General features: G+C 42.5%; 2 protein-coding genes and 2 long non-coding RNA genes across 11 annotated transcripts; 1 reads left to right on the top strand and 3 right to left on the bottom strand.

The window, feature by feature from the left end:
* Positions 1–5,945: 5,945 nt before the first annotated feature.
* LOC103013934 (uncharacterized) lies at positions 5,946–22,952 on the bottom strand. Of its 2 annotated transcripts, none has more exons than XR_449629.2 (4): positions 22,430–22,952; positions 10,950–11,097; positions 10,249–10,397; positions 5,946–6,042 (listed from the first exon to the last, which is right to left on the bottom strand). It is a non-coding gene; the product is annotated as an uncharacterized LOC103013934 (long non-coding RNA). The 2 variants fall into 2 exon arrangements; XR_449630.2 differs by having other exon boundaries at positions 10,960–11,097.
* A 10,825-nt stretch (positions 22,953–33,777) lies between these two features.
* LOC103013745 (uncharacterized) lies at positions 33,778–79,339 on the bottom strand. Of its 2 annotated transcripts, XR_009009804.1 has the most exons (5): positions 79,098–79,339; positions 65,740–65,977; positions 61,646–61,825; positions 34,609–34,807; positions 33,778–34,135 (listed from the first exon to the last, which is right to left on the bottom strand). It is a non-coding gene; the product is annotated as an uncharacterized LOC103013745 (long non-coding RNA). The 2 variants fall into 2 exon arrangements; XR_449628.2 differs by lacking the exons at positions 33,778–34,135; positions 34,609–34,807 and adding an exon at positions 58,201–58,481.
* Positions 79,340–80,011: 672 nt separating this feature from the next.
* Positions 80,012–97,429, top strand: HSP90B1 (heat shock protein 90 beta family member 1). Its single transcript, XM_057556468.1, has 18 exons — positions 80,012–80,181; positions 81,193–81,295; positions 81,998–82,139; positions 82,692–82,808; positions 84,204–84,535; positions 88,500–88,611; positions 88,838–88,960; positions 90,565–90,681; positions 92,185–92,322; positions 92,407–92,484; positions 92,625–92,690; positions 93,164–93,433; positions 93,713–93,958; positions 94,476–94,612; positions 95,930–96,008; positions 96,100–96,255; positions 96,516–96,638; positions 97,131–97,429. The coding sequence occupies exons 1-18, from the start codon at positions 80,133–80,135 to the stop codon at positions 97,158–97,160; spliced, it is 2,418 nt and encodes an 805-aa protein (XP_057412451.1). The 5' UTR covers positions 80,012–80,132; the 3' UTR covers positions 97,161–97,429.
* A 3,676-nt stretch (positions 97,430–101,105) lies between these two features.
* LOC103012539 (ubiquinol-cytochrome-c reductase complex assembly factor 6) lies at positions 101,106–106,868 on the bottom strand. Of its 6 annotated transcripts, XR_009009811.1 has the most exons (5): positions 106,733–106,868; positions 106,272–106,389; positions 105,977–106,031; positions 103,739–103,774; positions 101,106–102,178 (listed from the first exon to the last, which is right to left on the bottom strand). XR_009009811.1 is itself a non-coding variant. In XM_007165775.2 (4 exons), exons 2-4 carry the CDS (start codon positions 106,377–106,379, stop codon positions 102,071–102,073), a joined length of 252 nt encoding a protein of 83 aa, XP_007165837.1. In that variant the 5' UTR covers positions 106,380–106,389; positions 106,733–106,868; the 3' UTR covers positions 101,106–102,070. The 6 variants fall into 6 exon arrangements, 3 of the variants coding, with proteins under 3 accessions (XP_007165837.1, XP_007165838.1, XP_057413610.1); XR_009009810.1 differs by lacking the exon at positions 105,977–106,031 and having other exon boundaries at positions 103,739–103,778; XM_007165775.2 differs by lacking the exon at positions 105,977–106,031.
* Between the last annotated feature and the right edge of the window lie 2,265 nt (positions 106,869–109,133).

The following is a 109,133-nucleotide window of genomic DNA, read 5'->3' as shown; positions in this document are numbered from 1 at the left end:
TAAGACCTAAATAGACATTTCCCCAAAGAAGACATACAGATGGCCGATAGGCACATGAAGAGATGTTCAACATCACTAAGTATTAGAGAAATGCAAAACTACAATGAGATATCACCTCACACTGGTCAGAATGGCCAACATCCAAAAGTCTACAAATAATAAATGCTGGAGAGAGTGTAGAGAAAAAGGAACCCTCCTACATTGCTGGTGGTAATGTAAATTGGTGCAGTCACTATGGAAAACAGTATGGAGGTTCCTTAAAAAACTAAAAATAGACTTATCATATGATCCGGCAATCCCACTCCTGGCCATATATCCAGAAAAGATGAAAACTCTGATTCAAAAAGATACATGCACCCCAATGTTCACAGCAGCACTATTTATAATAGCCAAGACATGGAAGCAACCTAAATGTCTGTCAGCAGATGAATGGATAAAGAAGATGTGGTACGTGTATACAAAGGAATATTACTCAGCCATAAAAAAGAATGAAATAATGCCATTTGCAGCAACATGGATGAACCTAGAGATTATCAAGCTAAGAGAAGCAAGTAGGACAGAGAAAGACAAACATCACATGATATCACTTATACGTGGAATCTAAAAAAATGATACAAATGAACTTACTACAGAAACAGACTCAGAGACATAGAAAACAAACTTATGGTTACCAAAAGGGAAAGGTGAGGGAGGGATAAATTAGGAGTTTGGGATACAAACTACTAATAAAATAGATGATAAACAACAAGGAATTACTGTATAGCAAAGGGAACTATATTCAATATCTTGTAATAAACCATAATGGAAAATTTTATATATATATATTTATTTATTTATTTATATAACTGAATCACTTTGCTATATACCTGAAACATTGTAAATCAACTATACTTCAATTTTTTTAAATGGCAAAAAAACTAATAAACAAATACATAATTTTAGGTAGTGTGCTATGTGCTATGAAGGATAATAGAGCTGAGTGAAGAAGTAATGAGGGTGGACGTTCATTTACACAGGATGCACAGGGAATTCACTTCACTCTGAAATTGTAGACAGACTTCAGACAGCCTTGCTGAGTTCTCAATAATTCTAAAGAGTTTCCAAAACAATCTCCTAAATAGAATAAGACCATGAAAGGGTAACGCCCCCAAGCCTTCTTCAGTCTTAAATCTCCACTTGCCCGTGGACAGAACTGCCTTCAAATCAGTGCACTGCCTCGATTCTCCCACCACTGCCTGTTTTCTTACGTCTTCACCTCCCATCCCACCCTTTCTCATAGCCCCCCTGCCAGCTCCCAAGTGGTCTTCTCCACGTCTTTGTTTATTCCTACCTTCCTACCCTCATTCATGCAGATCCCCTGCCTAGCCGGGCCTCGTCCTCTGCCAGCTCACACCCTCCGTCTCCCTCAGGCGTTCCTCCCGAGAGGCTCTCCCTGGAAAACCTCCCGCTACCGATCACTGTCTCCCTTAAATGTAAACATGGAAGAGAAACTCTGCAGAGAACCTCAGAGAACCCTATATCCTTAGTTACAGATGGAGCCCAGAGACAGACCTGGGCCAGAGCACTTGTGACTTGGCAAAGGTCACATAACTGATTATGGCCAGGCAAAAACTAAAACCCAGTTCAGCCTCCTCCAACCAGGCGGTGCTTTAAATCTTTCATGTGTTATATATTTTATAATAGGTTTGTTTTGCCTCCTAACAAAACAAGAATTTGCTTGAAGGGAGAAATTAACTTCATTTGTTTTTGGATCCCCCAGATACAAAACGTAGGATGGTTCTTTGAGCACAGGGGACAGAGTTCCCATCTGTCCCATCCCATCTGTCTGTCTATTACCGCATCTAGAAAAGACCAAGACACATTGTCATTTGGATTGAAATACAGGCCATACGGCATTCATAAAATTCATGTTGGCGGACCTAGGAGACCATTTCAAAGTAGTAAGCAGCCCCTGCAGAGCACCTGAGGAACTGCCCCCACAAGGAGAAAAACTCAGACAAAGGAAAGTTTCTTACAAGAGCCTCCAATCCAGAGTCACAAAGGCAGATGCAAGCAATGACTTGTGATTGGGTGATTGGGCTGCCACTCACATGGGCAGCTTCAGGCTGAGTGTTGGGGGGTAGGGTGCGCAGTAGGAGGCTTGTTTATCTTAACCGGGTGAATGAATCTCCCAAACCACCCCAGACCTACAAACTAGTTAGGTTAAGATAACACATCCTTATAATTCTGTCATGCATTACAATGTATAAAGCACTAAATCCTCACTGAATAGATACAGTGTAAGCATCATACACCATAGTTCTTTTCTTCCCTCAGTGCAAAAATCCTTAAAGAGGATCGCTTTGATGACTAACGTTCAGTAACACTTTTACTACAGAGGCCCCAAGACTTCTTTAAAAATGACTAATGATGAGTCCCAGCTACATGTGGTTCTGGCTTCCTTCTTATTTTATGAGTTCCTCAGGCACGCTCCATGTAGATAGACATTTTCCATTAAAGGTAGATAAAGGGGATCACGATATGCCACCCCAAAGTAGGCCACACTGACATTAGAATTATTACGAGCTGAGGCATTTGATTCCTGAGATCCCTTATGTGCCTAAAAGCAGAGCCTCCCAAAAGGACTCAAGTGTTATAAGTCCCCCTCCCCGGGGCAGGGGGCAGGGGACAGGAAGCCAGCACCACACCCAGACAGACACTGCCACAAACTACCATATCACCTATTCTCCTAAGGGCCTATATATCCTTCCAAAGAGTCATGTGCTTTTCCATGAGGGCCTTTTCTCCCCCTCCCTCTCCCCTGCTAAGTTAGTATATAGACCCCAAGTTCAAGCCACCCCTTGGAATTGCTCATCCCTGAGTAGGTGTGTAAGTGTGATGCACACATGAGTAAACTTCTGTTTGATTTTTCTCTTGTTAATCAATCTTTTTTCAGGCTAATTTTACAGGGCCCCAGCAGAAGAACCTAGGAGGGTAGAGGAAAAAATTTTTTTCTCCCCTACAGTTTTGGTGACAAAGGTGGGATTCTATCGTCTAGTATTCCTTGCTTGGTCCAGAAGCTGCTGTTAAGAGATCCTGGGCTTCTTAACAAAAGCCACAGGAGATAAAATTTCTTACCAAAGTCAGCCTCTCAAATTTCTGCCTGCAGGGTCAGGTGGAATGAGGGTGGTGAAAGTCTGCCTTTTCAATTTAATTTTCAGGCTCAGCCAGGGACCCTAAGAAGATGGAAGAAACGTTTTTCTGCCCCTACATAGGAAAACTAAAAATACGTCAAAGAACAACTGATTCCAAGGTCTCCGTAAACTTAGTCTACCTTTCCCTCCCAGGGCTCTCATCCTCCTGTACTGAAGACACCCATCAGCTCTCACCACCGGGGACTGAAACAAAAGCACAAGAATCCTGCCCTGACAGCTGACTTAACCACACACGATGTACCTGTGAGCCTGGAGCGGGCCTTATGTGAAATGAATCAACTTCAATCACCAGCAGGTGGGAAAAAAAATGATGACAAGAAAGTGCTCCTTACAGAAAAATACTTGACCGTAACCACGTTGAAAATTGACTGCAAAATGGAAACCTATCATAAAGAATTATTTAAGAAGTCACCAAAACACTGTGATTGCCAGAGACTCTCTTATCGGAAAGTAAATGAATATATTATACTTTCACCATAGACAAGCCACCAAAACGAGTAACAAAAAATTAGGCAAAGCAACCAGATCAGGAAAACTAGTTCCTTTCCCATAAATGTTCTCTAGATTTGCATCTGCAATTTCTGTTTAGAAACAAATCTTTACTCAGCCTGGACACCCTTACTGGAAAACAAAAGTACACACACGCACACATACACACGCACACGCGCACACACACACACACACACACACACACACACACACATACTCCTAAATCTGTACAGTGAAAACAGAAAATATTCTCTCCCTGCAGATATCAAGTATTTTAAGCCTTTTTCGTCAGCACATGACTAGGCTGAGAGCAAGCCCATTTGACTGTACTATGGATGAATGACGAGCATGCATGCTGGGGAAGTGGTTGATTTAGGTCAGGGTTTCCTAGTCTTGGCGCTGTTGACATCTTGGGCTGGGTAATGTTTTATTGTCGGGGGGCAGTCCTGGGCACTGTGAGATGTACAGCAGCCTCCCAGGCCTCCACCCACTAAATGTGCACTCCCCACCCCCAGTCATGATAATCCAGTTTCTCCAGACTTTGTGTCCTGAGGGTCAAAATCAGCCCGGGGTTAAAAACCACTCTTTAAGGCTGAAGTAGATTGTGCCCTGTGGCAATGAGACGTCAGGAGCCCTGACAGTGTTTCAAAATTTTTCCAGTTGTAGCATTTATAGAAACTGAGATTTCTAGTGTAGCCTACTGAAAGAAAGAAACAAAGCTGCCCAAGGGCTGAGAGGCCTCTGTTTGACCCTCACTGAACCCTCACTCTATTTGAACCCACTCACTGGAGGCACAAAAGTTGGCAAGTGCTGTCTGTGGGAATCACATCCCTGACTATGCCTACCCCACCCTCCAGCCGTGGCCTGTCCCCAGCCTCCTATCCAAGCGTTATTTGCTGCCTCCAATTCAACTCTCATTCTCCTCAGTTCCCAAGTCTGGCAGAGATGCTCCAGGCAAATGACAGAATTCATGTGTGGCAACTATTTGCAGAACAAGCTAATGGGCTACTGAGTCAAATAAGTACTGAGGCAGTAAAAGGTGAGGTCCTGCTACCCTGGTCCCTGGCAATAGCAGAGCCTGGAAAGCAGGACCTTTCTCTCAGAGGCCCCTGAGTTCTTCAACAGTGACCCTGGAGGACCACCCTTAAAATGTCAGTAAATTCCACCTAACCAATCTAGCACCAGGGATGAAGAGACTCAACAGTCACTATAAACCACAGGTAATAATATCAACATTCTGGTGGAAGAAACGCAGAGGAAGAATCAGAACTCCTCCCATGAAGGGAAACAGAACAGTATAACAGAAGCAACAGGGAGCAAGAGGAGGCAAAAGACCCAACCCCAATCCTCCTGATAAGATTTAAGGGCCAAATTTTTCATTTCAATTTTTTTAACTTTCGTTTTAAGTTTTAAATGTTTATCTTTAATCAGAAAATGCCTTCAAATCTCTGCACCAGATCTGAGGCACTGAGTCCCATGAGTAAAATCAAAAGTGCGCCCATCGTGTTATTTCTGGTCACGTGTTACTTTAGCGACACAGGAATAAGTATGAAAAGGCTACTGCTATAGAAATAGCATCTTAAAACAGAACTGGAAGGAAGAAGGGAACCTACACTGACAGGAGGGGGGTGTGGTTGGGCACGGTGCTTTGCCTACAAAAGAATGAAAAATGGGATGGAAAGGACTTTTAAAAGATACCTTTCTGTTGTGGTATGAATGTTTATGTCCCCCTTAAAATTCTTATGTTGAAATCCTAACCCCTGAGATGATGGTATTAGGAGGTGGGGCCTTTGAGAGGTGATAAGGCCATGAAGATAGAGCCCTTATGAATGGGATTAGTGCCCCTTCTAAAAGAGACCCCAGAGAGCTCTCAGCCCCTTTCTTCCACTATGTGAGGACATGGTGAGAAAACAGCTGTCTTTGAACCAGGAGATGGGCCCTGACCAAATCTGCTGGCTCCTTGATCTTGGACTTCCCAGGCTCCAGAACTGTGAGAAATAAAATTCTGTTGTTTAACCCACCCAGTTTAATTATAGCAACAGACTAAGACACTTACCTAATGAGGGAAGGTAAATAAGCTGCAAAAAAAAAAAAAAAAGTTGAAAGTATGTGGAACAGTAGTTGCTTGCTTCAAAAATGAAGGCTTTTTAAAAAATAAGCAAAGTATGCAGGTGAGACGGAGGGAAAAGTCATCTGCTTCTAACAGAAATACATCAAAGCAATTACCTAATTTACACAAGGTATCACTTAGGCTAATGCTCACCTGCTTCCTGATGAGCAAGGAGTTGGCCAGAGTGCCTGCATTTTCCTTTATTTTTATCACTTGTTTATAATATTCAATTGCTTGCTTCCTTTGAATCTAGAAAAGAGAAATTTAATAAAAGCTTTGCATCCAAGAAGCATGGCATTCATCCATTTATCCAACAAACTTCACAGAATGCTGGCACTGGGGCTGGGGTTCAGAAATGAGGAAGACTAACCCTTGCCCTCAGAGAATTTCCCGAGGTAGGAGGAGAGATTGGAGGGTGAAACGGAGGACCAACCACCTGTGAAGGACACTGAGTGCAAACCTAGGGGTTTTGGACTTTAATATTGAAGTTTTCATTAAGACAGTGATGTGATCTAACTTGCATTTTAGAAAATTCACCTGGGTGCAAGTGCGGAGGATAAACTGAAGCAGGTGAGGCTATGGGAGGGGAGACCAGCTGGTCCAGAGGAAGAATGATAAGAGTCTGAGCTAATGCAGTGGCCACAGATGTGACCGGAGACCTGTTAAGTCTTGGCGTCACATGGAATGTGGTGGTCCTGGTGCTGGGAGCGCTGGCATCTGCACGTGCAGTAGGGTGATGAGGTTAGGAGCTTGAGCTCTGAGGTCAAGCGTGCCTGGTAATGATGCGGTGGTCAGGCACCAAGGCTCTGCAATCAGACGCCCCTGGTGCTAATCCTGGCCTTACCATTTGAAAGCTGGTCAAGCACTCTAATCTCCTAAACCTCGGTTTTCTCGTGTTCAAAATGAGGATAACAGAGCTGTTGTGAGGATTAAATGAGAAAATGTATGGAGTGGGTTTAGCATGGTGACTGATAATAAATACCACGAAAGTGTGTCGTTAAGATGGTGTCTGTACTGGGTGAGATGGGAGAAGATGCACTTTGTCAGGGAGAGGGGTGGATGTTTTCAGGCTTGAGAATGTTGACTCTGAACTGCCCGAAGACTTTGGATACCCAAACGGAGACGCCCAATAGGCAGATGGATGCACACGTGTGCAGCCGATGATGGAGGTCTGAGAAGGAGATGGAGACGAGAACCCACCGCCTTAGGGAATGCTGGCTGAAGCCCTGGGCACGGGCGAGGTTGCGGCACCTCGGCTGACACATGTAGAGTCCAAGAACTGAACCCAAGAGCACCACCATCTGGACGAGAGTCGGGAAGAGAAAGAGGAAACCCACGAAAGAAACCGAGAAGGCATCATCAGAGAAGACGGCCATGAGGGTGGGTAGCTCAGAAACCAGGAGAGCGTATTTCAGGAAGGGAGCAATGGATGCTGTCAAAAACTCCAGCAGCAGACGACCAACGAGATCAAAGTGCAAAGAGACACAACAAGGAAGTCCCTGATTATGTTCATGGGAGGAGGCGAAACGGAGTTGGGTGGAGGGAGAGGCGAACGACATCAACGGGAAGTGAGGCAGCTGAGACACTTGTCTGTGGAGGGGACACTGATGAAAGGACAGCTGCTGATGAATGGATACAAAGTTGAGAGAAAGAGTGATGACATTCACTGATTTCACTGAGAACATATCCCTGTTCCTCTTGAGCCAGTTTGCTCATTCTTCTCTGTCCTGGGGGCGGGGAGGGGAGGGGGGGAGTTGGGGGAGGGTTACTTTTAATTTTGTAATCTGACCTCATGAATCCATCCCTACCTATCCCCACTCTCCAAGGCCCCTTAGGACCCTCTGATCATTTCCCTAGTGCATGAGAGCTGTCTTGAGGGCCCCTGGCCACCAAGACAAAGGATCTCCACATGGTTGAGAGGTGAGTTGAGTGGCACAGCAAAAATCTCCCAGTCTTACAGACCTACCAGAGAATGGACTTGAGGATATGGGGAGGGGGTGGGGTGAGATGTGACAGGGTAAGAGAGTGTCATGGACATATATACACTACCAAATGTAAAATAGATAGCTAGTGGGAAGCAGCCGCATAGCACAGGGAGATCAGCTCGGTGCTTTGTGACCACCTAGAGGGGTGGGATGGGGAGGGTGCGAGGGAGGGAGATGCAAGAGGGAAGAGAAATGGGAACATATTGTATATGTATAACTGATTCACTTTGTTATAAAGCAGAAGCTAACACACCATTGTAAGGCAATTATACTTCAATAAAGATGTTTAAAAAAAAAAAATCTCCCAGTCTTAACCAATGTGGAAGATGTGGTCACCTAAGGACAACCTTCAATAAGAATAAAGGCTTCTCGGTCGTTTCGGAAGGCTGACTGTTGACAATGAGGTTTGGGAAGAAGACTGCCAAGTACGGTCAGCTCCTCTGACACAGAGGCCAGGCACGTTGAACGGCAGCAGTGTTAAGTGTCTGATGAGTCAGACATGCTGCCAGCCCTGGATTTATGGTGGGCAGCCCAGGATGTAGCGATGACTCAGTCAGTAAGCTACGTGTTTAGATTTCTCTTTTACGAGGCAATGGTTTTACTGTCAAGCTTTTCGCTTCTCTAAAGAAAGTCCTGTTCTCTGCTCACAGTGCTGACCTTAAGAGGAACAAAAGTAGGCTTATGTAGCGTCAAGGGCCTCAAAAATTCCCTGCTGGGGAGCAAAATAATAATACTAAGAACTCAATTTATCAATTCAGTGCGCCAGGCGTTCTTCCAAGCACTTTACATAGAAGATCTCTCAGTTCTCACCGTCATCCTACAAGGAACACACTATCACCACTCTCATTTTACCAACGAGGAAACAAATGAGACACCAACATGTTAAGTATGCGCCCAGGTTCTCACTGTTACCAAGCAGCAGAAACAAAATTTGAATCCAGGCAATCGGACCCCAGAGCCCAACATCTCAGCACTACTACAGAGCACTGGTAACTTTACCCTTAGAAACTCCTTTACTGGGGCTGCTCTTTTCAAGGTAAATATTCTTCGAAAGGGTTAACACTGATCTGCAGTTCAGCATTAGAGATGACTCACATCACATTCTTCTTGGGAGCAAAAGCCAGAAGAGGTCACCTCCCTGGTGAGAGGAAAATTCTCTCAAGGATGGTGGAAAGGGAAAAGTGAAAGGCAGGACGGCGAACAGGGAAGGGAGAGGGAGGAGCTACAAAAACAAAACCTCACAACTTTACAATTTCACCGAGAGCGTCCCTGGCCCTTCAACCAGCTGAACTGGCTGTGCAAGGGTGTAGGCTGGGCCAAAGGAAGGGTGTGGTGGACTGACTCTCTGTGGACTCACAAAGAACTTTCTCTCATACCAACCTGGCAAAGGAAGAAGTGGTCGAGCTTGGCAAATCCTAACACAGATTAGATCCGGACGGTAATACCTACAACCCCTCTTTTAAACACAGACGCTGACAGTCTCTCCTGACCAAACTCTACTCAGGCTCTTTCGAGCAATTTTCAACTCGGCCCCAACTTTTGGACTTCGCTGTTCATGTCTGCATTGTCCACCCAGCGAGAACCCTGCTCGGTCAGTTTAGCCATCCTTGATATCTGATCACCGTCCGTATCTACGCAGATTCCTCACCGCCACCATCCCCCAGGTGACGTCTGATCACCCTGGCCTGCCTTTAGCAAGAATCCTGTTACGTCTGTTTAGCCAGAATCCACCCCCATCCGTACCCCTGATGTTTCGTCTTAGTAACTTTCCGTCTACTGACCCCGCACACCCCGCTGCTTTTCCGTGTATTCGGAGGTGAGTCCAATCTGTCTCTGCCGCTGCAGAACCCCGCTGCAGAGGGGTCCCTACACCTATCACGAAGGGCCTGAATAAAGTCTGCCTTAACAAGTCTTTCTTTAACAAGTGTCACAAATACTTTTTTCTTTAACAGCTTTAGCAACGCCTTGTATGGAGAGCCCAGGAAAGCCCCACACGTGGCAAGAGAGTGAGAGGTCTTCCCCGGCGAGGAGGGGTGGCAGGAAAGTGCGTTCTGAGGCACTGCAGGCTCTGGCCTAGGTCTTGCAGAAGACAGACCAGTGGGGTGTGGTACCGGAGACACAGTCCACAGAGGCCTGAAGTACAATACATACATCTTCCTCACAAGGCCCGGGGTGATGCTGGGAGATGCCCACGATGGCATTGTCTTCCTTTTTACTTTTCCTCCTGCCAAAACCTCTACACGGTTTGTGGGCTAGGAGCTCCTTTCAAATATATCATGGTCAGTGTCCTGACAAACAGATCAGGGCAGAACTCTCAGGCACGGTGAGTCTCTCTGCACAAGGCTGGGACCAAAGAAGTGAGACGCCCCGATGAGTGACCCCTGACCTCCCTGCCACTAGTGGGGTTTTTTGGGGGGACTGGGTGTGGGGAAAGGAGACACACTACTTGAAACATTTTGTAAAAACTTACCTTTCACTATGTCTCAGTGGGAAAAACAGTAAATCCGCTAAAAATTCCATAATTTCTCCAACTAGGGTGTTTTTCTCACCAAACTTCTCCTGATATTTAAGCAATCTTGAAATTTCATTTTTGCAAGAGAAGCGTTTCTGGCAGCAGATCTGAAAATAAAATGCATGTGCGTGACTTACTGGGCACGATACATGTTGGCTACCTTCATTGTGTCACCAAAAATAATGCTCATAAACGTCCTTTATTCTATATAGGACCATACAAAACAGCAGAGCAGTTTATATTAGCAGAGGCTTGAGACTTTCAAAGTGATTGATAAGATGTGTGTACATCTTTATAAGAAACTAGGGCACTACTCTCAACCGCAGCACTATGGACATTTGGGGCCGGATAGTTTGTTGCGAAGGGTCCTTATAATGTTTGCCATCTCCCCTGGCCTGTACCCACTAGTTGCCAATAATGACACCCCCAGTCATGACAAGCTAACGCGCCTCCAGACATTGCCAAAGGCCCCATGGGGTGCAAGCCTGCCCCCGGTTGAGAACCACTGAATCAGAGGATGGAAATGTTACAATTCAGCCTTTCTTAACCCAATCAGTTAGTTGGGAAATGGATTAGCGAGTACGGGTTAAGTATATTAATCATAACAATAACAGCTAGTACAGAAAATAAAACATTTTCAAGCAAAAACACGCGTTTACATCAGAACACCTTCAGCGTATTTCATGGTAGCCTGGTCACAGGTGTTGCTGTACAGTAAGCTGGACATTTCAGTAGCACACTGCAGAATATGATTTTCTTTTAAGTACTCCTTAGATGCTGACTTCGCCAGGTTGTTCAGCACTCTGCCTGCAGGGAATAAATTTTGGCAAAGAAGATGAGGCTCAAGGCTTTTTTCCACAGAAGAGTTAAGATGTCACTAGGCAGAGTATTTAATATCATTTCTTCCTCGCTGCCAACAGCTGGGTTTTGTCTTAATAAATCAATTACTGACCTACATTGCATGGAGTTGGTTTTTCTACAACGAATTTGTGTGTGTGCAGAAGTTATAGGGCTGAGGAGCTGAGGCAATAGATTGAAACCAAATCCAAGTCCGTTTTGCAAATGAACAGGTCAGAAACAGAGTGAGAATATGAACGTAGTGAAACCAGCCGTCACCATGGTAACCAAGTCCTAGAGAAGGCAAGCCGGTACAGCCTTGCAACAAGAAACAATAAAATGGTACAGCCTTGGGGCTTCCCTGGTGGCGCAGTGGTTGAGAATCTGCCTGCTAATGCAGGGGACACGGGTTCGAGCCCTGGTCTGGGAAGATCCCACATGCCACGGAGCAGCTGGGCCCGTGAGCCACAACTACTGAGCCTGCGCGTCTGGAGCCTGTGCCCCGCAACGGGAGGGGCCGCGATAGTGAAAGGCCCGCGCACCGCGATAGTGAAAGGCCCGCGCACCGCGATGAAGAGTGGCCCCCACTTGCCGTAACCAGAGAAAGCCCTCGCACGAACCGAAGACCCAACACAGCCAAAAATAAATAAATAAATAAATAAAGTAGCTATAAAAAATGGTACAGCCTTACAACAAGAAACACGTGAATAACCCCATAAACCTAATTAATAAGTAATGGGCTGTACCTAGATACACACTGCCTTGGGAATGTACCCTTTGCAAAGGCCTAAATTTTGCTAGTTATTGAGAGTTAGATATTCTAACAATAATAGACTTCTAAAAGTAGACAGTTTTACGGTTTTCTAAGCCATACTTTGTTATGGAAAGGGATAAAAACCATAATTATATTTCAAGAAGGTGTTACTAGAGCATTGCTAGCAGTAAACAAAGCAGATTTAACTCCCTGTGCTAAGGAATTTAGTATTAATTATAAAGGATTACCATTAAATTATCAAAAAGCATCTTTCCCATCATCAACAGCACCCCATTCACTGGCCAGTGCCCACTCCAGGGCCTCAGGCCGTGCACCTGCACACCAGGGCAAGGCAGCCAAGTACCTGGTCTCCCTATGCCCCCTCTTAGCCAGCACATAATCCATTCTCCATACAGCAGCAAACGTGACCTCAAAACAGAAATCAGGCGATGTCATCCCCAGCCTAACTCCTGAAAGGCTTTCCCTCGCACTGATAATAAAATCCAAATGTTTCCTGGGGCCCGAGGCCCTGAAGGATGTGAGCCCAGCTGCCTCCTGTCCTTTGTTCACAAAGGCTTCTTCTTTTTTTTTTAATTTTCTTATTTAAGTATAGCTGATTTACAATGTTGTGTTAGTTTCTGGTGTACAGCAAAGTGATTCAATTATATACATATATATATACATGTGTGTACTTGTTCAGATTCCTTTCCATTATATGTTTGTTGTTACAAGACAGTGAATATAGTTCCTTGTGCCACACACACAGCAGGTCACAAAGGCCTCTTTTCATCGCTAGGACAAGCCGAGCCCTCTCCCACCTCAGCGCTCTGCACACGATGTTCCCTCTGCCAGGAACGCCCCCATCCCCACCACATGTTGCTCCTGCAGTCTGTCACGTCTCAGCTTCAATGTCCCCTCCTGGAGAGGCCCCTTGACCACCCTTTCACAGGTGGTCCCTCCCCCTGCTCACGCTCTACCTCCATCTCTTGTTTGTGTCTCTCACTGCATTTAGTACAGCCTGTAATTACTGCATGTGTCTGCTCCCTTGTGTGTCATGTGTCACCTCCTTTAGGGGGCAGCGTTGGTGACTCTGTCCTGTTCAAGCTGCTGGACTCAGCACAGTGCCTGGTGCACGACAGGTGCTCAGTAAAGAGTTTTTGAATGTGTGAGCCCTGGTCAGGCTGGAATCCCCTCCCCTCCCCCTTTATCTGCTTGCCTAGACCCTGAATCCCCACCTGACCCTCGTCAAGAGACCGGAAGTACAGTGCACTCCCATCAAAGCTGCTGCTAATGACACTGATCTACCTCTGAGCATTCCTGGTCACCAGGAGCCCACCCCACCTGCTGTTTTCGCCCCCTTGGAGAACCACACTTGTCTATACCAGGCCAAGGTCTGCCGAAATCCTTGGAACTCTATGCTTTGGACAGCCCGGCTGGCTCTAGAAGGCCAGTCCCAGAACCCACAGAAGCGTCCCTGGTTCCCACACTGGTTTCCTCTGCTCACCAAGGTCCCAGCATGTCCATGACCAGCCCTGCCTACATTAGGATGACTTAGAAGCTAGCCTGTATGTATGGAGGATTAGAGCTTTATAAATGCCAATGCTAGAAGAGATGCCACATAGCAAGGAGTAATGCGGACAGGCTTTAGGGTCAGAGAGGCCTAGCTTGGACCCCCAGCTCCAGAGGTGCTAGCTGTGGGAGCTGACGTAGTTGATTTCATCTCTCTGACCTTCAGTTTCTTCATCTGTAAAGTGGGGTAACTATATATACCACGTGAGGTATATTTGAAGGTAAAAGAGCTTGTGAGCATCAAGTGCCTTGTACATTGTAAACATGAAACGAATGATAACTGTTACTGTAAAAGTGGATTTACACTCCAAAATATATAAACAGCTCATGCAGCTCAATATTAAAGAAACAAACAACCCAATCCAAAAATGGGCAGAAGACCTAAATAGACATTTCTCCAAAGAAGACATACAGATGGCCAAGAAGCACATGAAAAGCTGCTCAACATCACTAATTATTAGAGAAATGCAAATCAAAACTACAATGAGGTATCACCTCACACCAGTTAGAATGGGCATCATCAGAAAATCTACAAACAACAAATGCTGGAGAGGGTGTGGAGAAAAGGGAACCCTCTTGCACTGTTGGTGGGAATGTAAATTGATACAGCCACTATGGAGAACAGTATGGAGGTTCCTTAAAGAACTAAAAATAGAACTACCATATGACCCAGCAATCCCACTACTGGGCACGTACCCAGAGAAAACCATAATTCAAAAAGACACATGCACCCCAATGTTCATTGCAGCACTATTTACAATAGCCAGGTCATGGAAGCAACCTAAATGCCCATCGACAGATGAATGGATAAAGAAGAGGTGGTACATATATACAATGGAATATTACTCAGCCATAAAAAAGAACGAAATTGAGTCATTTGTTGAGACATGGATGGATATAGAGACTGTCATACAGAGTGAAGCAAGTCAGAAAGAGAAAAACAAATATTGTATATTAACGCATGTATGTGGAACCTAGAAAAATGGTACAGATGAACCGGTTTGCAGGGCAGAACTTGAGACACACATGTAGAGAACAAACACATGGACACCAAGGGGGAAAAACCACGGTGGGGTGGGGATGGTGGTGTGCTGAATTGGGCGATTGGGATTGACATGTATACACTGATGTGTATAAAATTGATGACTAATAAGAACCTGAAGTATAAAAAAACAAACAAAAAAAAAAACAACTAATACTAAAAAAAATAAAGTGGATTTACAGGTGAAATGCAGAGAGGGTAAGTAGCTTGCCCAAGGTGACCTTTGATCTTACAGTAGACTGTAAAAACAGCTGTGATTCTCCATGCCAACCTGTACCCAACTCCCCTTTGCAATGTCACTCTGCACCAGAGTCTCTTTCTCTGCCATGGAATAAAGCCTGATGACTTGCTGTGACTAATCACATGCAGCAGAGGGGGTGTCATGCCAGTTCTGAGCCTAGGCGTAAACTTGTGCTCTCCCTCTCGGAATTGTGCAAGCCACTAGGTGAGCAGGCCTGGGCTGTCTTCCCGAAGGATGAGGAGCACGTGACCAGAACCCTGTCACCCAGCCAGACAACCACCAGACATCTGAGTGAAGTCCTCTGAGACCAGCCAGCCCCACTGGCCCTGCCAGCTGATCACAGATGTTTGCATGAGCCCAGCCCAGATCTGCTGAGCCTACCCTGGTCCAGGGGGATCCCCTTGGTGGCCCACAGACGTGGGCAATAATAAGTCGCTGTTGGTTTTATTTTATTATTTTTTTTTGCATGTGATTGAGTATTTATTCTAAACTAGGTACTCTACATCCATTTTTTTTTTGTTCCTTGCAACAATAATATGAGGTGAAAACCATTAGCATTTTAGAGTTAAGGAAACAAACCGAGGTACAGGGAGTGGCATTATGTTGCCATGGGTCATGACCATGCAGCTAGTAAGTGGTAGAGACCCAGGTCTCTCTGTCCTAAAGACTGAGCTCTGCACACCCATGAGTTAACCTGTCATAGAAAAGTTCCTTCGTATTCATACTCATCTGTATAAGGCAGCCGTTGGACTAGATGATCTTTTGCTTATAGTTCAAAAAGAGTAGGATTGTAGCTCAGAAAGAGTATGATTCTTTGTTGGCTGTTGGTTTTAATCTGTTGAGTTCTGGGGTGCTTTCTTATACAACGTAAGATAATTGACACAGCCGTTTAAATACGACATAAGTCTAGACATTATGTTTAGTCTGACTGCAAGTCAGTGAGTCAAAAATGCTCAGGATCTGCATTCACTGAACGTTCTTTGTTCTATTAGTGGTACCATAGCGGCGTCGGGCATCAAATACCGGAGAATAAAGAAACGAGCTACCATGAATGAGTACTTGACCATGTGTCACGCACCATTCTGTGTGCTTTACGGTCTCCCTGGAATGCTTTTAGTCTCACAATGACCATGCAATGTAGGTGCTATTTTTATTCCTATATTTTTACAAATATGACAACTGCGACCCAGAAAGGCTAAGTCTTGTGTCTAAAAGCAAAGAGCCAAAAAAATAAAAATTAAATTAAAATTAAAACAATTAATACATAAGTAAATAAATTTTTAAAATAAATAAATAAAAAGCAAAGAACCAGTAAGTGGAGAGGTGGGATTTGAACCCAGAAAGGCAGGCTTCACAGTCGAGCTCTGAGTGGCCCTCTTACTATTCAAAGCAGTGTGAGGTGCATCACAACAGCCTTCCACGTTCTAAAAGGGTGATCTGTCACAGGAGGAGTGCTCATGGTCAACCCTCACACGCCCAGCAGCCCAACAGAAAATCAAGCAAGCAAAGCACACACGCCCGTTTCCCTTTCTTCACAGGCGGGAGGAGCCCAGGAGTCTGACTCTGGACCACAAGGGTTTATGCCCCCTGCACGTGCCCACCCTACCTTTCTGCTTCACTAAGTCCTGGTTGTCTTTTAAGTTGCTGGATGAAAATTCCATCAGGTTGGACCACGCTTTCTGGAAATACAGGAAGCCTTCCTTCCTGAGTCATCCCTATTTCCAGATAGAGTTCCCTGATGGCATTCTGTACTTTGGGAAGCATTCCTGTCATGGACCAACTCTATACAAAATGAAAGAGAACACAGTCCTGAGGGGACACAGCCACCAGACACCCGCCCAAGAAAGGCTCATTTCATAATGAACTTGCAAAAGATTGCATGCTTTACAGCATTTCTTGCGGAATTCTAAATACTTATAAAATGAGCGTTATAGCGTAACATTTATGGGGAGACACTGCAAACCAAAAATAAATTTTGGAAAATATTTTCACAGGTTATTAGTCAATGGTAATGAAAATTTTTGAAGGTAAGAATAACATGGTGATGTCTTGCAGCTGTTAAAGCTCCCAGAGGAGGTATTATCTAAAATCCAAACGAACACCTAAAAACGCTGTCTATGTGGACCTTGCATTCAAGTGTGACCAGAGATCTGCTAACTTTACCTTCGATACACTTTTGCTTAGAATTTCAATTCCCTTTCCTGGTTTAGCATGTTTATTTCAGGGGTACTTAAACTTCATTACCTTAAATCACTCCTCTATCAAAACCTTATCAATGCATAAGAATACACTAGTTGGTTATACTCTTTTAAATGAGAGTTAGTTATTTAAATAATAATGAGTTATTATTAATATCTCATTTCAGAAAACTTAATACTAACAAGACTATATATGAATATGTTTGGTAACTAATAAAGCCCTATTCAAATGGTCAGTATTACCACCATCACTGGTTATGGAATACTTTATGCTGTACCGAAATGTTAGCCCGGGACAGGACTGACTGAGCCTGGCTCCCTGACGGGAATTCTTTCTGCTCTCCTGCACCTACTGAAAGTGACCTTCTACGGCTTGACCCGGAGCTTTCCAATAAGTGTCTTGTAAACAGGTTACACCTACTCTGAGATACTGACCTCAGCGCTGGAGGCAGCTGGTTGTGGTGTGGAATCCCTGGACCCACAGTCTTTTACACTCCCTCACGGGTATCTTCCAAAGTGCCCCCTTCTCGGCAGCTATCCTAGGTCTCAGCCCTAGTGCTCACACTTCCCATCCTCCACTTCAAGATGGCCTGCATGCTGACTTTACTGAGATCAAACCTACTCTGAAAGATTGCCCTCGGATATTGGTTAGAATCACGATTGGCTGCAATTAACAGAAAACCCAGACTAACAGTGGCTTGATTTCTCTCTCATGCGAAAGTCAGAAAGTGGATGACCCAGGGCTATAGACACACCACAGTGTCAGAGACACAGTTCCTCTTATCTCACTGTTTGACCTTGCCTGACCTCCATTCCCAAGGACACCTCTTGGTCTAAAATGGCTGTTGCATCACCAGCCATCACAGCCACAATCCAAACAGCAGGAAGGAGGAAAGAGGAGAGGGAGGACACACCCTTCACTTCATGGAAACTTCTCAGAAGTTATCCATAGCACCTCCATTTACATCCCATCAGCCAAAACTTAGGCATGTGCTCATATCTAGCTTCAAGGGAAGCTGGGAAATGTAGTCTTCTTTCCAAACAGTCCAGGAGGGGGGTGGGGACATTACTTACTACAAAAGGGGGACTAGATATTGGGAAATTATAGTCTCTGGTATACCTCACTTACCCTTTTCTTTTAAATTTCAAATTAGCAGTGTTTTCACCTATCTTCTTCCTTCCTGCCTATGCCAGAGGAAGGGATGCCCAACCTCCTTACCAAGGACCTGCCCCTTCCCAAGCTCGCGAAGTCCTGTGTTCCTCACAGAGTCCCCACCAGCATCTCCAATCCACCTCTCTCCCTGGCTCGTTTCCTGCTCCACACAAACACATAAATCCTGGATGAAACCTAACTTGAACCTGGTACTATCTTGACTTTTCATCTTTCTCCTTTTACTGACACACTTCTCAAACAGGTATTAACACATGTGCTTCCCCATTTCATTATCACACACTCACCTCTTAAAGCCCTGCAATTTGCCTCCTCCCACATATACCCCCTTCCATCTCAGGGGTTACCACTGACCTTCACCAGACCCAGGGGCCTTCTTTCAGTCCTCATTTGCCCAGGCCTCTAAGGAGCAGTTGATGCTGTTAGCCACTCCCTCTTTGATTTGGGGAAACTAGGATATCCTTATTCTCTTCCAATCTCTCACTCCTGTACAGGTTTTTTCTCTTTCCTCCTTTTAAGGATAAGTAATTTTCCAATAACCAATTCCTACTGTCATTCAGAGATCTTGTTTCCTCATGGTTTTAGCATTCACATGTATGTAGGTGTCTCTCCAGTCTCTTTCCAGACTTCTAATCCTATGTTTCCCCAGCTGGCTGGATACTCCCCTTGGGTATTTTTCCTGAACTGCAAACTCAGCAGTTTAAATGTTAAAAATTCATCATCCTCTCTCCAAATCCAGGCTCCTCTTTGAATTTCCCCACGTCCATCATCAGACTCAAATCCTCTGGGTTTCCTTGATTTCTCCCCATGTCATGGCCACGTTTCCAGTCAGTCTGAGTCAGGCAGAATCCCCTGTCGCAGGGAGGATGACAGCTCCCAATCTACCACCAGCCCCCAGTGGTCCTTTGACCCTTGAATCTCACTGCCCACATTGCCAGGAATACTAATCGGCGTGTCAGATGCAGCCATATGGTGTCAGTATCCTCTTGATGAAGACATGTCTTTTATTCCCCTCTTGCTCCAGGCCATCTGCTTCTTGAGGGCAGAGACCCCACGATCCAAGAATTGAGTTCTGTGCTTCCTGGGTATTCAGTAAACATTTGTTGATATGCCCAGTGATTGTGAAGCATTCTTAGGTCACGGTCTGTACTGGCCACCACCCGTGGAGCCCTGACCCAGCAAAGCTCTTAAACTGCATAACCTCAGTGGATATGTGCAGAAACCCTAGGAAATAGGGATTATTACTTCTCTACTACAAGCAGGGAAACTGAGGCTCAGTGAGGTTAAATCAATCCCCCAAGCTCACGTGGCTAGCCAGTAGGAGAACAAGGGTGTCCAACCCAGACCAGCCTATCTCCAAAGCGCTGCTCTGCACGTTTTTTTTTTTTTTTTTTTTTTTTAAGCAATTTTTTTTTTTTTTTTTTAAGATTTCTTTATTGATTGATTGATTGATTGCTATGTTGGGTCTTCGTTTCTGTGCTAGGGCTTTCTCCAGTTGTGGCAAGTGGGGGCCACTCTTCATCGCGGTGCGCGGGCCTCTCACTATTGTGGCCTCTCTTGTTGCGGAGCACAGGCTCCAGACGCGCAGGCTCAGTAGTTGTGGCTCACGGGCCTAGTTGCTCCACGGCATGTGGGATCTTCCCAGACCAGGGCTCGAACCCGTGTTTCCTGCATTAGCAGGCAGATTCTCAACCACTGCGCCACCAGGGAAGCCCTGCACGTTTTCTTAACAAGTGAGCCTCTGATGCATAAACAGAGGCCCCTTCACAAAAGTATCCTTTGGTTTTCCTGCAGCCTGATGCACCTACTGTGAAGGACTAGGGGGAGAGTCATGAGACTTACTTTCTTAACAAGCATACTTGCTGCTATAAATCAGGGTTTCCCAGCCTCAGCACTATTGACTTCTGTGCCTTCTAATACTTTGACATGGGGGGCGGCAGGGCTGGCCTGTGTCGTGTAGGATGTTTAGAGCATCCCTGGCCTCTACCCACTAGATGCCGTTAGCAAGCCCCCCCGCCAAGCTGTGACAACCAAAAGGTCTCCAACATCGCCAAATGGTCCTTGACAAACAAAATTGCCTCCCAGTTGAAAACCTCTGCACCAAAACTTTAAAATAACCTAATCTGAAGAAATTACAAAAGTGGTTTGGCACAGAATGTATATAGCACAAATAATAAGCTCTTTCCCCTCAAGAATGTTCAGTACATATTTCAAAGAAGTGGTTATTGCCCAAAATCGTTTTAGAACTTCTCTTTGGGAAGGGACTTCAGAGCCTAAAAAAATTATTCTGATAGTCTCCATGATGGCTAATCCCAAAGAACTGTTGCAAAAATATTTTGAGAATAAAATCATAAGACTGATGCCTCTGGAAGGAGTGCTTTGAAGTGGGAAATCCTCTCTGAACGTCTCAGCTTCGTCGTGCTTCCCATGCAGCCACCTTCTCCCTTCACCCCACCTACGCCACAGGTTACGCTTCATCACACTTGGAGATGCTGGCAGTGACTGGGAGCTCCATGAGGGCAGAAACTGTGCCTGCCTTGCCTACTGCTATCACCCCAACTCCCAGCACAGAGCTCAGGCTGGGCAAGGCCCTCAGGGAATGTTAGCCGAGTGGAGGACTGAGTGAATGAATGAGTGAGTGACTCAGTGAGTGAACGAGTGAATGGTTGAGTGAATGGCTGAGTGAATAGATGACTGAATGAGTAAGTTAATGAATGAATGAATGAGTGAATGAGTCAGTGAATGAGTGAATGAATGAGGGAATGACTAAGTGAATGAGGGAGTGGATGAATGAACAAATGAATGGATGAATGAATGAGTGGTCGACTGAGCGAATGGCTGAAATCAGGCACTCAGTGATGACCTAATAAAATAATTGGTGCTTTCCAGAAAGACACATGTCAGTGATGAAAATCTGGACCTCGTGGGGAAAAAAGTATTTGGTGCAGGGGGACATTCCATAATCAAAATAAGATATCAGAGAATCACTGGACTCTACTCTCTGAAAATGCAAGAGTGGTCAAAAGAGCTTAAATCAAACTCTTATTATCTCTTACCTAGGCCTCAGTTACTTTTTAACCCACGGATGGTAATAACAAAACAGCTTAAGATCTCACTGTGAGCCACGCATTGTTTGAAGTGCTTTGAGCTCCTGCTCACTTCACCCTATTCACAGCCCCATGAGGCAGATCTTAGAACCCTCAACAATGAGAAGTCTCAGTCAGAGGTTCAAATTTTTGCCAAAGTCGCACAGCAGGAAGTGCCAAAGCACTTTAAATCTGGGTCAGTCTGCAAACAGCCCAGGCTGATGCACTACTCCACACTACCTTCTAAGGACACAAAGTACTGGCAAATTCAAATTGATTCATTGATTCATTTGTCACATTTACTAAGCACCCAGAGGTTGTAATACACCATGGTACATACAAAAATTGGTAAACAAGCATGGCCTCTGCAATAAAGGGACTTGCAGATCTTGAGTCTTATAAATCTCTTTAGATAGAATTCCCTCTAGAAAGATGTATGTTGATGGAGCAGAGATAGAGCTTTATGAACATTTGAAGGCCTTTGTTTTGAAACAAAAATAGCTTTGTCTTGGGTTACACTACCCTTGGTCCATAAAATACTACAATCAGTAAAAATTTATAATTTTTTAAAGGACAGTTAAAGAATAGTTACAGTTATATGTCATGAGTGAGTTTCATTGTATTCAACAAGCCCAAACGTTTCTATTTCAGGAAAAGTAAATCAATAGAGGGACAAGATAATCAATCAACCTTCCCCAACATCTTTATGAAAATTATAACCACCTAGAGGGGTGGGATAGGGAGGGTGGGAGGGAGGCTCAAGAGGGAGGGGATATGGGGATATAAGTATACGTACAGCTGATTCACTTTGTTGTACAACAGAAACTAACACAGCATTGTGAAGCAATTATACTCTAATAAAGATGTAGAAAAAAAGAAAATTATAACCAACTCTTTAACCAGTATTTTATTAGTTTATTTCAACCCACTACTCTCGTTCCCATTTTGTTTTATGAACATTCCTGTCTTCCCTCCAAAATGACACCTATTGGTATTCATTCATTCAGTCGTGACTCCCATCTATTTACTGGTTGTTGTCACTAATATACAGTTTGGGACACAGATTAAAATCAAAGCTTCCTCACTGATGAACATAAGTAATAATTATTTATTATTCATTATTCATTAGTTTCTCTATTTGTGGACTAAATTATAAACAAACAAAGGTAAATGATATCTGAAAATACCTAACACAAATTGAATAACGTTTGAAGGATTTAAAAAATTATTTCCCAATTTACCTGCACTAACATGTTCTCAACACTCAAGAATAACTCTTCTGCTTCATTGGTCTTGCCCAGAAGCTTCAGAAATCTCGCAATAAAGAACATAATCGGCATTTGTCAGTGGCAGTAACCTCAAAAAGTCTGCATTCCAGCACTAGAATGGAAAGAAAAGTAAATAATCCTAAAGCATATTTGGAAAGGAACAAAGAGTGCTTACCACTTAATCTTGATACAAGTTAAATAGTAAATACATTTTCTATATTTCACTGTTTCTCTCTCAAAGGATCAGCACTTTGCTTTTATTAAGGTTTACATATATTACCAAGTATCTTAAACTACCACATGAAAAATGAAAGTCAAGGCCTTTAACTAATCCTCATATGTAAATTTTGAAAACCAGAGAGTCAAAAAAGAGTATTTCTCTAGCTCAATCCATATATTGTTGTCATTTGTATTTGGGAGTGATTTTCAGGCAAGAAATAAAAGACGTTTAAATTTCTTATACAATTCTGCCCTCTGTTGCAACTGTCTTGAATTACTAGCTTTAGCAGAAAGAACAAAATGTTAAAAGAACAAAATAGGGAGCATACCTCTGTGTGTGTGTGTGTGTGTGTGTGTGTGTGTGTGTGTGTGTGTGTGTGTGTGCAGTTATACCTTATCATATACAAATGAAAATATACAGAATTTTTGAACTTGAAGACTCAATTAAATACATGGTACCACGAAGTCATCATTTTCAGAATTTCTCTTTCCAAACATTCCAGTATCTAAACTTCTACATTTGTCCATTTGTTACATTTCAAACTGTTGTGCCTAATGTGTCTGACACAAACATATTCTTATTCCTCATCTGTTCCTTTGGACAAACTGTAGGCAACCCAGACCTTGGCTACCCTCTTGCTTTCTTCCTGCCAACTTTTCTGTGGATCCCCATTCATGCACGGAATAAATGTTCAGTGAACACCAATGTGTCAGGCAGCATTCCAGGCTCTGAACACCAAGCACAGCAGACGAGGGTGCAGCCCTCAGCATCAGGGAGGCTGCCAGGAGCCTCTGAACCATAGCTATGGTGCCTTGGGTTGGGGAGCAAAAACTAAACAGAGCCAGGGGAGAGAGAGTGCTGAGGGCCAGAGTCCAAGACATTTGTCTGCAGTGGCTGTCTGAGCAAAGGGGCCTGAGGTGGGTAAAAGAACTGAGGGGTGGAGCTAAGTGATGCGAGACCCTAAGAACCAGAAGTGGCTGCTCAGAACAGGCAGAAAAGGGCAGTGTGGACACAAAGCTAAGGGCCAGGATTCTGTCTAGAAGTGGGACTTCCGCACATTCCAAGAGGGTTACTAAGTCCAGACTCCTGTCAAGAGCTCAGGTTGGGATGGATGGTGTTCATCACTAAGGGGCCATTCAGCACCCACACCATGCCTGGTGTTGCTCCAGGCACTGGGGATACAGCAGTGAACACCAGGGATACAGCAGTGAACACGAGAGGTAGAGCCCTGCTCTCAAGGAGCTTATATTCCAGCAGCTGGGAGGGTCGGAGGCAGGGGAGAGGGGAGCAGAGATAGACAATTAAAAAAAGAAACAAGACAAAGTCTGGTAGCAGTAAAAGCTATGAAAAGAATTAAAACATGTTAACATAACAGAGAATGACTAAGTACAACGTTAGATTGGGAGGTCACGCTGAGAGGGTGACACTGCAGCGAGATCTAAATAACCAGAAAGAACCAGTACTACAATGAGTGGGAAGAACATTCCTGGCAGCAGGAACAGTTGGTGCCAAGGCCCAAAGGCAGAATGTACTTGAAGGACAGAAAGAAGGCCAGGGTCTTACAAAACGATGCTACCCAGGCATGCAGGGGCCAGATTGTATATGGCATTGTAGGCTAAACTGAGGAGTTTAGATTTTAGTATAAGTGCAATAGCAGACCAGTGGAGTTGTCTTAATCTGCAAAGTGACATGATCTGGTTTACATTCTTAAAAATTCATCTTGGCTACTATGCAGACAATGGACTTTGTAAGAACAAAAATGAAAGTAGGAAGACCAGTTCAGAGGCTGTTACAACAGGCCAAGGGAGAGGGGATGGTGGCTAGGGCTCACTAGAGTGATGCTAGTGAAAAGCCGAGGTTAGTATGACACCTCTAACCTCTCCTCTTCAACATCATCCTGGGAGTCCTAGCTAGTGCAATAATACAGGAAAAGGAAATAAAAGATATAGATATAGATATAGATATAGATATAGATAGGGAAGGAAGAAATAAAACAGTCTTTCTTCACAAATGACATGATAGTCTATGTAGAAAATCCAAAAAAATAAACAAAAAACCTCCTGGAAATAATAAGCATTTATAGCAAGGTTACAGGATACAAGATTTATATTCAAAAGCCAATTGTGGGACTTCCCTGGTGGTCCAGTGGTAAAGAATCCGCCTTCCAATGCAGGGGACGTGGGTTCAATCTCTGGTCAGGGAACTAAGATCCCACATGCCACAGGGCAACTAAGCCTGTGCGCCACAACTACTGAGCCCACACGCCTCAACTAGAGAGCCCGCGTGCCACAGCTACAGAGCCCACATGCTCTGGAGCCTGGGTGCTGCAACTAGAGAGAACCCATGCACTGCAAGGAAAGATCCCATATGCTGCAACTAAGACCCAACGCAGCCAAAAAAAAAAAAAAAAAGGCCAACTGCTCTCCTATGTACCAGCAATGAACAATTGGAATTAGAGATTTAAAACATATTACTATTTATAATAGAACACCAAAAATGCAGTACTTAGGTATAAATCTAACAAAATATGTATATGATCTATATGCATAACACTACCAAAGTCTGATGAAAGATATCAAAGAAGATCTAAACAAACAGATATACCATGTTGATAGATTGGAATGCTCAGCACCGTTAAGATGCTTGACCTATAGATTCAATGCAATCCCAATAAAAATCTTCTATAGATGTCCAACCAACCTTTGACAAAGCAGCAAAGACAATTCAATGGAGATAGTATAATTAACAAATGGTGCTGGAATAATTGGACATCCATGTGTAAAAAAAATTAATCTAGACACAGACATTACACTTTCACCAAAAAATTACTCAAAATTGATAATAGACCTAAATATAAAATGAAATACTATAAAACTTTTAGAAGGAAATGCAGAAGAAAACCTATGTGACCTTGGATTTGGTGATGAGTTATTAAATACAATACCAAAAGCACAATTCATGAAAAAATATTAAGTTAGACTTTATTAAAATTTAAAACTTCTGCTCTGTGAAAGTCACTATTAAGAGAATGAAAAGACAAGCCACAGACTGGGAGAAAATATTTGTAAAATATATATCTGATAAAGGATTTCTATCCAAAATACTCAAAGAACTCTTAAAATTCAACAATAAGATATGTAAAGATGCTCAACATTGTTTGCCATTAGGGAATTGCAAATTAAAACAACAATAAGATATCACCACACACCTATCAGAATGGCTAAAATCAAAAACGTTGACAATACCAAATGCTAGCAAGGATACAGAACAATAGAAACTCTCATTCACTGCTCGTGGGAATGCAAAATGGTACAGTCCCTTCAGAAGACGATTTGGCAGTTTCTTATAAAGCTAAACATAGTCTTACCATACAATCCAGCAATCATGTTCCTAGGTATTTACTCAACTGATTAATAAATTTGGCATGCAAATGTTTATACCAAACGTTTGTCCTTCAATAGGTGAATAGGTAAACTGTGGTACATTCGTTACCCTGGAATATTATTCAGCATTAAAAAGAAATGAGGTGTTGGGATTTCCCTAGTGGCGCAGTGGTTGAGAATCCGCCTGCCAATGCAGGGGACACGGGTTTGATGCCTGGTCCGGGAAGATCCCACATGCCGCAGAGCCACTAAGCCCGTGCTCCACAACTACTGAGCCTGCACTCTAGAGCCCGCAAGCCACAACTACTAAGCCCATGTGCCACAACTACTGAGCCTGTGCTCTAGAGCCCGTGAGCCACAGCTACTGAGCCTGCGTGCCACAACTACTGAAGCCCGCATGCCTAGAGCCCATGCTCTGCAACAAGAGAAGCCACCTCAATGAGACGCCTGCGCACCGCAACAAGGAGTAGTCCCCGCTCGCTGCAACTAGAGAAAGCCCGCGCGCAGCAACAAAGATCCAACGCAGCCATAAGTAAGTAAGTAAGTAAGTAAATAAATAAATAAAAATATTTCTACTACTTAAAAAAAAAAAAAAGAAAGAAAGAAATGAGGTGTCAAGCCATGAAAAGACATGGAGGAATCTTAAATGCATATTCTTTTTTTTTTTTTTTTTTTAGTATTTGTTTATTTATTTATGGCTGTGTTGGGTCCTCGTTTCTGTGCGAGGGCTCTCTCCAGTCGTGGCAAGCGGGGGCCACTCCCCATCGCGGTGCATGGGCCACCCACCGTCGCGGCATCTCTTGTTGCGGAGCACAGGCTCCAGACACGCAGGCTCAGCAATTGTGGCTCACGGGCCCAGCCGCTCCGCGGCATGCGGGATCCTCCCAGACCAGGTCTCGAACCCGTGTCCTCTGCACTGGCAGGCAGATTCTCAACCGCTGCGCCACCAGGGAAGCCCTTAAATGCATATTCTAATCAAAACTGTGTATAACATCCCTGGCAGCTTAGAGAAGGGCAGTGATGGTGGAGGTGGACACGTTTGAGAAACATTTAGGAAGTAAAAAATGCCAGGACTCAGTGATGAAACGTATTTGGGGAGGGGATAAAGGAGAGAAAAGTGTCAAGGATTACTCCAAGGTGGTAAATTGAGAGACAGTCCCTGGAACAGACCCTGTTTTGGAGGAATGTTCATGAGTTCAGTTTTAGATGTGTTGGGTTTGAGGAGTTTTGAAGACATCACCCAAGTGGAGAGTTAAGTAGGACGTTGGGTATGTGAATCTGGGGCTCAGACGAGAAGCATGGCTGGGGAAGTAAATGTGCGAGTCACATACACATGAACAATCACTAAAGCCATAGACACAGGTAATATTCTTACAGTGGAATTAATGAATGAGAGAAGAGCCTTAAGGAATTCTAACACTTAGAAGCCAGGTAGAAGAGGAGGAACTAAAAAAGCCACAGAAAAGCTACAGCCAGAGAGATGGAAGATGAACCATGGGAGTATATACCAGTAAAACGGAGACCAGAATGTTTACAAGAGGAGGGCCAGGTCAAAAAATCCATTGATGTTAAGAAGTCAAGTCAGACAAGGACTGAAAATGTTCTTTGGATGACCTGTTCATGATCTTGCCTATTTTTATTGAAGTATTCATCATTTTCTTATTGATTTTAAGAGCATTTTAACCTATTAGAAATATTGCTATTAATCCTTTGCCTGTTGTGTGTATTACAAATATTCTTCCCAGTTATCTCTTGCCTTGTAGTTGTGTTTCTGATTTTCTCAGAGTTGATTTGTGTTGTTTTGTTTTACATACGGGAACTTCATGTGTTTATTTAGACAGATTTATCAATTATCTTCTCTTTCATGATTTACTCTTTTGCTTTCTTGCTTAGACTCATCCATATTTTCTTAGAGTTTTCTTTATATAGAATTTCACTTTCTTATATTTAACTCTAATCCTCCTGGAATTTATTTTGGTGCAATGTTTCAGGTAACTTAACTATTTTTACCAAATAGTGTATCATTATCACAGCACTACTTATTCCATAATCCATCTAATTTGAAAAGCTTCTATCATTTACTAATTTCTTATATCTGTACCTGAGTCTGTCTGAGCATTCTATTTTGTTCAACTATTTTTGCTGCCAGTAGCATTTTTAATATTATTATTATTGCTTCATAATATGTTTAAATAACTTGAAATTCAAATTGCCCTCATTATTTTAAACTCTTACTCTCGTATATTTTTTCTCCAAGAATTTTGAAATCATTTTGAAAATTTAGAAATGTTTTCATCCCATTGGGGTTTCAGTTAGAATTGTCTTACATCTATAAACCAATCGGGGAAGAATTGACAGCTTTATAACATTGAGGTGCCCCATCCTAGAATATGGTATGTCTCCCTACACACTGAAATCTTATTTTCTGTAATTCTGAAGCTTTTTTTTATAAGAATAAAGATTGTGCACATTTCTTATTAAATTTATTCTTAGATATTTCATATTTTCTGTGGCCATAGCAAATTGTGCCTTTTATTCTTTTAATTTTTCTGTAGAGCTATTTTGTCCCATTTACCCAAAATATCTAAAGGTATCAAGGGCAAAGATTCATACATTAATCATGAAAAGCTGGTGTTTTCCCATGTACTACATTCTTCTGACAAGATCCTGGAATGTGATGCATTTATCCTTTGCCCTAATAGGAAAGCCTGCCCCTTAAAAACAAGATGATTCTCCTCACCCCACCCCCTCCACCACCTGGAGACATCTGTCAAGATGCAGCCAGGTTGGGACTCATCCTTCTGCCACATCTTCCTCTCACCTTTGACATTGTCCAAAAATGCAACTGCAGCCAGAAATGGGTTTTCTTCACTTTGATGTGACCCAGGGCTCCAGCCAAAATCAAAAGTATCATGTCGAAGAGAACCTATAAAAACGGACCTGACCATAAAATTTGACTTCTTGACTCAAAGACCTCTCTGCTGGCCTATCAATCAGAGATGCAGCTTCCCCAGCCGGCGCTGCTGGGTAGGGTGGGTGGCGGGGCGGAGGGGGTTCAGGAAGCATCAAAGGAGAAGCGAGCCCCAAACTCAGAACTGCGCATCGTTCCATCAAGCCAAGAAATTAGGCGTCTTGTTCTTGTTGCAGCCACTAGAGGGAGCCAAACCACACAGTCGGGAGGGAGAACTGAGAACAGGGCATACAGAGCAACAGCCTGGTGGACCAGGAGAGATGTCAGACTGTCTTCCACCCCAGTCAAACTAATGCCACTGGGCACTCTTAGAAAACTCTCACTTTTAAAGGAACCGACCAGAAGCAGGTAGGGGTCAAAAGTATAAGTAGCTTATTTACCTTTCAGAACGGAATGCAGATAAGGAAGAAGGAGCCTCAAGAAGAGAATTCTTAATCATCTCCCGCATGGGGAGGGAGGCTAGGCACGGTGGTTGGAAGGATGCTCTGAGGTCCCCATGAATCGGGGCTTTCTTGCTACTTAAGGGAAGTGTGCCTACCTGGAAAGCTCCTCTCCACCCAGCAGCAGGATCTGGCCTTTCCTTCCTCAGGTCACTTCTCCCCGCTGGTGGATCTGGGGAAAGGAATTTCTGTCCTACATCCACTCCCCAGCTGGGCCAGTCCTGCTTCTCAGGCGTGGCTGGCTCTACCTGTGCTCTTGGCCCTAAACTCCTGCCCCCACCAGGGCGCCTCGCCCCACCTGGGCTTGTGCTTCCAGAAGGCGGTGGCTTCCCGGGGCCGCTTGCTGTCCCCTCTGACCCACACTGCCCTGAATGTGGAACACGATGGCTTCTCCCTCCTGCCCCCAAACGTTTGTAACAGACTTGCTAAAAATGTAGGGGCATCAGAGCAGAGTTTCAACATGGCACAGAGAAGAAAATCATTTAAAATGGAATATTAGACACTCAATGAAATGCATTTAATTGATATCCATTCTCACGTTGGGAATTTCTAACTCCCTAGTCTCCTGGTTTTCCTCCTCTCTCTGTAACCCCTCTTTCTCTTCTCCTCGCTGCGTCCTTCTCCTCTGCTCACCCCTCGGAGTTTTGTCCTAGGCCCACCCCCCTTCTTCCTGTCCCTGGATGCCCTCATCCCCTCTCCTGGCTTCAATGCCCACAATATGCATGTTTCCCTGGCCCGGCTGTCTTTCCCTGAGCCCAGAGAATATCTCTTCCCAACATTCTTCCATCACTCCAAACTCAACACAGCTTCTGTCCCCTAAAGCTGCTCCTTTGGGAGTGTTTCCTGTTTCGGCTGATGGCCAGTCGTTCCAGTCAGAACCATGGGAGTCATCTTTGACTCCTCCATCTCCTGTACCCACCTTCAAGTCCTGTGGATTCTACTTCCCAACCTTCCCCTGCGTCTCCACTGCCTCCCCCTAGTCGGAGCCAACATCGCCTCTCACCTGGGTCATCACCGCTATCAGATGTCTGGCAAGCCATGCTCGTCCCTTTTTTATTGCATTCGTCACACCGCACCCAGAGCGAACTTTCAAAACCAAACCTGGCACCACCTTGCTTCAATCCCCGATGCCTCCCACTGCTCTTCAGATCAGAGCCAGGTCCTTAGCTTGACCCTCCATACTTGGGTGCCTGCCTGCCTCTGCAGCCCCGGGACTCCCTTCATGCCCACCTCTCATGTGCCCATACTGGACTTGTTCAGCCCTCCACGCTCCCCACTCTTCCTCCCGACTCTGGGTGGCTGTTCCCTCCGCCCTTTGTCCAACTAGCTCTCACTCATCCTCCAAGTCTCAGACGAAATGTCACTGCTTCGGGGTGACGTCCACTGTCCCTGAGGCCAGGTCACACCTCCCCGCTCTAGGCTCTGTGCCTCCACTGTGTACCACTCCCCTCAGGCCGAACTGCTCCACAGTGTCTATCTTTCACACGCCAGCAAAAGCTCCATTAAGGCAGGAACCACCTCTGTCGTATCCATCGCTGTATCCCTGGCATGTAGCATCATGCTTGGCATAACCTAGGCACTCAGCAAATACTGTTGAATTAAGTTGGAGGAGTGGCAGCGTTTGCCCAGACCTTTCAATAAAGAGGGCAGCTCTCCTGAAATCGTAGACTATAAAACAGGATTTCTCGAAAACCTCTTTGAAAGAATATTCCAGCTGCACCCAGAAGGGCAGATTGACTCCAGGTTGTGTGCAGCTGCATAACCATGGCAGAAAAACAAATGTGTGAGGAGGCCCAGGCAGCCAATTAGACCTCCTGTGGTTATTATACGGGATTCCTGCTATAATTAAACCTTGTTCTGATGAATCTAATGCATCTTCTATCGCTTAGGTGATGATACTTGGCCTTGTGATTTGTACTTTTAGCAACCCCAAAAGGAAAAAATAGGAACCTACACAGTCCTGGAGGGACTTCAAGGATCCCCCCCATCCCCCAGCCCTGCACACACACATGGCCATGGGCTGACTCTGCCAACCCGGTGGGAGGTAAGACCCAAAGGTGGACACAACTACCACACGCAGTGACGTAATGACAGCTTCGCTTCATGAAGATTGACCAGAGAGGGGAAATGAGGACCAGGTAGAGATGAGAGAATGGACATGAGAGGCTCTGTGGAAGTAAGCTTTATGAAGATTGACCAGCGAGGGGAAATGAGGACCAGGTAGAGATGAGAGAATGGACATGAGAGGTTCTACGGAAGGAAGCTTTTTGAAGATTGACCAGGGAGGGGAAATGAGGACCAGGTAGACATGAGAGGCTCTGTGGAAGTAAAATCTAAGGACTTGGCCTTGATCGAACATGAAGGGTGAGGAAGATGGAAGGTGTCAAAGGCAGTGATGGAGGCCAGGACTCCCTGCTGAGCAGGCCCTGGGGGCCGGGGTAACACAGGAGACTAACCAGCAGCATCTTAGGTGACTGTACAGACAGCAACATGGTTGCAGAATCACCAGAAGGGCCCTGTGGATGGCTCCAGCCTAGTTCAAAGGGACACATTCTGAACTAGGTCCATTTACATCTTGAAAATCCTCACACATTGAAATGTTAGGCGATTCCCTCCCACTTTGAACCCAGCCCCTGGCCCCTTCCATCACCATGACAACCATGTGATGACAAGCTACTAATAGTATTATTGCTTGATCAACGTGTAGCATTATCAATTAGAAGCATTATCAGGAAGGATTTCTACCCCACCTTGGAGATCTGATCTTCCCCTGGCTAGTGTCCAGCTTCCCATGACACACAGAACTTCCCTACCTTGTCTCTCACCTCCTATCTCCTTCCCCCACCATACATCCCTAAGCACTGACACATTTCCTTATGGACCCTGACTTTATTCAACACGCTGGTATCCCTATGAGTATCACTTGGGTCCTTCCACATGGAGGATGAGTGGATCAGACAAATTCCAAAATTACATAAATCGTACATGGTCATAAGAATAAAGGTAAAGCCTAGATGTCTCAGGACAAAAAGGGATGGAGGTATGGTATCACCCAAATCCATTCTCAACTATCTGAGACACCTTGGGCAACTTACCTCACTTCTCTAAGACTCAGTTCCCTTAATTTCAATAAAAATATTAATAGTATTAGAGAGGTCTTATGAGAATTAAAATAATACACATAAAGTACTTAACTTAGAGCCTGGCATATGACGAATGCTCAAAATCTGTTTATGATCACTAAATGATAAACCCCATATGGGGTGTTTTTAGAGCAGGGATTCGTTTTTGAACTAGTTTTGAACTAGTTTGCCTGGTTCGTTGCTATGTCAGCACTGCCCAGTGAGTCCATGTCCCGGGGGAGGTGCACAGTTACTATCTGTTGAAAGAATGAATGAAGGTTACTACTGTTTAATAAGCAAGGAAATAAAGGATGAAGGGCAGGGGGGGGGGAAGGGGGGTACTATGGAGAGCAAAGAGCAGAAAATTAACCAAAGTGTTGTCTAAACCCAAGCTGATAGGCAGAAGGTCAAAGAAAAACTGTCCCAATGTAGATTGAGGCCATCCTTGACAGTAATTGCATGTTTCCAGCACTGAGTGATAGAGGGAGTTAGTGGCACCCTCAGTAGAGGGAATATAGAATGAAGAGCAAGCTTGGGACGGGTGGATCTGAAATCATTTAGGTTTTGCATCTATTTAATTTGAAGTGGTTACTCAGGAAAGACGTTGATCAAGCAATAATACTATTAGTAGCTCTCGAGAAGTGGGGCATGGGCCCTGATACTCTGAAAGGAGGTCAAGGCTGCAAACACAGATCAAGAAGGAAGATGTCAGGGGTGTGGTTGAAGCCATGAGAAAGGAGAGAGAAAGAACACTACTGACGCTTGAGAAGCAGCCACTGCAAGACGGCAAAGAGGAGCCACTTCAAATTTAATGCTAACACGGCCTGTCTTCAGAAGTTGTTGGTTTAAGTGGTGGGAAGGAGGACTCCGAGGTCTGGTGGGTTGATCAGAATGATGTGTGGAAACAGAACAGTAACCCTGGGCCACTCTATATCCCAGCAGAACGGACTGCTGAGACATCGCCACTCACTGTACCTGAGGGCGTACGTCTCTTCCTCATTTTCTGGTACTGATGTGCTTTGATCTTGGCCACCGTGCGCAAACAGGCCTCGGCAGCATCCTATCCAGCTTCTGACAATACACTCCAGCAGTGGATGAGGTGCAGCCTTGTCCAGAAGCTCGGGCTTTGGGTCTTTGATATCAAGTCTCTGATACTTGTAACACAATGTATTAATGGAAGTCGCTGTAGTATTTCATGCCTTGAAGGCAGCTATTCTATTTACCATATCCCATTAGCCTCCTCATAAACTTCTGCACTATTATGACTTTAGTAGGTCACCAGATAAATACGAGCCTGTCACTCTTCAGCGGTCGAAGCCAATGCCCCTCCTCTGGCCAGGAGGCCCCTCCTCGGGTCAGGGTCCCTGAATCTGCCAGGCCGCACCAGCCCCTCCCCCTTCCGAGCTTACCCAGGTCTGTGCCGTTGCTCCAGTGAAGCATTTACCACCATGGACAGCAGTTCTCTGGCTCCACACCTTCCCTACCAGATGGAAAGCACCTAAGGCTTGGGGCCATTGCTCATTCACTCCTGCAACCTCAGGGCCTGGAACAGCGTGGGAGACAGAGAGGGTCCGTGAGAGATGTTTGCTGAATGAATGCACAGGAGGACAAGAAAGAAGGGGAAGGGAGGGAAGGGAGAGGGGTGGAGGGGAAGAAAAGGAAAGAAGGAAGGGAAGGAGCTCGGAGGGTCTAGCAGGAGAACATGGCCACTCCTGTATCCTCGCTCAACTAGCCCTCCTCTCCCCCGAATGCCTCTTATCTTTGAGAGGAATCCAGTGGGAGTCGGGAAAGGAAAAGAACGCTCTGCAGAGCCAGATGATCAAATGGAGTAGGCCCAGGGATCCATCGGCCATAGAAGTTGATGTCAAGTGATGGTCCAGCCCGAATGAATGAACCGGTGTCGAATGAATATATGAATGGATGTGTCTTGCTCAAGGGAAACGTGGATACCTCAATGCAGTGCTTAGCAAAAGGAAAAGTGAAATCTGCTGAACACGATATAAAAACGAGACTTACCTAGGACTTGAGAGAAAGCTGCACAAATCCTCCCAGCAGCTGCTCATCTTCATGTGCCAAGGCAGCTCTTGGTACACTCTCCAGAAAGCCGTTTGCCTTTGGAAGTATTTGACCAAGATTCGGTGGAAATGTGCTTTCTTGTGATTCGTTGGGTTCTGAAAGGCATATGGACCGCTCTCTCTGGCGGGAGTGATTACACCTATTTAAAAATCAGTTACAGTTACTCTGCTATACAGCAGAAATTAACACAACATTGTAAATCAACTACACTCCAATAAAAATTTTTTTTAATTAAAAAAAATTTTTTAATAAAATAAAAATCAGTTACAATAGAACACATCTGACTTTTTAGTCTATGAAGACACTATAGCAAACAGATAACAGCTCAGTGGCCATAATTAGAGACAACAAAAGTCAAGGTAGCTGGAAAAAAATCTGAAATATTAAAAATGTATCCTCTTCTGCCCAATTTAATAAGTCATAATCCTAGTTATTACTTTAAAATGTATATCTCAGAAATAACTAATTTTCTTGTGAACTGCATTATTATGAACTTTCATCAAATCTTTAACCGTGGTCATTTTTTTTTTTTAATTTATTTATTACTTATTTATTATTTATGTTTGGTTGTGTTGGGTCGTCGTTTCTGTGCGAGGGCTTTCTCTAGTTGCGGCAAGCGGGGGCCACTCTTCATCGCGATGCGCGGGCCTCTCACCATCGCGGCCTCTCCTGCTGCGGAGCACAGGCTCCAGACGCGCAGGCTCAGTAGCTGTGGCTCACGGGCCCAGCCGCTCCGCGGCACGTGGGATCTTCCCGGACCAGGGCTCGAACCCGTGTCCCCTGCATTGGCAGGCAGACTCTCAACCACTGCGCCACCAGGGAAGCCCACCATGGTCATTTTTAAGTCTTTTGTCATTTACAGACAGTTCTGGGTGTACTCTGATGCTTTTGCAAATATGCTCCTATAAAAGGGTTTCATCTTCAAGAAATTCATGGAAAAGACTCTGACAAGTACAGGTTTCTGGTAACTGACTGTACTGATGAACTGAATGAATAAGCATTTTCAGAACTCTAATGAAAAACTGATGAACTCATAAAAGTGCTAACAAAAGATCAAGATAAAAAAAAAAAATAATTACATGGGACTGAGTGAACTGATGAGGATGAGTATAATTTTTCTGACTTTCTGTTTGAATTAAAAAAAAAATCCCACAAGGACTCAGAGGCAAAGAATATACAAATCAATTTTCACTGCAAAGTAAAGGAGCTGCTACAGTGGAGGATTACTGGACGGAATGTCAATATTATGACATAGTATGAGTGTGTTTCAGGTTTGGTAATTGCAATCATTGTTGCTTTTGTTGTGGTCATCCATGTACAATGCTTGATGTCAGTCTATTTATCTCTTGTAAAAATAAAATACAGTGTGTGTGGGTGTGAAAAAAAAAAACCAATAAGGACCTACTCTACAACACAAGGAATGATATTCAGTATCTTGTAATAACCTATAATGGAAAAGAATCTGAAAAAGAAAACATATATATATGTGTGTGTATGTAAAAAAAAAAAAAAAAAGTGGACAATAAAAAAAAAAAAAAAGACTTTGCCTTCCAATGCAGGGAGTGCAGGTTCCATCCCTGGTCAGGGAGCTAAGATCCCACATGCCTTGTGGCCAAAAAATCGAAACATAAAACAGGAGCGATATTGTAACAAATTCAATAAAGACTTTAAAAAAATAATAATAAATAAATAAATTCACCACAAAAATGTATCCTCTTATAAGGCAGTCAGAATTCATCAAAGAATTAGTTACAGCTATGATCACTGACCTAGATTCTGAGAAACTTTGTGAGCATGTTGACTTTTCATGTTGTCTGCCCCCTCCCCCAAGGAAATACTTGTAACCTACCTTTCAGTTTTAAATATACACCATGGTTACTGCTTAAATAAGCACTTTGAAATATTTGAGGGCATGCATTTTGGAGAAGTTAATCTGCTGCCTGCATCTCATATAGGGCAAGGGGTAGCCGAGCAAAAATTGAAAGCAAATTGGATTTTGGAGCCAAGATTACTATACTGCGTTCCCAAAGAGAAATGGTTCCAGTAGATCATAATATCCAGAACCAAGCTTCTCTAAAACAAAAGCGTTTTGTTTCAGTCTTGGTGACATATATTCTTGAAAACTGAAATAGAAGTATTTTTAATTTCCTGCTTGACACTTTTTCTTGCAAGACAAATGGGATGCACAGCTGGATGACATGCCAAGCCCAGCTCTTCAGAAGAAATGTAACAAAAAGGGAGCCCGTTGTTCAAATTACCATTCTGCATTTCCGCTGAAATGAATTTTAGGTCATCTACCCACTTGGAGAGGCACCGTGCTAGCTGGTCTAAACTGTGCAGATTTGCCCAGATGGCATGTGTGGTGCTTAAAAGACAACTCCCCTCCCCCAATGGGTGTGGCAAAGGCATTTTGTGGGTAGTAAATTGGTAAAGTGGGTGGGGAATGAGAGAAAAAGAGAACTGGGACAAATATTACCCTGACTCCAAGATTTGGAGTGTTAAACACAATGCTTAAAGTATACAAAAACATTTTCGTATCAAACACTGCATTTAATGTTATCTTTTTACAACATAACCTCTTGAGGAGGATATGGAAACCCCTGTGCTGGTTAATTTTACATGTTCACTGACTGCGCTAAGGGGGGCCCAGAGAGCTGGCAAAACTTTACCTCTGGGTGTGTCTGTGACGGTGTTTCTGGAAGAGATAAGCACTTAAATTGGTAGACTGAATAAAAAAGATTGCCAGCCCTCACCAAAGCAAGTGGCATGAGGGCCTGAATAGAAAAAAAAGCAGAGGACAGGCGAATTTACTCCCTGCTTGAGCTGGAAGAACATTTATCTTCTTCTGCATTCAGACATCAGCACTCCTGGTTCTCGGACCTTCATTCTCGGACTGGGACTTATACCACTGGCTCCCCTGGTTCTCAGGCCTTTGGACTTGGACTATAGCTGTATACACCGTGGGCTTTGCTGGGCCTCCAGCTTGTGGACAGCAGATCATAGGACTCCTCAGCCTCCATAACTGCATGAGCCAAACCCTCATAATAAATCTCTTTCTATAAATCTGTGTATCTATATATTGTCAACAACAAACTGGCACTTGCCATTAGCACTTGCCATCAGCACTTGCCATCTACCTCTACAAGGATCAAATCATGAGCCGCTGCAGCTGCTGATTTTCAACACCCCCTGAAAGGAGTTCAGGGTGCAGATCAGGAATGAGGTCCTCTGTGCTCTGGAAAAAACTGGCGGAACAGGTCTTCAGATAGTCAGATATTTTCAGGAGATTTTATGAGCCCAATTCTTGCATCTCCTTGTATCTAGAAAAGCACTAAAATCCTTCTTGGTGACGTCTGCTCCTCGTGACTAGCAGTAACCTTCACGAGACTAGCAGAAACTGTCTGAAAAAAATGTGTGCTTGATTGCATGTACTCCCCCTTCACCAAAATCACATATATACTGACCTTCCCCCCTACCTCTTCAGAGCAGTTTCTCAGAGCTATCTGAAATGCTGTCTCCTGGGCCATAGTCCTCATTTTGCCCCAAATAAAACCTAACTTGCAACTCTCATGTTGTGCAGTTTTTTTAAGTCGACAGTTTTATGGCGACCACGAAAGGACCCAGAGTGGACTTCTCTCCTTTGCCTGAACTCTGCAAGGGACCAGAGCCTTGGTACTGGCAGAGGCCCCTTGCACCCATCCGCCTCCTCGGAGAGTCCAGACGAATTTGGGTGAGTCTCTCCTGGTTCTCGGATCTCCCGTATTGGTTGATGATCCGGAGTTGTAGTTGGCGGTGTGTAGCAGGTACCTGCCCCTCCCAGGTGAAAGATACTGGTGGGGAGGGCGGGGGGGCTAGTTGAAAGATTCCAGGGAACACCCACCCAGGTGAAAGATACTGGCGGGGAGGGCGGGGGGCTAGTTGAAAGATTCCAGGGAACACCCACCCAGGTGAAAGATACTGGCGGGGAGGGCGGGGGGCTAGTTGAAAGATTCCAGGGAACACCCACCCAGGTGAAAGATACTGGCGGGGAGGGCGGGGGGCTAGTTGAAAGATTCCAGGGAACACCCACCCAGGTGAAAGATACTGGCGGGGAGGGCGGGGGGCTAGTTGAAAGATTCCAGGGAACACCCACCCAGGTGAAAGATACTGGGTGGGGGGGGCACTGGTTGAAAGATGCCAGGGTTTGCCAGTTGTAGGAGACTGAGTGGTCTGTGCTGAGTGGTTAGGTAAGAGGCTAATCTGATGCTTTTCCTCAAATTGGCTGCCTTAATAGAATTGGTCAGGATAAAAGTGAAGATATTACATGAGAGCTTTGCTCTGAAGAAAAGGGACAAGGTTCCTCCCGGCCGGTTACTGCTTTCTCAGGCGACTGAGAAATTTACGGGAGTGGTGAACGCAGAGTCCTCATACTGTGCAGTGGTCCCATAGGGAAGGCCACTCATTAATTAAAACACTTGCTCGTGGGGGGGGGGTTGCAGGATAAGAATTGGCCATTCAGGCCATCGTCAAAAAATCTACCAACAATAAATGCTGGAGAGGGTGTGGAGAAAAGGGAACCCTCTTGCACTGTTGGTGGGAATGTAAATTGATGCAGCCACTATGGAGAACAGTATGGAGGTTCCTTAAGAAACTAAAAATAGAACTATCATATGACCCAGCAATCCCACTACTAGGCATATACCCTGAGAAAACCATAATTCAAAAAGTGTCATGTACCACAAGGTTCACTGCAGCTCTACTTACAATAGCCAGGACATGGAAGCAACCTAAGTGTCCATCGACAGATGAATGGATAAAGAAGATGTGGCACATATATACAATGGAATGTTACTCAGCCATAAAAGGAAACGAAATTGAGTTATTTGTAGTGAGGTGGATGGACATAGAGGCTGTCATACAGAGTGAAGTAAGTCAGAAAGAGAAAAGCAAATACCGTATACTAACACATATATATGGAATCTAAAAAAAAAAAAAAAAAAAAAAAAAAAACTGGTTCTGAAGAACCTAGGGGGGCTTCCCTGGTGGCGCAGTGGTTGAGAATCTGCCTGCCAATAATGCAGGGGACACGGGTTCGAGCCCTGGTCTGGGAGGATCCCACATGCCGCGGAGCGACTGGGCCCGTGAGCCACAATTACTGAGCCTGCGCGTCTGGAGCCTGTGCCCCGCAACGGGAGGGGCCGCGATAGTGAAAGGCCCGCGCACCGCGATGAAGAGCGGTCCCCGCACCGCGATGAAGAGTGGCCCCCACTTGCCACAACTAGAGAAAGCCCTAGCACAGAAACGAAGACCCAACATAGCAATCAATCAATCAATCAATCAATAAAAAAAAAAAATAAATCTTTAAAAAAAAAAAAAAAAGAACCTAGGGGCAGGGCAGGAATAAAGACGCAGATGTACAGAATGGACTTGAGGACACGGGGAGGGGGAAGGGTAAGCTGGGACAAAGTGAGAGAGTGGCATGGACATATATACACTACCAAATGTAAAACAGATAGCTAGTGGGAAGCAGCCGCATAGCACAGGGAGATCAGCTCAGTGCTTTGTGACCACCTAGAGGGGTGGGATAGGGAGGGTGGGAGGGAGACGCAAGAGGGAGGAGATATGGGGATATATGTATATGTATAGCTGATTCACTTTGTTATAAAGCAGAAACTAACACACCATCGTAAAGCAACTATACTCCAATAAAGATGTTAAAAAAAAAAAAAAAAAGAATTGGCCATTCAGCGATCCGAGCACCCACGGTGGTCTTAGACTATAGAAGGGAGAAACCGAGACACGAAAGAGGGCTGAATCGACTCTAGGGTGGTGCCTACGGGAGTTAAGCTCACAAGCAGCACACTGGCCACCACACACCTTCATTAGTAAATTTTATCCCTGACAAATTCGACTCTAAAATGGGAAATAGAGCTTCTCAAACACGGAAACAAGGAGCGTCAGAAAGCCAGGCTCTGACTAACACCTCAGCCAGGTTTATACTTGCAAGTACCTACTTAATCGGAGAAATTATACTAAAGGAGATCTCAATCTAAAATGGACAAATAGGGCTTCCCTGGTGGCGCAGTGGTTAAGAATCCGCCTGCCAATGCAGGGGACACGGGTTCAATCCCTGGTCCGGGAAGATCCCACATGCTGAGGAGCAACTAAGCCGTGTGACACAACTACTGAGCCTGCGCTCTAGAGCCCGCGAGCCACAACTACTGAAGCCCGTGCACCTAGAGCCCGTGCTCTGCAACAAGAGAAGCCACCACAATGAGAAGCCAGCTCACCGCAACTAGAGAAAGCCTGTGCACAATCGAAGACCCAACGCAGACAAAAATTAAATAAATTTAATTAATTAATTAATTAATTAAATACAATGGCCAAATTGGGGTTCTTCCGATATTACAAAATTGCTATTTTTGTGCGCACCATTAGAAAAAGCCGGCCGTAAGATCAAACAGACTGAATGGAATGCTTACTTTGATTGGTATCTAGAAGCTTCTAAACTATAAAAGTCTGCTAGCACTCTGTCTCTGACTCTTCCTCTCCCTCTGCTCCTCGCACGGGTCCTCCTCTATCAGAATCGCCTGGCCCAGATGCTATGTCTTTTTCTCTTGCAACTCTTCTGCCTCCTGCTGCTCCCTCTTCCCCAGTAAAAGAAAAAAAAAAAAAAATCAGAAGTGGTTATAGCTCCCTTTAAGGAGAAACCTATTACAGGGAGAGGAACTGTTCTTGGTGCTTACGTACACACCCTGGACCCAAGCAGAACTTAGAGCCTTGGCTAAGGAATTTCCCGATCCAAGTCAGGATCCATTGGGATTTGCTAAGGAATTTGAATTAACTATCAGGACCTATGAGCCCGGGTTTTCAGACCTGCATCAATTAATACAGCTATTAGTTTCTGAAAGCAAAGCAAGGGAATGGATAGAGAAGGCAGGATGGAAATGCCCCTTAATGGATTTTGAATCACATAGTCCAGAGGCTCGCACTGAATGCAAGGAATTAGCTCAGAAGTTACTCGAACTTATCACTCCTTATAAAAATTTCAGCAAAGCAAAAAGCATATATGACCAATTATAGTTATATAAATTATCAAGCCAAGTTTTTGAGACTAGACTTATCTTGCAAACAAATTAGTCTTAATTTGGTTATATTTGGTAGAAATGAGGGTAATTTTAGAAAGAGAAAGATGTTTCGGTGAATGTTAAATCCCAGTCTTGTTAATGGAGGTCTGTATTTACTAAGACTCACTTCCTGGACAGTTCCTTGCTGTTACATTATATTAATGTAAAGTTTAATTGAATTATTAAAAGGACACTCTAAGTTTGTATCTGAAGCTTATCTCAGTAATCTATCTTTGGATGAAGATCAGATGCCCCACGACCTGCAACCAGGGGATTATGCATACTGGAAAAGACATAATTTAAAATACTATCTCCAACCTGGGTAGAAGGACCCTTATCAGGTACTCTTAACTAGCTCATACACAGCAAAACTGAAGGGAATTGACTCTTAGATTAATTTCCAATTACAAAGGGTCCCGGCACCAGACTGGTCTATAGAGAGGACTGCTGACCTCAAACTCACCTTAAAACGATGCTCAACAGAGGAAACTACACTCACACCAGGACGAGAAGAAGACATCAGAAGTAGACAGCTGACCCAAGATGCTGGACCTGATTCGTATGATCATTTATAATGTTTTCTTGACTTCTTGGACCTTTGCATATAAATCACGTTTTTCTATCATGGACACGATCCTATGCTAGTTTTAAAAATCAATCCAATTGTTGGGTTTGTGGCCAATTACCTGTGTCTAGTACTTCTGGATTACTTTGGTAATTAGAGCCTCCACTCCAAGGCTCTAATTGGATGGCCCTTAGGACTTTTTTATTTTATTTATTTACTTATTTTGGCTGCATTGGGTCTTAGTTGCGGCACGTAGGATCTTCGTTGCGGTGCGCAGGCTTCTCTCTAGTTGTGGTGTGTGTGTTTTTTCTCTCTCCAGTTGTGGTGCACGGGCTCCAGGGCTTGTAGGCTCTGCAGTTGTGGCATGCGGGCTCTCTAGTTGAGGCATGCAGGCTTAGTTGCCCTGCGGTATGTGGGATCTTAGTTCCCCAACCAGGGATCGAACCCGTGTCCCTCTGCATTGGAAGGCGGATTCTTTACCACTGGACCACCAGGGAAGTCCCAGGACATTTATTTTACTTTATTTTATTTTATTTATTTATTTTTGGCTGTGTTGGGTCTTCGTTACTGCACGCGGGCTTTCTCTAGCTGTGGTGCGCGTGCTTCTCATTGCAGTGGCTTCTCTTGTTGCAGAGCATGGGCTCTAGGCGTGTGGGCTCAGTAGTTGTGGCTCACAGGCTTAGTTGCTCCGCGGCATGTGGGATCTTCCCGGACCAGGGATTGAACCTGTGTCCCCTGCACTGGCAGGCGGATTCTTAACCACTGGACCACCAGGGAAGTCCCAGGACATTTATTTTAGAAGAAAGAAAGTTCAGTCCTGTTCAGGCTACTCTTGATACTGCTAGATGGGATCCCCTCACCTACCCAATTAATAATACCTGCTCTGACCCTGGCCATAAAAATGAATTTTCTTCTAAAGTTACTCAAGCTCAAGCAGAGCAACGAGCAAAATTTCAGCCAACGAATAAAACCGCCCACAATTATGGGATGGATTTATGTGGTTAACACCCGGCTATGGTCATTTAAGTTTTAAGGCCCCCCCTTTATCTTGGGAACAATTAAATTATACTAAGGATAACCAGGCTAGTTAACACTAGGAAATTGGGCTGGGAGCCTTATGGACAGTGCCAATATATCATTTCCCTGAAAGATAAGGATTGGTACAGAACAGACTAAGTCAGGTGACCTGAGGATATACTGGGCTGCACCTAATGGAAGTTCTTGGCTTAATTCTCACTTATGACTTTAATAATACTGCTAGCTATATTATTTGTATTTTGCCTGTTTTACAAGATTGTTATTTCTTACATTACCAAATGTGTGACTGAGCCTCCAATATATATAGTTTTATATGAGATCAATGATTGTAATAGTGTAACTCTAGAAATCGGAAGATACAACAAGAGGGAATTTTCCTGCACCATAACAGATTAGTAAGACAGGTGGTCCAGAGTCCTTATTTACTGTTAAAAGACCTAGTCCAGTCATAGCACATTTAGTGGCCTATTAGAGAAATCTTTGCCAGACCTAGGAATGAACCTTCCTAGCACAGTGGGACGAAATGGTCATGAAATGCCTCTCAAAGCATGGTCGAATTTATGACCATGACGGGGCCCTGTCAACTACAAATTGGCACTTGCCATTGGCACTTGCCATCTACCTCTACAAGAATTAAATCATAAACTGCTTCAGCTGCTGACTTCCAACACCCCCTGAAAGGAGTTCAGGGTGGAGAGCAGAAATGAGGCACTCAATGCTCTAGGAAAAATTGGCAGAACAGGTCTTCAGATAGTCAGATATTTTCAGGAGCCAATTTTATGAGCCCAATTCTTGTATCTCCTCATATCTAGAAAAGCACTAAAATCCTTCGTGGTGACGTCTGCTCCTCGTGACTAGCAGTAACCTTCATGAGACTAGCAGAAATCTTCTGAAAAAAATATGTGCTTGATTACATGTACTTCCCCTTCACCAAAATCACATATATACTGACCTTCCCCCCTACCTCTTTGGAGCAATTTCTCAGAGCTATCTGAAATGCTGTCTCCTGGGCTATAGTCCTCATTTTGCCCCAAATAAAACCTAACTCACAACTCTCATGTTGTGCAGTTTTTTTAAGTCGACAGTTATCACCTACATTGTCACAACTCCATCTGTGTCAGCTACGGTTACAAACTGGCAAGCTTGCCAGTTATGACACTTAGAATTTCTGCTGAACAGTCTTTATTAAGATTTCCAACATCAGATTTGCACGTATGGGTGTGAGAGGGTTTTCTGTAGGATTGCTGTCCTGTCACACATTCACACACACGTGAGCCAGCCACTCATTACTCACCTGACTCTCAGATTTTTTCCACTGTAGCTGGATTTCCCACTGGATGAACCAACTCTAAAGAGATCCTTAAGACCATGGAGAGAAATGGCAGCAAGGTCTACCATTCAAAATTGATTTCCTATGCTAGGATTGGGGAATGAGCCCCAAATACCTGCGATCTTTCAGCAGAGGCAGCTGTTCAGACCCAGCTGCACGAGCTTCCTGCGAGGTTTACCCCGGTTTAACCAAGCTCTTCCCGTACCTGTGGCTGAGCTCCCTGGGCCTGAGTGGGTCTCAGTGGGCAGCACTGGGAGGAAGAAAGTCACCTGGAGAAGGAGCAGTCCCTGGAGAGGAGGACCGGGCTTTCCTGCACAATCCTGGAGGCGTGGGGATAGCCAAGGGCACAGCCGTGGGTGGTTCTACCTGAAGGATTCTTCCCTGGGCACAGAGACCTTGTTTCCACCTCCTTGCAGGTGGGGGAGGGCACAGTAAACTTGAAGTTAACTTTCTTTGCAGAAATGCAAACTCTAGAGCAAAACAGTGGGACAGGACGATATGCTGCAGCACCAAACCATGTGTCTTTCATTCCCAGCATCTTCTGCTTCTCTCTCCGCAGCCCTACCTCCCCATCACTGCTGCATTCTAATTCACTTAGAAGAAGGTTGTTACAGCAGAAATGAAGAGAGAAAAACTCACGTTTCAAGAGACTTCTGAAGCTCAACGTAGAGCCAATGGCTCATGAGAACAAGCTTGGGCTCTCGAAAGCCTGATTGGTGAATATCAAAAGACAGATTCCTGGCCAACTCCTGGAATAATTTTTTTTTTTAACCACAAACAACAGACTCAGACAATTACAGGAAGATCTAAAGATTTTTTTTTCCCACACAGGAAGAAAAGAGATTTTGCTGAACTCAGAAAGGTGTTAAAAAACAGACAGAGACACAGAGAGAGAGAGAGAGAAAGCAATGAAGTTGCTTAAGTGGGTTTCTGAGAAGGGGCCTGTGCCCTCCCCTGAACCCAAGGTAGCTTGCAGCAGGGAGAGATTGGCCTCTGGATGCTTCTGAGACCCGACAATAGGGAGGACCTGAGCTCTGCTTCCCATCGGAAGCCTGGAAGGCAGCAGCTTTGCAGATTTCCCAGTGCCACCAGGAAGAACCAGAGAGGAGAAATGGCTGTGGGGACAATGGGGGAGACCTATAGGGCCTGGGCCTCCAAGTGGTGCAGTGAGTGGTGACATTCTCTGTTGGGAATGTTGAGTACCTACAAGACTGTAGGCTCAAGAAGACTGCAGAAGGGAGCTGAGGGGTGCGCGTGAGGATGAAGGAACATGGCAGCAGATGGCAGCACAGATGGAACAACCCAAGAACAGATGGGACCACAGGATTCCCCGAGGATGCCAAAAACGGGGGCACGTCGGTGTCTGTGGACCATGTGGACCACAACCACCTTGGTGGAAGATGGCAGGAAAAGATGACAACCAAGGACACCCAGCACCAAGGCCCTCAGATCTAAGCACAACCCAACAGGGACACAGCAAGGTCACAAAGCCTCACTTGACTGAAAAAAATCCTGAATTGACTGAAAACAAACTAAACTGATGAGATTAACCTGAATTAACCTAGTTTCTGCCATCAGTGGGACTGTAGGCTCAAAAGAGAGATTAAATTGAAGTACAGAAATAATAAAGGCTCATTCCTTAGACCCCTGAGAAAAGTGACTGAAATTTGTATTTAATACATTTCTGCTTACAATCAATACACACAGCTCCCTAGATAGGGCTGCCAGATTTAGCAAATAAAAATATAGAGCCTCCAGCTAAATTCAAATTTCAGGTAAACAATAAATCAATTTTTGGCATAAGTATATCCCATGGAATATTGGGCATATACTTATACCCAAGATTATTTGTTACTTATCTGTAATTCAAACAATTTTTAGTATAAATATTTCCCATGCAATATCTGGGATTCACTTATACTAAAAGGTTATTGGTTGTTTATCTGAAATTCAGATTTAACTGGGCATCCTGTACTTTCTCTGACAATCCTCTCCCTAGACCCTCCTCCCCAGGTGGAGTCTTTCTCCCTGTGGAATCGTACCAGGTTGTTAATACTGGCTAATGCCTACCTTCTCCTGAAGCTGCAGTGTCTGAATTTGCCTTTTTTTGTTTCAAAGTCCAACTATAGTCTTCAGTCCAGTGTTTCAGAATCAATTCCCAGAGCTCCTGAATGGGGACCACCCCCAAGTACTACTCCTCCAGACACTGAAACTCATTTCGGTAGATTCTGCATTCTTTCAGTTCATTTGCCAGCACTGTGAGTTTTAAAGGACTCAGGTTTGGTTTTTTCCTCAAGCTGTGTCTGCTCTGTCAGAAGGGGTCTTTGCTGGGAAGGGGGAGATACTGTCTAAAGATATGTAGTTTCACTTCTTCATCTTCTGTGCTGATGAGCTCCACCGTCCTCCCGTCTGGGCGGGCACACAGCGACTTGTAGGACAGGCTGGAGGAGACAGTGCTCATGATAAACCTGCAATGAGGAGACAGCGAGCCTGGCAGCCAGGAAAGGTCTTTTGCCTGATGGAAAGAGTCAAAGACAGTTGAAAATGTCACGACTTTAAAACTACTTTGCTGATGGTTTTTAAACTTAGAGTAGGTGGTGGAGAGAAAGGAACCCTCCTATGCTGTTGGTGGGAATGTAAATTAGTGCAGCCACTATGGAGAACAGTATGGAGGTTCCTTTAAAAACTAAAAATAGAGCTGCCATATGATCCAGCAATCCACTCCTGGGCGTATATCTGGGGCAAACCATAATTCAAAAAGATACATGCACCCCAATGTTCACAGCAGCACTATTTACAATAGCCAAGACATGGAAGCAACCTAAATGTCCATCAACAGATGAATGGATAAAGAAGATGTGGTACACATATACAATGGAATATTACTCAGCCATAAAAAAGAATGAAATAATGCTATTTGCAGCAACATGGATGGACCTAGCATACTAAGTGAAGTAAGTCAGACAGAGAAAGACAAACATCACATGATATCACTTATATGTGGAATCTAAAAAAATGATACAAAGGAACTTATTTTCAAAACAGAAATAGACTCACAGACATAGAAAACAAACTTATGGTTACCAAAGGGGAAATGGGGGGAGGGATAAATTAGGAGTTTGGGATTAACAGATACATATTACTATATATAAGATAGATAATCAACAAGGACCTACTGTATAGCACAGGAAACTATACTTAATATCTTGTAATAACCTATAGTGGAAGAGAATGTAAAAAAGAATATATATATATATATATATATATATATATATATATATATATATACACACACACACATATATATAGATATATGTATAACTGAATCACTTTGCTGTACACCTGAAACTAACATATTGCAAATCAACTGTATTTCAATTAAAAAAAATTTGTTTAAATAAACTTAGAGTAGGTGGCATATAGGGTAAGTGTTAGGGTTACAATTATTAACAGTACCTTGGATAGCAAGCAGTATGGTGGTAAGACAATACCAATTCACACTCCATATTGACTGACTCACCTATCTATTATGAATTTGATAGTACAAATGCGGACTCTAAAAAGAAGTTCCTACAAGCAAGTACTTTAACAAAATCACAGACTTCTGAAGAACGACCTACGGTGATGAACAGAGTAAAACCAAGAAAGTTAAAATTGAACTATTCAATTGAAAAAGAAGACACTGTTTTATGCTGAAGAGTTGTTGCTTTGGGCAGCAATACTATCATAAGTTAAATGGTTTTATTTTGGAATAAAAGAAACACCTAATAAGATCTTTCCAGATTCCTTTAACAGGCTTTCCCACCCCTCTTTGCCTAATAATAGCAACTATCATATCCTGACTACTTACTCTGAGCCAGGCACTGTGTTGAATGTGTCATCAGGTATCAACTGCATTAGGTACGCTTTTACATTTTCTGTATCTTACGTTATTTTGATCTCTCTCGGAGGGGGCCTTACAGATCCAGGGAGAGATTGCTCCTCCCAAGGCCAGCCATTCCTGGGAGTGGTGGACAGCTTGTTTGGAACATGCCTTCTATGTGCAGACCAGCCAACCCACAGCTATGCTCCGACCCACCTTATCTAACTCTCGCTCATCAAGCCAATACTTCCCCTGCCCTAAATCATCCCATGGCCAGATACCAGACAACTAGGGAAAGCCCCTAAGCCCCAAAGCCCACCGGGATTATCCAAACTAGCCAATCCTAGACTGTTTCTCTGCCCTACCTTGCCTTTCCCATGAAAACCCCAAAAAAGGCTTTGGCCTCAGCTTTCCCCCAGCTCCTGTCTTCTGCCTCCTGACCACCCTGATACTTCCCCCGGGGCCCTGCGAGGTGAGGCATGTCTCCTCTCCGGAAATGTAAATAATACATTCTTTTTTCAACACCATTGGTTTGTTTTTCCATGCCATCACTCAGTCATCCCTCTATAACTTAAATCCCGGGTATAATTTTAACTCATTAACTCGTTCAGTCCTCCTAACAACCCTCTAGAAAGGCAGAGGAGGAAACTGAAGCACAGAGGGCCTAAATGTCTCATCTAATTCATTCTGATGGGAAGCGGCAGAGCTGGGATTCAAACCAAGGGTCCTCACCACTGCACTGATGGCTCGGGGAACTGCCTGGACAGTCCCTCCTCCTCCTGCAGAGCTCCGCCTGTGGCCCCTCTTCCAGGAAGCCTTCTCCAAAGGTCAAGTGCCTTCATTAGAGGCCCTCACGCTACTACATACTGATCCTTGGCAGCACTCATCGCAATTGTAATTTTATACTTACTTATGTGATGATAATATTAGTATCTGCCATTCCCTGCGAGAATGAAAGCTCCATTTCTTTGCAGGGACCATGTCTGTCTGCTTACGGTGCTTTTCCCATACTAAACGGTCAATAATTACTGGTTGGATGTATGGTGGTCACCACGTATTGAATTAAAAAACAGATTACAACATAATATGGTGTGTGATTTCATTTACATGAAGATATCCACAGGAAAAAGAAGGCTTAACAGTGGTGAGGCTGTGAGTATATTTAATTTTCTATTTTCTTCTTCTTTACCATATTTCCTATGAGAAACATACATGATTTACATAATTTATAATTATGCATGTAGAAGTTTTAGAGAAAATGCTTCACAAAGTAATGACTGATGGTAAGAAGCATTAGAGGTTCCATTGATCCAGTATCACTTCAAACAGAAGAAAAACTAAAGATAGCAACCCATCAATGGGATTTGGTATGTGCAAAATCAGTGTAGACAAGGCAGATCAAAATATACAACCTAAAGAACATAGTAGGGGCCCAATAAATGTCCGATCAAAGTATAAACTAGAGGGGCAGAACCGTGCAGGAGTAAAGGCCACAGTTTCTAGAACAAGGCTGCCCACGCCTGAATTCCAAGTCCACCATCATCTTAGGACCTTCAACAAGTCATCTAATATCTCCAAGTCCAGTCCCCTCTGTGAAAACAGGGATGATGATCACAATTTCTCTGTCACAGGGTTGTTGTGAGAATTAAATGTTAGTATCTCTAAAGTTCCTAGAATGGTACCTGGCCCATTGTAAGTGTTATATAAGTATTTGTTCCATAAAGTATTCAGCAGTAACTAGCAGCAGTGCTGGCTGTACCTATAGATAGGCAATGCAATGGAAGGGTGCTATGTACATTCTAAATTAAGGGGTTTTCTTTTCATTAAATAGTAATAAAATAGGTATTATTTTAAAAAGAGATTACCTTCTCTCCTGAAATCCCATAAATGCCAACCAATTCTTCGATTCCATCTAGTACAAGTATACATGGCTTTACACTGATGGAAGCAATGAACACTTCTACAAGGAGTGAAAAGACCAAGATATTTGCATCTTCATTGAGAATATCAGTCTCAAGCTGGGTACCTACAGCACAGAAATGTGCTCAAATCAGCTGAAAATGTTTCCATCATTGCTAAAACATTTTAATGGGATGAGGCGGCAGAAGGGGTTGGGAACAATGAGTGCTACTCACAGCTGGACAGCTGACACATATACTCATATGTGTGATTAGCAGCCTCAAAATATCCAGCCCAAAACAGGTAATGATATTTACCACCAGATGTCTCCTATATATTTTCAGGATTTTACATAAAAAAATATTTTGTATGATCTAAAGCACTACTATCACTTTCCAAAATGCAAATGTTGATCATCACAAAGAGTTGGATGGGAAGAAAGAGAAGTCGGGCTATGTGACCTGTGAAGCTTCAGCAGATCCTTAACATCAGGTGCCTGCTTAGGGGTCACGGCCACCACCCTGGGTGGTCCAGCAGTGCACACACACACCTCCCACCCACCACCTAGTCTCTTGGGTCCTGGCCCATTTTTAAACCTAACACAACCAGTCCTAAATTTCTCAGCCCATAGTAATGGACTCCAGAGCTTGGATTCTGGAAATTCCCAGGGAGAATTAAGTTATGAAGCAGCAAAGAATAAAGGAAGTAATCTGAGAGGACCAACTTGCAGACTGTGATTAAGTGACATAGTAGCAGCAACCCAAAATTATAATCAACTACTTAATATTCTAAGAGCACTTTATTACATACAACTTCCGCCTTGCTTTTAATTTTCAAAAGCAATATTTTTCGAAGAAATTTAGGCATGTTAGGATCTAGAAAATCAAGCTATGCAAAGAAGCTGGAATGGATGAAGTTTCTCAGAGGTATGAAGATGCTGTTAGAGTCACTGAGAGTAATTAGGTTTAACAAATATTTATTGGTTGCCTATTGTGTACAAGGTTCTGTGCTAGATGCCTAGGAGATAGATGAGATAAAATGATGTATAATATAAAGTCAAAAGCTAAAGGAAGTGGAAATGGGGTCTGTACACACAGTTTAAGGCAGAATATGAGTCTGAAGGCTACTGGAGTTTGATGCAGACCCATCACAATAAAGAAAATCTTCATGCAGAAGACATTGGGAATGAGCCTCAGAGAATACACAGGTAGAGTTGAGGGCAAGGGCATCTCAAGCAAGACAAGGCAGAGATGAAGGCCTGGAGGTAGGAAATCCCACGAACATTCAGAAACCAGGAAGTGGCTTAGAGCAGTGGTACTCACCAGCGGCATTCAGGGACTCTAGACATCCCACAACACAGCCAGTCACACACAGTGAAGCTCTGTCCCGGGGTCTGACTTTCAAACGTTCTGTCAGACAGTCACATGGTGTGTGTGTGGAGAGGGACTTTATAATCACTAACCTAGAAACAGCTCTATTTTACACATAAATGCAAAGTGCTTTTCCCGTGGGTTTAAAACACACTGAATTTTCTAAGCACGTAACTACCATGTGAGACTGATAGAAGCTTGTATGTTGTTTTGTCTGAAATGATACCAAGATTTGTTCACCATTGCAGAAAATCACAACCCTGAGAGAATACTGCTCGTGATGTTTGTGCCTTGAATACAGCACACCCACGTCAGTCTCGACCGTAGCTATTGCCTTCAGGGTCGTTTCCCACACAGAGGCAGGCACCAGCCTACTCCACCGTGTCTTCTGCTGGAATCATGTCTGCGCGTTTACATGTTGAAATACATATTATTTTATAATAAATTACTTTCTCTTTGTCCTTTGTATTACAGTAGAGAGTTGCACTGATATTTTTATTGAGGTATAATTGACATGTATCATTATATTAGTTTCGGGTGCACAACATGATGATTCAATATTTGTATTCATTGGGAAAAGATCACCACAATAAGTCTAGCTACCATCCGTCACCATACATAGTTATAAACATTTTTTCTGGTGATGAGAACTTTCGAGATTTACTCTTTAGCAACTTTCAAAAATGCAATACAGTATCGTTAACTATAGTCACCATGCTGTACATGACATCCCCAGGACTTATAAGTGGATTATTGATTTTTAAAGATATTTTTATATCAGAAAATGACCATAAAATCAATGACTTGGAAGTCACATACGAATGTGAGATATAAAGGAGAAGGCATCAAAAAAGGCAGAGTTTCAGCTTGTGTCACACAATTAAAAATATTCTTCAAGAATGGGAAGAGAAAAATTAATCTTGATGCTTCATCCTTTGAGTTTAAAAAAAACATTTAAAATATGGGCAATGGTGAGATGTCAGGCCTTCGATGACAGAATTTTAGAACAAAAGGGGTTCTTGCAGATCTTCTAGTCTCATCTAAACCCCTCATGTCGCACATGAGGACACCTTGGCCTAGAGGTGAAGGGACTTGGACACACAGATCATCAGAAGCCTTTAAAACACTTATTTTTCTAATAGCTTTTCTTCAAACAACAAGGAATTATGTAAAGACGACTCCATTTGCGTTTCCAAGCTGTGTGGGTCAACATTTCTTGCGCAATCACAGGTAGGAGGTGTGGATCGTCTGTCTCACAAAACTGGTGTAGAGGTTAAGTAACAAAACGGAGGTGAATGAGCCTCAAAAAATATACACAGCTTGACAATCATAAAATTTAATATCACTAACAATAATCAGCCAAAAAAAAAATTCTAAGAAAAAAGTATTCAAGAATGATTCTTGTGGATTTCTATCCTTGTATACGAAGGAAAACATTTGTGTTTTTAAAATCACATTTTGGGTGGTTAGAATGATTTCTCCTCAAAATGATGTTGAAGACAAAGTAAGTCAGCATCACTAGTATTGGAAAATGATCCTAAACATTTCTCTTCATTCTGGCAGAACAAAAACTGTCTCTACTAAATGACAACCGCCTGTTGCCTAATTTAAATGGTAACAGCTTAACTGTTTAAACACCCAGTTGGGATAGCTAAATTAATGAGGAAAGAAAAAAAAGTTGATTGATGCAATTCCATGCTACTTAGTAACAAAGTGGCTTAGTGATTGACTAACTTTTTCTCTTTTGGGCACTGTTGTCCTATTGTCTCTCATTATTCAATATGGATTTATTGAGAACCTTCTACGCGTCAGGCTCTGTGCCAGGCACTGAGTATGACAATGGCCAATAAAATAGACATGGTCCCTGAATGCACAGGACTATAGAGGGAGACAATAAAACGCAGAATGACAGGACCAGGTGTGAGTCACCCAAGGGCCCAGAAAGGCAAGCTGACAGTATTTGCAGGGAGACATCCACGTAAACTAGAATACACTGGGACTGGGGCTATCTTTGCCACCTGGTCAAAGTTAGGGGTGAGGGAGAGAGGCACCCATCAGCCCCCCTTCTAGAGAGGGTGACTTTAAATAGGGCTGTAAGAGATGAGAAGGATTTCCCTGACCTGAGGAAAGGGGAGGGCATTCCAGGAGAAGGGAACTGAGTGGGCAGACTCAGAGGGATGGACATGACTGTCTCCTCCAAGGAAACCATCCCCGTGGAGCAAAAGGCTGGAGAAGTCAGCCGAGCCCAGGGCACAAGGGTTTGGCAAGGGCTGCCAAGGATTCCTGCTAGTATTTCCACCCGTTCCACATCAATGATCTCTCTGCAGACTCTCCTGATAATCGATGCTGGCAGAGGACCCCGATGGAAGTCATCCAAAAGAGAGAAATGTCCCTCTGTTGGCTCAAAGGGGCAAGACAGTGCAGTAATGAGGAGTCGGGGCTTTGAACACAACAAAGAACGGAGTTTGAACTCCCTGCTCTGCCCACGTGTAGCTGTGTGACCCAGCCATCCATCCCATCTCTTTATCTGGGACGATCATGCTGTCAAGGGCTTACTGAGAGCATTAAATGAGATGTCAATATTTTATGGTATGTGACACTTAATCATACAGTAAAATTTACTGACTAGCATTTTTTCCTCTTAAAAATTAAGAACCTGGCTATAGACTATAACATGGCTTGAAATGCTATGTCTGCATGATAAGTTAAAATGGAAAATTTATAATTTGTGCTCCAAAAGCTTATTTAGAATTTTTCTTGCACTGTTTTGTATAATGCAGAATAATGATTTTATTTTTACAGCCTTGTAGATCCTAACATTTACATATCTTTATTTTCATATGCATAGTTATTTTACTTTAAATGACTAAATAAGCTATTTTATTTCAAACACAGTTGAGTTGGTTCTAATTATTGAACTGTCTATGCACTGTATGTAGCAAGCATTTTTAATCTATTGTGTACAAGTGGAGAGGGTAACTGTATTTCACAGAAGCGTAACTGTACTATTATATCAAGAAAGACCTCTTGGGGGCTTCCCTGGTGGTGCAGTGGTTAAGAATCTGCCTGCCAATGCAGGGGACACGGGTTCGAGCCCTGGTCCAGGAAGATCCCACATGCCGTGGAGCAGCTAAGCCCACGAGCCACAACTACTGAGCCCACGTGCTACAACTACTGAAGCCCGCGCGCCTAGAGCCTGCGCTCCGCAACAAGAGAAGCCACCGCAATGAGAAGCCCTCGCACCGCAACGAAGAGTAGCCCCCGCTCAACAAAACTAGAGAAAGCCCACGTGCGGCAACGAAGACCCAACGCAGCCAAAAATAAATAAATTAAAAAAAAAAAGACCTCTTGGGAAAAAAAAAAAAGAGATGCTGATGAAGCCCTTAGCCACAGCACCTGGCACTCGGAAAGCCTTTAATAAATGGAGCTCCTTGTTAGTCAGGGCTGCCACCAGGGTCCGGAGTAACAGGGTGACAAAACATGTAAGTAGGAAAAGCGGTGGCTCTACTTTGACCTTCTGCGAAGCCTGTCACAGCGGGGATGTCAGCTGCAGGGCAGGCAAGGGCACTTGGGTTGGGAGAGCTGGCTACGGGTGGGCGGGCAGTTCTCCTCTGCTAGATCCCTTTATCCTGGCCAGCAAGGGGGTGGACGGGGAGCAGAAATGACAGCTTCACCCAAGGGCGTTTTAGCATCCCCACTAGGGAGGGGCCCAGGCTCACAGCCCACGCAGGAGCTGCAGCTGTGGACAGCTGAGGCGGGCATGGGAAAATGCTCTCTGCAAAGAAGCTGAATCTGCTCGTGACCTCCCAGGCCCAGCTGTGCTCTCAGCAGCCGCTCCTCCTCCCCTGCCCACGTCTACCTCCCCCGGGTGAAAGCCAGCTTCGTAGCCAAGGCAGTGATGCTAAATGATGCTGCAGCCAGCCGGCCCCGCTTGCCCCGGCTTCCTCCTGGGCTGCCGTGTAGCAAGAGCTGCAAACTCTCTTGCTTTCCATCCTCGCTCTCCTTAGTCGAAAAGGAGCTTCTTGTTTCTCTCAGCAGTCCCCCACTCCCTGCCTCTTTCCCTGGATCACTGAGGAATAATAATAATAACAACAATAATAATGGCAACTATGTGCCAGGGACCCGCTTAAGTTCTTTACGTGTATTATCTGTTAATCCTCACACAGCTTTATGTAGGTACTATTAATCCCATCCCCATTTTAGAGATGAGAGATTGAGGCACAGATTGCTGAAGTAAACTGCCCAAGATCACACAGCTAGTAAGTAGCGGAGCCAGAATTGAAGTTCAGAACTACAGCCTTTCCGGTTAACAAGGGAAGGTGTTGCCTCGCTGTCAAGTTCTCACAGGCTGTTCCTGATTTTATTTAGCTTTATCAGCTTAAAGGTCTGTTAGTTTGGAAGATAGCAGCTGTTTTGATTAGGAGCTTTCAGCGCCTAAAAAGACACTCATTAAAATAACAATTCACTTCGGAAATAAAATCGTAATTGGGCGTGTGCAGTTGAGCTGATATCACCAGCCTGGCCAGACCGAACGCCTTTGGGATGTGCCTGAGCGGGGTTAGTAGCTTTCTTTTAGAACCAGGCATACCTGCTGCTACTGGTTTTGATTTCACCCACTTGACACACCCTGAGAAATGCAACCACTGAGAACTCACGCCCACGTGTTCACTTTATTTACTCACAGACAATGCCCCTCCACACACACACAGAAGGAAGCTCAAATATCTGTCCCTTCGTACAGAAATGATATATGTCCATCAAAACTCACCAGGGGCCTCACACGCTCACTCAGCACCCAGAGGCGCACATGGGTACAAGCCCCGGGTGAGAAGGGATGAATTCTCCAAAGCAGGCAGAGTCAGACACATACAAACATGTAAATACACAGCAGTCACCTAATAATAATAATAATATCTAATTTTTTTAAAATTAATTTTGTAAGTGAAATAGGGAGCATTTTCTTTTTTTTAAATTTTATTTATTTATTTTATTTATGGTTGTGTTGGGCCTTCGTTTCTGCGCGAGGGCTTTCTCCAGTTGCGGCAAGCGGGGGCCACTCCTCATCGCGGTGTGTGGGCCTCTCACTATCGCGGCCTCTCTTGTTGCGGAGCACAGGCTCCAGACGCGCAGGCTCAGTAGTTGAGGCTCACGGGCCCAGCCGCTCTGCGGCATGTGGGATCCTCCCAGACCAGGGCCCGAACCCGCGTCCCCTGCACTGGCAGGCGGATTCCCAACCACTGCGCCACCAGGGAAGCCCCAATATCTAATATTTATTGGTGCTTTCTATATGCTAAGCACTGTGCTAAGTGCCTTTTGTTTCTCATATCGTATCACAGTTCATCCCCTCAACTACCTATAAGACACGTTCTTTTTCTTATTATCCACATTTTACAAATGGGAAAATTGAGCCAGAGAGAGTTAAAATAACTTGCCCAAGATCACACAGCTAATAGAAGTGGTCAGGCTCCCCAGCTGCTCCTAGAACAGAGGTAGATCCCACATGATTGTTCTCTCTCCCCGTATATACCTTGTACCTTCAGTATCTCATGTCCAAAGCAGAACTCTTGATTCCCCTAGAAACCTGCTGCCCCATCAACGTTGTCCCACTTCAGTGAACAGCCCTCACCATCCATCTAGTTTATTTAAGTCCTCCTTCAGGTATTTATTCAAATGCCCTTTTCTCAGTGAGGCTTTCCCAGACGACACTTTTAAAATCCTAACAGGGCTTCCCTGGTGGCGCAGTGGTTGAGAGTCTGCCTGCCAATGCAGGGGACACGGGTTCGAGCCCTGGTCTGGGAAGATCCCACATGCCGCGGAGCAACTAGGCCCGTGAGACACAACTACTGAGCCTGCGCGTCTGGAGCCTGTGCTCCGCAACAAGAGAGGCCGCGATAGTGAGAGGCCCACACACCGCGATGAAGAGTGGCCCCCGCTTGCCGCAACTAGAGAAAGCCCTCGCACAGAAACGAAGACCCAACACAGCCATAAATAAATAAATAAATAAATAAAATCCTAACAGTTCTTATACACACACACTGCCTGCTTTCTTTCTCTGATTGTTCTTCGTAGAACGTACCATCATCAAACATTCTGTATTTTCTATTTAGTTAACTCTTTGTCTTCCTCCCCTCTCCAATAACAGGAAAACTCCATGAGGGTAAGGACTTCTGTCCATTTTGTTCACTGTTGTATCCCCACTGGCACATAAGGTACTCAATTAATATCTGGGGAAGGAAGGAAGGAAGGAAGGAAGGGAGGGAGGGAGGGAGGCAGGGAAGAAATTTAATTCTGTGAGTGGAAGAGGTGGGTAGATATGTAGGCAAGACTATACAGGATTTAGACTGGAACAAGAGAAAAACAGCCACATGGGCAGAAGACAGAATAATTTAAAATTTTTCTGAATGAATTTCAAAGTTTGATTCCATTACCATAGCTTTTGTACTGTAATTCTGTGATGAAGTAATATATCACCAACATGATGTCACTGCTTTCACAGGTGCTGCCCACAAAATGAGGGATCAGCAACACATTTGGGTGTTTCTTTCTGAAATAGTTCACCCAGTTGGCAATCAGACTGGACTCCCCACGACCATGTTCTCCAGACAAGAGCAAAACAGACTTGTAAGTTGGAAGAGGATTTATTCTGAAAAATAAAGACAGAAAATGTAGTCAAGAATAATTACAAAAAAAGAGAGAGAGAGAGGGAGAGAAGGAGGGAGGGAGGGAGGGAGGGAATGAGGAAGGGAGGAAGGGAAAATATTCCTGCATACGTTTGTCTCTAAGAGATAGGAAATTCTAGTCTCTCAACTGTGACCTCAGTTGGCTCCAAATAAGCCATTCATCCTCTGGGCTTCAGCTCTGTCGTATGTAAAATTATGAGGGTGCAAAGATAGTAACCTTAGAAGGCTCTTCCACCTACCACAGGTCTAGGGCTGTCCAATATGAACCTGGGTTTACATCAAGGGCCCAACCTGCCCAAAGGCCCAGGGCAGGAGACTACCCAACCAGGAGAGAATAAAAAATTGAAACACTCACATGCCAAGGATTCCCATAATCCTGATGACCATGACATTAGGGATTCAACAAAATGACCATAATTGTCAGTTACTCACTGAGAAGTAGCCCACTGCTCTATGGGGGTGCTTTGGCTTGTAGTAATGAATAAATATGATTTCTCTGAACTGGTGTGAGCACAATACAACTTGTCCTGTTGCTTAAATTTTTTCAGTGAAAAGCTTCTGGAAATGCAGAGGAGTCCCAGGTCCATGAGTATCACTGCATAAAGACTCCAGCCCTGTTCCTCATGTAATTTAATAAGTATGTGTCTAGTGATTTTTCATTGATGTAAGCTCCAAGTGGGCACTTAGCAGGCTTACCTAACTCACTACTGGATAGTTAGTCACTGGCACAGTACCTGATCATGAATTGTTGACTGAGTGAATGAAATAAAATAAATAAACCTGACACTCAGGTTCAGCAAAGCAAGAGGATCAGTCTGAAAACCTATTGAAATAGAAAACCTATAGCAGGATCATTAAATAGTAGTTACTCCATAAGAATTCCATCTCCATGACTATGAGTTAGGAATCAATGCCTTATTGCATTAGTCATTTCACCACCAAATTTGAATGGCAGGATTGGATTTGATTTGATGTCCCACTTTCACCCTTGCCCTCTTTCAGTCTCTCCTCAGCCAAGCCACCAGAGTGAACTTATCAAATGTCATATAGGTCACTGCCCTGCTCAAAAGAAGTAAAAGTCTAAGTCCTCACAATGATGCATGAGAACAGACAAGACCCTCCTCTCATCCCTTACGTCTCCAACCTCACCCCATCACCCTCCCTACAGCTCTGACTTCCTTCCAGCTCTCTGGCCTCCCTGCCGTTCCTCCAGCCTCAGGACCTCTGTGTTTGCTGTTCCCTCTGTCTGGAATACTCTTCCAACTCATATTGGCAAAGCCTGCTCCCTCACCTGCTTCTAGCAGTTACCCAAATGCCACCTTCTCTCCTACCAGATGGCCTATTCCCTTTCAGGGTTTCATTTTGCTCCATAGCACTTACAGGCATCTAGCCTACTACATATTTTCCATAGGTATCATGTCTGTTGCATGTCTCCACAATACAAGCTCCATGGAGGCAAGGATGTTTGTCTTTTGTTCATTGCTGTATCCCCTGTGTCTAGAACATGTCTGGGCACTTAGCAGGTAAAAACCAATGAAGGAAAAATACAAATATAATATACCCCCATAAATAAGCTAGGGTCTTAATGATTTCTTCTCAAGAACAAATAGAAAATGAAAACATTGCAAAGCAAACTGTGGCTCCCTTCAAAAGAGAACAAAAAGAGAACGCTATTGCTCTAGATGGTTGGTTGTTAAGAAAATGCTTTGAAACTCCAAAAGAACACCCTTTTCTCTTAGCTGCACACACTATTCAGGAACTTACAATACAAAGCGTTGTTTCCAAATGGCAAAGCCCTGTTTCCACATAGCTAATCTCAAAGGACTTATTTAATTGTTGTGTTTTGATTGGGCACAACTGGAATTGTGTAATTGCAATAAAATTTATTAAATGTCTCATCCACTCTGAAATGCTTAAAATTATAACCTAAGTGACATATAATTCACATACCAAAAAAATCCACCATTTTAAAGTATACAGTCGGTTTTAGGACACTTAGTATATAGTAAATATCACTATCACTATCTAATTCCAGACCATTTTCAGGACCCCAGAAAGAAACTCCAGACCCATTAGGGGTCATGTCCCAGTTCCCCTCTACTCTCATCCCCTGATAGCCACTAACCTACTTTCTGTCTCTATGGACTTGCCTATTCAAACCTAAGATTTTCAACAGATGATATATATTTCATACTCTAGTAGTTTCAAAATCCTTGACTGAGCGCCATGTTGTTTTAACCAATGAAATTGTCTTCCTCTTGGCATGGGTTCCCAGAACCACAAGATGTTGGTAGCTCTGCACATCATAGTGGGTGCTGAGACCGGGGCAGACATGGTGGCGCACAACCCTGAGCCACCCTAGCCACTGTGGGTTTATTTCAAATCCCCAAACTCTCACAGAATAAATGAGATCTGGAATAAGAACTGGAGGATGAGGATGGAAGAAAATAAAATGATCCCAAGAACCTCCCTATTTCTAGGGTTGAGACTGGAAAGGACACCACAGACAAACCCAATTCTTTCCTCACGCCCCCGTCTCTTCATGCCTGTGGGTGGCGAACAGAGCATGTCAGCACCCGGAGTGGGAAAAGATATGGGGGTTTTAATGCAGAGGACACTGGGTAAAACAGTGAAGGAGTGCAAACTTTGGGTAAGATAACTTGATTCTCACAAACGCAGATAATGCTATGGCCCATAGTCGGCAATTAACAAGTACTGGCTGAATATCTTAATGTAATTAATAATGAGCTGATGATGTATGTGGAAGCTCTCTGTAAATTATACAATACTGTACAGATGCATTATTCATATTTCCTAATCCAGTTTCTTCTCCTTAAAATCATTCCATCACTGACAGGAATGAGAGACCAACTTTGATCTATGGGATTAAAAAAGAAGGCAAGCTCTCTGCCCTCCAGCATTTATAATCTTCTTAAAGAGACTGAAGGGAAGTAACTTGGCAGTTGCAGAGTGATATCTGATAAGGAGATTCTAACCTGGGGGTGACTTTTAGGGAGCCTCTCTTGCAGGCATGGATGGACATGGAAGTGAGGGAAGAAATTCCAAATTTGGGGGATCATACTCACTAAAGTCAGGCTGCTTTGCTTGGGGTTTCTTGACATCTTACCTGAGAACAGATAAGCTGGAGCCTGCTGCGGCATTATTAAAATCAAATTCCACATCCTTTAAGGCAAATCTTTCCAAGATTTCAAAGGTTCTGTTGGACTCCTTGGAAATAACAAACACTTCCTTGCACTTTTCAGTGAACTCTTAGTGATAGAAACGTTCAAAGTTGTGCTTGAAAAGTCTTTAGACACAAAAAGATATGTTTTAATACCTTAGATTTATAGTTTTGCATTTTCCATCACACATGGTTATTATGAATACCCAGGAAAGTATCTCCCCTTCTGTGTTTATACCACCTTCTTTCTATGTTAGCACCAAATTTCATAGCCCATTCTACATTCTAATGAAAGGAAGCTACAGGCAAGCAATTTAATCTTAATGCTATTTGTACATGAAATCCTACGTAGGATTCCAAGTTATTTCATGACCTCAGAATGACCAAGGCAAAAAAAAAAAAAAAATGGATTTGCTACATATATCCTCTTGTATTTTTAGATTGTTAGCTAAATATGAAGTTACCTAATTCAATCTCGTGGCATATGTGTATGTTTCTATTCATGGCAATGGTTGGGGGAGTGGGGTGTATTTTTAAGATAAGATGCCCAATGACAACCATGGGTACAGTTGCAACTCTGCCACTGGGCAAGTCCCTTAAATTCCCAGGTAAAATAAGTGGCAGGGCGGGACAACTGGATCTCTGAGACTCCTTCTAGTTTCAAGGCACTGTGTTTCTAAACTCATTGCCTAATTAAAGTCAAGGTGTTCTGGACTGCCAAAATGTCCTCCTGTCTCTGGAGACACCTACATCTCCCAGAGTTTGGGTGGGGTTTTTTTTTTTACATGCGGTGAGGCAGGAAAATGAACATCAGGTAGTTTAACCTGGTAAGGTCTCAAGCTATCTTATACCCCCATAGTTAACTGGGCTGCCCTGTGGTTCAGGTTAGGGCCAGAATAACCTAGAGGACCAACAGTTTGGCCAAGGTGAGCCTCAAATTTCAAGATCTTAGACAGAATTGGAAATGATCCCACACTCTAATGGATCTCTTTAGCTCACCTTGAACCTCACCCACTAGTCTCAGGCATCTGCAAGGACCTCAGAGTGCTTCTGAAGGTCAAGAGTATGAACTGATACCTCTGTATTGCCTTATGATAACTATCAGCTACCCACATGGCCTGCTGCTACCCCTACCTAAGCTGTGAGATTTTGGAACTATCTGGGTGATTAAAGGGTATCGAAGATCCAAAAGAAAAATAATTGAGCCTTTTTTCTGAAGATTTTGTAATAATCCATCCATTCTGTACCTTCTACTGCAGACATGTAGTCCATATATTACACATTCAAAACTAAAGTCTAAAACAAGCTAATATTTCAATAATAACCAAAATCAAAGACTAAGGAGAATACTATGGAGAAATAATCTCTCTCTAACCCAAATACACAGAAAGGCTTGATTCTTGAACATGTTAGTAAATATTAATGAATGCAGTTCAGATTGAGACTAGTCAAAGAATATCACTATTAACCATACTTCAGGCCTTAGCCAAATATATGCTATATTCTTCCAGGACTCATTTTTTATGATTCATTCTCATTAGCCTAATATGTGTCAGGCACTGTTTTCAGGTGCTTTACACACATTATTATACACATTACCTTGAGAGTTCAAGGTCGTTAATGCTAACTCAGTAAAGAGAAGAAACCAAGGCTTACCAATATTACATCATTTTCTCAAAGTCACAGAGCTAGGAACTAAAAAATCTTGGATCTGAGAGCCTTTCTGTTGTTGGACATTCTAAAACTCCAAGCTCATAGTAAATATTCAGGATATTTTGGGGCTGCCCAACTTCTAGTCACCCTACCCTAATTCCAGTAACAGCCCCAGATTATCATTTGGGGTCCCACCTTGTCTCAACTCTCACTTCATGTTATTGTAGTGGGTCTGACTCCCTCCAGCTCCAGACGTGGCATATGACCCAAGTTCAGCCAATCAGAGCATCACATTCTCTTGGCACCAGTGACTGAGTCCGATACAAACATATAGGCCAAGTCCAGCTAATCAGAGACAGAAAGACTTAATCCTAGGATACTGAGCCATTCCTGCTGGACTTGAGCCTGGAGCTGCTAGAGCCATCTTCCCTCCATTATGGAGGAGCCAAGGAGTTGAGGCAACATCAGGACAGCAGAGCCACGCAGAGAAACAGTGAGAAACCAGGGTCTGGTAACCTCATTTGAGCCAGTGGATGAAGCCTGAGCTGAACACAGACCTAATCCTGGGCTTTAAAGTTATATAAACTAAAATTCCCTTTCTGTTGGAGCCAGTCCGAGTTACTTTCAACCCAAAGAGTAACGACTGATACAATATTCTTTTCTAGGACCCCAAAATAATTTGGCTTGTAGGCAGAGTTTTGTTTGACCAGCACAGGTGGGATTTCATGCCCCACCCCCAACAATGGATGTGAGTGACTTTAGGTGAGTCAACGCCCTCCCATTCAGTTGACTACAGATCCATCTGCCCCCTATCATATTAGAAGGACTATGCCTGCCTGGTCCCTGAAAGCATTTGAGAATGCACCACCTGCATTCTGCACTCCCACATTAATTGGGCCCTTACAACAGTAATTCACAATCTTTTTTGGGTCATTAAACCTTTTGAGAATCTGATCAAAGACAGGCCAACTTCCTACCCCCCAAAACACACATCTGCATATAAACATTCTATTTTTCATATAAATTTAGGGCATCACAGATCCCTCCCAAAGTCTGTCTAGGTGAAGAATCTCTGCCCTGCTCTGATGTTGTTCCTCCCTTTTTTTTTTTTTTTTTTTTTTTTTTTTTTTTTTAAATTTTTTTTTAAATTAATTTATTTATTTATGGCTGTGTTGGGTCTTCGTTTCTGTGCGAGGGCTTTCTCCAGTTGTGGCAAGTGGGGGCCACTCTTCATCGCGGTGCGCAGGCCTCTCACTATCACGGCCTCTCTTGTTGTGGAGCACAGGCTCCAGACGCGCAGGCTCAGTAATTGTGGCTCACGGGCCCAGTTGCTCCGCGGCATGTGGGATCTTCCCAGACCAGGGCTCGAACCCGTGTGCCCTGCATTAGCAGGCAGATTCTCAACCACTGCGCCACCAGGGAAGCCCCTGTTCCTCCCTTTTTAATCTGTACATGTCCGTGAGACACTATTTTCAGAATAAATGTAATCATTTTATTCAGAGGCAACAGGATGCCAGGCAGTGCTTCTCAAACTTTAATGTGCCTGCAACTCACCTGGTCATCTTTATTAAAATGCAAATTCTAATTCAATAGACCCAGAATGCATTTCTAGCAAGTTCCTAGGTGATGCCGAGGCTACTGGTGCATGGATCACTTACTCTCTGAGTAGTAAGGGTGAAGGCAAACGAGCATGGATTTTGGAGTCAAAAGGACTTGGGTTCAAATCCTAGAATGATCCCTCACTGGTGAAGTGACATTAGGTAAGTCACTTAACTGCTACACAGCAGCTTTCATTTGTTCATCGGTAAAACAGGAATTACAGCACCTACCTTGCAGGGCTAAACCTTGAAGATTAAACGTGATAACATGCAAAAAGCACTTGACAATTAATAAAAGTTCTCTCCTCTTTAGATCAGGATTTCTCAACCTTGGCATTATTGACATTTTGGGTTGGAAAATTCTTTATCATGAGGGGCAGTCCTGTGCACTGTAGGATGTTTAGCAGTGACCCTGACCTCCACCTGTTAGATGCCAGTAGTACACCCCCAACTGTGACACCAAAAATGTGACACCAAAGATGTAGCCAAAAGTCCCCTGGGGGCAAAATCAGCCCTGGTTGAGAACCTCTGCTCTGTATCTACATGTTAACTGCCAGATATCTTAGGTCTTCTCCGAGCTCCTTGACTTCCTAAATCCTCTTCCATGACCCACTATTTGCTCTCAGTTTCAAAAATCTTCAAATGAAGAAATGCACGTTACAGGAATATGGTAATAATTTTAAATGTTTAAGGAGTATTTTCAACCATTTAAAAATTCCTTTCACAAGGAAGACATACAAAACACATGGACCTATGACAACAGACTTAGCTCTCTCCACATTTACTAACCTGTATTTTCCATCATTAACGCGGCTGGGTAGTTTTTCTACCACAACCAACCAGTCCTTGAGAACCAGGCTCACCCAACTCATGGAGATCTCTGTACAACCTGACAGGTAGCCCTTTGCTAATAATCTTGGCCTTAAGCTTTCCAGCCTTTAATTTTTCCTCATCGTTGATCAGAAAGCCTGCGGACAGCATCTCCTCCGTTTCCTCGTCCACAGGCTTCAGCAGCATGGTTCCCGTCCTAAAGTAAAAATACAGAAATTGAGACTCATTCAGAAAGGCTGCTTGGACGATCTCTAACTCCATCGGACTGCGGTTGGGATTCTCCAGGACCCAAGGATAACAGTTTTTTGCAGCAACATAGAGATTCTGTTCCACTATGGATAAACTTGACAAGTCAGTTGCCTTGGAGAACATGACAGGTGAGTAGTCAGGGAGAAAGTCCCCATATGTCTGACCCAGCAAGCAGATAAAAAAGGGAAAGCAGCTGTTCACGCAGTCCAGACAGAGCTTCAGATGTTGCTAGTGGAGACAAAAATGTTGTCTAAATAGATTGGAGGGTAAGGGCGCCTGGGCCTTCAACGCTGACCACGTCAGGTCCACAGCTTTGAAACACGCGCCCCGGGAATCACAGAATTCGCTCAGCTGAGGGAAGATGTAGTTTGCCAAATAGTCTCCTCTTCCTGAAAATCATCCAGGGTCGAGCAGATGTAAGGCTGAATGGGTTTCTGGGGCTTTAAAAGGAATTGGGCAGACCTGTCTACATTCTCATTTGCCTCCTGGCTCATTTCACTTTGCTCAGAGATGACATCACCCTTAAAACAAAACAATTTTCATCCTGGTGCAGCCACTGACTTCCACTGCTTCTGTGGCTTCCCCCTAATTATGTTCGCTATAAACAGATAGAAATCTTTCCCCAAAATGCCTTCTTTCTTATAGATATTTGAAGGTGAGTGATGCCAACCAATGGACAGATCAGAGTTGAGACACAATCTAGTTTAAGTTAGGAGTGAAAAAAACACATTCTTTTTTAGGATTACAGGAAGTCCACGGCTCCTCTGTTTCCCCAAAGCTTTTGCGGAAGAGCTGAGAACCACGGGTGATGAGTGGGCACTGGATACAAGGCTCTCCCTCTTTTCCTCAGCCCCCCATTCCACCTTCCCAGTGTTCCATTGGCTACCTGCTCCTTCTGCCACCCTGTGAATCTGAAAACTATGCAAGGGGACTTGCTAAGAGTGTGAAAAGGAAGGCAAATGCAGAAAAGGAGCCTAGCGTATCCAGCAACAGAATAAGCCAAGACCCATGACTTGGACCAGAAGCAAGAATGAAAATAGGTATGAAGTTGAGGTCAGGACAAGAGGAACAAATCAAAATATAATAAGGGCCAAGACCAGTAGTGCACCTGGCATCTGAGAGGCAAAGAAGTCTGGATCTAAGAATCTGATGGAGTACTGTGATCATTTTTTTTTTTTTTTTTTTTTTTTTTTTACTGTGATCATTTTTATCTTAAGCTGTGCAGGCTCATACGACACTCCATTCACCTATATGCACTGGGAATTCAATTCCACTGACCTAATGGAAAAACACACGCCCTCCAGCAATGATGTAGATATGCTTGCACCTTGCTCAGAAGCAAAATATTCAATGAAAACTACTTAGCTTTACGAGCTTTTTCTTGATGCAACTTATTTCCATGCCAAATGTTGCTTTATTGGTTGTTTGTTGCTTTCACCTATAGAGAAACATACCGTGTTATCATGTATAGGGCAATTTTCCATCAAGACCACCTGACTAGAATATAATAATACATTACCTTTTTAAAAAAGTGTTAAGGGCTTCCCTGGTGGCACAGTGGTTAAGAATCCGCCTGCCAATGCCGGGGACACGGGTTCGAGCTCTGGTCTGGGAAGATCCCACATGCCGCGGAGCAACTAGGTCTGTGAGCCACAACTACTGAGCCTGCGCGTCTGGAGCCTGTGCTCCGCAACAAGAGATAGGCCGCGATAGTGAGAGGCCCGCACACCACGATGAAGAGTGGCCCACGCTTGCCGCAACTAGAGAAAGCCCTCGCACAGAAACGAAGACCCACACAGCCAAAAATAAAAATAAATAAAAAATAAATAAAAATTTAAAAAATAAAAAAAGTGTTAACCCTTTTGCATTTAATTGTCACAATAATCCTACGATAGATAATATTACCACCCTACTTTACTGATGAAGAAACAAAAGTTCAGACAGGATAAGCAACGTGTCCAAAGGGACCTGGCTAGTAAGTGAAGAGCTAGGATCTAAAAACAGGTCAGCCTGACTCCAGGACACATACATTATACTGCCTCCATATAATAGAGATAAGACTCTAGGTCTTGAAGATACCATAAATCAATGGGTACGAAACACCTATGCAATAATGATACTGTAATAAATAGGCGACAATTTGAAAAAATTAATTTAATTTAATCTCACACAAACAAAATCTAAAAGATGACAGAATGGGCATCATGGACACTTTATTAATAGACTTTTCACCTGCCATGTAGGAGGCTAGAATTAGATTATCAGACCTTGAAAATATCCACGTTTTCCTATTCCCAAATGATCAGAGGTAGTAATTTCTATCTTGGTCTCTACCAGGTCCCCAACACCTAGTATAAGGTCTGGCTCAGAGTAGGTGACAGGTAAATAATTGTTGAATGAAAGAATTTAATATAAGTTTTAAATGAAAAGAAAACATAATTAAATATTTATCAAACCTGGAAAGGACTTCCAAAACTTATAAGCTGTAGAAGAAGTCACAAAAGAATAGATAATAACTACATTTTAAAAATACTTAGGGACTTCCCTGGTGGCGCAGTGGTTAAGAATCCACCTGCCAATGCAGGGGACACAGGTTCGATTCCTAGTCCGGGAAGATCCCACATGCCACGGAGCAACTAAGCCCATATGCCACAACTACTGAGCCCGCGCTCTAGAGCCTGCGAGCCGCAACTACTGAACCCATGGGCCACAACTACTGAAGCCCGCACGCCTAGAGTCCGTGCTCAGCAACAAGAGAAGCCACCGCAATGAGAAGCCCTCACACTGCAATGAAGAGTAGCTCCCACTCGCTGCAACTACAGAAAGCCCACGCGTGCAGCAACGAAGACCGAACACAGTCAAAAATAAATAAATAAATACATTCATTGAAATAAATACATCAAAATTAAAATACTTAAAGGCAAACAGACTTTAAAAATATTTGCCACAAATATATTTATCTTTATTCTAAGAAAAATACTGATATCCTAGTTGACACATAAGCAAAAGATACAAACAGATAAAAAGAAAAATAATACAAGAATACATATAAAAGCATATTTAACCTTTCCAGAATTCAAAGAAATTTAAAAGTAAGCAATGATACAGAATTTTTTAAGTACGCATAGTTATCTAAATATTGGTGAAATTTATACCTCACATATAGCTATGGAATTGTAAACTGGTAATTCTGGAAAGCTATTAGAAGGTATATTTGGAAAGTAAATGGCAATATACTTCAAAATATATTAAAGTGTTTTTAATTTTTGACTCAATGATTCTACTTTCTGGGAATCACTCCAAGGAAATAATCAAAATAGTGAGAAACTATAGTCACTAGATGTTCATTGTTTATGACAGAAAAAATAGTAAAAGAAAGAAAGAAAACTAAATGGTCTCCGCAAAGGACATAACTAAGAGGATAAAAGTATAGCCACTGATGGCAAGTGGTACATATATTAAAAAGACAGTTACAGACTTCTGCTTCCAGCCATAATAAAATAACAGGGACTAGACTTACCTATCCTCTTCAAAAAATTAGAAAACTGGACAAAATATATGAATTAGCTGTTTTCAGACATACATCAGGCAGTACAGAAGTGTGTGATCCCAGAGAGAAGTAAACTAGAGGAGCTATATTATTATCAGAAAAAAGTAGACTTCAGAACAAGTGTTACTGGGAATAGAAAGTGACGTTACATAATGATAAAGTAGTCAGTCTACCAAGAAGACATAATAATCCTAAGTGTGTAGGCACCTAACAAGAGAGCTTCAAAATATACAAAGCAGGAGCTTCCCTGGTGGCGCAGTGGTTAAGACTCTGTGCTCCCAATGCAAGGGACCCAGGTTCGATCCCTGGTCAGGGAGCTAGATCCCACATGCATGCCGCAACTAAGAGTTCACATGCCACAGCTAAGAGGCTGCATGCCGCAACTAAAGAGCTGGTGAGCTGCAACTAAGGAACACAAGAGCCGCAACTAAGGAGCCTGCCTGCTGTAACTAAGACCTGGTGCAATCAAATAAATAAATAGATATTTTTTTTAAAAACTTAACAATCACTTATTAAAAAAAAATACACAAAGCAAGACTGGTAAAATGAAAGGAGAAATAGATACACCCTTAATACAGTTAGAGATTTCAACACTCCTCTCAAGTAATCGGTAGTTTAAGTAGACATAATCAGCAAAGATACAGAAGATCTGAAAAACACTATCAGGCAACTTGATTTTTTTGAACATTCCACCCAACAACAAGAGAATACAGATTCTTCTCACACGCGCATAGAACAAGCACCAAAACAGACCAGGTTCTAGGCCAAAGGTCAGCAAACTACAGCCTAAAGGCTAAGGCCCACCTGTTGCCTGTTTTTATAAAGAACATTTTATTGGAACACAGCCACTTCCATTCATATTAAGTATTTCATATTACAACAGCAGAGTTGAGTAGTTATGACAGAGATCAAAGGGCCCACAAAGCCTAAAATATTTTCTATCTGGCCCTTTAAACAATAAGTTTGCCAACCTGAATTCTAGGCCATAAACCAAAACTCAACACATCTGAAAGAACTGAAATTATATAAAATATGTTCTCTAACCCCAATGGAATATTTGAAACTGATAACAGAAAGATACCTGAAAAATTCACAAATTTTGGAAATTAAATATTATTTCTAAACAACTCATGGGTTGAAGAGGAAGGCAAAAAAAAAAAAATGGTGACAGAAAGCAGATCATTAGTTGCCTTGTGGAGCATGGGGAGGAAATGACTGGGAAGGGTCACAAGGGAACTCTTTAGGGCAACAGGAATGTTTTCTATCATAATTATAATGGTAGTTAGGTGTAGGCATTCATCAGAACTTACCAACTGATCACTTAAAATGGGTGCAATTTATTTTATATAAATTAGACCAAAATATAGTTGATTCTTTAAAAATCTGACAACTATATAGCAAGAGAAAAAGGTTTATAAGTAAGGGTTAGGTGAAAAGGAGAAAAAATAAGTATAAGCCATAATAATAACAGTGCTAATAAAACACAGCTAAATATGGGAAACAGCACAGTGCAGAAGTGAAAGGTCCAAGTTCAGAAGACCAGTTCCCAGGATTCAAGTCCTTACAGTAAGTGTCTTAAATTCACCATGCTTCAGTTTTCTCATCTGCAGAACAGGGATTACAGAATCTATATCATAAAATGCTTAAGAAGATTAAACAAGTTATTGGATTGCAAAATGCTAACAACAGTGCCTATAACGAATAGTCAATGAATGTTAAGTATCATTATTAGAACAAATGCACATGAGGTAAAAACAGGAAAGAAAAATGATATAGTAGCTGTGTTAGAATGGTAAGATTAAGGCAAATCCATTTCTCTAATCATAATAACTATAGCTATATTATTTTATAATTAAAATTTTAAATGAAAAAACAATAATTCCACAACTTGCTCCACAACTGCTGATAAAGAACCCTCCCAGTTTTTGCAGAAATAGGGGATTAATGGTGGGGGGAGAGGGGAGAGGAACAGAGGAGACCTAAATAGAAGAAGGAGTTATTTTGGAGTGGAAAGAAGACAAAGAAAAGTAGGACGTGACTTTTTATTTTTCTTTAAAACAATGTAAGTCAAAAAATTTAACTAGAAACTTTTCATTATTACTGTAAGTGCAAAACCCTTATTACATGTCACAAATAGATAGTATCCATAAAAATAAATGCATTAAAAAGCAAACAGTGTTGAATAAATTCTATTTAGATACACTTCTCTTTTTATGGAGAAAGTAGATTAACATGTACTTATTAGAGAGGCATTTAAGACAAACTTGGACCAAACTGACTTTCTCTTGGTATAATCAGAAACACCGAAAAAAAATTGAAAGGGTCCAACGTCTGTGCCAGAGAATCAAAGTTACTTAATATTTGTCCCTGGCCCACCTGATAGCAGCAAGTGGTATCAAAGTGGCATCTCCCACATTGTCGGGGATACAGAGGTTGAGCATGGGCTTTGGAGTCATATAAAACCTGCCCCAAGATCTCACTCTGACACTAGTTCCTGCAGCTGTAAATCTGGAAACAATGACCACACCCATGTGGCAGGATTAAATGAGACTTTGCATAATAAGCACCTAATAAACATTTTTTAAAATAAAAATTTGTTTTCTTTTAACACTGCTAAGGTGGACACTTTAAGAAAGAACATTCCCTAGTAAGGGCTGAGGCATCTTGTTGCAGTACCCTAGAGAGTGTCCATGCCACTTGGACGCCCATTGCTACCCTGGGTCCCGTCGATCCTGAGGCCTGGTGTCTAGCTTTTCCTTCCATTCTGGGACCTGCTTCACTGTCTCTTCACTAAGTCCCCTGCTCTTGAAAGAGGAAGGAAGGAAGGGAGGGAGGGAGGGAGGAAGAGGGAGGGAGGGAAGAAGGGAGGGAGGGGAAAGAGACAGACTTCTCAACAATTTCTTAAGCAAGTTATCACGGCTTAGTTTACATTTTAGAATCTGCAAGGTACATATGAAGTCCTCAGTCAATGTTTGCTATTCCTACTGCTGTTGTCAGTGTTAACATTACCTCTATTGCAAATGTTTGACTTCAAATTTTACCATAAAGTAGCCTCAAACGTTATCACTCTATTTATCACTGCACTTGAGAACTAGAAGTTGTAAGAATATCTACTAACTGGTCAAAAGTTCCTCTGGCTTTTTTTCAGAGATTTCTCTCAATATTTTAAGGCTTCGGGATTTCTATATTCAAATACCCCACCCCCAAGCCCGCCCCCAATAACCACAGCATCTAACTTTAGTAATTTTACTCTGACAACGCCAGGCTGTACTTTTACTTCGCTTTTCTTCTCTTTTTTTTTTTTTTTAAAGCTTTTTATGCTTAAAGTGTAAATCAGTGGGAATGTCAATTGGTACAACTCTCCTAGAGTGTAATTTGTCAGTACCACAACCCTTTGAAACACAAGTCACATACCTTTACCAAGCATTTCAATCTTAAGAATTTGTTCTATTTGTCTATAAGGGTTTACATCTAAGAATTTTCAGTGCAGCAATATTTATAATGGTTTAAAGACTGGTAAACTAAAGGGCTAACAATAATAAATCGATAATTATGGCAGTCATGACATGAAATAGTGTACACCCATTAAAAGATATCGTGTAAAAATATTTACATGGAAAAATGTTTACCATATATTGGCAAGTTAAAGACAGTTACAAAACTATGATTGTGTGATTCCAATTTTAATTTAAAAATGTATATATTAAACATTAATGAAGACACCAAGATGCTAATAGTGATGTATCTAGTTAAGGCATATGGGTTATTTTAATTTTCTTCCTCAATCTTTTTAAAAAATTTTTTAATTTCCAAATTTTTTCATAATACACATAAAAAAATAAAATTTCTTTAAAAAGCCTTTCAAACTTTTTCAAGTAGCCAAGAGGTACGTGGTATCTAGAGCAATGTAAGAAATGTTTAAAATATGAGTTCCACTTTGTTCTACCAATAGTTAACTCTGAGACCGCATTTCTTTTCTCTGGACCTCAAATTTCTTTAGCTTTTTTTAAAAAGAAAGGGAGGAGCCTTTGTTCTACCAATAGTTAACTCTGAGACCGCATTTCTTTTCTCTGGACCTCAAATTTCTTTAGCTTTTTTTAAAAAGAAAGGGAGGAGCCTTGAGATGGGAACATAAATTGGTACAGCTTTTTTCCGCCCCCCAGAGGAATTGGTAAATATCCATAGAATTCTGAAGGCACATACTCTTTGACCTAACTACTCCAAAACTAAAAGTTTATCCTCCAGATAAACTTTCACAAATAAAGAACCTGTGCAGATTAAAGCATTCTCTGCAGCACTGACTGTAAGAGCAACAAACTGGAAACAAAACAAGTGCCTATCAAATAGGGAAGTAGATTTTAAAAAATGAGACATCCAAGATCTATTAAATGGAATAAGCTAATGTGTATTGTTCATCTTTTTAAAAATTAAGAATTTCATTTTTAATTTTATTACACACATATGTACATTCACAAACACACATGCGTGCACACATACACACCCACCCACACACACACACAATTTCTGGAAGGATGCATAAGGAACTTCTATCAGTAGTGACCTCTAGAGAATGGGAACAATGGGGTGGGGAGAACCTGGAACTTCTACCTTTTATCTTACACTTTTCTGTACCAACTGGAGTTTTTTTAAACCACGAAAATATCTTACTTTTATAATTCAAAACCAAGAGGGTGAGTTGTGGAACTACATGATTTCTAAGACTTCTTCCAGCTCTAAAACTCCTATTAAGTCCCTAATGTAACTTATCATCAACATGGCTGATTGGATCATGTAAAATATCAAATTTATTACAATTTAAAATTTAACAAATCTCTTATTTGAAATTCAACTCCTCTTGTGCTCTGCTGGTGTCCAAAGTTGACAGAGGACAATTGGACATATATATATATATTTTTTTTTTAATATTTATTTATTTATTTGGTTGCACTGGCTCTTAGTTGCAGTAGGCGGGCTCCTTAGTTGTGGTTCATGGGCTCCTTAGTTGAGGCATTCGAACTCTTAGTTGTGGCATGCATGTGGGATCTAGTTCCCTGACCAGGGATCGAACCCAGGCCCCCTGCATTGGGAGCACAGAGTCTTCACCACTGCACCACCAGGCAAGTCCCAGACATATATTTTTTAATTGATCTGTTTTTCTAAGGCAGAGACTAGGGAGATGTTCATTTTTAAGTAATAGAAAATAAAATGTAAACTACAAGACCACAGGTGAATTTAATTTAAACTCTCTGATTGCATGTTAAGAGTCACAGCACCCACAGATTTTATTAGCAAATGCAGGTAACCATTTTATAAACCCATAGTCAACTCTCAGGCAGGGTAACGTGGTGTGAGTTGGGGCAGGGCCTAGGGAGATCACAAATAATCCACATTTGGGGTTAAAACTAGTCAAAAAGAAGACATAATGTAAACTAATGTAAACTGTAGTTACAATTACATTAAATATTTAGAAACACATTTACTGTTCTCTAGTCTAAAATAATACAAGTTCCACATTTTGGAAACATTAAACACCATATTAATTACTTGATGAAAAACTACCAATAATGATAAGGAAATAATTATGGTTGTTTAATGTCTTAGCTGAAATACTGGGATTTTTGAAATCCAATATTTGAACCCCAATATTAAAATAGGACCAAGAACATCTACATCTCCTATATAGACCTACGTCTACTTCCACATTCTACCATGAAGGACAATTCAAAGCAGAGCAACCTTCCTGCCAGAACAGAGAAGCTGGATAAGATACTTGAGGATTTATTTAAAGGCATCAGACAGCTACTCAGGCAACCAGGATTTGAGAAGACAAGATTCCAGAAAGGAAGGGTTAAGAAGTGAACCCTACATTCTCTGTTGCTTTTCCCCTCAAAATGCTTGCTGATTCTTACACCATGCAGAGCTAATATTCTTAGAAAGCAGCACAAGGCTGATATGCTACGCAACACTCAGCAGCCCCACGGTGATAGTGCTAGCAGGACAAAAATTGGAGTTCCGGGCCCACCAGCGAGGAGCCTGGTAAACACTGTAGGCTTTCTGTTGTATTTTCTGGATGCTCAATCTTGATTAAGTAGGTCTCCCCCATTCTTAGTGTGCACTCACAGGCTTTCTTATTTTCTCCTAAACTGGATTTCTTTTTTTATATGATGTAAGATAGGTGTCAACTTTATTTTTTAGATGGATAACCAGTCAAGGCCAGCATCGTTTGTGAAACAAACTATCCTTTCTCCTCTAAACTGAAATATCACTTTTATCATGTATTACGTTGAAACAATCTATCTCTGGATTCTCTCTTTTGCTGCACTGTTCTGTTTGTCTATTCAAACACGTAGTGAACATTTAGCATTCTTTTTGACTGTGCAACACCTGAATCCCCTTCCTATTTGGGGGGAAATCCCCACTTCTGGTTCTTGTCCCCCATTTCATGAGCCCACTCCTCACAAATGAAGCGGAAGATGCCAGCTAGAACCTTTCTCAGCTTCCCTTGCAGCTAGGGTACGGTAGCAGGCAGCTTCTAAAATGGTCCCAGTGATCTCTGACTCCTGGTATTAACCTCCTTGTGTAATCCCCTCTTCTCACCGAGTAGGGTTATTGCAGAAATGATAGTATGTGATTTCCGACGTTGGTCATGAGTTATCATGGCTCCTGCCTTGTTTTCTGACTTGGATCGCTCACTCTGGGGAAAGCCAGCCACCATACTGTGAGCACGCCCAAGTAGCCCAATGGAGAAGTCCGTGTGGTGAGGAACTGAGACCTCCTGCCATTACCTATGAGTGAGTCATCATGGGAGCAGATCCTCTAGACCCAGCCAAGCCTTAGATGACAGCAGCCCACGCTGACATCCTGACTACAGCTTCGTGAGAAACCCTGAACCAGGACCACCCAGCTAAGTACTCCTAGATTCCCCACTACAGATACTTTGTGAGATAATACATGATTACTGTTCTAAACGACACAGTTTTGGGGTAATTTGTTACATAGCAGTAAATAATACCCTATAGGGTATGGCACTTGACCCAACTTCTCCATTTGTTTTACACTCTTCAATAAGATTTTATGGTTTTCTTCATGTTGGAGCTATGTCTTTCTTGTCAAGTTTATTCCTAAGTATTTTACGGTTTGGGTCTCTAATATGAATGAAATTTTTTAAATTTCCATTTCTTTGTTTCTTACAAGATTAGAGCAATTCTATTGATGTTCACATATTTCTTATAGTCAGTAATGTTTTCCCCTAGCTAGAGTCTCTTGAGTTTCTGGATAGGCAATCATTTCACCAGTGAGAAGGGATTTCAAAATAAAAAAACCTCAACTTTTCTAAAATTAATTTCAGTTAATTTTCTTAGACCCTCCTAAACAGTGTGGGACAATACTGACAATAGCTGGCATCTCTCTCTGTTTCCTCCTTCCTACTGAAATGGTTTCAGTGTTTTGTTGTTTAAATCAATGGCTGCTATTAGGGTTTCTTGGATTGAGGTATAATTTACATGACAAAATTCACTCTTTTCGAAGTATACAGTTTGATGAGTTTTAACCACCACCAAAATCAAGATCAAGAGCATTTCCATCACCCCCAAAAGCTCCCTCACATTCTTTTGCAGTCATTCTTTTATATCTTTGCTTTGGTTTAAATAAGATACATGCACTTATGCTGCAACTCCACTGTTAATATTTGTTCAAGCTCTGCACAGACACCATATCAATATTGCTCACCCCTCTATTGCCAGCACCTTGCATAATACCTGGCACATACCAGGTCCTCAACACTTGCTGAATTAATAAATGAAAGAATGAATGAACCAACTGACCAACCAAAAAACTGACCTTGGGGCTCAGCCTCATTCCTCAATGCTCTCCGATGCCAACTGCTTTCCTGCCTCGATCTCCCAGTCTGCCTCCTCCCTGACTCCTCGCTGCTGGACTACACCTGTCTACCAGTTGAGCTATCCACTGTTCCTAACGGCACCCCTTTGCCTCGCTGGTGTTTTCTCCCAAGTTCAACTGCAAAGGAGGGTGCTGTCTAGTGGGGTTAGCTGTGCTCAAGAAAAAGCTTAACAACAACAACAATAACAAAAACAAAGGTAGCTATTCCCTGTAGTAGTCATGGGCATATAATGTCAAAAGGAAAAAATTAAAATTAGGAAGCGAGGGAATCAGATCCAAAGGTCAGGAGCTTAAAAACAATCTGGAGTGTAAGTTCTGGAGGAACTAGCCAAGATGGGACATGAGGATCAATCATAGGTCAAAAGGCAGAAGAGGTGGAGACTACAGGGGAGAAACAGCAAGGCTGGGAACGGGGTACGCTGCCCATTACCTTCACAGGGTGCATAGCCAGGGATCATGTCTTAAAGGGGCAGAGTTGAGCCTGACCACAACCAGCCATATTCTTCTGCCAGTCTATTGTCTTGTGTTCTGCCTGCCTCATACATTCCCACCGTTATCTGCAGTAACATCTACCCACAAGCAATGCATCTATTCTGGAGGGCCTGCCTCATTCTCAGTTCCCTTCAGGTGCAGCGCAAACTACCCACCACTGACCAGTTAAGATGGAATTTGCAGTTTCAGAACTGGTTGCTTACTTGCTCAGAGCTAGAGAAAAAGGGGAAGAAATGTTGTGAAATGCAGAATAGTGAAGGAACTCATCTTTTTCTAAAAAGAAAAAATAAACGAGAGTTAAAACACAAAAATGCAATTATTTGAGAGTTCTGAATGTAATTCACACCCTAGTAACTCTTTAAAAAAAAAAAGAAAAGCAAGCACAGAAGTAAAACAAAAGCTTTGTAAGCTACCCTTTTCTTACTAATAACAAATTCAGGTAATTTGGGCAGATGTAAATAAGGCACCACCACAATGTGTCAGTGCTGACCACAGAATTAAGATTGGCGAACCTCAATAGGGGAAGTTATAAATATATACGATAGCCTGTCACTGAAAAGCTTGTCTTCAGGAATTCGGATGATTATCTGAAAACAAATTCGAAGTTCAATTAACCTGTAGGAAGCAGTAAGGAAGGCAGTGTTTTTGTGGAAACGGGGTGCGGGTCGGGCTGGGGGGTCTGTAAAGGCTAAAGAGCCATAGAAAATATTTCCAAAGGCCCAAGCTTTGGGTGAGGGACTTCCCTCACACGAAAGACACCTGGTGTTTTATGTCTTTCTGTATTTCTATGAAGTTACAAAGCTGTACTCTCTCTCTCATTTGCAGTCCCACAGGTTTTGCTTTCAAAGATCTGCAGGTGTATCCTCCTGCCCCCGTCAAACTGAGAGTGCTTTTTTTTTTTCTTTTTTGTGCTAGACTGGACTTTAATACCATGCTCTTCACCTGACTTACAGCAGGGACTCTGGGACCACCGGTTCACCGCCTTTGAACTCTCCTGAGGGAGTCAAGGCATCAAAGTTGCTCGCGATTTCCCTCAAGGGAAGGGGAAAAAAAAAAGCCCCGCTACCCTCTTCTGTAAATCGAATCAGAAGCCCTGGGATTCCGGCTGTGAAAGGTGCACACGTACCAGAGGCTCCGGCTGCCCACGTGACGCACGAGAAGCCAGATTCGGAAAGGCGCGTTCACGAACCGGACGCTGGGCCGGACTCAGGCCGACCCCCAGAACGCTGGGCGGCCTCGGCCAAGGCCTGGCGGCTTTCTAGGTTCTGAAGGCTGTGTACACTAGAGAGTCTGGAATACGTACAAATTTCTACGGCAATGGGAACGAGATGTAAATTCTAAAACACGCAGCGCAGAGTTCCCGCAAAGACGCGCTGGGAAAAAGGCAGAAGAAAGGGCCAAACTACGCAGCTGACCAAAGACTACGATTCCCAGCATGCACTACAGTGTTTCCCCCTAGTACGTTGCATGCCGGGAACTGTAGTTCCTCACCAACCCCATCGAAAAGTGCGCCGGGGGATTTTCAACTTCTCACGTGTGTCTCTTTTCCGAGAAGCACTGCCAGATAGAAAGCTGACTGCGAAAAGTCGCACTGGAATCATTCCCAACGTGACCCCACGCATGGACAGGGGAAAGGTGAAGAACGCGTTGCCATGGCTACCGCTTCCCCCTGGTCACGGAGTAAGCGCGCTCTAGGATCCGGAAGTGGTTCCGCGTGACCTCTCCGCAAGGAGGGATGTGTTCTGTGCTGACGTTCATTGGATGGTTTCCCTTAGAGACCAGAGCAACCCAGGCAAAGGGGCGGTCCCGCGTAAGAGGGGCCCGCGGAACCAGTTGATTGGAGAAAAGGAGCCAGGATTGACCAATCGGAAGGAGCCACGCTTCGGGCATTGGACACCGCACCTGGACAGCTCCGATTGGTGGACTGCGGTCCCCCCCACGAGTCCCCATTGGGTACAGGTGGTGCGTGGTACGGCACGATTGGTGGATTCGTGTTTCCCGTCCCCCGCCCGCGAGAAGTGGGGGTGAAAAGCGGCCCGAGCTGCTTGGGGTTAGTGGGCGGATTGCAAGGCTTGAGGTGTGAGGATCGGAGCCTGGTGTGGCGGGGGGCGGAGGCGGCTCCTGCGATCAAAGGGGACTTGAGACTCACCGGCCGTGCGCCATGAGGGCCCTGTGGGTGCTGGGCCTCTGCTGCGTCCTGCTGACCTTCGGTGAGTGATGTTGGAGGAGCGGGCACCCCTGGACGCCCCCCCTCCTCAAGCGCGGCCTCTTCTTGAAGGTTCTGGGGGCGTTGAGCCCGGGAGGGGGATTACCGGGCCTGTGCTTGGTCTATGGGGTGTCCATTGCTTTTCCTCGAAAGAGGCTCAGGGGATTTCGTTTACTTTCTCTTTCCTCTGGAAAGACAAAAGGAGAACGGAGTCCTTTCAATCCCTTACACATCTCTTAGTATCCGCTCCTAGAGGGCTCAGCTTCCTCGCGGTGGGGCCCCTCTCGGGCTCGTGCCCCCCTACCCGCCCCCCCCACCCCGGGAGCATTGTGTGTGCCCTTTCTGGAGGACTTTTGTCAGATGCCGCAACCTTTGGCCATCAGAGTTTGAGGACCCCCCCGCCCCCAGGCTTCGACGCCTCGCCAACGCGAGTTTCCTTTCTTAGCCGCTGGGCTGTGGAGCGTGAGGCCCGGGGGCAGCGAACCGGCAGTGTCAGCGTGTTTGACTCACTTTTGCTCGAGCTCCTTAACATCTTAAAATCTCTTAACGTCTCTTCGCTTTCTCAGGCCCTGGGCCCTTCAGTTCCCCTCGCTAGAGGTTGCACAAATCCTTTTCGTGTTCTGACTTGTGATATTGAAGGCCTAAGTTTTAGCATGGTCAGTTTGGAGGCCTTGTCTCGGCCTGCGGGCAACACGTGTGAATGTAGAAGGGCCCTGGAATCGAATCTGCTACACAGTATTTATAAAGGATCCCAGGGCCACCCTTTAGAAGTGATGGCTGCCTCTGTATTTCAAAATCTCCTGGGAGACCTCAGTATCTGAACTTACATAAGAAATACGCTTACGTGGGTTTACATTGGATATTTAAACCAGTGGATCCATTCTTCCATCACCCCCTCCCGTATTTGCCAAGTGGATTTTGCAACTACTACGCTGGCCCTGTTTGATCTTGTTTCTTCTGAGAAGTACATGAAGCAACGATGTTTAAGAGTTCTCTGGTGTTAAATCTGCCTCAGGGTCTGTCCAGGCTGACGATGAAGTGGATGTGGATGGGACAGTGGAAGAAGATCTGGGTAAAAGTAGAGAAGGCTCAAGGACAGATGATGAAGTAGTACAGAGGTTTGTGTTCTTCTGAAACTACACAGATAACCCCTTGGGAACTTGGAATACAGTAGCTTTTTTGTATCTCTTCTCAAAAGATCCAGATGAAGTTTAATACTCTGAATTTAAATAGAGAAAACGTTAGGGGTATCAAGTGTGTGTATACATAGTTATCTTCTAACTTTGCCACTAAGAATGACTGGTCAAAATGAGATGAATTCCCCTGAAAACTATTTTGATAACTGTTTCAGAATGCTAGCACTATAGCCTTCCTAAGACCTTAGAAAAGGCTTTTCCTTTGGTTTTATACTCAGTGTGTACACTTAGTAATTTTAAAAAGGAATTCTGTCAGTTGAGCAATGTTTTGATTTGGCTTCTTAGGACTTAAACTTTTGTAGACCCTTAGAAGCCAAAGTTTCCCAGGCAGAGGGTTCCCTGTGAGGGAACATAAATGAGTGTGACTTTGCTTTTTAGGAGAGGGAAGTTGGGTTTATTTTTCTGACAATGTTAAACACAGAGTATTTCCAACTTGCTGTTAAAGGTAATGTACTACTGTGATAAAATAATAATGAGATGGTAGACTAGTAATATAAAGGTTTGCATTTTAGCCTTTTAACCGTTAAGACAACCTTAAGAGATCACTGTGCTCTCATCACAGATCCTATATTTTTGGAGGGAATTAAGTAATGCATTATTAGTTGATCAAATTTATTTCCTTAGAGAGGAAGAAGCTATTCAGTTGGATGGATTAAATGCATCCCAAATAAGAGAACTTAGAGAGAAATCAGAAAAGTTTGCCTTCCAAGCCGAAGTTAACAGAATGATGAAACTTATCATCAATTCATTGTATAAAAATAAAGAGGTAAGCAACGTGTGTTTATGATAATGTTTTGTTTCTGTATGGTAGCTAACTTGTTAACTTTCATAGTGAATGTGCTGACATAGCAATTCCAAGCAAGTAGTTGGCAAAGTTTAAAAACCCAGTATGTACAAGAATCACTACTAGATACCTATTTGTGTGTGTTTGGGGGAGGGTTGCTGAACATTTTCCCTTCTTTTTTTTCCCTTTCCCCTCCAATTGTGTTCATGGCCTGTTAAATAGTTGTGAGTCTTAAGTTCAGTTATAACAAACTAAGCCTCGAGTATTGCATACATAAAGGTCATTAAGAAGGAAAATAGAGTATTAACTACTCTCACCGGTTCAGGTGTTCCTTATAGCTGCCACAGGCCTTTGTGTAAAGAGCTGTACCTCCTTTTACCAGGAGAGTAAAGCCACCTCTGTACCATAGAAGTCTAGTCCTTAAAGAGTGCTTTTTCAGAGTACAGAGTAGAAATAAAATGAGTTTGACATTAAATTTAATGTCTCGTGTACCTTGAGGCTAATCTAAGTGTATTAAATCTGGCTTCCATTTAGATTTTCCTGAGAGAACTGATTTCGAATGCTTCTGATGCTTTAGATAAGATAAGACTAATATCACTGACTGATGAAAATGCTCTTGCTGGAAATGAGGAATTAACGGTTAAAATTAAGGTAAGCTTAGAACAATTTTCTTTTTAACTAGAAAGAATTCTTAGAGATGGAGAATCCATATCAGTCAAGATAGGCTAGGTTAGGAGCAATAACAATTAATTCCCAAGTGTCAGGGACTTAAATCAGGGGTCAGCCAAATATGGCCTGTGGGTCAAATCTGACCTGCTGCCTGTTTTTATTTTTTATTTTTTAACATTATATTTTATTTTATTTTTTTCTTTGGCTGCGTTGGGTCTTTGTTGCTGCGTGCGGGCTTTCTCTAGTTGCAGTGAGCAGGGGCTACTCTTCGTTGCGGTGCGCGGGCTTCTTCTTGCGGTGGCTTCTCTTGTTGCGGAGCACGGGCTCTAGGTGTGCAGGCTTCAGTAGTTGTGGAGCGAGGGCTCAGTAGTTGTGGCTCATGGGCTCTAGAGCGCAGGCTCAGTAGTTGTGGAGCACGGGCTTAGTTGCTCCGCGGCATGTGGGATCTTCCCGGACCAGGGCTCGAACCCGTGTCCCCTGCATTGGCAGGCGGATTCTTAGCCACTGCGCCACCAGGGAAGTCCTGTTTCTATAAATAATGTTTTTGGAACACAGCCATGCCCATTTGTGTATTATCTGACTGCTTTTGACAGAGACCGTATGGCCCACAAAGCCTAAAATACTCTCTGGCCCTTTTCCAGAAAAAGTTTGCCAACCCCTGGCTTAAATCATCAATCACGGGCTGCCTGTGGCCTTTGCTTTGCATCATCTCTATGACACAGGCTGATTGAGCAGCCGCCATCTGAAGCGTAGCTGGTTGCCACGGTGCAGAGAAAGCTTGGAGGGTCTCGCATCAATTAAAGGCTCCAGCCTGAAAGCCACACTCCTGACTCCCACTTGCAACTCATTGGCCAGAGCTAGTCGCATGGCCTTATCCAACCATAAGTGGAGGAAGTATATTCCTACTGTATTTCTGGAAGGCAGAGAGCTGGGAATGTTTAGTGAAGAACATTGGTCACCACAGATTCCAAAGACAGAAGTCATTCAAGTTTTGAATCCTTTTATTTTCTATCAAAGGAATAGGTGAAACATAAAATTTTATCTTTCTTGAATTTTTTTTTTTTCATAAATAGCTTGCTTCGTTTAGGTCTATCTATGCCCTTTGACATTTAGACCAGTCCTTGCCCTCTTTATATGGATACTTTATCAAATACACTGAACTTGAAATTACTCTCTATAAAGATGCTTGTGCTTAAGATGTACGCTTTTTGAAAAGGCCATAAAATACTATACGGAGGAAAATATCTCAGTTTTGTTTTCTGTATTGGAATTGATGTGGTCCAAAGCTGGTAGTTTCTCAATATATAGCTCAGTATTTCCTTTTTATATCATGAGTATTGAGCAAGTATAACTGTATTGTTCTTGTCTTGGTTTTAGTGTGACAAGGAGAAGAACCTGCTCCATGTCACAGACACTGGTGTAGGAATGACCCGGGAAGAGTTGGTTAAAAACCTTGGTACCATAGCCAAATCTGGGACGAGCGAGTTTTTAAACAAAATGACTGAGGCACAAGAAGATGGCCAGTCAACTTCAGAACTGATTGGCCAGTTTGGTGTCGGTTTCTATTCTGCCTTCCTTGTAGCAGATAAAGTTATTGTCACGTCGAAACACAACAACGACACCCAGCACATCTGGGAGTCCGACTCCAATGAATTTTCTGTAATTGCTGACCCCAGAGGAGACACTCTAGGACGGGGAACGACAATTACGTGAGTATTACTAATTCCTAATGAGAATTAATAGTCGTAACGAGGATCTTGATTCTCCAGTTCTGGCTCATGAGCAAACGGCTTATTCAGGGCCTTAATTTCTTTGCCTATAAAAATGAGGAACTTGAACAGTTTTCACCACTTGAAGTATTTTGAGGCCTTGCTAAGGGCCAGACTCAGAGTTATGGTGGCCGCTGTCTATGGAGGGCTTGAAGGAGGAAGGGTTAGCTCTTCCGGGAGAAGGCGGATCGGGGGCCTCCCAGACAAGTGGCTTGTCCAGGTTTTCCAGGTAAGCGGGACTTAGAGAAGTGGTGTCAGTCTGTGGAGCATCATGGGTAATGGCGGTGGCACAGCGTGTTTACAAGACTCAAGGAATTCCTTTCAGGTGGTGGCAGTTACTGATGGAATTTCTGATGAACTTTTTTAAAGTTTTCTGAAGGTGGTGTGGAGGATGGCAGGACTGGATGAGAGGAGACTCTTGGGGGAACCTGGGTAACGGTTGGAAACATTCCAAGACAGTAGCCAGGGTTGGGGGCGGGTTGGAGAGCACAGGAGCAGATAAAGGACTTGAAGAGAGTTATGAAGGTTCTTTGGAAGAAAATGTCTCATTCGAGGCTAGTTACTAGTTATTGAATTTGGTATGGAATTCATTTTAAGCCAGTACCTATTGCTGGTGTCGATGAGACAGATCTTATGCCCAGTATCTCCTGGTGCTTGCAGCACTGTGAAGTGTGAAGCAGACAGGCGACAGGGCAGCTTTCTGCCTTTTGGTTTTTTTCTCCATCTTAGAGATAAAGAAATTCCAATTTAGAGGTCAGTTGACTTGACCAGTTCTGCCAAGTGAAAATGTGCCTCCAGCCTTGATTTTTTTCTTAATTCAGTTTAAAATTTTCTCAACATTAAGGATTTTTAAATATTCAAGTAGGAAACAAGCATACATCTATCATTTCGACCAATTTTCTTCATCCCAGAAGACATTTCCTATCTTCATTGTCAGAGATTTTCCTTTCATGAAACTAGACAACTGCATTTTAGTAGTTTTACTAATTTATTGTTCTAAATGTACCTTCTCCTGCCTCTCACATCTCCTGATCTCTTTAGGAGGCATCCCTAACAGTTATACCCCAGGGCCCTCTCTGTTAGGTGGTAGGAGAATACAGGTAAATCACATCTTTTAACTAGAAAGAGATAGAAAATGATGTCCCAAGAGGTGCTAATGTCTTAGGTTGCTAAGAGACAGGTGAGACATCTAGATGGAAGCTCCACGTGAGCAAACATTTTGTTGATGCTCCATTCCCAGAGTCTAACGCATGGCTGGCAGGTATTGGTGTGAATGAATAAGGGGCATCAGGATGGTTTCATACGGTAGCATGGATGGTTGGTCAGTAAATGAAATTTTACAACAGGTTCTCCTTTCCTTGGCAAAATTACCTCTTTTCTTTAAGCCCTCCTTCCCAACCATTCACTCAACAGATATTCATTTGAGTGCCTGTTACCGCTAGGCTTTAGGGCTGCAGTGGAGAATAAGACAGTTGCTGTCCCTGCTTTCACGTGGCTCATTCGACTAAGGAAGAAAAAACATGAGATAATTTCAGAGTGGCAAATACCAGAAAGGAAGTTAAGGGATACCTCCCTTATCAGAAGGTCTTTCTGAAATGGTAATAAATTAGGTTCAGATATTGTAGGCAGTAAGCACAGCATGTTGGAAGTTCCAGAGGCAAGAGGCCCATTTGAGGAACTGAAAGTCTAGAATGGCCAAAGGGAAAAGGAGAGCAAAGGCAAGGAAGTGACAAGGTTAGGATCTTGCCCTGCATACATATGACTTCATCTTATATTTGACTAATAAAGTAGAAACCATCAGACAATTCAATTTCCTCCCTACTCCTGTCTGTACCCCTAAATTAGCCACCACTGTACCCTTACGAGAGAGTTAGTGAGGATTAAATGAGATCATGAAATTAGCATCCTGTAAATGCTGTAAAAATTGCTTCTGTCCCTCCTACTACCATGAGGGAGTATTCTACGTTTCTCCCCAAAGCTAGTCTCTGCTTCTCATCTGTTGTCTCTCACGCCACCTCCTCAGAGACTAAGCATAAACTGATTCCTACCATGTCTTTTAAAGTCAGCCTTTCCTGAACACCTTGCTCTTTGCCATCAAAGTGTAAACGTACTGAAGTCTCTGGGAGAAGGCGCAGAGGCGGGCAGGTGGTGCCGTGCCCCATGCTACTGTCAGGCACGCGCTCTCTTTTTCTCCCCCATCTACTGTTGAGCTTCTCGAAAAAGCATACTTGCCTTTGTTGCTACTTCACCTTCTGTTCACAGCTCAGCCCACTGTGTTTTGACTTCATCCACCATCTTTCCATTGAAGTAAGTCACCAGTAGTCCTTGTTGCTAAATCCAGTGGATTCAGGGTTATTTTAGTTGGTATGGCTCCCAGCAATAGGTTCTTTTTTTTTTGTAGTTTTTCTCTTGTGTTTTCTACAGAATTTGCATTCTACTGCTCATACCTTAAAACAATCCATTCAGTACCTAGCTTCATCTTTGTAAACTTTCCTTTGCCTAAATGTTGATATTCTCTTTCTTCAAAAGTTCAGTTTCAGCCCTTTCACGTTATCCTGTGTCCCTCATGCAGTCTGAACCACTGTCTTGGATCCAGGTTCCAGCTCCTCCTCAGGGTTCTCTAATCTATATTCTTAGTCCAGATCAGGAGTCAGCAAACTTTTTCTTAAAGGATCAGCTAGTAAATATTTTAAGCTCGTGGACTATAGGATCTGTCACATGTCACAACTCTCCTATTCTAGTTTGAAAGCAGCCATAGACAATATAGGATGAGGTTGTGTCCCAATAAAATTTCTTATGGGTGCCAGCCAGAGTTTGCCAACCCCTGGTCTAGATCTCTCTATGGGTCCCTGGGCTCATATGTCTAATTGCCTCTTAAATACCTCTAACTAAGATGTCTAACCATCAGCTTCAGTTTGCATCCAAAACTGATGCAACTCTCCACTAAGCTCAGATCACTAATGTGTATGCTCCAAGACCAGAGATGTAGTCCCCTCACTAGGCTGTGTCATCATGTGCTGTCTACTTGTTGGCAGGTGCTACTAAACTATAAGCTTTTTGAGGCAGGCAGAGAACCATGGATACAACATTGCGCATATTTATTGGGAGCGCAAACATCACAACTACGTGCTGTGTTTGAGAGTACGTTGTGATTATTATTTTTGGTGGATGGAGCAGGTGTTTGCAGAAGGGGTGGTAAGGAAGAAGAGGAAGCAGTGCTACAATTTTTGGTATTGTAATTATCTAAGCCAGTGCTGTCCAGTAGAACTTTCTGTGGTAGAAATGTTTTATCACTGCTCTGTCCAATATGGTAGCCACTAGCTACATGTGACTATTGGAATGTGGCAGTATAACTAAAGAACTGATTTTAACTTTTATGTAAATAGTCACATTTAACAGGTGGTTACTGTTTTCTTGTCTAGTGCAAATGTAAACAATAGTTCAGATTAATTTTCTAGCTCTTTTTAAGGAACATGTTTTTATTAGGGGTTAACTACAATAATCACTTGATTCTAGAGTAGCTATCAGAGTGCATATGATTCTACTTTTCTCCAGAATATTGCAGTGATTTCCCACCTTCAGCTAACTTAAGATTTCTGTTCTTCAAATGAAAAACATCCAGCACATTGAGAAGGTTGAGAACATTTTCATTTTTTTACTTGGAACTAAGAATATTTTCCACCTGAGGGAGTGCAAGAAAGTTCTTCCTTTACCATACCCATATTTGGCATATTTAGCTCACAAACCTTTATCGGTGATGAGAGTTCTTAACATGGATAACGGGGACATTGTTGGTTATACACAGAATTGCTGGCTATTATAGTCATATGAGTATTTAGACAAATTTATGATCAGATCTTTGAAACCATCATGTCTCTCTCTAAACGTCTTATTTTCTTTGCAGCCTTGTTTTGAAAGAAGAAGCATCTGATTACCTTGAATTGGATACAATTAAAAGTCTCGTGAAAAAATATTCACAGTTCATAAACTTTCCTATTTATGTATGGAGCAGCAAGGTAAATCTGTAGGAACACAATGTATGTGTATTACCTTGGCACATATTTGAATATTTAACACTGAAAGAATGAACGTTAAATATGGTTCTTTCAATACAGGATACTCTCAGTGTTTTCTTACTGAAGATCGATATTTTCAGCTGTAATTTTGTTTCATATCCTATAGATGAAATCAGAATTATTAAACAAATGAGTTCAACCGAAATTCTACTTTCTACTTCAACAGACTGAAACTGTTGAGGAACCCATGGAAGAAGAAGAAGCAGCAAAAGAAGAAAAAGAAGAATCTGATGATGAAGCTGCAGTAGAAGAAGAAGAAGAAGAAGAAAAGAAACCAAAAACTAAAAAAGTCAGTCTGGTTTATCTTCCTACTTAAAATATTGTTTAGGTTATAAAGTACCAAACTCATAGAAAAAGAGATCAGATTTGTTGTTGCGGGGGTGGGGGGATGTTGGAAGAAGGTGTAAAAGGTACAAACTTCCAGTTATAAGGTAAATAAGTACTAGGGATGTCACGTACAGCATGACAAGTAGAGCTAGCGCTGCTCTGTGGTGTATAGGAAAGGTAAGAGAGTACATCCTGAGAGTTCTCATTATAAGGAGAAACTTTTCTTTCTTTGGTCCATTTTTTAAAATTGTTGTTTATTCTTTTATTCTCATCTATATGAGATGATGGATGTTAACTTATTGTGGTGATCATTTCACAATATGTGTAATTCAACCTTTATGCTGTATGCCTAAAACTCATGCAGTGATGTGTATCAATTATATCTTGATAAAACCAGGGAGAGGGGAGAACTAAGGTAAAAAATATTGTTTAGCTTATGTTAGAAAAAACACAGGTGCAGGGAAAAAAAAGAAAAAAGAAAAAACACAGAAACCCAAATATGCACAGACCGATTTGAGGTAAGCTTCAGTTCTTAATGGTCTTCTTTTTTCAAGGAGTGAGTCCATAGGCCCAGCTTTTAAAACCAAACTCTGTGTGTGCGTGCGTGTGTGTGTGCGCACACACTCTATCACTCTCTCTCTCTCTAGAAAATTTTAAGTAGCAAATGCAGATCATTTTTATGAAGTTCTCTGACTTCCATATATTGCCCAGGACTGACGGCTTATGATATGTTTTGAATTTTAAAATCTTAAAAAGCTTTTTTGCATCTTCTTTTGTCATGTAGATATCAACTATAAAATTATTTCTCTGGTCTGCTTAGGTAGTAGAGTAGATGGAAGTAATGGTGGTGGATTTTTTTTTTTTTTTTTTATTAATTAATTTATTTTATTTATGACTGTGTCGGGTCTTCGTTTCTCTGCGAGGGCTTTCTCTAGTTGTGACAAGCGGGGGCCACTCTTCATCGCGGTGCGCGGGCCTCTCACTATCGCGGCCTCTCTTGTTGCGGAGCACAGGCTCCAGACACGCAGGCTCAGTAATTGTGGCTTACGGGCCCAGTTGCTCCGCGGCATGTGGGATCTTCCCAGACCAGGGCTCGAACCCCTGTCCCCTGCATTGGCAGGCAGATTCTCAACCACTGCGCCACCAGGGAAGCCCATGGTGGTGGATTTTGAGAAATATTTACTGTAAGATGTTGGACTTCTATAAGTCATGAAATAGAAATACATAAGATGTATATCCTTCTAAACTCAAAACAGGTATTTTCAAGAAATAACATTTTAGCTTGTTAAAAATAACTGAAAAAACCTTATTTGGATTGTTATCAATTATAATGAATAACCATTTGTCTTTGTTGAATTAAATAACAGTCTTAAGTGTTGACAGAAGTACTTTCTAAAATTTTTTTTTGATCCAGTTGGCAAGAACCATACTACAATATAGGTACCCTTTGGTGCTTCCTATAGTAATACTTTTTTGAAATGTTCTAAAGCTGTGGTTACTATAGTATAACTATTGATACCACTGGTATATCTGCTAGGAGAGACTAATCAAATACTGTAACTTCAGGTTGAAAAAACTGTCTGGGATTGGGAACTCATGAATGACATCAAACCGATATGGCAGAGACCGTCGAAAGAAGTGGAGGATGATGAATACAAAGCTTTCTACAAATCATTCTCAAAGGTGAGCGTTATTTTAGAATAATGTGATAGTGAAACATTACTAAGTCAAAAATATGTTTAAAAATAGTTTTATAACTATTTCAACACAACTGGTTTCCTTTTTAATCCTGTGTATTTTATGTTATGCATTAAAAAAATTTTACTCTGAGAAGGAATCTGTAGGCTTCACCAAATTGCCAAGTGGTCTGTGCTACAAAAAAAGATATAGAACTGCCTACTAGATACATGCTTGATTTCTACTACAGAACCTGTAAGACCTAACACCATGTTATTGAATGACTTCTAACATAATATTGAAGAGCTTGTTTACAACGTCAAACATCTCTTTTGAGGTCATAATATGCCTAGGAATAATTACTAAATCTGTTTCCTTGCCAATGTTTTGTTTTCTTTTACTGATCATTTCTTGTAACTCTTAGAATCCAAAACTAGCATTGACTAAAATTGTTTCAAGTTAACGTTTCCTCAAACATCTTGCACAAAAGAGAACAGTTTAGTGGACTTAGCACGGCTAGAGGAAACTTAACGTTCTGTGATTGTATTTGTCCTATGCTCTATTCCATCTGCTGATTCGTTACTTAACCTTTGTTTTCCTTACCTTAACATCCAACCATCCTTTCAGCTTTACTTCCAAAAACTTTCCCTTGGTTCTGCCTCTACTTTCATTCCCGTGAACTTGAAAGTCCTAGTGCATATGTAAAGGTACTTTCGGCTCAAGCAGCTATATAAGAAATACGTGAGCAATGTGTGATTTTAAGTCTTTTAGAGGCTACATTTTTTTAAAAAGTTGAAACAGGTGAAGTTAACTTTTAATAATATATTTTATTTAACCCAACATACCCAACAGTGTTATTTCAACAGGTGATCAGTATAAAAAATTGAGTTGTTTCCTTTTTTGGTTTTTTTGTTTGGTTGGTTTTTTTGTGAGGTGTGTGTTTGTACCATGTTGTCAAAGTCTGGTGTGTGTTTTAACCAGCACATGTCAGTGTGGACTAGCTACATTTCAAGTGCTCAGTAGCCATATGTGGGTACGGTAATGTATACTGCAGGAAATTTCTGTCCTTATGCTTTATAGCTATTTACATACCTCTTTTTATCTACTGCTGTTCCAAATTTCATGGAAGAATCCTGTTCCTGAGTACTTTTTTGGTTGAACAGTACACTCATGAAATGTTGTATATTATTTTGTCATTTAGGCAGGGCGGTAGTTTTCCTGTCCTGTTCTCTTACATGTGTGGAACCTAGACTCATCCATCCTTCCCCAGGTTTAGGCGATAGAGTGATATTATTGACAGTCATCACCAGAACAACCATGTGCAGCCAGTTAGAAGTGCAGTCTTAATTGTTTCTCCTTCCCTCCTTGCCCCCCACCTCCAGTTTTTTGGTAAGGGTACTTTTTTGTTAGTTAAATGTTAAACTGAATGTGTAAGACATAATAAATTGCTTAGCGTTTGCGCTGCCTTTTTCCTGTGCCTTTTGAATGACTAAGATACCAACTTTCTAGGAAAGCGATGACCCCATGGCATATATCCACTTTACTGCTGAAGGGGAAGTTACCTTCAAGTCAATTTTATTTGTACCCACGTCTGCACCACGTGGTCTGTTTGATGAATATGGATCTAAGAAGAGCGATTACATTAAGGTGGGTTTTTAAATGGTATAAACTGAGTTTAAAATTTGAAAGTATGATTTCCAGAAAGTGACCTTGTTTTTGGTTTCTGCTTAGCTGTATGTGCGCCGGGTATTCATCACAGACGACTTCCATGATATGATGCCCAAATACCTGAATTTTGTCAAGGGTGTTGTAAGTATCTGGAGGTTAATGGGGGAAGAGGGGATTAGAGGGGGGTGGGGGGTCTGGTAGTGGCGTTTTCTTTGGGTTGGTTGGTTTTATTTTTTTCCAGTGTTTTTATTGCTAACTGGACTTTCTTTTGCCACCTGAAGGTGGACTCAGATGATCTCCCCTTGAATGTTTCCCGTGAGACTCTTCAGCAACATAAACTGCTTAAGGTGAGTGTCTCTGGGAAGAGACCGGCCGCCTTGCTCTTTGGTTGGGCTTCAGAGAACAAGACTCCGTTAATGGAGTTCCCAGGTTTTGAGACTAGTCCTTGGCTCTTCAGATAAAGAACTTAATTTTACTCTGGAATGATCAAATCCTGAGAATCTGATTGTTTTCCCCCCAACGTTTTATAATAAAAAATTTTCAAACATACAGAGAAGTTGAAAGAGCAGTGAATACCCATATATGCCCACCACCTGGTCTTAAAGTTAGAATATAAACATTAAAACAATCTTGTGACTGTTTCCAGTGACAACTTAGTTTCTGCTCCATCTGACATAGGAGTACTCACCATTCCCCGCCCCTTGATAAATACCAGCATCTGTATCTTTCTTTCACCACTACTCCCCTGCTACCTTACATGTTGTAGGTTCTCAAAAGTTTGCGATGAGCTTCTGTAAAGTTATTCTTTGATTTTGTTTAGGTGATTAGAAAGAAACTTGTCCGTAAAACCCTGGACATGATCAAGAAGATTGCTGATGAGAAATACAATGATACTTTTTGGAAGGAATTTGGTACCAACATCAAGCTTGGTGTGATAGAAGACCACTCAAATCGAACACGTCTTGCTAAACTGCTTAGATTCCAGTCTTCTCATCATCCAAGTGACATTACTAGTCTAGACCAGTATGTGGAAAGAATGAAGGAGAAGCAAGACAAAATCTACTTCATGGCTGGGTCCAGCAGAAAAGAGGTGAGGTGAACTTGAACTGGTCCTGGTATGTAGCTGGGGATTTATAGCCAACTCTTGAGGGAAAAAAGAAAAAAAAGGAAAACTTACTTATAATTATAAACTGAAGTAGGTTTGAGGCCTGTCAGTCACTGATAGGAAGAAAGTCATTTATATTCTCTGCACCTCTTAATTCTCCACCTGTAAAATGGGGTTGCTGGTACTACATAAATGTAGCTACTAAGATGAACAAATATACCAAGGCCAGACTTGGAAATTTTTGGTACTTTCTTAATTTTGTAGGCTGAATCTTCTCCATTTGTTGAGCGACTTCTGAAAAAGGGATATGAAGTGATTTATCTCACAGAACCTGTGGATGAATACTGCATTCAGGCTCTTCCTGAGTTCGACGGGAAAAGGTTCCAGAATGTTGCCAAGGAAGGAGTGAAGTTTGATGAGAGTGAGAAAAGTAAGGAGAGTCGTGAAGCAATTGAGAAAGAATTTGAGCCTCTGCTCAGTTGGATGAAAGATAAAGCCCTCAAGGACAAGGTATTCTAGAAATTAGAAATTGTGAGAATTCTAGCATCTACATTTTAAAAAATGTGTTATGTCAGCAAATTAAACTTTGCAGCTGGTACTTTTGTAACCATTAAAAGTTGTACAGAACAACATTTAATATTGTAGTTAAATTATTGGGAGGTTGAGCTTAAAATTTATGAACTACAAAGAATTGAAAGGATAAGTGTTATCCTGTGGGTGGGTATTTTTCTTCCCTTTGTAATTGAAAGTTTTCCATAATTTAATACTGTTTTTGTAATAGCTTAAATTTTTACTGGTTAAACTTAAGTTTTAAATGTTTTTAAAAGTTGATATTTAAGTATTTATTTATGACTGAAAAATTCAGATTATTAAATGACAGTTTCCTAAAAATCTGAGAGGTACTTTTCTGATCTGCCTCCGTTTATGATCTTAAGCGATGAGCCCTTAAGGAGTTGAAATGCAATTACTTAACGACCTTAACTGTTGATATTTATATATCTCTAACTTTTGGTTTCCTTATCCTAAGATTGAAAAGGCTGTGGTCTCTCAGCGCCTGACAGAGTCCCCGTGTGCTCTTGTGGCCAGCCAGTACGGATGGTCTGGCAACATGGAGAGAATCATGAAAGCCCAAGCGTACCAGACCGGCAAGGACATCTCTACAAAGTAAGCATCCTCAGGGAAGTCCTGCTGAGGCGTTAGCTCTTGTCCAGCCGTCCTTTAGAAGATAATGGCAGCTTCTCTACAAAGACTGAGGTGTTTTAAGTGTCCACCACTGTCTATTGTATATTAGATAAGTTTACAAAGGGATTAGATTGCTACATTAGACTGCTAAAGAAAAGGTCTTGAAGTTGTGATTTATTTTATAGTATTTTATCTACAGATGGAAATTGTCTTAGTCTGTTACACATAATGTCTTTCGGCATTAGATTATATGCTTGGCCTGGTATCTGGACTTCTTTTACATTTTTAGATAATAGTTACAGATGAAGTTAATGACACTTATATTTCTTAAAGGAGTTAAATCCTTTTAATCACCCCTTTGACCCCCAACAAGTATGCTCCACAAAATAAAGGGTAGAGGGTGCACAAGTTAACGAGTATTTGAACTCAAGGGCCAAGTACTGGAGGTACACTGGGTCTTTGGTGCCCTTTATTTTCAAGAACTATGTATTTCAAGTTTTTATTTTAATGTCACAACAATAGCTTTGAAAATGACTTCTTCCTTGCTTTTATTCTCTTCTACCTGGAGTATCTTCTTATTAGCTACCTAATCATCATACTTTTTTTCCCCAGGCCTAGCTTAAGGATTCTTCTCCTAAGTGTAGTTTCCATTGTCACAATCCCCAAACTCCATTTAAAAATATATCTATAATTCATAATTAGCGTGACTCACCAACGTGTAATATTTATAAAATAAATTGTGACATTCAGACTAGTCAGGATGACAAATCATAATCCTCTAAGTCCCGCGTGTACGATAGGTTATACCAGGATGTAGGGAGAGGGCCTTCTCCCTGTCCTCAGCATGCAGCTGTAGGAGGGAGAACAGTCACGGGATGGTAGGATGCTAACGACGATGAAGGTATACTCCGAAGGCATTGCAGCTGACTTCAGAGAAAAGAAGCAGTTTTTCTTAGAACCATATAGGTTGAGGCATCGTGGAGAAGGTGTTAATTGAGCAGCACCCAGAGGCTGTTCTGTTCCAGAACTCTGGGGAGACACAGATGCAATTAAGATAGTGAATACATTAAGAGGGGATGAACAGGACATTAAATCAGTTCATCCACTCAGCAAAGGCACTTGGGATTCATTAGTAAATAAGAGTTCATTATTGTACTCTTTCATCTAACCACACACATTTAAAGCATGATGTAACAATATATAAGCATGTTGATTTTTCAAAAAGTTGTTCTCTGTCATTAGAGTATGGGAAATGCATGGACCCTAAAATTCGATGTTTGTTTTTTTACTCTGTAACAGTTACTATGCCAGCCAGAAGAAAACATTTGAAATTAACCCCAGACACCCACTGATCAGAGACATGCTTCGGCGAGTTAAGGTGAGCAATATCATAGCTATACTCCTTTGTCTTTTAATTTGACTGCTTTGGACCCTTTAATATTAATCAAGTGTGACTTCTTCCATTTCAGGAAGATGAAGATGACAAAACAGTTTCAGATCTTGCTGTGGTTTTGTTTGAAACAGCAACACTGCGGTCAGGATATCTTTTACCAGACACTAAAGCATATGGAGATAGAATAGAAAGAATGCTTCGCCTCAGCTTAAACATTGACCCTGATGCAAAGGTTTGAAGTAATTTATTGAATGTTTGAATCCCCAGTGTCACGCACAATGCTAGAAATTAATGAGAAACTCCCCCTTTTACATCCTTTTTTTGTCTGTCTCCCTTTGTTAGCTTGACTGTTAACTCTAATTAGAGGATTGACTCTACAGTTCTGGATAAACCAGAGTGAGGTTAATTATGCTCTTATACATTTAAATGAGCAAAGTGAAAATAGATCCAAGGTGTTCAATGCATTAATAGGCTCATAAATGTTCCCCTTAGGTGGAAGAAGAACCAGAAGAAGAACCTGAAGAAACAACAGAGGATACTGCAGAAGACACAGAGCAAGACGACGACGAAGAAATGGATGCAGGAACGGATGAGGAAGAACAAGAAACAGCAAAGGTAGAACAAACCAAGAATGGGACTTGCAATTTTAGTTCTTGCAAAGTTAGGACTGTTACAGAAGTCAAGAAATAAATAGTCATCTAATTATCAAATCCAAAAGCTGGAGCAAATCCCTTTTTTCTTTATTTAAAGTTTGTACTTTGATCTTCCCACTTCCTTTATTCCTAGGTTAGCCGTCCATTCTTGAGATGTTATTAAGCAGATTGTTCCTTAGCCCACGGTGCTTCTGTGTTCTTTGCCACTTGCTTCTGCCTTAACTATAGTAACATTAGGCTATTTTAAATTTTTGATTGTTTGTGTTCAGGGACTGTTGATCTTGTTGTTGGGTTCTAAGTTATTTTGCAGATTAGCAAGGTGAGGTTCTAGCCTACAGCTCAAGTTAATGGATAGGCTGGGTCCATTTCAATTGTTTTCTTCCATACATGAACCTTCTGTGAGCTAAGGTTTGTTGTGCTGGTTTTTAATGTCTTCTGATTTTTGTTTTCACAGAAATCTACAGCTGAAAAAGATGAACTGTAAATTACACTGTCACCATTTGGATCCTGTGTGGAGAGGGAATGTGAAATTTAAGTCATTTCTTTTGGGAGAGACTTGTTTTGGATGCTCCCCCCCAGCCCCCTTCTCCCCTGCACTGTAAAATGTTGGGATTTTGGGTCACAGGAAGAAGTGGGTTTTTTAGTTGAATTTTTTTTTAACATTCCTCATGAATGTAAATTTGTACTATTTAACTGACTATTGGTGTAAAATCTTGTCATGTGTATAAAAATAAAAAAGATCCCAAACATTCAGTGTCTTGCCTGTCTTTTCATAATTTTTTTTTTCTGCCAGTTTTATTGTGATATAATTGACCTACAGCACTGTATGAGTTTAAGGTGTGCAGCACAATGACTTACGTACATCAGGAAGTGATCACCACAATAAGTAGTGAACATCTATCATCTCATATAGATACAAAATAAAAGAAAAACATTTTTTAGATCATGTGTCTTGGGTTTTTTTCCTTTCAAAAATAATTCATATTTACTAAAGAAAAGTGGTTTTTTTAAATTATCTTAAAAAAAAATTATCTTTAAAAATCACCCATAGAAGACATACTCTTCCTTACAGAAGAATTCCAAATAATACATGTAGAAGCTCCCCTTTCTAGGAAGTGGAGCTTAATCCTTTTCTTTTTCAATGTGGGCTAGATTTAATGACTGTCTTCTGGAGTATGGAAAGCAGAAAACAGTAACTTTATATAGAGAAACTTGGTAAGTGCTACCTTAATAACCAAGTGATCAAGGTTCATATCACCAGGGATGTCATGTACCCCCTGATGTGATGAGGGTACCTCACCTCTGGTATTCTTTCCAAAACTTCCTAACCTAGAATATGTGAACAGTACTCTTCAAAATTTTTTAAGGTCAAAACCAAAGAAAGGGAGGGTGGGAGGGAGGGACACAAGAGGGAGGAGATATGGGGATATAGGTGTATGTATAGCAGATTCACTTTGTTATAAAGCAGAAACTTAACACCACTGTAAAGCAATTATACTCCAATAAAGATGTTAAAAAAAACCCAAAAAACAAATAGTCACAGACTGGAGGAAACTAAGGAGACATGGCAACTAAATGCAATGTAGTAACCTGGGTGAAAGCTGGTGAAATCCAGAGTCTGGGACATAGGTCATTTGCGCCTTAGCTCTGGCATGTGTGATGTGTACCATGGTCATGTAAGATGAGGGCATTCATGGAAACAGGCAGTGGGATACAGGAACTGTGCTATCTTGGCAGTTTTCCTGTAAATCTAAATTTATTCCAAAATAAAAAGCCTATCTTTTTAAAATCACCTATAATCCTACCACAAGTATAACTACAGATATTGAGTGAAGATCCTCATCGAGCTGTTTGTTTTAAAATGTGTTATGGGAGAAACGGTTTCTCTAAATATAGCCATCTGAAATAGTATTTTTTTTAACTGGCTAGGGAGAGAAAATGTTACTCATTTGCATATTCAGAGATCATGGTGTGTGAGAAAATTCTGTGGAACCTAATTTTATGTACAATAAAGTTGTTAAGCACTCACAATTTTCCTGATGATCTAGGACACTTTCTAGGCTTCTCGTAATTCTAATCATTATATGCTTCCTACCTCTCCCCATCAAGCTCTTTTTTTAGTTTTCAATAATCACTTTGAAATTACTAGATACCCTACAATCATCTTTTTAAAAATCTGCCCTGCTTCTTTTCCCTTTTAAGAAAATGGGAGCTCAGTCATAGAGAAACAGGCTATCAGTTAAGGTATAGCTTCCTTTCCTGATACAATATTATATTAGCTATTAGTTGTATTTGTTTCCAATTTTTTGGCCACTATAAATTACTACTTTTAGTGAAGGTTGTTATGACATAAAAATTAAAGCCATTAGGTCGCATTAAATTTGTGACATCTGAAACTTCTGCTCCTCAGAATCTTCCAATTACAAATTCTAAATTTCCATTGTTTCCATCAGGAAGCATAAAAAGCATCATTCTCCCTGAGGTTTTGGTAGAAACAGGCAGCTATGCAGCTATGCCATATACACCTTGCACTACAACTGTTTAACTGGTCTAAATCATCTGACGGGTTACAACTGAGCTGCCTTGAACTGTTCCCTCACAGCTTTATTAAGGACTAACCTAGTTCTACTTTTAATACTTGGTTTTTGTCACAGATTTGGTTCTCCAGGAAGCACCGAGATGGAGTTCAGTGTGCAGAATATTTACGAAGGAGTGCCCTTGGATGAGCACCTGTGGAAGGAGAGGAAAGGAGACTGAACAGAAGGAGAAGTTGAGCAGCAACGCAAGTCCAAAACCAGCCTCAGTCAACCGTGCGGGGAAGTGAGCTGAACCTGGGTCCCTCACAGTCGCCGGCCCCTCTGTGCTGTGCAGCTTTGAGCCAAGTGGTGCTGGCTGAGGCCGTCCCCGCAGGAGCTGGCAAGTGAAGGGAGCTTGCGGACAAGCATTCAGCGCTGGGATGACAAGCCTTTTCCTGGGAATCTGGAGGCCACATTTCTACACCTACCATAATGTCCATTTTTCACAACAGGGTCAGCTTAAAAAAGGAAAAAATATATATAATATATACCTTGGTTAAAGTTACTTAGAATCAGCACTTACTGAAATGATGGCATTTTAATTTTTGGTACATTTGAATTTTAATAGCTATAAAATTAATTTTTCACCTTCATGAAGCCATTGTCTTGTAGGAGATTTGGGTTCAAATCATGACTCTTTCTTGTTGATTTATACTAAATCAAGTATCCTTCCCTGAAGCCTTTGGGAATTCCAACTACTTGCGGAAGTTAGGCACCTCGACTAGAATGACCGAATTAATATTTAGGAAAACAGTTTTACATCCCTTTAACTAAAAAAAAAATAGACTTCTTCCAGTTTGATATAAAGCCCTTGCAATGGCAGCTGTGGCAAGCTTCACCATTTGTAAAGTATACAATTTTTTTTCAAGAAAAATGTATTCAGTTAATGATGCTGTGAAATTTGATACAGAGAAGGGAAGTCTCGTGCACAAGGGCACAGTAAATAAAGTATCAGCAAACAGCAATCAGTCTCAACTAAAAAGTCCATCTTCTGGGGACTTCCCTGGTGGCACAGTGGTTGGGAGTCCGCCTGCCAATGCAGGGGACATGGGTTCAATCCCTGGTACAGGAAGGTCTCACATGCCGTGGAGCAACTAAGCCCGTGCACCACAACTACTGAGCCTGTGCTCTGGAGCCCGTGAGCCACAACTACTGAAGCCCGAGTGCCTAGAGCCCGTGCTCTGCAACAAAGAGAAGCCACTGCAATGAGAAGCCCGCGCACCGCAACGAAGAGCAGCCCCCACTCGCCGCAACTAGAGAAAGCCCGCGTGCAGCAAAGAAGACCCAACGCAGCCATAAATGAATAGATAAATAAATGAATGAATGAATAAATAAATTTATTAAAAAAAAAAAAAAAAGCCCATCTTCTGCCTCAGAATCCCGGCCCTTGTTTTCCTAGGGTAGGGTACTGCTCATCTGTCACTGACAGAATTGAAGATTCTCTTTGTGCTGGGAACATATGATAAAGTACCAAATGACACAGCGGAAAAGAAAAATCTGGTATATGAGTCTGGAAATAAACCATTTCATTTAGTTGCTTTATACTGTTAAACTAAAAGGGCATGGACTATGGAGAGAAACAAAAGCATTTTGTTTGCACTTAGGAATTTAAGATTTCAACATTGACTCCAAAGATCTCTATCATGTAGCAATCTGGTAACTGGCTAAGAATAAGCTTAGACATTGTCATTAGAAATTCAGAATTTTTAAAAACTTCTTTTGGAAAAATAGCCCTGAACACAGCGCTGACTGCTCTATAAATTACTTTCGAACTGCTTTCATAGACTCAGAAAAGGGCTAACACGTTGGTATTAGTTTCCCAGGGCTGCCATAACAAAGAAACACTAAGTGGATGGCTTAAAACAACAGAAATTTATTCTCTCACAGTTCTAGGGTCCAAAAGTCTGAAATCCAGGTGTCAGCAGAGCCATGCTCACAGACTCTGGCTAGAATCCTGCCCTGTCTCTTCCTAGCTTCTGGTGGTGTCCCCTGGCTTGTGGCTGCATCACTCCAATCTTTGCCTCTGTTATCACCTGGCATTCTCCCTGTGCGTCTGTCTTTACATGGCGTTTTCCTCTTCTTATAAAAAGACACCATTCACATTGGATTAGGGTCCACCCTAATGACCTCATCTTTACTTCATTACAATTGCAAAGACCCTATTTCCAAATACACACTCACAGGTACTGGGAGTTAGGACTTCAACATCTTTTGGGGGGATACAATTCAACCCATAACAATACTCATTTATGTTTATCAGTTATTTCAGTATTTTATAAGAGAAATTAAATGCCAAGTGGTTTCTCAAATTTGGGGGTAGAGAACTTGTGACTGTCCAAGTCACAATTGTTTATAACTTTGTTATGTATACAACTCTAAAAGAATTTCAAACTTTAAATATTTCAACTGAATTCAGTTTAGTACAAATAGTACTTTCCAATATTTAGAGAAATATTAACTTCTCACCCTAAGCATTCATGGTCAGTGTCACTTTTACTATAATTTGTAATTCCCATTTGCCGTTATAGTCAAGCTAATTCAGAGAAATAAACCAGAATTATAAGGGTAGGAGACACTGCAAATATGTTCTCTCACATGATATTTAAGACTAGGTATCTATCAAACCACATTAGAGGAGCTGATGATATAAGCTTTGGCAGTTTTCAAGAAACACTAGTCAAACTATAACTAAATCTCAATGCATCAGTTAACATCTGCTGAGCACTTCGTCTTGCAGTTAGCATTGTATTAGTGCTTAAACACAAGTAGTTTGACTCAGTAAATTCTAAAAATACATATTTAATTCTCATAATATTATTCACAGAGTTCTTGGCAGAGATGAATTTTGAGGTTCATGTTGTCTCTCCTTCAGTCCCAAAAGCTCTGTTTTGAGTTCTCCAGGCTTTGGTGGAATTTCAGGTATTGTCTATAAAAAACAAAAATAAAAACAAACAAAATATATAGATACCAATGCTTTCTAAGACTGTAATTAAATGTAACCTGATAAACATCAAGGAAAGTAAAAAGTAAAAAAGAACAAAAAGCCCCCAGCTACTCAATGATAAATCTTTATTATGAGAACCTGCAGTTGATCTATGTCACTTTCTAGCCCTCTATTTACATGACTCTATCATCTGGGCTACGTCTTAAGTACTAAAGGACTCACAGAGGGAAAGTTTGCATCAGTTATCGATTGACAGATCACAAATTTGAACAAGGCTTTCCACACTGGGAAATTCATTCCTGCACTACTTACTGACCTCTCTACCATGTGCCTGGCACAGAAAACAGATATTAGGAATTAATTCATTTATTCAAAAACAGTAAGTGCCTATTATGCACAAAGCATAAAGCAGTAGATAAAAAAATACAAAACTGCCTTCAAGAAAGGTGATTTTGGGGACTTCCCTGCTGGTCCAGTGGTTAAGACTCCACGCTCCCAATATAGGGGGCCCGGGTTCGATCCCTGGTCAGGGAACTGGCTCCCGCATGCCGCAACTAAGAGTTCACATGCCGCAACTGATCCCGCGTGCCACAACTAAGACCCAGCGCAACCAAATAAATAAAGTTTTGTTTTTTTTTAAAAAGGTGATTTTGCTTTATTTAACTTGTAACAGCTTTAGTGAGATATAATTCACACACCATACTATTCACCTATTTAAATATTCAATGGTTGGGCTTCCCTGGTGGCGCAGTGGTTGAGAATCTGCCTGCCAATGCAGGGGACACGGGTTCAAGCCCTGGTCTGAGAAGATCCCACATGCCGCGGAGCAACTAGGCCCGTGAGCCACAACTACTGAGCCTGCGCGTCTGGAGCCTGTGCTCCGCAACAAGAGAGGCCGCGATAGTGAGAGGCCCGCGCACCACGATGAAGAGTGGCCCCCGCTTGCCGCACCTAGAGAAAGCCCTCGCACAGAAATTAAGACCCAACACAGCCATAAATAAATTAAAATAAATAAAATAAATAAATAAATATTCAATGGCTTTTGGTATATTCACAAAGTTGCACATCCGTCACTATAATACATTTTAGAACATTTTCATCACCCCAAAATGCAACCCAAACCCATTAGCAGTGGCTCCCATTTCCACACACCACCACCACCACCAGCAAGCCACTGCCCCATCTCTACAGACTTGCCTCTTCTGGACATTTCATAAAAGTGGTATCAGAAAACATGTGGTCTTTTGTGACTAGTTTCTTTCACTTAGCATGTTTCCAAGGTTCATCGGTGTTGTCACATATATCAATACTTCATGCCCTTTTAGGAGCAAATAATATTCCACTACAAGGATATACTGGGGAATTCCCTGGAGGTTCAGGTTCCCTGGAGGTTCAGGGGTTAAGACTCCACACTTACACTGCAGGGGGCACGAGTTTGACCCCTGGTCAGGGAACTAAGATCCCGCATGCCACGCGGTGTGGCCAAAAAATAAAAAAACATAAAAATAGAAGGATATAAATACCATCGATTTATCCACTCACCAGCTGATGGATATGCATTCGGATTGTTTCCACTTTCTGGCTAAAATGACAATTCAACTTTGATTAAAAAAAAGGTAGCACTTCTTATTTACATACTAAATATATAACCAATTTTTAAGAGTAAAGTGATTTTGGCATCAAAGTTAGCAATGTCAGCAGAGGTTCTAAATAGCAGTTTGTGTGCATGTGTCTCAAGACAACCAAAAACGAATGCTGTAAAATGAGTCCAGAGACTGTGTCTTTTGACCTTCTATGCCTCCAATAGTAAACAGATTATAAATTAAGAAAAACAGAACAAGTACAAGTAATGCAAGAGTAAAAGGAAATGCAAAAGGGAAGCTCGAGCAGAAAGCACTCTATTCCAGGACGGAGCATCCGCCCTGAGTCTTTGCCTCCTCTTCTATTTTGATGAGATGAGCTGGGCTGGACGACGAGGAGAAGGTGCCCTTAAAGCTTCTCCCTTAAGACAGCACTGAGCACAAGCCCTAGGCAGCCCTTCCGGTCTCCTCTGCTCTAGAATCCACCCAGACCCCTAGCTGCAGAGACTGAAATACTCCTGCAAAGGCTGGTGGTGGTTACAATAGTGACTGTAATTGCTGGAACAATACCAACAGACAGAGGTAAAGAACATAAATTCCTTCAATGTTAGTAAAGCCAACAGCCTCCTACACACAGCCAGCCCTGGCCTACAAGTCCCTACAGAGGTGCCCCACTGCCAATGTCACCACCCAATCAGGATGAGGTGGCCTGAGACACTTCAGTATGCCCCTTCTAGAGATTCTGGTTTCAGCTGCCACATCCCAAGGTCCAGGTAGCTGCTGGTAACAACCCGTGCACATTCTGGCTTATGATATGGGTGAACGAAAGGGCAAATTTCCCAGGGTCAAATCACAGGCATTCCTCCCTTTGTAAAGCCTGTCTGATGTCTACTCCTGCACAAGCTAGAGACCAAACTGCATTTCTGTGGAAGGTTCTAACCCCTTTCTGTCCCCACTAAGTATCCTTGATGCCTCCGTAGAATTCAAGAGAAGCAGTCTAAAGTGGTAAGAAAGAGCTACTGCAGCATTGTTTGTACAAAAACTAGATACCAGCTAAACGTCAATAGGGAATTGAGTAAATAATATATGGAATATCTATAGTATGAAATACTATTCAGTGACCAGAAAGAAAAAAGGCTATAAGCAAATCTATTCATACAGACATTAACCAAAACAAGCAAGCCGCAGAGAAACGTGTATATGAATTTCTATTTACATGGGGGAAAACACCCCATAAACTCTATGTATGTGAGTGTGTGTATTCAACAACAGTAAAAAGTCTGGAAGTATATACCAACCAACAAATGGGGAGCAGATTGGATAAAGGAGGTTATCAGCGGAGGGATTTTCACTTTTTACTCTACATGCTTGAATTCAATTGGAAAACTCCAAGGGCGTTGTATTATTTCATTAACAGGTTCAAAAAAGAGAAACACTGAACAGAAAGCTTGGGCTTCAAATCGTCATTAAGCTATGCGACTTCGGGAAATCACCTTCACTCTGCTGAACCTCAGTTTCCTCTTCCGAAAACCAGAATAAACACCTCCAAAACTGTAGTGCTAATTCACTGAAATTAGAAACGAACGAACAGTTGGTTCTGTGTTACCTGTCCAGAGTCCAGGCAGAAACGACTGCTCCCTGCGCTGTGCTCCTAACACTCTATTCACGCCCACAGCATAACACGGAGCACACTCTTGGAATTATTTGCACTGTACTTCCTTGCCTCCACCTCCCCAAGACCATAACTCCTCAAAAGTACCTCTAATTCTCAGTTGTACTTCCGGGAATGCTTATTAAAATTAATTAAAATTCCTCCCTCCTTTGAATGCCTATATTCACTCCTTCCTCATTCAACAAATATTTATTAAGCATCTACTATCAATACATTCTACGGCCTTTTCTAGGTGACTGAGATACAAGAGCAAACCAGACAGGCACAGTCCCTTCCTGGAGATTACATTCTAGTGGAGGAAACAAAGAACAAGTAAAAAGACAAAGGAATAAAATAATTGCAAACCGTGACAAGTGCTCTATCAGAAAAGAAGGACTGAGACAGAATGGCAGAGGAGGAATCCTTTGGGGGCTGTACAAAGAACCCTCATTGCTAGAGGAGATATTTGAGCACAGACTTTAAGTTTTCAAGAAGTAAACCAAGCCAATATCTGGGAGAAAAGCATTCCAAGAAGAGAAGCAGCATGACCTTGAGGTTGGGACAGGCTTGACGAGTTTGAGAAACAGCAAGGAAGTCGGTGTGGCTGCAACAGAGGGAACAAAGAAGAAACAGTAGAAGATAAGGCCAGTGGCAGACAGGTGCCAGACCGTGTAAAACTTCAAGACTGTGTAGGAGCAGGCCATGTATTGCTCTAACGGCAATGAGATGCCACCACAAGGTTTTAGGGCCCGGGCAGACGTGCTCCTAATTTCAAGATATCACTTTTGCTGCTGTGAAAATGAAGTGGTCCAGGAGCGAGGCGCGGGGACCCTCCTGCACTCACCAGGTCCGGCCGGTAGTACCGGTGCACCACCTCCGCGCCGGCGCACATGGCCAGGAGGCTGGCGGCGAACATTTTCAGGTAGGACGTCCAGGACACGCCCGCGGGCATGGTCGGCGGGCTTAAGGCGGAGGGAAAGCAGGCGATGTTAGAACGTTCCCAGGTCCCCACTAAGCCGTGGGGGTAAACGAGGCCCACTGCAGCGCAGGGGCGGAGTCAGAACCCTTGGGTCCTCAACCATGAAACGAGGGCGCCGAGCGCACGAACGCCCCCTGGAGGCGGAAGACCAGACGGCCGCGGGTTCTTAGTTGCGAGGCCGGGCCTTTGGAGTTCAAAGGCAGCTCTGGCGGAGCGAGCGGCAGGTCGCACCCGAAGGTTTCCCGCGGGGCTCAGCAACCCCTGGGAGAAGAGGCACTACAGACCGCACTGCCCAGCCTAGGGGTGCGCCCCGGGGGAGACTGTACCTTGAGCTGCACTGGCACTCGGAAGCGGATCAGGGGACGGTGAAAGGGCGCTCCGGAGACGGAGCGGGCGGCCGCGGATCGGACCGAAAGTGCAGGGGATGAGGGCCGCGCCGGACCGGAAAGCTGTTTCACTGCCGGCGTGGGCACGTGACCCGGACGGAAGTGGGGCTTTCGGCCAGAGCAAGTGTCTTGTCTTTTTCTTCTTTTTAAACCAATACCTTTCCCGGCCCCAGGCTTTCGGCGCCCTCATCATTCTCTCTATAGTTGAATTTTCCTGGCAGATGTCGAGTCTTGACGTCGTCTCTGGCTGGATTCTTGAATCATTTGTGCTTTCGCACCCACAAAGGAGGTTGCTCACGTTTACCACCTTTTAGGAGCAGGTGGAGATTCGCACACTGAGCCACATGTGCTTAGGTGAGGTCACTCTATAGTGAGTGAAGTTAAAAGCATTCTCTGTAGTTGTGCCCTGCACGTCCTTTGATACCTGAAACAGAGCCACACCCAGACAGCTATGACCATGTGTTATGGTGCCACTGGAAAATGGAAGAATGAAATCGACATTATTTAATCCATGCGTTTTTAAGGTTGTGCTTTGCAGACAAAGACAAATTTATGGTTACCAAAGGGGAAAGGGGCGGGAGGGAGGGATAAATTAGGAGTTTGGGATTAAAAGATACACCCTACTATATAAAAAATAAACAACAAGGACCTATTATATAGCACAGGGAACTATATTCAATATCTTGTAATAACCTATAATGGAAAAGATTCTAAAAAGTATATTCTTATATATATTTATATGTATGTATATATCTGAATCACTTTGCTGTACACCTGAAACTAACACAACATTGTAAATCAACTATACTTCAACTTAAAAAAAAAGATTGTGCTTTGATTATGGATTACTTTTTGTTAAGCAAAAGGTTAATGCAAGACAAATTCTGAAAAATCAATCTTGTGTACATAACATGTATCATGATACATTCACATTTTTAAAACCACTTTATGGCAGTATGTTTGACGTTCAGTAAACTGCACGTATTTAAAGCATACAATTGGATGAGGTTTGACATATTTGTACACCTGTGAAACCATTACTACAATCAAGATTATGAAAACATCCACCACCTCTAAAAGTTTCTTTGCTCCTCTTTCTAATTTCTTCCACACAGCCTCATTTCCTAGGCAACCTGATCTTGTTTTCTGTCACTATAGGTTAGTTTGCATTTCCAGAATGTTAAAGAAATGGAATCATACAGTATGTACTATTTTTGGTCGGGCTTATTTCATGCAGCACAATTATTTTGAGATTCATCCACATTGTTGCATGTATCAGTAGTTCACTCCTTTCTATTGCTGAGTATAGTTATACCACAACTGGCTTATCCATTCGCCTTTGGTTGACATTTTGGTTGTTTCCAGTTTTGGGCTAATACAAATAAAACTGCTATGAACAGTGAAGAGTGCCAGAAAGACGTGTATACAGGTCTATGAATATATGCTTCCATTTCTATTGGGTACATTCCTAGGAGTAGAATGGCTGCAGCTATGGTAGGTATATATCTAACTTTTAAAGAAATTGCCAAACTGTTTTCCAAAGTACTTGTACAATTGTAGGTTCCCACCAACAGTATATGGGAGTTCTAGTTTCTCCACATCCTCTCCAACACTTTGATCAGTCTTTTTTAATTTTAGCAATTCTAATACATGGGTAATGGTATCTCATGAATAATCATGTTGAGAATCATGTGCTTATATTTTCTTTGAGGGAAGTATCAGTTCAAGCCCTCTGCACATTTTTTAATTGGGGTTTTTTTTTATTATGAGTTTTGAATCTTCTTTATATATTATGGATACAAGTCCATTATCAGATAGATTTGATCTACAAATATTTTCTCCCAGTCTATACCTTGTCTTTTCATTTTCTTAATCTTTTGAAGAGCAGAAGTTTTTAATTTTTATTAAGTCCCATTTTCATTTTTCTCTTTAATGGGTCATGCTTAGGTGTTATATCTAAGAAATCTAACCCAGGGTCACAGATTTTCTCTTGTATTTTCTCCCAGAAGTTTTAGAGATTTAGGTTTTACACTGAAGTCTGTGATCCATTTTTTTAATTAATTTTTATTGTAGTATAGTTGCTTTAAAATGTTGTGTTAGTTTCTGGTGTACAGCAAAGTGAGTCAGCTATATGTATACATATATCCCCTCTTTTTTGGATTTCCTTCACATTTAGGTCACCACAGAGCACTGAGTAGAGTTCCCTATGCTATACAGCAGGTTCTCATTAGTTATCTGTTTTATACATAGTAGTGTATATATGTCAATCCCAGTCTCCCAATTCATCCCAGACCCTCTTCCTCCCCTGGTATCCATACGTCCATTCTCTACGTCTGTATTT

This window comes from Balaenoptera acutorostrata, chromosome 11, assembly GCF_949987535.1.
Source record: "Balaenoptera acutorostrata chromosome 11, mBalAcu1.1, whole genome shotgun sequence".
NCBI classification, from domain to species: domain Eukaryota; kingdom Metazoa; phylum Chordata; class Mammalia; order Artiodactyla; family Balaenopteridae; genus Balaenoptera; species Balaenoptera acutorostrata.
This window is presented reverse-complemented; position numbering and strand designations above follow the sequence as displayed.

What these genes read in the sequence shown, in the direction of transcription:
- HSP90B1 (XM_057556468.1), top strand. Translation starts at nt 80,133, where the DNA reads ATGAGGGCCCTGTGGGTGCTGGGCCTCTGCTGCGTCCTGCTGACCTTC. An exon ending in CTGCGTCCTGCTGACCTTCG is followed by an intron (nt 80,182 to 81,192) that starts GTGAGTGATGTT and finishes AATCTGCCTCAG; the next exon opens with GGTCTGTCCAGGCTGACGAT. An exon ending in AATTAACGGTTAAAATTAAG is followed by an intron (nt 82,809 to 84,203) that starts GTAAGCTTAGAA and finishes TCTTGGTTTTAG; the next exon opens with TGTGACAAGGAGAAGAACCT.
- LOC103012539 (XM_007165775.2), bottom strand. Translation starts at nt 106,379, where the DNA reads ATGCCCGCGGGCGTGTCCTGGACGTCCTACCTGAAAATGTTCGCCGCC. An exon ending in GGTACTACCGGCCGGACCTG is followed by an intron (nt 103,775 to 106,271) that starts GTGAGTGCAGGA and finishes CATTTTAGCCAG; the next exon opens with AAAGTGGAAACAATCCGAAT. An exon ending in GAATGCATATCCATCAGCTG is followed by an intron (nt 102,179 to 103,738) that starts GTGAGTGGATAA and finishes TGTTTTTTATAG; the next exon opens with ACAATACCTGAAATTCCACC.